Here is a 118,757-nt window from a genome sequence, read left to right as displayed (position 1 = left end):
TAGGGTTAAACACGTACTGAAGCGCAGAAAATAGACCAGGGAAGAGTGAGGCCCCGTGGGAGTGCAGCTAATGGAGCTGTGCCAATTGCCACACTACCGGTTCAGCAGGATACTGAAACACCAGGGTAGTATAATGCTCTTAGTGCACACCTTGTGAGGCTGCTAACTGAGGAAGCTCAGCGACACACGAGTCTGGAATCAGAATATGGAAAGGACGGTTTTCTGGGAAGTCCCAAATTTTGGAAGAGAATAGATTATGATATGAATTCCCACCTAACCTGGGCCATAAATTCTGATTACTTTAATACCATCGCCTTACTTTAGAGAGATCTCCTGCAGAAAATCTGTACCTTCTCCCAGCATTTCGCATCACAAATAGGCAGCTTCAACAACTGGATGAAAAGCAGCTTTCAGTCTTGCTCCTACTTCTAATCTTGCAGAAAGCCATTTGGCAGGAGACCTCCTGATGCTGGGCCTTATTTACAGACGGAACAAGGGGCAAATATATCAGAGAAAGAGAAAAATAAATCATTTCCAAAGCAGATTATTTTCCTGGAAGGAAAGTTCTTGGCTTTTAGCCCTAATTTGAAGAGAATTATACATCGAGCAACTATGGTTTCCCTGCAGCGGGCATCACAGAAGCTGCTGTGCCTCCCTTTCTTGTATCTTGTGCTAAAATGATGGGTAGAAACAGAATAAAGTCATTGCACTGGAGCATTGTGTAGGATCACTGTCTCCCTCCCATTGTACAAACCAGTGCTGGAGCAAAGCTAAGGCATTTACGGAGCAGCAGGAGGTCATTAGCTTGTTGTCAGTACCCTTTCCCATTGATAGCTCTTACATGGCTATCTAGTAGGTAAGCAGTGTTATAAATAGTCATGCTGCAGCACACATTTCTGCTTTCGTGTAGAAAAGATGTTTGGGGTCTCCTAAATAACCCTGGCAAACAGAGCATTTGTGGTTCAGGAACGTGTTGCTTCAGTATTCCAACCACATGCCTCAAGTGCATGCGAGTTACCCTTTTTGGGAGCAAGTCTAGGGCTATGCCTGAGCTCTGGAGAGTTGAAATCCACAGGGGTTTAACACAAAAGGGCAATTTAGAGTATATATTGGGATTGTGTACAGCTGGAATTGCTTCAGTATCCCAGCAAGTCAGATCTTCCATAGAGGTCAGAGTAAGGACTGAGTATTAGAGAATTCCAAAGTATATTTAACTGAGGAGTAAACCGCTGTCTCAAGGATTGATGTCATAAGCCAGCCAGATCCCTGTATAATCATTTGTCTGTACATCTCATTACTGGCCAAGCAAAACAGAAGCAGGGAGGGGGAACCACTGCCTTAATGGGTGCCCAATGCAATTTAGGCTAATCAATAAAAGCAATTTTACAGAATCATGCAAAATGTTGAGCTCCTGCTGTAACAATTGGGAACTGGTGGAGCTGCAGGGTCTGGGGAGGGAAGGTCACGTTCCTGTGCCGAGACTGAACCTTTACAGACATACAATCATAGAATCATAGGCTAGTTAGGGTTGGAAAGGACCTTAAGATCATCCAGTTCCAACCCCCTGCCATGGGCAGGGACACCTCACGGTAGACCAGGTCACCCAAGGCTCTGTCCAACATGGCTTTGAACACCGCTAGGTATGGAGCACTCACAACCTCCCTGGGCAACCCATTCCAGTGCCTCACCACCCTCACAGGAAAGAATTTCCTCCTTAGATCCAATCTAAACTCCCCCTAAGTTTGATCCCATCACCCCTTGTCCTGTCACTACAGTCCCTGATGAAGAGTCCCTCCCCAGCATCCTTATAGGCCCCCTTCAGGTACTGGAAGGCTGCTATGAGGTCTCCACGCAGCCTTCTCTTCTCCAGGCTGAACAGCCCCAACTTTCTCAGCCTGTCTTCATACGGGAGGTGCTCCAGTCCCTGATCATCCTCGTGGCCTCCTCTGGACTTGTCCCAGCAGTTCCATGTCCTTTTTATGTTGAGGACACCAGAACTGCACACAGTGCTCCAGGTGAGGTCTCATGACAACATCTGAATCCTTGACCAGGGGGATTCACGTGCTGCTCTCCCTGGACACTGCGCTGCTCTTCTTGTGATGCCAGAGGTTTCATGGAGCTTGGTTTCCCCAGGACTTCCCACCATACATCTTCCTGTCAAGTCATTTTTTCCCAGTGAGAACAATCAGCCACTGGAATCGTCTCCCCAGGGAAGTGGTGGATTCCACAGCACTGGACACTCAATATTTGGCTGGCCAGGCTGCTGGGACATCTAGTCTAGGTCATGCTTTGCCTAGAAAGGTTGGACCGGATGATCCTTGAGGTCCTTTCCACCGTGGGGTTCTGTGATTAAGCTGCTACCATCAAAGGGCCTGGGCAAACACCCAAGACCCAGTGAGAACTTTCAGATCTGGACCTTTGCCCACAAGCCATATTTGATCAGTGTAGAAAAATCCCATTACACTGAGTCTATTCGTAGTATTCACTACACAACCGAGGTAGAAAGGAGCCGGGCTACACATGTCAGAAGCAGAAGGCGGCTGTTCACAGGAAGGGGGCTGATTACTTGCATCAGATTAGGAAGCTTATTTCTCAAATGGAGCAAAACTCTGTTTGGATTACTGCTTTCCTATCACTCCTTAGAAGCAAGAGAAGCTCTGCCATTTCTTTTTAGTGCTGTTTCTCTTATGTTGCCATCCTGGCTTTCAATTTGCCACTCTCTTATTCCAAGTATACTCCTTGCCCCCATAGGTCAGCCTTGGGGAGGCTCCACGTTGTTCTCAGGCACCCAATGAAGAGGTCAAGTGGAGCTGCTCTTCCCTCCAAGCACACATCTCCGAAGCCGATGCACATCCATTTCTTGGCTGTGTTCCTCACATCAGAGAGTATTCCAAATAAGGTCTCAGTGGTGTACGGCTCCGAATGAAAATAGCTTCATCTGATTGAAGATTGATAACCCCCGGAGAAAAGTCCCTTGGACTTTGACTTCCCTTTAACGCTGGTGATGGCGTCTGCATATGCTCCTGTCAGATTGTCTCAGTTCAACACTTAAATCACAGCTCTGTCAGCTCCCAGGGTTTTCATGTTGTTCTTGGAATATTTGCTTTCTGCGCTGGACCTCCTGCCTCTGGAGTCAAGTATGAAGACAGGCTGAGAAAGCTGGGGTTGCTCAGCCTGGAGAGGAGAAGGCTGCGTGGGGACCTCAGAGCAGCCTTCCAGTGTCTGAAGGGGGCCTATAGGGATGCTGGGGAGGGACTCTTCGTCAGGGACTGTAGTGACAGGACAAGGGGTAACGGGTTCAAACTGAAACAGGGGAAGTTTAGATTGGATCTAAGGAGGAAATTCTTTCCTGTTAGGGTGGTGAGGCACTGGAATGGGTTGCCCAGGGAGGTTGTGAGTGCTCCATCCCTGGCAGTGTTCAAGGCCAGGCTGGATGAAGCCTTGGGTGGGATGGTTTAGTGTGAGGTGTCCCTGCCTATGGCAGGGGGGTTGGAACTGGACGATCTTGAGGTCCTTTCCAACCCAAACTATTCTGTGATTCACTGAGACTCTGAGATTTATTTTAAAGCAGATTAGCATCCTCGAGACAGTGAAAGAAGAGCATAAAACATAGACTAACTAGAACCTCAGTGCAATCTGAGGCTTCCAAAACCAGAGGTTAAGACCAAAAAAACCACCATAAATATTGGTTCCTAAACCTTATTTAACATATATATTATATATTATATATATAAAATATATAATATATATATGTTATATATATTATGTTATATATTATATATTATTTAACATACATATTTCAGATATTCTCAAGAATGATAAATTGGGATATTTTTTCCCCAGTGTTTTTGACTCCCAGTTCCACAATGCAGAAGACATTTCTTTTAATGCCAGTCCTGGACTAATACCCCGGCTTAGTGCAGAGGAATGAGTAGCTTTGCTCTCACCAGGGGCTCAGGCTGAGGTCCTTACATCTATTAATAATTATGGTCTTCCTAACACACGCCAGGAGAAATAAGGGACGGAGCAGCTGTGTTCTGGGTTACATTTTGGGTAGATATGCTCTGTTTAGCTGATGGAATCATGGAATGACTTGGGAGGGAGGGACCTCCACAGGTTTTCTGCTTCACCCCCTCCTATAACAGGGACAACTTTAAAGTCAGATCCAACTTGAAAGACAGACAATGTTGCTCAGGGCATTGTGCAGTTGAGTCTGAGACCTTCCAAGGATGAAGAGTCCCTCCAGGGCTTCTATAAGCCCTGTTCCAGCATCTGACTGACACTGAAATCTAATCTTGCTCTAATACATAGTCTGAGTTTGCACTATTTGTATCCAAACCATGTACACTCGGCCTCTTCTCGGTGTTGTAAAGCCTATATGGAGTTTAATTCAGTTGGTTTTCATTGAGAGAGAATACAACTAGGGATCATGAAGCCCCACGTTTGCTGAGGCTGCATGAAATAGAAGAGATTCTAAATTAGAAACACAAACCATTAACCTAGAACAGCAAGAAAAGCGTTGGCTCCTTTTTCTTCCAGCCAAATACTGGAGGGCCCATGCCAAAAATCACGATTGAATTGGCATTTATCAGACATGTTGATAACCAGAACTGATTAAAGGCCGGTATTGCTTTTCTGCTTCAGTTTTCAAATGCAGTTTGAATTAATTCAAATTCAAAATATTTCATTCTACAAAAGAAAAAATACTGAAAACTTGCCCCAAAAGAAGAACAATGTCACTTAAATCAAAAAATTATCAAGGAATGTGGGGCTTTTGTAACTTATCAGGAACTCTGGAACTTGCTTTCCAAAGCTCTGTGTGATCTCCTAAGGTCTCCGTTGTCAAAGCCAATGGCTGGCTCAGAGACAGACTCTGAACTGATGGAGATGCCTCATCATAGAATAGTTTGGGTTAGAAGGAACCTTCAAACTCACCCAGTTCCAACCCCCTGCAATGTGCAGGGACATCTTCCACTAGAGGAGGTTGCTCAGAACCACATCCAGCCTGGCTCTGGATGTCAGCAGGAACAGTGCAACCTGTGCCAGTGTTTTACCTCCTGCTCCATGGGCAGGCTGGCAGCACTTGTTAGCGTAGCCCAAAAATGTGCTGGAGCTCATTAGTTTGTGCAAAGCAGTTTGGCTGCAGCGAACTGCCATGGACCACAACATCTGCATTTTGGGAAGCTGTCGAACGAGCAGTATTGCCCATGGAGAAGGAAGTCTTTTGCTTATCATCTAGCAGCCATCTCTCTCCAACAGCCACCTACCTCCGAGCTGTCCCGACTTCTAAATGCAAGGAGAAAGCCGCATATGCAGCTCGCCACGCTTGCAAACATCGCAGTGCATTTCACTGCATCTAAACTAGGCTGAACAAGTTACATCCCAGGCACGCTGACCCCTCGGGGGAATACAAACAGTCGAGTGCAGACTGCAGCCACATTATGAAGACCTAATTTAGTCCTGATGTTTTGAGATACACAGGCAAGCTGCTTTGTGCAAGGTCACCTCCAACAGAGACAAGAAACTGTTTGTTACAAGCATGAAGACCTTGAGTTGTGCGGAATGCTCTTGCCTTTCATCATCTGCTTGCTATTTTCCTTTCCATCTTTCTTACATTGCATGGTGGGTAGAAGAAGCTGTAATTTATGCAGCACTCCACAGAGCTATCATAGAATCACAGAATAGTCAGGGTTGGAAAGGACCTCAAGACCATCCAGTTCCAACCCCCCTGCCATGGGCAGGGACACCTCACACTAAACCATCCCACCCAAGGCTTCATCCAACCTGGCCTTGAACACCGCCAGGGATGGAGCACTCACAACCTCCCTGGGCAACCCATTCCAGTGCCTCAGCACCCTAACAGGAAAGAATTTCCTCCTTAGATCCAATCTAAACTTCCCTGTTTCAGTTTGAACCCGTTACCCCTTGTCCTGTCACTACAGTCCCTGACGAAGAGTCCCTCCCCAGCATCCCTATAGGCCCCCTTCAGGTACTGGAAGGCTGGGTTACATGTAATCCATCCACCTTCATTTTAAATGCTCTTTTAAATAAATGGTCTCAAAACACACTGTCTAGATTTGAAATGGAAAAGACAATGGTGGCTACCTGGTGTGGAGGGAAACGTGGACAAATTGAAGCATTCATAGAATCATAGAATGGTTTGGGTTGGAAAGGGCCTTAAGATCATCTGGGTCCAACCCCCTGCCATGGATGCCCCACACTAGACTGTTTCACCACAAAATGATGACTAAGAGGAGGTGAAAGCAAAAGAAATGGGACAAAATGTTAAAGAAAGGTATTTTTACATTTAGGCACATTCTTTCCCTCTCCTTATATAGAATATGTCTAAAAGGTCAGTCCTGATCCTGTGTTATCCTGTATGATCCTGTCCTGAAGAGTTAGTACTAACGTTGTACACAGGGTAGCGATTGCCACTCACTCATTACCCTCCCTTGTGGTACCCATTGCCTTGAGTGCTCTGTTTTACTCCATCACCGTGACAACCCTTCCTACGCCAGAGGAGAGATCTAGCTCACATCTTCCTGTGGAGTAGCAATCTCCCATTGCTCATAACTGAAGCCTTCCTCATGGAGCAGCTGCAGGATCTGCTGGAATTGGGGAGTATTTATTCTGCAGGAGGTGTTTTTAGGTCTTGATCGAATGAGTTTGAGGGAAAGGCACCTACAGCATCTTCAAGAGCAGCTGCTCTTTACAAATCAGCCCCAGGAAATATCTTGCCTGTTTATACTATGAATTGGCAGAACATAGGCTTCTGTGTCCTCAAATATTCCATCATCTCCCATTAAACAAATAGGGACTGAAGCTCCGTTCCTAGCTACAGATGACAAGTGTAAGCAGGAGGAAAGCAAACAGCCAGGTTAGCTTTCACCTCAGTGTGCTTGCTGAGATCTGTATCACGTTATCTGGTTCCAGTTCATCTGGAGTTTCTCAATAATATCCTTAGGAAAGTAAATGAGTGTAGAGTGGGGTTTTTTTCCTTCTCCTGGGCATCAGTTTCTCCTCAGGGCTCGCATCCTTCTTGGCTAAGCTGATACACACTAAATGGATAAAGATACCTATACAAAAGGCATTCTTTATAACCTTTGCCTCGCCAGGCACCAAAGCAAGCTGTGTGATGTTAGATACAAGGAAGAAGTTCTTTACTGTAAGGGTGGTGAGGCACTGGAATGGGTTGCCCAGGGAGGTTGTGAGTGCTCCATCCCTGGCAGTGTTCAAGGCCAGGTTGGATGAAGCCTACGGTGGGATGGTTTAGTGTGAGGTGTCCCTGGCCATGGCAGGGGGGTTGGAACTGGATGATCTTGAGGTCCTTTCCAACACAAACCAGTCTGGGATTCTATGATTCTATGTTTAATCTTACATTTGCACAGGGTAGCATGGAAAAGATGCATACAGTGGGACTGTGAGGGGCTCAGTCATGCGCTCCTCAGCCTGTTATTCACTGTCAGTTACATGGAGAACTTCCCCTTTGGTTAAGAAAATAAATGTAAAACCTTAGAAATATAGACATGTTTTGTTTTATAATCATAGAATAGAATCCCAGCCTGGTTTGGGTTGGAAGGGACCTTAAAGTTCATCCAGCTCCAACCCCTGCCACGGGCAGGGACCCCTTCCACTGGAGCAGCTTGCTCCAAGCCCCTGTGTCCAACTTGGCCTTGAGCACTGCCAGGGATGTGTTTTGGGACAGGGATGAATTCGGCACAGTGACATGGATGGTTATGGATTTAGGGTCCAGAGGCTTTTATTCCCATAGGATTTCTACTGGCAGCAAGCGTTCCTGAGCCCTGCCCTCACCTGCTCCTGCTAGCCGCAAGCAGGGCAGTAAGGATGGGGCCTGCGATCCCGTGCCAATCTGGTACTAAACAGTAATAACAGACTGGAAGCTGTCACAAGAGGATAGGACCAAACCTTGGTTGGGGTATGGACAATTCAGACCCATGTGATGGCCGTCAGCTGAGGTGAACTCAGAGGGAAGGGAATCTGCCCACAACACATGGCTTGTGACCCACTCACGAATACAATTTACCCCCACCCAGGGATGTTCTGGCTTCTCCCTCCAGCATCCCTCCACCACCGCGCTCACCATGCACAGGGGTTCATGTGAGCCAGGATGATGCTTGCAGGGGCAACCTGGGCTGCACCCCGAGAGTGTGAGCAGCAGCTCAGGGAGGGGATCCTGCCCCTCTGCTGCGCTCTGGGGAGACCCCCCCTGCAGCCCTGATCCAGCTCTGGGGCAGCAGCACAAGAGGGACCTGGAGCTGCTGGAGCGAGGCCAGAGGAGGCCATGGAGATGCTGCGAGGGCTGGAGCAGCTCTGCTCTGGAGCCAGGCTGAGAGAGCTGGGCTGGGGCAGCCTGGAGAAGAGAAGGCTCCTGAAGGGGAGACCTGAGAGCAGCTCCAGTGCCTAAAGGGGCTGCAGGGAACCTGGAGAGGGGCTTGGGACAAGGGCCTGTAGGGACAGGCCAAGGGGAATGGCTTGAACCTGCCCGAGGGGAGACTGAGCTGAGCTCTTAGGCAGAAGCTCTTCCCTGTGAGGGTGCTGAGGTGCTGGCACAGGGTGCCCAGAGAAGCTGTGGCTGCCCCATCCCTGGCAGTGCTCAAGGCCAGGTTGGACACAGGGGCTTGGAGCAACACAAACCATTCCAGGATTCTATGAACCTCAGCTTTTTCCTGTTCCAGACCAGGTGGTTAAAACCGGATTAACTTTATTTCGTCCTAAACGTGATGTAAATTCTGTGTTCTCACTATACCACACCTTGAGGGAAGGGGAGGGAATTTTAACCCCTCTGAGATTTCCCACCGTCAGGAATTCCCTGTGCCAGCACACGGGGTCCAGCACCCTTTGTACAAGTGATGGAGCTTCTACGAGACTTTGCATTCTGGGCAGACAGAGCTGATGTAGGAGCCTGCCCCAGGAGCAGGCTGAGCTCTTTCCCTGAGTAGCAGGGCAAGCAGCTTCCCCAGTTTGGGAAGTCACGCTAATCACAGAGCTATTGCCTTCTGCATTCAAGCAGACAGCGTTCATCCCAGTGCTGTTCAACTCCCAACGTTTCCACTTTTTCCTCAGGAATAATGAATGGAGAATGCACGGATATTCATGGAGCAAGCTCATAGCCACACTGCTCTTCTGCGGTGACACTGGGCAAGTGGCAAACGCTGCATGGTCACTGTATGTTCATATGTTGCTGGCCTCCTTTCCTAGGAGCCAGGCCAGGAACTGGATCTGGGCTCCTGCTTCCTGCTGCGACAAAGAAAGTGCCACAGGAGGGCACAAGGAAAGCGAGTCATTGCTGTGATCATTCATTAATCAGTGCCCTGCTGCTCCTGCAGGCAGCAAACACACGGCCAAAGCGACATCAGCAACTAGAAAATTCCACTCACAAAGGAACTTGGGAAGGAATCCAGCGCCGAACCTGCTGGAGCCCCAGACAGCCATCAGCCTGCTCCATTCTCAGGATGCTCTTAGGTGCTTGGCTCCATCAGGCTTCTGCCTGTTAGAGGGATATAATAGGGATGTAATAGGGGCCTCCTCAGATCAGAAGATGCTCAGCAATACCTCTCCCCGGTGAGACAAACGCTTCTGTCTCCAACCTGGATGGGTGAAGCTTTAGGGTCTGGGTGAACCCCAGCCAGGACCATTGCTTCCCAGTGGGTTTGACCACCAGCACCGAGACAAAGAATCGTCATGGCAGGTTGAGATGGAGCTGAGGAACAATTCCTGCCCCAGAGGGTGCTCAGGCGTTGGAACAGGCTGCCCAGGGCAGGGCTGCAGGCACCGGCCCTGCAAGTGTTCACACGCCGTGGAGACGAGGCCTCAGTGCCATGGGTCAGTGGTGGCCTTGGCAGTGCTGGGGTAAAGCTTGGACCTGATGATCTTAAAGCTCTTTTCCAACCTGGCTGATTCTGTGATTCAGTGATCGCCAGGTTTCTGAGGAGTCTGCTTCAACCCAGAATCATAGAATCATAGAACAGTTAGGGTTGGAAAGGACCTCAAGTTCATCCAGTTCCAACCCCCCTGCCATGGGCAGGGACACCTCACACTAAACCATCCCACACAAGGCTTCATCCAGCCTGGCCTTGAACACCGCCAGGGATGGAGCACTCACAGCCTCCCTGGGCAACCCATTCCAGTGCCTCACCACCCTCTGTGCCAGCAGGGAATGGGGTGAAGCAGGAGGATGGAATCACTGCCATCAAGGTCAGGAGCCTTCCAGTTTGTTGAGGCCATCCTGACTGGGGCAGAGGGGAGCCCTGCTCTATCTCATGTCCCTGTGCTCAGAGAGCTGTGTATCTTAACAGCCATCCCAGACATAGACAGGACACTGGTCAAAGCTGAATCTTATCTGGATTTGTGCACTCCCTTATCTCTGAGTGCTCCTTGCCTTGGGCAGCAAAAGCAGTCACTGCCAGAATGGACGTCCCTGGTGTCCCCTCTGACCCACCCCAGGGGAAAAAGCTCACCAGAAAAGGCAATAATACTGCAAGGAAAGGGATCTTCCGGCCCTCACTTGCTCAGAGAAAACCAGCCTGGGCTCAGCAGGTCCTGGAAGAGGGAAGGCAGAGCCTAGGGATGGCAGGAGACAGCAGGCGCAGATGATGCTCCCAGGAACACGGGCTGCCTGCCAGAGAGCATTGCCAGGTGCTTGCTGTTTCAACTGCTTTATATCTTACATTGAACAAAGATCAATAGCAGATGCATGGTCTCCGTCCCTATCTTAGAGCACGAGTGTGTGCGCAGCACGCAGCATCCCACCACAGCCGCACCGAGGCACAAATCCGGGCAGGGGTCCTGTAGCACCGAGGATGGCAGGATTTGTCCATTAACCAGGTTTTCTGGCCCTTTTCTGGCCCTCCGTGTTAAGGATGATGCACTCAGTGCACTGCGCTTGGTAAGTAAAGCGTATGAGGTCTCCCAGCTCCAAGAGTTCATTAATTTGCCTCATTAATCTAATTCCCCAGACTCTTTAGGGAGAGATTAAATGAATCATAGGTAGACACGAAAAGTCGGCGCAAAGGGAAGAAACCTGGGGGCCTGGCACAGAAAAGTCACAGCTCATTAAAAAAGGGGGGATGAGTGTTAGTGGTGAGCAGGAGCTGAGGTAACGAATGTTTGCTCCTAGGAGGAAAATGCCCCTCTCATAGAACCATGGAATGGATTGGGTTGGAAGGGACCTTAAAGCTCATCCAGCTCCAACCCCTGCCACGGGCAGGGACCCCTTCCACTGGAGCAGCTTGCTCCAAGCCCCTGTGTCCAACCTGGCCTTGAGCACTGCCAGGGATGGGGCAGCCACAGCTTCTCTGGGCACCCTGTGCCAGCGCCTCAGCACCCTCACAGGGAAGAGCTTCTGCCTTATATCCAATCTGAACTTCCCCTGTTTCAGTTTGAACCCGTTACCCCTTGTCCTGTCACTACAGTCCCTGATGAAGAGTCCCTCCCCAGCATCCCTATAGGCCCCCTTCAGGTACTGGAAGGCTGCTATGAGGTCCCCATGCAGCTTCTCTTCTCCAGGCTGAACAGCCCCAACTTCCTCAGCCTGTCTTCATACGGGAGGTGCTCCAGTCCCTGATCATCCTCGTGGCCTCCTCTGGACTTGCTCCAACAGCTCCAGGACCTGATGCTGGGGGCTCTCACTCACCCATCCCACTTCCTCCCCCTATCAATGTTATTTCCTGGAACATTTTAAAGGCTTTTGCCTCGCAGAGATCAACCTTTCCCCTGCATGAAGCCAGCTGTGGTTTTAGAGGCTGGCTACGCCAAGCAGGCGTGCATTTATTTCCACATGGAACGGATGGGATCCCCCTTCCCCTGCCTGGTGCTCAAACTACTTGACTCTCCCATCCTTCTGTGAGGCATTTTAGTACTTTCTGCTACACTGCTCTGCTGCAGCAGCAGCGCGCTGGGTCTGTGATCAGGCAGGAATGGTGCAAGGAAAGTTTGGGCAGCTGCCCATGGCATTTGGGAGACAGCCGGAGTGGAGACAGGGTCTCAGGAGACACTGTGGCATGTCTGTCAGATGCCTGGGGACATGTAATACTGCTGAGATCCCTGATAAAGAGGTGGGCATTTGCTGCCAAGTTGTAATCACTGCCCTGGCAGTGACTTGGTGGGGAGTTTTAGGAGAGTTTATTTCTCTCTGCTCTTATGCACATAAAGGGGATAGACGGTTCACGAACAGAGATCCCCTTCCAACACCTAAAGGGGGCTACAAGAAGCTTGGAGAGGGGCTTTGGACAAGGGCCTGTAGGGACAGGCCAAGGGGAATGGCTTGAACCTGCCCGAGGGGAGACTGAGCTGAGCTCTTAGGCAGAAGCTCTTCCCTGTGAGGGTGCTGAGGCGCTGGCACAAGGTGCCCAGAGAAGCTGTGGCTGCCCCATCCCTGGCAGTGCTCAAGGCCAGGTTGGACACAGGGGCTTGGAGCAAGCTGCTCCAGTGGAAGGGGTCCCTGCCTGTGGCAGGGGCTGGAGCTGGAGGGGCTTTAAGGTCCCTTCCAACCCAAACCAGGCTGGGATTCTATGAATAGCTTCAGCAGAAGACTCAGCCTTAAGTTTGTCCCTGCCAAATACACAGCAGTGGTCAGAAACATCACTGAACTGCACATCCCATCACGCATGGGGAGCCATGCCATGCATCCCCCCCCCGCGGCTCCTGCCTCTCTCCCACTGCATTAATCAGACTTTTCCAAAGACATTTACTGGCTCTTTCCCTGTTCAACATCCCCACATCACTGTCAGTAGCTATTTAAAGCATTCACAGACCAGCACCCCATGGGTACAGACAAAACCCTTCTGGGCCAGCCCAGCCGGGCTGTTGATAAACAGCAAACACAAAGGGACGGTCACATTGCCCAGATAAGCACAGAGACTCCTGCTCATCAAGAACATCCCCGGAGGTTTGCATTGCCAGGCCCATCAGTCATGCAACTGCTCTCTGTGCATCTGCCTGGTCATAGCCGGAACAGGCACCGCAGGTCTGGGTGATGCTCTGTGTCCCTGGAGACATTTACAGCTTAATATTCCTTCAAACACCATGCCTGCAATTCCCTGGCAGTGCTCAAGGACAGGTTGGACACAGGGGCTTGGAGCAAGCTGCTCCAATGGAAGGGGTCCCTGCCTGTGGCAGGGGGTAGGAACTGGATGAGCTTTAAGGTCCCTTCCAACCCAAACCAGTCTGATTCCATGAAACACATGCAGGAGCAGCTCACAAGAAGAGGAAATCTGCATCTTTCAGAGGTTGGTGGGATGCTGTGGTGCTGATGCGGGACAACACAGCAACGCTTCCCAGTGCAGTACATCAGCAGCGCTGGGCTTTGTATCCAGAAAGGGAATACAAAAACATGGCCATGGAAAGCAAGCAAGAACTGTGAGTGACCGCAGAGGTGTCGGGGCTGTAGCTCTGGCCATTGGTTCACTCCAGTTTAACCAGTCATAAACCCCATGCAAAACCATTTTGCCAATCGAAAGGGAATTAGAAGTAGAGAGACTTTCTCGTCACAGAGAGTACGCAGTGCACAAATGGCAGCAGAAAAGCTTCAAAGTGGCTGTAAGGTCATTCCTATAAATAAAGCATCCCTACCCCGAGGAGCCCGACGGAGCTTCCTGGGAAGCATGCATCCTGGCAAATTGGATCTCCCCCGAAAGAGGAGACAGGTAATGACTGCTCCTTTCAGTGCCGCGGGAGCTGAGAGTTTAAATGGGACCAACAATAGCTACTCCATTCCTTAATCTCTCTGATGAATAATGCAGTGCATTCAATGAGGCGATGGGCAGCGTGTTCCAGCACACTGACACCGGATACCAGGGTGCTGCGGTTCCAGGGCTGTTGGTTCATTCAGAGGATAAAAGCAGAGATGGAGCCACTTAATGCGAGCTGGATTTGCACCCTCGGGTGCGCTGAGTGCACACACACAGCACCCAGCACATTCAGAATCTAGTGCCCACGTGTGACAGCGTGGCCTGACCTGGGTAAGGAACCGTACACAGGCGATCATGCAGATACCTTCTATACAGCAGTGAGCAGAAGAAAATGCACTCAGTTACTGCGTAGAACCCCAGCCTGGTTTGTGTTGAAGGGCCCTTAAAGCTCATCCAGCTCCAACCCCTGCCACGGGCAGGGACCCCTTCCACTGGAGCAGCTTGCTCCAAGCCCCTGTGTCCAACCTGGCCTTGAGCACTGCCAGGGATGGGGCAGCCACAGCTTCTCTGGGCACCCTGTGCCAGCGCCTCAGCACCCTCACAGGGAAGAGCTTCTGCCTAAGAGCTCAGCTCAGTCTCCCCTCGGGCAGGTTCAAGCCATTCCCCTTGGCCTGTCCCTACAGGCCCTTGTCCCAAGCCCCTCTCCAGGTTCCCTGCAGCCCCTTTAGGCACTGGAGCTGCTCTCAGGTCTCCCCTTCAGGAGCCTTCTCTTCTCCAGGCTGCCCCAGCCCAGCTCTCTCAGCCTGGCTCCAGAGCGGAGGTGCCACAGAAGCACGTTACATGGGTTACATGGGACAAATACCCCTGGGGTTATGCCGTCTGGATTTGGCTGCATGGTGTGCTGTGCCACTGCTGCATGTGTAGCAGTTTGCAGGGGATCATCATTATATGTTCTAATAGTTATGCATTGCAGAGCTTACTATAAACTGTTCTGCAAGCAGAAAGAGAGAAAGCATTAGGGCTAAAGAAAGCCTTGTGGGTCAGATAGCGCAGTGTTTGCATGGCCATTACACTAAAACTGTTCGCTGTTCTGCCAGGAAACAACTGCATTTGAAAGGAATAAACTGTAAGGAATAAACTATAATAACTGTTTAAAGTACCATTACCCCATCCTCATTCTATAACTCTGATCTCCAATAGCACAGATCAGAGCCATGGGACACCTTTTAACCTCCACCCTTATCAATATATTAATCCTTCCTCATGGCACAGCATCGAGTGCTCCATCACTGGCGGTGTTCAAGGCCAGGTTGGATGAAGCCTTGTGTGGGATGGTTTAGTGAGAGGTGTCCCTGTCCATGGCAGGGGGGTTGGAACTGGATGATCTTGAGGTCCTTTCCAACCCGAACTATTCTATGGTTCTATGATTATCCTTTTTCCGGGACTGGGGAAAGTGTGGCAGGGAGATGCACAACAGGGATGCGCTACAACAGTGCATTAAAGACCCCTCACCTCAGACAGAGCCGGGAGGGTGGCACCACCCCAGCATATAGGAAGCTGACCAAACCCTTTACAAGATAGAAAGGCTTTTACTATAATGTCTATCTTATTTGGGGTGACAAAAACCCCGTACCAAACCCATGCGTTATGACATTCTCATGGTAAAATCCTCTGTGCCATTTATTCCGGTTAACATGAGAGAAAACAGCTACATTGGGATGCAAATCAACCTTCGGGTTTAATTATTTTGCTTTGGAAAAGGGAAGGGATGAGGAAGCTTTCCAAGATGAGAGAGAACCGCACTAAAAGATGAAACATGTGCGTTATGGTTGTGTTCATAAAGGGTGAGAACTGTTGCTTAACCTGAAAATGTGGCAGGGAAGGTTCACTTTGGGCTGAAAAAGGCTTTTATCTCCGAAGGGTTTAAATAGAAGACGTATGATCAATAGCTGGTTCGGGTTCTATAATGAGCTCCGCTCAAAACGGGTGGTAGACGAGCTCGCATCCTACGGGAGCGTTAGATGGATGGAGCAGCCTCCTCCCCAGCTTCCCACGTCTCATCAGACACGAGATGTTGCCAGTAGCAACCATGAGCGTTTCACCTGTTTGAAGGTCTCTCTGTCCTTTGCTTGAGCTGCTTCCTGGGCCCTGCTCCTGCTGCACATCCATAAGGCTCTGCACTTCATGTTCTGCCCTTTCTTTCCCACCAGGCACATGACTGCAGCTCCCTGGAGCCCACAGGGCTGGTACAGACCTTTGCAAGGTGCCATATGAGCCACTGCACCTCATGCCATGCTCATTTGGTGTCCCAGTAAAGCCCTAATGTCAGGATAGAATAGAGTAGTTGGAAGGGAGCTACAGCCATCATCTAGCGCAGCTGCAATGGGATGGCATGGGTCAGTGCATTAGAAATCATAGAGTGGTTTGGGTTGGAAGGGACCTTAAAGCTCATACAGTTCCAACCCCCTGCCATGGGGGAGCTCTAAGAAGAGACTAAGTTAAGCCACCTGAAGAAATGGTAGCTCATTCATCCTTCTAGTTATGGCACCAGAAGCTGCCAAGTCTGAAAACAAAGGTGCATATATCTATATAGACATAAACCAAGAGACACAGAGACCTTACCTTCTCCCAGCTGTGGCCAGCAGCCAACCTCCAGTCTCCGTGTCTTCAAATAAATCCCATTCCCTGGTGTTCAGAATACTCCTCTGCTCACCCCAGATGGTTCCACTGAGCGAAATGTGTCCTGGAGATTCCATTAAAATGTTAAAAAAAGCCCAAAGAAACCTGGGATTTGTATGACCAGCCTGCATTGGGAGTTCTAGTCATTATTTAGCATCCCGCTATTCTGTTTTAAAGACTACCCCCTCCATTTTTACCAGCGGATCTCCTCCAGCCTCCCCGCAAGGGGAGATAGCCAAAGCCCTGCTGCAGACAGCAGTTGTCAAGACAGTCTGTGATTTAAATAGGGGCCGGGTCATTTAATGCTTTACAGATGGTAAACAGCACATTACATGTCACCCGGAGATAAGCTGGCAGATGCTGCAGATGACGGGCTGGCAGCAGCGGGCAGGCAGCCATCGCGCTCTGCTCCATGCACCCTCTGGAGTCTGCGCCCAGCAAGAACCCGACCTGCTGCCTCTCCATGGATCCCAGCTCTCCATCATCTGGATGACCTTAAGGTCCTTCCCAACACTAAATATTCTATGATCTTCACAGTCATTCTGTTACTGATCGAGTGCACTGTTCATCTGGCCAGGCTGCCGTACAGGCTGTCAACACCAGCTCTTCCTAAACATTGCTCAAGGGTCTCTATGCATAAAACAGAACCACAGAACAGTCAGGGTTGGAAAGGACCATCCTGAAAAACATGTCCTGATAAATGTCCTGATCTGCTCCACCACTAAAAACTGTGCTCAGCTTCATTGTGTTTAGTACTTTATCCTATTTAGTACTTTATGGGTTCTCTCGCCTTCCCCCAAAACCCACTTGTTTTATGGTTCTTATGCTGAATCCATGTTTGAAATGACAACTCTGAAAGACTTGACTCAGTGCCTTCTGTAACTAAGTAAAGAACAGGAGTAGAGGGAGAGGTTTGATGGAGCAAAAACAGCATCAGCACAATAGCGGGTGTCAGCCTGTGAGAGGGTTTGTGGGGAAGAGCACAGAGCATTCATGGCAGAGTTTGCTGATCGCTCCCCCCCCCCCCCACGATGACTGTGCAGTTGTAGCTGAGAATTATTCATCAGTATTAAAAACGATCATTGCAAAAGAAAGAGAGAAATAAAGGCAATGTCATAATGCACATCAGCACCTTCTGTCAGGCTGGGTGCTGAGCCGCCTCCACGAGGGAATCATGGTGTATTCGTGACATGCTGTACGTAACCAGCCCATGAGTGTGGCTGGAGTCTGCCACTGTTGGACATTCACTTTAAAGCGTTTCTATGCTTTTTGCCCAGAGGACATGAAGGGTTCTCTGTCTTTGGGCTCCTCTTCCACAAACTTAAGCCCCTCCTTCACTTGGCAGTGCTCTGCTAAAGTGCAGTGCAATGATTGCTGCTGGTCAGTGCCTTAGGGCAAAGCTCCCCCTTTCTTTAGAATAGAATATTTCCAGTTAGAAAGGCTCTATAATGATCATCCAGTCCAATCCTTTGCATGGGATTTCTTTAGAAATGAAACCTCCTGGTTGAAAGGAAAAAGGCACAATTATAACCCAAAGCCAGTGCAATAAGAAAGGGGTTGCAGATGCAGAGATGCCCTCAAATATCTGCTCTTTCCATCCCTCCTGAGACAAGTCCGTGATGAACAGGACACTGAGAGCACTCTGCCCAGCTCACAAACCACCTTTGTCTAATTCCATCACTCTGGTGCAATGTGGGTGCTCACCCTGGTACGAGTGGAGTCAGTTTCCAATGCAACCTCCATGTGTCATGACAGCAACCGAGGTCCATGGACACAACTCACTGTGGCACGCCAAAGGTCTCCCATGAAGAACCACAGACATCTCCGGACTTGTGCCTCCCCATTGCAGGGCTTCCTTCTCCCACTGTCTGAAGATGATTCCCACAAACCCTTTGAGTGCCTGCAAACCACTCTCTCAAAACCATGCTCGGAATGGACACGCACTGTTTCCTCCTGCTCCATGAGCACATTGCCCTGCTCTCGCAGTGGAGCCTGGCACAGGCTTTGTTTTGGAAAGAGAAATCTTCCTTGAACCCCCTCCAGCAGCAGGAACTGGGAGACAGAGCAGCGCTGGGGTCACCCAAGGGAAAGAGCGCCTTATCCCAAGCCCTTGTTCAAAGCATGCAAGCTATTTGCAGCCTCTTGCAGTTGATCTCCAAATATAGGCCCTGATTCAGCGAGACACTACAACACATGCCTGCCCTCAAGTACACAAACTGTCCCATCCTGGTCCATGGTGTAAGGTGAAGCTTGTGATTCCCTGATAGCCAAGCGATGCCAGCCTTGCTTCTGCTCCCCTTTCCGGCAGGGAAAACTCAGGGAGGGGAAGAATTGTGCAGAAAAGGGATGGAGCTGATCCAGGATTTTTGCAAACAGCCCTATTGGAATGCTCCATCAGTGCTCAGCATCCACTGTGGGGAATTACCCTTCCATGGCCTTGCTCCCCAGACTGGCTTCCAACACAAGAGGGATGTGGAGCTGCTCGAGTAAGTCCAGAGGAGGCCACAAAGATGAAGAGAGAGGCTGAGAGAGCTGGGCTGGGGCAGCCTGGACAAGAGAAGGCTCCTGAAGGGGAGACCTGAGAGCAGCTCCAGTGCCTAAAGGGGCTGCAGGGAACCTGGAGAGGGGCTTGGGACAAGGGCCTGTAGGGACAGGCCAAGGGGAATGGCTTGAACCTGCCCGAGGGGAGACTGAGATGAGCTCTTAGGCAGAAGCTCTTCCCTGTGAGGGTGCTGAGGCGCTGGCACAGGGTGCCCAGAGAAGCTGTGGCTGCCCCATCCCTGGCAGTGCTCAAGGCCAGGTTGGACACAGGGGCTTGGAGCAAGCTGCTCCAGTGGAAGGGGTCCCTGCCCGTGGCAGGGGCTGGAGCTGGATGGGATTTAAGGTCCCTTCCAACATAAACCAGGCTGGGATCCTACGATAAGATCATGGCAAGGCTGCTTGCAGCAAGGAGAGACGGGGGTGATATGCCTGAAATGAAGTCAGCATTAAACATGCTTTAGAAAGGATTCGGTTAAGCTTGAAAAAACACTTTTAGTTTGATTCCGCAGCTTCTTTGGGTTTTCCTTCAAAGTACAGAGAGCTGGTAACAGATCCCTGTTTGCAGGGTCAAGGGGCTGGTCCAGTGAAAAGCCACCAGCAAGGAGGCACTGTAGGGCTACAGAAGAGATGGGCACTCACTAGCACAGGGTGGATGGAGCTCGGGTTGTAGAGCTCCTATGGGCATTGGGCTGTGGGATTAATCACAATGAACATACATTGACCTGAAGCCAAAAGTAATTCTGCATCTCGACAGGAAGTTGAACAAGTGAAATCATTCTGGCTTCGTTTGCATTTACTTAATTAAAACAGCTTCAGAGTGCTGCTGTGCTGCTTCACAGCCACTGCACTCTGCTGGGGACAAAACCATCCCCATTTCCATGGCCTCCCTTCACAACAGAGAGAAACCCTCATTCTCACTGCTGCAACCCCATTACCCTTTGCATTAACACTGAAAATGAAAGCCTGACATCTATTTTATGCATTACAATAGATAGTAAGGGCCTGCCCAGTTCAAGGCCTCATAAAGACAGAGATTTTAAGTTCTTCAAAGCAAGAACCAGTCCAACAAGACAGGGGTGAAGGGACAGTAAAGCAGGGCAGGGGTGGAGGGAAGGAGGGCGCTTGTCCTGCAGATGCATTCAGCATCCCTTCATAGTGCCCTTAAATCAAACCCAGCCACGAAATGGGAAACCAAAATCAAACCATTTGCACCTAATGACAAAGACATGAATGATAAAAGAGAGAAAATAACATTCAAGCCAAGCAGAAAAGCCACGTGCTATGAAATGATGGTTACAAGGGGCTCGATACTGACCTATTTCTCTTGCTGAGGAAGGACTTCTCAGATGTGATTCCCAAGGGATGAAACGAGCTATGGAGGAGTTTCTAGGACAACTAGATAAAGGGAATCACTTGGCTTTCCATGTGGGGTTGGTATTACATACATGGATTGCCATTGATACGGGTTGTAACCTGCACTGGCTTAAGCTGAAGATCACAGCAATCCTGCTGCTCTGCCTCCTCCGCTGTGGTTGCTCCGGTGTTACAAAGGGTCTTACTCCACAATTTGGTCTGGCACAGGGTGCTCCTGGTGTGTGGAAATCACCAGTTCAAAGGGGACAACCCCCCTGGGGGTTAATTCAACAGCAGGTTGTTTTCAGATGACCCTTCTCACACCACCGAAGGCCAAGGCTGTTGTTTTAAACCTCACTAAATCAGTTGCCTTCCTTTGGAATGCCGGCACAGAAGTAATGGCAGAGATAAGCCCCATCCCCTGTCCCCATCGACTGCACGAAGCACCCACACACAGCAGAGAAATGATCTCTCGCCCTTGGTAGTCATTTAGTGCTTCACCTGCTTTGAATTGCAAGTGCTTTGAGAGATGAACTGAGGAGTTCCCCGGCTCCTCCGCTGCATGGGGAAGCAGCTCAGGAGGAACTACCAAAGGTACAGAGTGATTTCACACAGCAGCGCTCACTGAATCACTGCCGAAGCATCTGTGCCCTTTCCTACACCACAAACACCAGCATCTCCAAGGCTTTCACCACCCATTTACACAAGCTTTAACAAACTAAAAGCCCTGAAACCCCCAAACCCAACTATAGCTAACACCAACCATCAGTTATCCTCAGATCCAACTGATTTATGAAGCAATTGCTGGACAGATAAACGTACATCTTCTCTAAGCATACTCATCACATTGAGTATGAGATGCTCAGACAACCTCACAGTGATGTACCACACGCTGGAGGAGTCAATTCTAACCTCTCTATAGGTTTACTTAAGACAAAAACTAGCCTAATAGAGCAAGCAGTGCCTTCAGGGCTGCTTTTCAGCTCGCACATCTTACTGCTCAGACTAGAAAGTTACAGCCACATTGAAGTGATATAATTCTGTTTAATAAACTTTTTTTCCATGAGATTGAGTAAGAACATTTTATTTGAGGCTCCATTCCTGGCTAAAATTAGCAGTTCCATATTGGTCCTACAGACCACCAGTGATCTCTGCTCACAGCTTCGGGATGGCAGCTATAGCAGCCTCTCGCTCCTGAAGAACGTGTTAGAAATCACAGACTGGCACGACAGAATTTGTTGGAGCAATCCCTGTGGTGGAAATGTGCCTTGTGAAGGGAAAACCCTTCACAGAACTCGTTTTCCTCCTTTGGAAACAACCATTTGCCTAAAGAAAGATGCTGAGCAGCAAAATAACTCGAAGTTATTAATACTGCTTAGAATGGAAGAATCTCAAAACGTGTGTGTGTGTGTGTGTGTGTAATCTATGACTGACCTGTCTCTTGAGGATTATCAGGTTTTTCCTTCCTAACATCTTCTCCAGTAAAGGCAGAGGGGGTAAATGTATGGTACACAAATGCACATGAGGGAAATGAGCAGCTCTTCCCTTTGGTAACAGGTGAATATGGAAAGCCCTGGTGCCCCATGGGGACTCTGGAGAGCTAATGAATGCAAAACCCCATAGTGACCTCTAAGTGCTGCAGAAGCAGAATGTTTCCCAGTTTTAGTGGCCTTGAGCTCCTTCCGCACAGCTCCTGTCTGTCACAAAGGCTGAAAAAGGCAGCAAGGTGTTTTCTTTTCACTGGATGATGCTTAGGGAAAGACAAGGAGTTGCTAGTTAAGATCTTGTTTAAAGGTCAAAGAGGAAAGACCTTCCTCCCTAGATTTCCACTGGCACGCAGCCTGCTGCAGGGTTTAATCCTGACCCAGCCATACCAATAAATTCTGATGGGTGTCCCTGCCCATGGCAGGGGTTGGGAACTGGATGAGCTTTAAGGTTCCTTCCAACACAAACCATTCTGGGACCCTGCGATTCTTTCATGATTCAGCAGACCTGCTTTAACATCCATGTTCATTTGCAGAACTTCCCCTGGTAAAATTCTCTCCAGGAGAAGGCTGAGCTCCTAACACACACTTTTCCAGGCCTGAAGCAGCTGGAGAGCTCTTGTAAAATGAGCTCTCCCAAACCTCCGCTCTCTCTGCCTTCCAAGCCTGCGGAGCACAGGATTTGCTCTTGGAGAAGTGGGCTAACCCGCACCGACCATGGCAAAACCCTGCAGGGACCTGTGAGATGAGGTGTGAAATGTGAAACAGGCAAAAGCTTTGCAGCTGACAAAGGCAGAATTGAGCAGCAGGATACTAGTGCCACTGTTCGGAGCACAGGCCAGGACAGGCAGCCAACTATTAGTGATTTACTAATGAAACTCTAAATAAGCTTCTGTTATCTTCCTAAATCTGTAAGCTATAGAAAGGAGCAGTATAAAGGTGTATGTGCATGCCAATAAGCACAAGCGCATATGATAAAGCAACGTCGCCGAACAAGCTTAGCTCTCTCAGCCTGGCTCCAGAGCAGAGCTGTTCCATCCCTCGCAGCATCTCCGTGGCCTCCTCTGGACTCAGATGCTGCTGTCAATTTGATCCGAGGCAAAATTGCTTTCTCTAAACAATAGCTATTGCTGTAATGATCAAAGGTTTTAAGTTTAAATAAAAGGAGCCGAACAACAGAATGAAGCGTACTGATCTTAGTTACCTTAGGCATGGTCTGAAGCATCTTTCCACTTAAGAGGAAATCTAATCATTCTTCTCATATCCTATATTGCTGCAACACGAAACAGCAACAGCTTCCATTCAAACTTTAACTGAGGTCAGGTCAGATCCAGTGAACTGTCCCTGAGTAGGCAGTTGATACTAGACAGGAACTCAAAACCTGCATAGTCACAAATATGCCAACATTAAGGATGCTCACACTTCTTTCTGCCAACATGCACCATTCCATAAGCAAACAGAGGACTTGGAGACTCCCCCAGTGTCAGTCCTAATTTCAGAAATACTTGGTTGATGCTTTTTCTTGTAAGCATATGGGATAGTTCTAAGTGATTGAGAAGTTCCATATGGTACATTCCTCTTGTAGCTATAAACCATTAGGCAGGGGGATCAAAATAAATTTAGAAATAAAGGAAACAGCAATTCTAGGTTTCTTACAATAAACCAGAAAATATTTCCTTGTACCAGAGAAACAACAGGATTTTGAACTAAAAGGCACAGAAGCCAGTTTTGAATAGCTTCTCTTCCAAATGTTCCAAACGGGACACTGTTCAAGGCCACGCTGGACAGAGCCTTGGGCAACATGGTCTAGGGTGAGGTGTCCCTGACCATGGCAGGGGGTTGGAACTGGATGATCTTAAGGTACTTTCCAACCCAAACCAGCCTGTGATTCTATGCTGCCTACCTTTTAGTGATGGACATGGCTACAGGCCTGGTTGCTGGGTTCTGTGCTTCTGAGAATCATCAAAAGAAACTCTCCATCAGTCAGACGTGAAAAGCTGGCACCTCCTGGGTATGAAGCTCTGGTTTTCTTTATGGTTCAAACTGCTCCCTATTGCCTTCAGATGGATCGCAACTCAACACTGTCATAAAAACAGGACTGTAATGAAAGCTGCAGAGTCTGGTCACATGTATTTTTACCAGAATATTATCTGAATGTTTAAAACATTAAATAAAAGTGCGCCCTTTGCTCTTATGAGTAAACAGTTAAGAGTGGATGGAATTACTCTAATACTCCTCCACACCTGCAGATAGGTGCTGGCACAATTACATATTCATTTCACCTCCCATCACCTACATGTTGTAGATAAATCCAAGTAGAACTTAAGACTAAAGAACTTGAAGTTCTTTACTGTGAGGGTGCTGAGACACTGGAACAGGCTGCCCAGAGAAGTGGTGAATGCTCCATCCCTGGCAGTGTTCAAGGCCAGGCTGAACAAAGCCTTGGGCAACACTGTCTAGTGTGAGGTGTCCCTGCCCATAGTAGGGAGTTGGAACTAGATGATGTTAAGGTCCTTTCCAACCCAAACTATTCTAGGATTCTAATAGATTTTTTGTTATTAGAAGCTTCAGAACTCAAGCATCTTTGTATCAACGTGATCACTTATAGCAGGAATGCAATACCATGGTGTAGCGCTGCCCTCTCCCCCTTCCGTCAAATCCCTGTCTGTTTTCTCCCAAACCATCCGTTTTCAGCTGTGCTCCAGCACGGAACCTGACAAAGAGTAAAATATAAGTTACAGGATTAAATAAGATTTTATTGTCACATTGAACTGCTTTGTCAGAGATGTACATTTTGCAGGTTTCTGTGCGGAATAAAACTCAGAGACAGCAGTTGCCATCTTGTCAATCCTGATTTCAACACACACACGGACACCACCTGGACCACGGGCGCCAGCACAGAGCCAGTGGTAACAGCAGAGCAAGTTCTCTGTTCAATGGATTGCAACGCTCCAACAGAAAATGCATCAAGTTAAGGCTAATGAGAATAATGTCAAAGAGTTAAACCAGCCCACGAGATGTTTAAAGGTGGAAGCACTCAAGAGAAGAGCGTCAACTCAAACACTTCAGGTTCTCCATCTGCTTGATTTAGTACAGGTAAGGAGAGGCTAATGAACAGACTTGTGCCTACATATACAATCCATACTGACATTGTAGTCTTTTGTAAATCCAATAGATTGCAACTTTGAAGCAACTGCTTTGTTGTTTTCGGTGTAAACCAAAGAAGTGGCTACTCACCCCCCCCAAAGCAATAAATGCGTACATGACCTCATCTTAAAATGTGTGGTTTCCCATTGACAGATCAGGGGTAGAGTCCAATAATACAAATATCTCAGTGGCACAATTTCACATGTTTTGGGCAACGTTAGCATACAAGCAGTACTTAAATAAAAGTAAGTGCATCCAAACATGAAAGTCTCTAAATATACCACACTTCATTTATCCCAATTTTCTGGTAAGAGCTGTAATTCCAATTCAAATAGTCATTTACACATTCCACCCAAAGGAAGAGAGGTAATAAACACAGGGGACTCTCCAACCAACCGTCTCCTACCCAATCCCCTATGTATTACATAAAATAACTCATCTAGGAGCGTAAATCCAAAACTCAGATGCCAATGAAATGCGAGAAGCAGTCTCTGATGTTTGTAATTTGCAGACTCCAAAAGTCCACTCCTGATGGAATTTACTGCTTCTCCCAGTCATTTACTCCTGTATGTGCACTCGGTGCTGATGCTAAAGTAACAAATGAGACAAGAAATGAGGCTTAGTGTGGCATAAAGTCACTGTAAACCCAGCGGAACCAGAGGAATCCTATTCATGACATTCATTTGGATGATTTGCCAGTCGTCCCACCCCCCCAAAACCCACCCTTTTACAGGAAAAAAGGCAACCATCAGTTGAAGTGAGACACACATTCTGCTAGTAAAAAAAGTGGAAACAAACCCCTTCTCTGTTCAAAGAGCATGCCGATAAAAGAAGGTCGACCACATCTCCTCCCATCAGGCTTCTCAGGATTATCAAAACTTCTTTGCTTGCAAAGGCCAATTTGGCTTACCATAGAAAGCTATCCTGAAGGCGGCTGATACATGTATTCCCTTTCCAAACTGAAAATTCAAGGCATGATAGTGCAAGAGGTAAGTTTTGATTTGAGAACATTATTTGTAGACTAACTGTGCTTAGTTACTACATCCCAATTTATCGTCTTAAAGAAAATACGGCAACAAAAGCTACAAGATCTCTATAAATCTCATCAGTTTGCCTAAATTTACCAGTACATCCATGAAGCTCATCAGTATTAGTACAACTTGATTATCCTAATGATTCCATTATAAAACTTGCAAAATGTATCACAAGGTGAATAAACCCTCTAGTGCAAGTCTTCTACATGTTGTGTGCACAGTTAAATCCTGTGTAGTTCATTTCCTCCAGGTTAAATCCCCAAAATCTCTCGGTAACAACTGTGAAAAAACAGTGTCGCGTGGAGTTTTAACCCCCTCCCCATCAAATCTGAGATGTTTGAGTGTTCCTGGAGTCACCATCTGGATGTGGTGAAGGTCGGGAATCTCTTGTCTGTGAGTATTCACTGTCAGAGGACTCTGCAGGTTCAAGCAAGTTTTCATAATCACTGTCTTCTGATTCATCAACATTGTCACCAACCGCTCTTTGGGAAGACGGCATGGATGCTCCATTACCAGAATATTTCAATCCTATGTTTGTGGAAACATAACTGGAAGAACCTACTGCTTGAGGTCGAGGCATAAAAACATTGCTTTCTAGGAGACTGGGACCCACAGTACTTTCTTGATTGCTTGCACTGAAATCTGAATACGGAGGAGGAGGATCGGAGACATCTGGATCTTCAAGCGTACAGCCTTCCACAGCAAATCCAGTGTAGGACATTCGTGGAACAAACATAGGTTCCAAGTTATCTGTTGGCATCTGCCTGCTTAAAATTGCTTGCTGCATTCCTACAAAAGCAAAGAACATTGGTGTACTTCATGCTTTGCAATATGCTTTACATAATCTAGGTGTAACACAGCACACCCTGCCCTTAGCTGTTCTCTCTTGCTGGCTGGTTGCTGTTATTAAACGCTCATCCCTGGCATTGCTTTCAAACTCCAGCACTGGATATTTTCCTCTCAGTCTCCACTATTCATCTTTCACAATTCTGATTTCTCCATTGATGACTACATAAGACACTAACCATCATCTTACATCTTGCTTATTACTAACTACATTGTCCTTTGAGCTTGACAAAGAGTACCTTCCCTAAACTTAGCAGGGCACCCATGACACTCATCAATATTAGCACAACTTCATTATCCCAGTGATCCCATTTCAAAACCAAAAGATGACAGAAAGCAAATAATCTATCCAAGTGCAAGTGTGCTACACTGTTATGGTCGCAGTCATCCTGTACAGTTCATTTCCTCCAGTTTAACTCTCCTAAAAGCACAGCTACAGGAAGTGTCCATAACCTGCTGCTCTTTCCACCTCATCCTCTCTCTGTATTTCTCTGTTCCTTCTCACATCAAAACGTAGCTCTGCCGGGACTCACTGTGCTGCTTGTCCTGGTTTCAGCTGGCAGAGTTAATTCTCTTCCTAGTAGCTGCTGCAGTGCTGTGCTTGGGGTTTAGTCTGAGAACAATGGTGATAACACACTGATGGTTCAGTTGCTGTTAAGTAGTGCTGACCCTAATCAAGCACTTTTCAGTCTCTCATGCTCTGACAGTGAGGGGGGGCAGAAGAAGCTAGGAAGGAGCACAGCCAGGATCTAGGCTAGCCAAAGGGGCATTTCATACCACAGCATGTCATGCTCAGTACAGAAACTGGGGGGAGTTGGTCAGGAGGGGCTGATCACTGCCTGGGGACTAGAATGGGTCAGTGGGTGCTGAGCAACTGTATTGTGCATCACTTGTGATTTAGATTATAAATGTTCATTTCTCCCTTTTTTTTTTGTTCCCCATTATTAACAATATTATTATTTCTATTATTATTATATTTTACTTTATTTCAATTTTTAAACTGTTAAATTTCAATTATTAAACTATTAAAACACGCAGGTTTTACCTTCTTCCAATTCTCCTCCTCATCCCACCAAAGGTGTGGCTGTGTGGTACCTATTTGTCAGCTGGGCTTAAACCAGGACACTGCTCCTCCCCACCTATGTCTTATTCAGTACAGAAAGCTTGTTTCAATCAGACCATAATCAGCTTTTGCTGCTGATGTTACATCTTATAAATCACACTGGGTACTTTCTCTTACAATGCCCCTTGTGCTCTCCTGAACACCAGCAAAGAAGTTTCTTGTCATCTCCCCTCAAATCAGTATATTAAAAGCTTTCCCCCCCAATGCCTGTGATGAGACCACCATGTATCATGCTTACCTTCTGCTAGCATAAAAGTCTATACTCCCATAACTCATATTTAGATTTCCAATTAGCTAGCTGAGCAAGACTCATGCTTTGAAGCTGTGTTTCTATAGCCCTGGCACACTGATCCACAATCAGGGCTCTGGCACTATTGTAACACTGCTATGTTGTTCACTGTACCTGGAAAAGCTGGACACCATCACTGATATTTGTTCCCTATGAAAGGCCATACATAATGGGTAAAACCACCACTTCCACATTTTGATTTCTATTTAAGTAATTGTACAGTTAGACAGTGGCTATAAATATTGTTTTCCACTAAGAACAGGGGCTCTTTCCAAACCATGGGATTTTAACAATTAAAGCAAGAGCAAAAGCCACAGGTACGTGTTGCCTTTAAGGATTTCACAGCACTTCCATGTTTCATAAGGAATAGACAGTAATATAAGCACTATGAGGACTAAAAATAAGTAGCTGAAGAACTGGTTAAAAGAATAACTGCAATGGACTCATCAAGATGAAGCTCCCACAGCCCTGCACCAGAACTATACTCACATTAACCACCTAAATGATGGAATTTAATCAGCACACGCTTATTAAAATTAGATGGCACCATGCTAGTAATAGCTGCAAGTGTATCAGAACAGGAATTTGAGCTTAAATGAGATGATTTAGACAATCATTTCAGGAAGACAAGCACAGGAATAATGAACTGCACGACCTGCAAGATGAGGAACTAAGACATCCTTCTGCAGCTTTACTGGTGATTTATGTATGCTATGAATCTCAACATGCATTAAGTGTGCTCAGTTGTTGAGAAATGGTATTATTTCAGTATGTACTGCAATGGTTAGGACTACAGCTGGGATATTGCATCTCCTTTTGAACAACACAATTCAGTAGAGAAAAGATGGAAGAACTCTATAAAAGAAAAGGACTCGTTAGAGGTCCAGATATCACAGAATCAGAGAGCAGTCTGGGGTGGAAGGGACCCCCAGACGGCATCTAGCCCAAACCCCCTGCAGTAATCAGAGCCATCTTCATCTAGATCATGACCTAAGAGGAAAGACTGCAATAACTGGGGTATTATGAGAAGACTGAGGAAGCAGTTTCAGTCTTCAAATGTACGTAAGAGGCTGCTGTGGAAAGGCAAGCAGAAAGCAGCTTGAATTAGAGGAGTATACTTTAGATATGAGGAGAAACTTCCTTGTAGGAGGGTTTCTTCAGCACTAGGAGATACTGATGTTTTAGACTGGTTTCTGACTGGTTATTAACCTCCAAACATCTGTCAGAATTGACACCTGTATGTGTAAAGCTGCCTTGCAGGTAGGGGATAGAGTCACTGCAACACCATAGTTACGGAAAAGGCAAAAAACAAGGCTGAAGAGTTCCTTTAGTCAAGTCATTCCCTTCAAGAATAAAAATCCCCCTCAAGTGGCTGTGTAACAGCCTCCATTTCTGGTCCACAGTACAAGAACTGGGAGATTTCCTGGGACGTGGGCAGTGCATGGCACTCACTATCCCCTCAAACATGCTTACTACACACACAAAATCATTTCAGTGATGTGGCAAGTAAAGTCTAAGCTGCCTTTCATGCAGCAGTGTTAAAGTCATAACCTGGTAACCAAACACTCAGAAGAATAACAAGCTTTCCCACAACACCACCACAGGAATTTGAATCCCTTTCCCTCCAGCTCAGGGAATGATTAAGTGGAACATTTAACTCCCTAAACACAAGGAACTTGAGAAAAGGGAGAGAACAGAAGGCCAGCTTCAGTATTTAGCTACTCACAGCTAAAAATACTGCAGGGATCCAAGCTGCCTGTTTTCTTGGTTCAGCCCTCTCACATGATTTTCTGCTCTGGCATAAATTTTCAGTGCAGCATTTGCTTCTTTGCTGGTAGCACCCAAAGGCTAGCACCGACTGCTCTTCCTCCTCCTCCCCCATCTTTTGCCATATGGGCTGGGATCAGCTCCAGTCACACTAAATACCCAGCTCTATTCCTCACTCGCACATGTAGTAGCAGTTCCCTGGCTGTTTCATCTACAGCCAAGCAGGAAACAGCAGTGACTCATGCCACTTCCACCTTTCACATGGGCTGTGGTTGATGCTGCCTCTTCGTCTTATCTCTGAGGTTCAGAGAAGGAAGAACCTGGGCTGACAGGTCAAACTCTGCTCTGAAATGCCCATGTGATAACAGGAGAAAATAGCCAGTTATAGCAGCAGAGGGGCCTATTGCACAGTTTAGGGTGTTAACCCATCTTTCAGTCTCAGATGTATCTTTAGATAACAAGACAAACAGATAAAAACCATCTTGTAGCTAAAATGTCAACGGTTATTTGCTTATCATTTCAACACAAGGAAGAAAGAGGCAGTGTTTGTTAAAGTTATGTGCTTTTTTGCCTATCCTTTGCTTCTACTCTCCACCTTCAGCCTTCCCTTACACTCACAAATTAAAGTAGATCAGCAATGCTTCCACGGCAAGGGCCAGGCTCTTTGCAAAAACCTATCTACTGCTAGGCAAAAGTCCCTTGAAGCCACATTCCATTTCTAGGAAGGAGGAAGCAACCAGCCAAGTATGTTCACTCAACAGGTCCCACTGATATAGAAAATCATGGAGCAGCAAAAGAGGGTGAATATACATCTATTAGTGCCTCTCCCTACCAGTCCTAAATGCGTATTATGAAAACACATATTGTTAGTACAAAATGCAGAACCAATCCTAATAAACCCATGGATTTTTAATGGGACTTCTTTGCACCATGGAAGCTTAAACCAAATCAACCTGATACTAATATAGGTCTTCAAAACACAGCAGGAGTATAATTTCTGCATTCAGACCTTCACTAGAATGACTGTACAGATTGTACTGCCTTGAATAAATTACTGCATACTTATTATCTTGAATAAAGTATTACTTAATTCAGCTTCCCCCAACACTATAGAGAGTGGCTATAAACCTGCAAGAAGGACATTATTTCTATAGTTTCATGGACTTAAAAACTACTATAGATTGAAATTTCTACCCGTGGTGATATGGTTTGAAATAGGCAGGTGAATTCCAACACTATTCTGCATTTAAATAGTTTCTTCCACTTTCTAGCAGATACTCCTGAAGACACAAATGACTTCAAAATAGACTTTTGGAAAGATTTAGTTTAACATTGAGAAGTGGTGTTTGAATTCTAGTCATGTTCATCACTAAGTCAGCAAATAATGCAAAAATGCTAAGTTAGGATTCAGTGACTATGAAGTGGGAGAAAAGGATAAAAAATGTAGATGCTCTAAATCAATGCTGAAAGACCCAATACAACCACTAACAGCTACAAGGTCAAAAAGCAGCTAGACAGCACTTGAGATGACCTATACCAATGTTCATCACTCATGCACGCGTTGTCCTTCATCCAGTTTGTCTGGTGTCCGGTAACAGAACTGAACTCTAACTTCATTAATGCTGGGCTCATATTTGGGGGCAGGAAAAGGGAATAAAGATTTCAAAAAGCCACTGATAGCAGCTGGCCTGTGAACACAGTACCCTGTCTCTATGAAATACTGCAAATGGAATCTCTTCAGTGTTTAGCTTTGCTTTTTCCATTCCTGGCTTTGCTCCACTTTTCCTTTCCTACAACTGATGTTTTCCTCTGTTAGTTCCAGAACTGACTTATTTGTTCTTTCTCTACAGCTCTCTCCTATGTTTAAAGTTTATTCACACTGGATGACTCCTACAGAAACACCTGAAGTACACATCCTTTCACACTTCAGTTATCACTCAGTGTCAATCCATCCTATACCCTTCCCAATGTGATTTACTTTTTCTTTTGCTATGAGCTATCAAGAATACAACTCAAAATAATTCCACAAGATATTCCGTCCTTACAACATCTGCTTCTGAAACAAAAGAAGTAAAAGGCAACTTACTTATTTCTTGTTCCTTTTCGCTCTTCTTTTGTGCGATTTGCCTTTTTAACTTGTCTACTTCAGCTTGAAAAGATTCAACCACACGTTCGCTTTTCTCTACATCTATACATACTGCCTAGGAGAAAACAAAGATATGCAAAGATGTTGCAAAAATACAGGAAAGAATTTCATGACCACATTAATAAAGCTCTTACCAGACAAGAAACCATTCAAAGCACAAAACTAAGAGCAGGAGTTAACTATATCACAGCATAATACTCAACCTGAAGATGGGTTTCTTCATTGGCTGTTGCCAATTCCCAACTGCTGCACAATAGGAAAAGCATTTCCAAATAATTCATCATTACAGGAAGATTTATAGCAAGATCCAAACTTAGTTCTTCCTGCTTAGTGCAAGAGACTTTTTAATACACTGTAGTTAGCACAATAATGATACTATAGTAACATGATTAAAATGTAGCATAAAGGTGCCTATTTTCTGTACTAGACCAAATTTGGATCGAGGTATGAAAAAGCTGACTCCAGACAAGTGTTCCAAGCTCATCTCCTGGCTGATATATCAGGTAAATAAACAAGATCATGGATTTTCAACAAGATTTCCCTATACTGGTTGGAAATGGATGTAAAATACTCATAGAAGGAACTAAGTTTAAAACCAGCTCTGGATAATAGTGATTTCTCATCTAAACATGTTATAGTGAAGATTTAGTCTACTATGGAGATAACACTTTACTTACTGCCTCAGAAATTCAGTACTGGTCATTATAGATATGATCCGTTTTGAAGAGTACACAACTCTAAAAGCACTGATGTGTCTTAAACCAGTATATCTCTACCCATTTAGAGGTTCTTCTCCAAAAGGTTACTAGTAGTGATCTTACCTACAAAGCTGAAACACATTAACCATGCTTTGTGTTCCACATCTAATTTTTATAGAAGATTATATAAACCCTCCCAAGTAATTCTTCATGAATATCACATTCCTTATACTAGAAATAAGCAAACTTATTTGCAGTCTTGTCACATTCTCTGTGAAACAGTCACTTTAAAGGTAAGAGTTCCTGGAGTTAGCTAACACCTAAGTTACTTATAAGCCCTGCAAACAATGTAGAGCAGCCAGATTTACACAGTGAAATACAAGGTCATAGTTTCAACAGGTAGAAGACAACTCCCTGATTGATGTTGCATTTTCCAGACAGTAATGCAAACAGCAGCAAGAGCATGAAAGGATGTATGTGCTCTTGGCAAAAACAACCTTACAGAATGCCATTAGCTAATGGGACAGACCTCTGACAATAAATGTGCATGCCTCCTGCAGCTGGCATAAAAGCTGTCTCCCTTCCTATTGTGAGTTGCTCACCTTAAAAGGCCGGGTAGAAAGTAGCAACTTCCATCAAGAAATAGTAGTTCTCCAGTGCAAGAAGGTCAGGGGATGGTTGGAGGAATTACTACCTTGCTCTCTCCTACATGTGCCAACCAGCAAAGCTGGAGCAGAGACACAAATCCCTCCAGGGCAGATGCAAGGGGAAAGCCTGGAAATAAGCTGTGACTACAGCACAATTAGCAGATGTGTGTACTCCTGAGGGAGCAGAGCTACGCTGCTCTTCACACAGGACAAGCTGTGAAGTGACAAGCTCACATTTAGTAGATTTGACACTCCAGGCACTTTCAGATGCTTTGCCACATTTGGAACAGGATTCACTCATGTTCTACATAAAACATTCACAAGTTTTAACTAACAGATGGAGCTCTTTGCTGCATGCTACATATTAAGAGCCAGGAGTCATTTTTAAACTGAGACAGGCAAGCCTTTAAACCTGTGCAAATCCCCACAGCCTTCAGCAAGGCTTTTCTTCAACACATACTCCTAAAAATAGCTGATGTCTCCCAGAAATCCCTGGGCATTAAATCATTCTCACTTGCAAAAGAAAAAGAATTGCTGCTATTTAGATCAACCACTTCTACAGCAGCCTTTGCAAATGCACACATTAAATAGAACCTGACACATTTCATCATTAGTCAGACATTTTCCTACAGTTCATGATGAAGTATGAGCTCTAACCACTCCTGGTTTAGCCAAACAAAAGACACCACATCCAGAGTGAGCAATATTAACTGAAGGAAGTTACCTGTACTTTTTCCTGAAGTGCATTATAAACCTGATAGATAGCCCTGATGTCCTTCATCACTCCATCTTTGTCAAAAAAGTCAGTACTAAAAAAGAAGCAGAAATCATTAGTCAGAAAAGCCAACACAAGGTTCCAGCTCATGCTGCCTGTGAATATACATAGAACTATATATAAACCATGTATTTTATGTTATATTGCTAAAAAATTACCATACTCCCAAGAACCAAAATCTGGACAGCAGCATATTCAACACCAAAAATTCCTTCTGGACCAAGAAAGTTCCATTTGATGAGACTGAACTTGTGCAGAAATCTTTAAGCTTGTATAAAATGTCACTGTTAACAGTGAGAAGAGCTACTTCAGTGCTGCATTTACAGCATTTAGTTAGAACTACTTAAGAAAAACAAGAAGACTTCAACACTCCCAAGTCAGAGTTCAAGTTTTAAACTGAGATTACACACAAAATTCTGTGGAGGGGGTGTGGGTGGAAATAAACCAAGGAACTCCCAGCCAAAAGGCCCACAGCATCAACTAGCCATAGAAACCCCACTTTTCAGATCAGTGCACTGAATCCTCTTTGTTCTAAAAGACTCAGTTCTAAGCAGGAAAAAAAACACACTAGAGCTGACCATTCTCCTCGAGAACTAGTTTTTTCCTGCTTGAAATGGGTATGTGTAGGGGATGGCACAGAAGGTAGAGCTTGATGCCTGTACTTCCTTTGCAAAGGAAAAGTTCTTACCCGTGTTCCTTAATAACTTTGGCATAACTCTGAGAAGTATTTGGCACTGAGGAAACTTTGTATTCCTGTTGACTGGTGTTGCCTAGATTTGGAATAGTAAGTGACACTCTTTGATTATACCTGCAGAGAAAGCGCAGAAAGACTTCTTAATTCATAATCAAAAGACTAACCTTGGTATCATCATCCCACCTCCCTGATGATCACAAGTCATCTACATTTAAAGCTTCTGTGTTAGGTTTATTATAAAAGCTGCTAAATATTACAAGTCATGTTCAAAATAAACACATGATCAGCTCCCTTGAGATGAACCTACCTTTGTGCCTCTTAAAATCTTTTAATTGTGCATTCAAACTACCACAGATACAAGAGTGAAGCTACAGTCAGGTCTATTATAATAAACATAGTACTGACATCTGATTTCTCTTAAGAGTATTTTGTTATTGTTGCTGTCTGAAGATTTAAAGACTGAAAAGAATTTTTGCTCATCCCAAAACTTTATTACTTGCACAGGAAAAAAAAACACAACTGTCTTAGAATCCCAGAATGGCTTGGGTTGGAAAGGACTTTAAGCTCATCCAGTTCCAACCCCCTGCCATGGGCAGGGATGCCTCACACTGAACCATATAGCCCAAGGCTCTGTCCAGCCTGGTCTTGAACACTGCCAGGGATCCCTAACAATTGGATACCAAGACATCACTTGGCAAACACAAAGGCTTCTTTATGTGTAAAGAGATTGTACAAATAGTTCAGAGTATAAAGAATAGCAAGAAAAAGCAGAGCAAAATATGAGGATTCACACACAGAGATCGCTTACCTTCGGTTTGGTCTAAAAAGCACATATTCTAAAGCATGTGTTGAGTTATTTGCAGTGGAAATGAAGCTGAAGAGGAGGAAGACAAGGTCAGGCACTCCAAGAATATGGGTCAACTGTTTATGGATGATGTGTTCTCTATATGACATTTGCTGCTGCGTGTTTCTCCTAAATCTGTACCACCCAATAACGTTCTGTAATGAAGTACATCAGAAATAAAACAAAAGTATTAACTGAGAGATACAGATTTACCTTCTGATGATGAAGTTGCTGAAACTCTGGTATCATGTGAATTAGCCAATAGCTTTATTACAACAAAATCGGCCTGAATTACTACAGGTTTGAACCTATTAACCTGAAACAAGTGACATCTTATTACAACATGCCTACTTACTGCTCCACCTTACTGTGCTGCAAACACGCGAGTGCTATTCAAGATCCCACTTCCAATATCCTTCAACTGTCTCATTTTAGCAACAAAACCTTGGAGCATCTTCACCTTATTAGACTCAAGCTGTTTTCACACACAGCAGATGTGGGTTTTCTGTAGCACTACATATTTCAACTGCCTATTCACTTGTATTGATTTGAAAGGCATTTCTCCAGTGCTTCACAAACATGTTTGCAAACTCATGGCTGCTGATGAAACACATGGGACTAATCTGCTGTATACAATAAAATTATCTCATTGTGTATTGAATTGTGAAAGACTCTTATGCAGATCAGATAAGATCCATTCTAATTCCATGATTATATTGTATACAACATGTATTGAGCTCTTTTCCTTCATGCAAACTAACATTTAATTGAAGAGATTAATGAAAGCGGACTCCTCGTGAGCAATCTGGGTTAGGAAGAGTCTCAGGAATAGGTGCTATCATGTAGTGATGCATTAAGACTGCATGTATATATTCAGTGGAACAGAGCAGATTCTAGACAGTCAACATCTTGCCAGAGCCTCCCTGCAAGGTAGATTCTACCAAAGTAAAATTCAACTGAAAAGTAGTGGGAGACGGTTTCTACTCATCTTTTGCCTTGTCTCCTGAAATGGGAACTTAATATGGTGCTCTATAATAGAGTTATGGGGTTACAGAATTCAGGATCTGAGACTGGCAACTCACCCCATCATCAGCATATAGACATACATGTCTGTATGTATAAATAGACACACAAACCACCTACGTACTCAGCATAAATATGTTAGTATACACAGAGGAGTTCATTCTGAGAGCATTTGCTGGAAGAAACAGACAAGAAAGCAGCATTACAATCATCAGTGTTGCAGAAGTTGCACAGATTGAGGACTTGCTTCCCTAAAGATCCCTCCTCCTTGTCTGCAAGCAAAAGTGAACAGAAAGTAGACTGCAAATGCAACTAGCAATTGAGCAATGCTTTGCATAACGATTCACACAGTAGGCATTCTTACTCAGAGGAGGGACAGTTACACTTGAGTCACCTGTAGGGGACAGAAATCCCAAGAGCTGGCCATGCCAGCTAGTTTGCTACTGAAACACAACCAGCAGTGCTACCAGCAGAGAGAACGATGTTGGTTTGCTGCTGCTTGGCAAAAATGAATCGAACAAGAACAAAGGTCTTGTTTTAATCCCCCTTACCTTGTACTAGCTGTGGCACTAACCAGACCTCATCAGCCAAATTCATGTACCAGATGCTTTCCTGCTGGGTCTAACAAGGTCCACAAGTTGCCATAAATTGAACCATGCAAGTTGTCATCCATCTTTCTACTGGTGGATTCACTTCACTACCTGAGAAATCACATCTTCAGCCCTGCTCTTTGATGTGTTAGTTCAGAAGAACTTCTGAATCAATTATTCAGTAAGTAGAAAGACAGCGCATTACAAGTGTGGAAGGAAACCTTGACAAAGGTCTGACTCCACGCAACTCCTAAAATTGAATCTTCTTAACACTACTTGTGCTACTAACAACATACACATGATGGAAGGCTATGACAGTACCTGACATAACTGATGGAACAGTTTGGCCAGTTTAAACCTGACAGTGCAAAAATTGCAATTATCATTGCAACTCTTTAAAACAAATTATTTAGAGCAGGTTTTCAAGTCAGCTACATCTTGGCTGGTTTCAGCAGCAGGGGACACAATCACTATGCTCCACGTGTAGCTCAGAAATGAGAAGGTTAATACCAGCCTTTCACTTTTGGAAGTACAAGCTTAAATCCTTTGCATTTCTTCAGGGAATTCAGACATTTACCCCCACCTAAGTACCACAAATCCACCAACTGCCGTGCAGAATAAACCCTGGATCAAACTAAACCATTAAATTTGTGAATGAAGGTATTGCTTCTAGTTAGCTACCTTGGTTTTCCAAACCCATCTTCTAGTTATAGGCTCTACTGACCAGAAGGAGGAAAAGATAGAACTTACTTTTCTTCGGTCTTTAAGAATCCTGTCCAAACTCTCCTCATTAACCTTGCCTGCATAGTCATAAAAGCTTGAACCAAAAAGGAAGAGAGAAAGGTAGGTACATAGTTTACACACACACATTATACATAATTTATACTGTTCTTCAAATAGATGACATTCTATACATTACAAAGCAGCTTCTATAGTTTCACCTTTATCAACACAGGTCAGTATTCACACCACCTACTTGGGACATCTGACTGGTGCCATATAGAGCACAGTTAGAAGCCTTGGTTTGAATAGAGACAGCCGCTTACAGAGGAAGGTGCAGAGCATTGCAATTAGATGCATAAGAGTAGCTGGAGCAAAAAACTCTGACCACTTTTAAACCACTAATACTGAAACACAAGAGGCCTGTAATTATTAGGTTTAAAATGCTTTCATTGCACACATTTGTTAGGTGCCCAGTATTCCCCTGGCAGTCCCTACAACAAGGAGTATGTACATCATGGACTGTGTCATTTCATTTTGACCAGTATCCTGCTTTGAGAAGGAGGTCTCCCTGCCAAAGAAGAAAGGAAAGCAGAGCCATTTACATGCAGCTACAAATCAATTTCTTGAGCTCCACTCCTGCAATTACACTCATATGACTGCACCCTTGAAGCCAAACCAGTTATCCTGAGGTCAGCAAGAACCCAAAGTATCACCATCTATCCATATGGCTCTGCTTATGAAACCCAGACCCAACCCTAAGGGTGTTACTCTGAGGCCATGACAGATTTCAGAATTTATAAATCTATCTACACAGGTTTATAAATTCAAGTAGATCACACTTCTGGAGCAAAGGGAAAACACCTGAAAATCAGTTCCTCCCTCACCTACCTGCCAAGTCCTCTGTCTCTTTCAAGAGCTGATATCACTAACAGCTAAAGCAGTGCAGGAAAACACTCTCTGGTTTAGAGGCCTATGATGTCAACTCTTGAGTGTGGGGGGTCAAAGAAACACAACAGAAAATCCTAAGCTCAGTACTTGGCTGGTAAATAAGGGTGGAAAGAAGGTTTGTTTCAAGTTCTTGTGAATCTTAAGGCTGCAATTAATTACTAGTTTGAGATACTACATAACATTTGCATAACCTTTTCAATTCATGCTCACAGTATTTATGCATTCCACTAAGCAGTGCATACTCAATTCTTCCCCTTCTTATGGGATGAGCAACTAGTACATAACAAAGCACCTTCATTTCAGAACTGCACAGAGAAATCAGTCCTTTTCAAATCCTTCCTTCTTATTTAGTTCTCACATGCTGGTAAAAGCACTGGAACCAAGCCTGTTATTCTCAACATCAGCAGTGCAGGCTTACAGGAATAGGGTGGATGAACATCAGGCCTCCTCAGACTGGCTACACTGAAGGCAGAAGGATGAAGCAAAATGCCCCCCAGATCAGCATCTGCTACAACTAACAGAGAAACCAACAGCCTGTTCTGGTGTTATAAAAGCTCTATGAGCTGTGAGAGTTTCCCCTATGCTCTGAAGTAAATGAATTCATCAGTTTTCTTGTGCAGAAAGCATGCAGTGAAATACAGACTCCTTCGTCCATCAGCTCAGTTACTAACAACCAATTTCTTGACTGGGGAGAAGCAGTAAACGTGACGGGGTTTGATATGAGCTGCACAAAGCGTCCCTGGGAACCACAAAGAGCCTAGGAGAGCCTGGGATGTTATCTTGATGTGGAGAGTCTCTAGCATTTAAATCACTGGGTTGAGAGTATCCTCTCTGTAATTATCAGACAGCAAATGATAGACTGCAGCTTTTCTTTCTAATGCAACCACTGTCAAGCCTAGTATCTAAGGTACTGATTCTTAACTGGTCAGAAATCTCTAAAGAAAGACAAGAGGAAAGTAATTGGACACTCCTTCCACAAAGATTAATTGGGAATCCCTTCTAAAAGGAACTTCTAGACAGCAGTTTAGAAGCCATCACTGTATAACAGTGATGGTTCTAGAGAATTGCTACAGGTGAAGAGATGGAAGCTGCTAAATAGAATATAACAGACCTGTATTTAACTTACATTCTGGAGCACAGGAGATCAGAAAGCAGAAGTAATGAGTAAGCTGAAGGTTTCAGAGTATTAGTTGGTGCAAGTGAGTACAACTAACTAGAAAGCAGTCTGTTAACCCAGCAAGTTACTAAGGTGGGTGCCAGGCCCAGGCAGAGCTAAGCTAAGACTACAATGATTCAAACTGGTTTTGACATTCACCCTAATTATTAGAGCGAGATGATTTGATCTGACTGCTACTCTATCTCCACTAACTACATGAGGTGGAAACGCAGAGGGATAGAGAAATAAGCCCACGGAGGCCACCTTGGCACCCTTTCTAACCTAAGTGCTACTAGAACTATAAACTCACACTTTTAGTGTCAGGTGCTATTGACATGTATTTCTGTAATACCGTCAGATGAGTAAGCAATGCAATGATAGATACATTTCAAATGCTGATATATTTCAGTCTTTATATTCTGCAGGCACCCCAGGAAGACAACAGAAAATGCTTACCTAAAGAGTTTTGAACAAGGCTCATGGTTATGGATTTCTGCAACAAACAAACAGAAAGAGACATATGTCCAAGTGCTGAAAGTAAAGAGGAATTCCAGGGGCAAATCTTGCATGAACCTTCCACATCACAGCTACTGAGCAAATAAACATTTGTGTCACGCCACACGCTGCCCTTAATGTCTCAACAAGACCTGATGACACAGCACCAGACCCGGAAAACAAACTTCTCTTTCTAAGCTGCCATTTTACACAGGGAAATACTTTAACACTGAGCAAGACAAACACTTGTTCAGATACACCCAGATCTATCTGAGCCTCAAATACACACTTTGGGTATTACTTTATACTTCTGAGCTCCTCACAAAGACATTTATGACTTTTTCTTTCTGATACACCTTTCCACAACAGTTTACTTGCATTTATATATACTGTTTATGACAACAGCAATGAATAAAAGGGATGAGGAAGGGAATCACTGAAACATTATACACTGGAGTATTTATGAGGCAAAGCAAATAGAATCTATGATGAGAAAAGGGGCTGAACATCACTCCAAAAGAACTGCAATTTCTGATGCTGTTATATGAAGATTTAAGAAGTCATTAAAAGGCAGAATATTTTATATTGAAGAGGTTGTAATAAATGCAAATATAATAAAATTAATAACATGTAATAATGCAATAAAATCTAATAATTCAGAGAATCCCAGACTGGTTTGGATTGGAAGGGACCTTAAAGCTCATCCAGTTCCAACAGGAGCAAAGAGCCAATTCACATTATCTCTCTAACACCAAGCATGACTTATAGATACTTTGTGGCATTCAGTACTTTTTTTAAGCTCTCTTCTACTCTTTTTACCAAATACAGTTTAGCATTTATTAGTTTTTTATTCCCATTACTATACCTCAGTCACATAACTTTTGTCTGAAACTGTATTTGCTCAGCCTGAATAGTACTTCTGCAGCAATATTACTTCAAGCTCTGATATCAGAACCCCACTGGAGTGTCTGGCAACAACTTTGTGTTCAGACTCTTCCTTCCCGGAGGGTGAGTCAACCACAAGCTGCTCTGAAAGGCAAAGCTTGCTCATCACTGCAGCCTCAGCACAGGCAGAATCACAGCTCCCAGGACCAACAGGATATACACGTGAGCATCTCAGCATATTTAGCCACTGTCAAAACAAGGCCCTGAACACCCATGGCAGGCATACTGCTGAGAAACTGCATTCCCACATGGCTCCTCACGATACTGCTGTTGGAGCTACTGACTGACTTTATTTAGTTGTTAGGAAGGAATTCTTCCCTGTGAGGGTGCTGAGGCGCTGGCACAGGGTGCCCAGGGAAGCTGTGGCTGCCCCATCCCTGGCAGCGTCCAAGGCCAGGTTGGACACAGGGGCTTGGAGCAAGCTGCTCCAGTGGAAGGGGTCCCTGCCCGTGGCAGGGGGGCGGAACTGGATGAGCTTTAAGGTCCTTTCCAACCCAAACCAGGCTGGGATTCTATGAATTGTTTCTAAGTGTAAGCAACCCCGTTACTTCCACACTGGCATCCAGGAACGTGTGGAAACAATCTGCTAAACAAAACCAGCAAGGGTAATACTCCAGCTTAGACCAAATCCTTCCAGCAGATACATTGACTACAACAACTGAGAGTACATACTTGAATCTTGGGCTATTGTGTTGCTACACGGACCTTGTGCTTTGAAAAACAGGAAGCACGAAGCCTACTGCTCAGACTGCATGAAGCAGCCATCATTCAATATTTAAGTTTTGCATACTGATTTATTTTTATATACATATATAAAATACATATGTATTTTTATATACATCTGCTATATATATACGCATATCTACTCAAACAGCACCACTGAGCTTTGAGACAACAGACACATAGGGATATTAAAATTCATCTACGTCAAAGCCACAGAACTGTCAATCCAGTTCAGGAGTGGAACTGGGAATTCAGGAGTTAATGTCAATGGATAAATACTGAAGTAAAAATTTGGTAAAGAAAAAACACAATCAGCAGATCTGTTGGGTCAGAAACTCCATTACAGATACTAACTGTAACCAAGGATGTAACAAGAGTTATCTAACAAGAAGTAACTTTTAACACCACAAACACTTGGTTTATGAAACCATGCTGAGGCTGCCGGTGGTGACAGTGCTGTATCACACTGCCAACAACTCAGAGCAGTTATCACTGTGTCTGGTTTTGTCTGAGCAGAGCAGTCAGCTGCCTGCCCTTATACAAGGCTTTGATAGTGATTATATGCCCACAAAACAAATCCCAGGCCTCCAGTTTTTGTGATTTAGCTCAACTGTAACAAGTTGACACTTCACGCTGTCACTTTAGCACCCATGTTTCCTTAGGAGTAGCTGGAAAAGAAAACTACTGCACCTTTTGGATTCTCAGATCCACAACCGTCACTAATTTAAGGTGGCGAGCATCTGGAGATGCAACAGTGTAGTACACACTATCCATTAGCTCTGCATCAAAATAACACTGCAGAGTCCATTACAAGCCATTTGTGTATTAGCTCAGCTTTATGCAGACCCTGCTATGTTAGCTGGAATCAGATCCACATAGCCATGTACACATTCAGGTCTTTAAAGAAGGTATTTTAATATCGTGTGGTATATATGTAAACAAAACGGGCATTTTCATTCAGGGGGTTCCTATTTTCTACAAACCAGAGCTAAAAACATGCAACAGCTTTTCACTGATGTTTAAAAATACCTGCTTCAATGAACAATACAACAGCAAGATTGGGGGTTGGACTAGATGATCTTTTTAGGTCCCTTCCAACCCTTGGGATTCTGTGATTCTGTGATCTTGTATCTCCTTAGATCATCTTTTGCTTTTCACAACACCAACAGACCAGCTGCACAGTCCTTGTATTTAGCAATAAACTGTTTGACAGCATTCCTTGGTGAATCTTGCTGTGACAGTGCAGGCCACCGGCCAGCCATCCAAACCCTCCACTGGAAATTTGCCCTTCCAGTGGCAGGAAATCAAGTAATGCATTTTTATATTGAGCACATAATTGTATTTAGGGAACTAACAGGCAGCTCCCTGAAGAGCCAAAAGGCAAATGAATGATTTCTCCATCACAAAACACAGATAAGCGTCTTCAGTGATCTTTTCTCCATAAAAGGAGATGCACAAAACCCTGTATGTAGCAAAGGACCGTTTCCTTTCCTCGCATCTCAACCACAAACACACAAATACTGTAGCAAACGTGATTCTGAAAGCCTGAAACACCTTGGGCTGGTCTCACAAGTGAAATAATCCTCACTGAATTGTGCTGAATATTGAAAAACTGACCTTCTTTAGAATTTCTCAAAGTTCTGTTACTTACCAATCACTTGCAGGAACTCGGTGTTGCTGATCTGCGAATCGCTAATGCTAAAGGTCTCTTCTTGCCTCACCTCTCCCAGCAGAAATCCTTCCTACAGTTTTAAAGGGGAAAAAAAAGACTAAAAATAGAAGAAAATCCCACCAGCTACATTTGTTTGCTGTAACTTTCTTAGCATTCAATGGAAGAATTCAAACAAAGATTGAGTTTGCAATGCAGCTCTGAGCTGCAGTAGGGATAACCTGTCCTCAGATTTACAGACCGAGCTGCTTATTTACCAACATCCTTTCACAACAGCTTGTCCAAAACTAATATTCCACTGAAAGCTTCCGTACATAACACACCTTACAGAAGGTAAACACAGGTTATGTAAAGAAGAGCTCTGCCTCCAGTCCCAACTACACAGGCATACACTGGACGAGGAAGACACCTGAGCATCCTGCTCTAGTTGAAGATGTCCCTGCTCATTGCAGGGGGGTTAGATGAGCTAAATGACTAGTTAGATGAGTTAGATGGACTAGATGAGCTTTGAAGGTCCCTTGCAACCCAGACCATTCTGTGATGCACAGAGCCACTGTTGCTCTAGACCTTCAAAGCTAACGGGAAGTGGAGTTTACATTACTCACATTCACACCTAGAGATTGAGCTGGACGTCGAGTAACAGCAGAGATCATAAAACTCAGAAGGTAACACAAAGTCATCTTCTATCCTCCATCCCCACCCAAAATGAGGAAAGAGAGTAAGTGGGAATCAGGTCCTTTTGGCATAAGCACCGAAACAGAGGTGCATCGTTTCCTGGTGCAGTGGTAAGGGACCAAGCTCAGACCAGAGATCTGTCAACTCCACCAGAGTGCTTCCGCACTGCACCCGGGGTGCGTTGTCGGTGCTGCAGAACCAGCGCTCTCCTCACACACACTCACGCCACTTTTCCACACGCGTTTTCCTGCCCGGAACCGTGAAACGAGAGCCCCGCACCCGCGGAGAGCCACGCGTCCAGCCCAGAGCTGCCACAGCTATGCAGGGCGGGCCCCGGCGGCTCTGCGAGGCACAGCCCCCGTATCCCACCTCCGAACAGGGGGCAAGCGACCCCCGCAGCACCTCCGCTGCGATGGGCACCGCTGTGCCACCGGCAACACCAGAGCGGGGCCGTTACCGCCGACCGGTACCCGGGGCTGGGGCCCAACCGGCGGCGGCCCGGCCCGGCAGCGCTGGCAGGAGGATAGGGGATGAAGCCGAGCCCCGTAGCCCCAGAGACGCCCGCCCCGCCGGGACGGGAAGCGGCAGCCCCCGGAACCTACGTGGTCGGCGCTGCTGTTGGCGCTGTAGTAGCAGACGGAACTGAACGTGTAGCCCGAAATGGAAGCCGCCATGATGGACACCGCCGCCACCACCACCGCCGCGCCCACAAGCCACGGCGCGCGCCCGCGGGCGGCTCACTTCCGGCAGCGGCGCGGGGGTTCATGGGAAGTGTAGTCCTGGCAGAGAGGCCGGGCGCTGGTGGGGGGTCCATACAGGGGTAGGTCCTGCTGTGTGCGCTGGGCGCAGGGCTGCGGCTCGGCCCGAACCGGGGCTGGCACCGTGCACACAGTGGCGGGGAGCTGCCAGCGCGACCGGGAATGTGCAAAGCCCGTTAAAATGGGATCACAGAATCCCAGCCTGGTTTGGGTAGGAAGGGACCTTAAAGCTCCTCCAGCTCCAACCCCTGCTACGGGCAGGGACCCCTTCCACTGGAGCAGCTTGCTCCAAGCCCCTGTGTCCAACCTGGCCTTGAGCACTGCCAGGGATGGGGCAGCCACAGCTTCTCTGGGCACCCTGTGCCAGCGCCTCAGCACCCTCACAGGGAAGAGCTTCTGCCTAAGAGCTCATCTCAGTCTCCCCTCGGGCAGGTTCAAGCCATTCCCCTTGGCCTGTCCCTACAGGCCCTTGTCCCAAGCCCCTCTCCAGGTTTCCTGCAGCCCCTTCAGGCACTGGAGCTGCTCTCAGGTCTCCCCTTCAGGAGCCTTCTCTTCTCCAGGCTGCCCCAGCCCAGCTCTCTCAGCCTGGCTCCAGAGCAGAGCAGCTCCAGCCCTCGCAGCAGCTCCGTAGCCCTCACTTTCAGTAAGTTTTAATCTCAATTTTACCATTTAAATGAAAACGCCGCGCTGGCTCAGCTGACCCACACGGACTGCAGCCATGAAAACCCCCTCGTTTCGAGCGTGTCTCTCACAAACCAACCTAAAAACACTCGGGTTGTTTAAAGGGACGTGCCCCCCCCAGCCTCAGCTCTCCCAGGGGGCAGCGAGCACCAGTCCTCCAGGCGCCAGAGCGGCGCCCGGCGGCCCTCTCACGGCTGCTCTCTATGGTGTAGACGTAGTTCCGCCCGCGGGGCCGGTGATGGAGGTGCAGGCGGTCGGGGAGGAGCCGTTTAGCCCCTCGGTGCTGGGCACCAGAGAGCAGTGAGTGGGGCGGGCGGTGGGGCGGGCGGGTTCCTTCGCCCCCAAACCCGTATTGGTGCCCGGGAGCAGGAGGCCCGAGCTGGGCCCTGAGCGCTCGCTCATAACCCTCAGTTCCCCTCAGCGCATCTCCCGGCTCACAGCGTGTCCCCGAGCGCTTAATCTATACAGATGATAGAATAAGTGGCATTGCTGTATACATACAGTGTCTCTCTCCTCTTTCATCTAAACCTTTTCCAGTACACATCGCAATATCCTTTCCTTTCTCTCCCCCGGACTCCAGCTGGGATGCTGCCTATGACAGAGAGCTGCAGACTTTTCAGGACATCGGAGATGCTGGGGAAGTTTGGTAAATAAAACAGCTAAATTTAGTTATTAAAGTAATTAAAATAGAGTGTTCCTGTTATTTCTTTATAGGCATTGCAAAAACACAGCGAGTCAGTGGGGTACTGGGTAATTCTGGGTGTTGGGAAGGTGGTAGGAACTTTAGTCTTGAAGCCACCAGTTCTTCTTTTGCCTGACTTTGCAATGGTGATTTCTCAGCTTCCCATGGAAAACTGTCATTGTGCAGAGAGTGACGTGTGGTTGTGGTGTGTGGTACTGAGGGATGCGCGTTTTATCCCTGAGCTCAGGTTTAACTACACAAGTTGCTGGTGCTGCTGCCTGTTTTAATATATAGAATCCTAGACTGGTTTGTGTTGAAGGGACCTTAAAGTTCCAATCCCTTGCCATGTGGGGTTGGAAGGGACCCCTTCCACTAGAGCAGCTTGCTCCAAGCCCCTGTGTCCAACCTGGTCTTGAGCACTGCCAGGGATGGGGCAGCCACAGCTTCTCTGGGCACCCTGTGCCAGCGCCTCAGCACCCTCACAGGGAAGAGCTTCTGCCTAATCTCTAATCTAAATCTACCCAGACTTGGTGGTTTAGTGAATTTTAGGGCCATGCAATTAATTTATACAAAGCAGTCGTGGAGCTATGACAGTTGTTACCCAAGTGCTTCAGTAAAAGGTGCTTTGCAGAAGCTGGAGGGAGGGAGTGATGAAGTCAGTTTGCTGTGCCTTTTGTACAGTTTTGCTGTCTGACTTACCTGAGCCCTTGTTTCTCATAGGTTTGGAGAGGAAAGCATGACTCGCATCATCAGATGGCTGGAAAAGCAAAAAGTCCCCCTTGACAGCCCTGTGCTTGACATTGGAACTGGAAACGGTGTTTTACTGATTGAATTGGTTGGTATATTACAAACATTGTGCTTTTGATACAGAATTGATGCCTCAAATAGAGTAGTTTAAATACTGCACTTGCAAGTGACAGTAGTAATCATGGCAAGCTGAAACTTAGTTGAAAACCAAAAAACAAGCAACCGAAAGTGAAACATAGAATCATAAAATCGTAGAATAGTTTGGGTTGGAAAAGACCTTAAGATCATCCAGTTCCAACCTGCCTGCCATGGGCAGGGACACCTCACACTAAACCATGTCACCCAAGGCCTTGTCCAACCTGGACTTGAACATGTTTTGTTCTTTCCCAGCAACAGAACACTGGTTACTGTGCATCAGTTTTTGTATTGTCATATGGTTTAAGATTATGAGTGAAATTAACTTAGTGCTGTTGATATGCCTTGAAGAACATCCTGTCACAAAGACAAGTGGTTCTTAAACAGCCTGGGGGACTTTGGTGCGTAACTAACTGCTTGAACAACCAGTGCTGTTAGGGGGTGCAGACCTGGGAACAGAGGTTGTCTGTTGTTCTTCCAAATGGAAACAAGCTGCTTTTTTTTCCCTAGACATGCTCCAACTTGTCCTTTCTCAGTGCTGCTCAGAGTGTCAGCACTTCAGATTACAAAATTTACAGTATTTCTTTACGTCAGTCAACCTGAGTACCCCTTATTTTATCTTTACCTTTCTATTTTCCTACATTTAAAATGCATTTCTTGCTGTTGTTGTGTAAGATACCTGCAGACAAGGAAATTAAGTGGATTAATGCACAAAGTACTCTCCTGTGCAAAGCCAGACCCTTCCTTTGCACTCAGTTCTGATAATAGCTCTCACTGTCAATATAAAAAGTGGTTAAAATGAAGGGGTTTTCTTTGTAAGTGACTTAAAAATGACTTCTTTTCAAGAAGTGTCCGTATCTGTCAGGGTGGAAACCCCTTCCCAGACATGTTCTGAAGTGTTGTCATGTTGTTGCAGTGATACAGTGTGTTTGGGAGTTCCTATTTTTTCCTATTCTTTATTTTATTTATTTATTATTCTATTAGTTATTTATTATCCCTATTCTTTATTTTTCCTATTCTTTATTTTCCTATTCTATATTATTCTATCCTTTGGTCTAATACTCAGGAGAATTGGTAAAGGGAGGAGCTCTCATTCTGTCCTACGTTCTCCACTGGCTCCACTAGTTACTGTAGAAATGGAAAGGGCTCGACATCAAAGTCGAGTTCATAACGGTGTATTTTAAAATCAACTTTGATTTTTGAAGAGTGTAAAGCCTTTGTGGGCACTGGCTGCCCCACTGCAGCACAGAAATTATATCATCAGAAGTAGAAATGCCTCATTTCAGTAGGAGAAATGAGCCAAATAACAACAATTCCAGAGGTACCTTGACACGCTTGTGAGGTGGCCGATGCTAACCTCATGAACTTCAGCCAAGCCAAGTGCAAGGTCCTACACCTGGGTCGAAGCAATCCCAGGCACAGCTGGGAGGCCACGAGGATGATCAGGGGACTGGAGCACCTCCTGTATGAAGACAGGCTGAGGAAGTTGGGGCTGTTCAGCCTGGAGAAGAGAAGGCTGCGTGGAGACCTCAGAGCAGCATTCCAATATCTGAAGGGGGCCTATAAGATGCTGGGGAGGGACTCTTCACCAGGGATTGCTAAATGCAGTGCTCCCCAGCTCTATCATTGTGGAAGCATCCAACAGAAAAATCTAATTTATAACCTTTCAACTTTATACTGGCCCCTCTTGCAAACGTGGTATTGATTTTCATTCTCTAATGGGAACATGACAGCCTGTGAGCTTTTAAAAACTATTAAACTGCATAAGAGCACCCTTACATTAAGCACCTTAAAGCACTGCTTGCTTTAATAGGAAGTTTTCAGTCCAGTTCCCATCTGAAAAGTGGCTTCAAAAAAATCACATTGTTTATTGGTGCTAAATAATTCAGGATCTCCCTCTCTTAGCTGATGTAAAAAGAGCATTTTTATGTGTTAGCTGCTAGGCTTTGAAAGTCATGTTGGGATTCTCTTGGCAAGCACATCGGTTGCTGTAGAACAGTTCTGCCTTTGGAGCTGGACTTGCTAATGTGCTAGAAATGGCAATACTGGGAAAGGCAGTCAGACTTCATCCATGTAGAACATTAGCAGCACCTCTCTCAAAGGTAGGTGCTTGGGGGATGAATTAGACCATGGTCAGAGCAGGCAGAGGTGCTGTAGAGTACACTCAGTTGTGGAGCACTAGGCCCTGAATACTGTTAACAGTAAAGAATATAAATGGGAGTACAGTAAGAAAATGACATTAAATGCAGGTAGGTCCAGGTAAGACACTGTCAGATCCAACAGAGAATATTGCACAAAAAGGAGGCTGAAAAGCCACCTGAAAAGCAGGTAATAAATAAAGTGAAAACAAGAAAGACTTTTATCCTGTGTAAACTGGCCCCAGTACCCAGCTAGAAGGCAGAACATCCAGCACACTGCTAAATGTCTTTTGCCTACACACTGCAGGGATCTGCCCAGCTGTAAGCTGCAAGAGAAAGGCTGCTGGAGGTTTCTTCTCTTCTTTCTGCTTTCTTTGAGGGTCTCAGATACATAACTGGGACCCTGTGCTGTGTTTGCAGGTGCAGACCATGGTGCTACCCCTGTCAACATCAAGAGTCTGGAAGGGTGCACTGCTGACCCAAGGCTTTTACCTTCCAAGAATTCCAGGTCTTAAGGAAATGTTGCTGCTGCCACATAGAGCTCTGACCTTCTCTTTTTTATACCCTGAGTATTGTGGGAGCAAACAGTATTGGAAAACTTCTCTAAGTGAAGGGTATTCACCGCCCAAGTGAGGGTGTCTACCTGGCTGCACCACGGGCCCAAACACAGCAGCCTTCCAGCATCTGAAGGGGGCTACAAGAATGCTGGAGAGGGACTCTTCATCAGGGACTGTACTGATAGGACAAGGGGTGATGGGTTCAAAGTGAAACAGGGGAAGTTCAGGTTGCAGATAAGGCAGAAGCTCTTCCCTGTGAGGGTGCTGAGGTGCTGGCACAGGGAAGCTGTGGCTGCCCCATCCCTGGCAGTGCTCAAGGCCAGGTTGGACAAAGGGGCTTGGAGCAAGCTGCTCCAGTGGAAGGTGTCCCTGCCCGTGGCAGGGTTTGGAACTGGATGAGCTTTAAGCTCCCTTCCAACCCAAAACCAGTCTGTGACTCTATGGGTTAGTGGTGACCACATTGCATACTCCCTTCTGCTATTTAATCTGTTCGAAATAGCAGAAGCGTTTATAAATAGCACCTTCAGGACAGGAGTCCAGTTGCAAGATGCAGTGTGGTCACGTTTGGCACTTGTGTGAATGATCCCTTCCTGTCCCTCCATAGTCAGGCCATGCAGGTTTAGCAGCATTTAATGTTGTTTATCCTTAAACTTTCCTTCTCTGCCCTGGAGACTATAGGAGTGAATGGGAACTCCCTGAAGTGACTCAAGCTCTTCCTTTTCCAACAGACGAGCTGTTGTGGGAACTCCTCTTCCACCCCCAAGTCTTCAGCACAGGCATCTCAGGAAGCTTGATTTGCTCTGGGGAGGAACGTGGGCAGAAGCCTGAGCAATCCTCTGTTGTTCATTAACTGCAAACAACAAGATCTTTGTGTTCAGCTGAAATTACTCCTCAGTTTAGAACAGCTGGTTCTAAACAGCTGGTTCTAAACAGAGCTCACACAGGGAAAAGGGCTGTGGAAAGGAGGGAGGGTTGTTAAACTCTATTGCTGTTGAGGTATCAGCCTTTGGAACGAGTAGAAACTCAGCTGATTGCTTAATGGTAGTTAAAGTCTATGTATTGTTCACAACCAAACCAAACCTGAGCCTCCTCCCTGTCTCTGCTACTATCTGCAGCTGGCCTTAAGATCAGAGCTCTTCCTGTTAGCTTTGCATCTAGCCAGACCCACTGACACATGTGATACCCACATCTGGTCTCTTCAGCTTCTACCTCAGGGTAAAAATGTGTTGCCGCCACCTTCCCACCTGCTTTGCACAAGGGTTGTTGGGATCTCACTGCCTGAGTTTGCTGAACGGGGTTATCATTATCTGCTCTGAAGTTACATTATCAGAAAGTCTCTGTACGCTCTTTTATGTGGTGCATAACCTGCCTGAAAGTTGCTGATACAAAGAGCTTGTAGCATGCAAATGATGGCATTCAAGTAGGCATTAGCATGAATAATTAGAAACATGTAAACTTTTTGCAGTGGATTTCTGTACTGATAAAATGGGTTACATATTTTGGCTCTTACCATTTGAGAGTTAGAAAACAATTGCTCAATCTCAGATGTTACGTGTCAGAGAAGTTTTCTTCTGATTTTGAAGCATCTGGCATTAGCACATGTTCTCCTCGCTGGAAATTCCTGGTTTCTAGGTCACTTTTGGTGCAGATAATAGAGCCTGTTCCCCTCCAGGGTATTCCTTTTTGCAGTTCTGCTCCATTTTCCACTTGTTGACCTAAGCCAGCTTTCAGTCAACAGTTCTTTTGAGGAGGTATTGGGCAGAATGGAGTTATTTCAGCTCATTCCGCCAGCTGTTTAGCTCTTGTAATGCTAACAGGAATACAAATGAGTAAAAGAGGGTTTTTTTCAGTCATTAAGATGAGGAGAATCATAGAATCAACCAGGTTGGAAACGTCTTTAAGATCATCAGGTCCAAGCTTTACCCCAGCACTGCCAAGGCCACCACTAACCCATGGCACTGAGGGCCTTGTCTACACAGTGTGGGAGCACTTGCAGGGACGGTGACTCCATCACTGCCCTGGGCAGCCTGTTCCAATGCCTGAGCACCCTTTGGGGAAGGAATTGTTCCTCAGCTCCATCTAAAGCTCCCGTCATGCAGCTTGAGGCCGTTTCCTCTTGTCCCATCCCTTGTTCCTTGTTCCAGGGAGCAGAGACTGGTGCCCTCCTGGCTCCATCCTCCTATCAGGCAGTTGTAGAGAGCAATAAGGTCCCCCCTGAGCCTTCTCTTAGAATCATAGAATCAGAATAGTTCAGGTTGGATAGGACCTTAAGATCATCCAGTTCCAACCCCCCTGCCATGGGCAGGGACACCTCACACAAAACCATCTCACCCAAGGCTCTGTCCAGCCTGGCCTTGAACACCGCCAGGGATGGAGCACTCACAACCTCCCTGGGCAACCCATTCCAGTGCCTCACCACCCTTACAATAAAGAACTTCTTTACATCCAATCTAAACTTCCCCTGTTTAAGTTTGAACCCGTTACCCCTTGTCCTGTCACTACAGTCCCTGATGAAGAGTCCCTCCCCAGCATCCCTATAGGCCCCCTTCAGGTACTGGAAGGCTGCTGTGAGGTCTCCACGCAGCTTCTCTTCTCCAGGCTGAACAGCCCCAACTTCCTCAGCCTGTCTTCATACGGGAGGTGCTCCAGCCCCTGATCATCCTCGTGGCCTCCTCTGGACTTGTTCCAGCAGTTCCATGTCCTTTTTATGTTGAGGACACCAGAACTGCACACAATGCTCCAGGTGAGGTCTCACAAGAGCAGAGTAGAGGGGCAGGATCACCTCCTTCGCCCTGCTGGTCACGCTCCTTTTGATGCAGCCCAGGATACGGTTGGTTTCTGGGCTGCGAGCGCACACTGCAGCCGGCTCATGTTCATTTTCTCATCGACCAGCACCCCCAAGTCCTTCTCTGCAGGGCTGCTCTGAATCTCTTCTCTGCCCAGCCTGTAGCTGTGCCTGGGATTGCTCCAACCCATGTGTAGGACCTTGCACTTGGCTTGGTCTTTTCTCCAGACTAAACCCCCTAGGTCCCTCAGCCGTTCCCCATCACACTTGTGCTCCAGACCCTGCACCAGCTCTGTTGCCCTTCTCTGGCCCTGCTCCAGCACCTCAATGTCTCTCTTGTAATGAGGGGCCCAGAGCTGAATACAGAATTGAAGGTGTGGCCTCACCAACGCCCAGTGCAGGGGGACAGTCACTGCCCTGGCCCTGCTGGCTACACTATTGCTGATACAAGCCAGGATGCTGTTGAAATGAGATGGATTATAGGTAGGGAATACGTTTGTTGGGTAAAAATACTGCTAGCACACTGATCAAGATTCTCTGCTTCTGTCCAGGCAAAGAATGGCTTCATGAACCTCACAGGGATTGATTACTCTCCTTCTGCAATACAGCTGTCAGAAAAAATAAGAGAGAAAGAAGGGATGTTCAGCATTAAATTAAAGGTAAGTTCAGAGAGAAAGCTGAGTGAGGAAACAGAAAGCAATTGAACCCAAGATTAAACAACCAAACTGCTACTCAGATGTACTCAGTGTACTATATTAGTGATGTCTTTTGACATTCATTTGTGAGAGAACTCTAACCTAATAAATCTCTATTTGCAAGAAGATTTTTGGTCCCTTTTTTATTGCTGTCTGTAACAGTCATTAGGGCTGACAAGATTTCCCTGCTTCTACAGGCAACATTTGGCAAGTTCTCTATTTTAGCTGCTACATTCTGAATGTCACATCTCAGACAGAGGCTGAAATCCTGAGGTGATAGAATCCAAACAGTAGCTGTGCAGCAGGAGGTTTGGGAATCCCTGCTGGAGGAGGAGGTAGGACCAGAGGTTCCATGCCATGGATCTGTGGCTGCCTTTCATCCTGAGCTCTCTCTCTGCTGTGCTCTTTTACCCTCCAGCTCTGGATCTGTGTTCTGTCTCTGTTCTTGTATGTCAGTTGTAACCTCTTTGTAGCAGCCCTGTCTATTCTTCTCTATTTGTACAGCACCCAGCATGCAGCACCTGCACTTCAATTATGCTAGTTTGAGTTTTAGATGGACAGGTATATACACAGGCTTTACCACAAATAGATCACGACATGATACATAGAGAAGAAAGAAGCTGTCAGGGCACTGTAAGTGTGAAAGGCTGTGAGTTACCCCTTTCCTAAGCACACCTATTGTCAGGTTTGAGGCTTTGTATTTTAAAGTGTTTACATTAAAGATTCAGGAGCTGCTGAGTAGAAGATTTGTTTTCACAGTTGCAGACTTCTGGTTTAGGTAGAAGACTTCTTGGCTCCATCAGCTGAGCTGTCAGGATTTGAGATCTGTATTGACAAGGGGACTTTTGATGCCATAAGCCTCAACCCTGATAATGCGGCGGCAAAGAGGAAGCAGTACGTGAGATCCCTCTGCAGCGTGTTGAAACCAGAGGGCTTCTTCCTCATCACATCTTGCAACTGGACCAAGGAGGAGCTGTTGAACGAGTTCAGAGAAGGTAAGCAGGTGAACAAAACCATCTGTCAATGTATGGTTGTTTAAGGATGAGTAAATTTTAATGTCTGTGTTAGCATATTGACTCCTTCAGATCAGGGGTAGACAAGGTAAAGCGACCAGCAAATGCTTCAGCCTGTCTTCCCTCAGTTTTCCACAGGAATTAGAACTTCAGGGTTTACCAGTGCCAACACACTGAGGAAGGACAGGTTTTGTTAGACTTTGGAGGATGAGGATTTCAGCCTAGTTACACGGGGGAAGTGTGTACCTGGGTGATACTTCTCCTTTGGCCCTTTATTACAAGCTCCAGTTCACCCATCTGATGGCTTTGAAATGACGACAGCATTGCTACCCATATTTAGATGAACTGGCAAGTCTGTGCCCATGATCTTTCATGTCACCTCCTCAGTGACCTTTCTAAGGGTTTTTTCCATGCCACTTAGCTCCTCAATCTCATGCCTGAGGCTTGAACCTCAGTGTGGATCTAAACCAACCATCCCTTCTGGGGAACTAAAACCGCTGGCAAATTCCCGTCTTTTCTGCCATTAATTTGTGTGAGTCAGCCAGCGAAGAGTTTTATTATCCATGGAAGGCTTTCAGCTGTAGAAAGCAGTGGTGCAGTGTAACAACACAGTCCTATAAACTCCGGGTAGCTGCCTTGCAAGTTTTCCAGACGAATAAAGAATGGTTTGCAAAGGGTTATCCAAGAGGCGAATAAAATGACTTCCTTCTAATAAAAGCATTTTAATTTCTGTCTGGCAGGATTTGAGGTTCTGGAGGAGCTGCCAACACCCAAGTTTTGCTTTGGAGGAAGAATTGGGAACAGTGTAACAGCATTGGTTTTCCAAAGGAAAAAAAGGGAGCCCATCCATCTTGGACAAATGAGATGAGATGAGAAAAGCCTGAACTTTAAACCTGACAGAAAACCTCAGACGTGTACGTAAATAAATACTCTTTGAGTACACAGTAAAATACTATGTACGGAGCTCTAAGGGGCTGTAAAACATTGCCCTAGGAACATTTCAGCTTTGCATAACTTGCCTGTAAATTCTGTCCTTGCTACAACCTCACTTGTTGTAGGGAAGCTGCAGCTTTGGAAGAGAGAAACGAGGCATTTGGAATGCGGAGACTTAACAGAAGTGGATGACATCTGTGTTTGGAACACAAAGATTAACTGTATTTAAAGCCTGTATCTCTAATCAGTGACCAAAAGAGGTACAACAAAAACCTCGTTTCTCTGTTGTGTGGTTTAGCCTGGAGAAGAGAAGGCTCCTGAAGGGGGAGACCTGAGAGCAGCTCCAGTGCCTAAAGGGGCTGCAGGAAACCTGGAGAGGGGCTTTGGCAAGGGCCTGTAGGGACAGGCCAAGGGGAATGGCTTGAACCTGACAAGAGGGGAGACTGAGCTGAGCTCTTAGGCAGAAGCTCTTCCCTGTGAGGGTGCTGAGGCGCTGGCACAGGGTGCCCAGAGAAGCTGTGGCTGCCCCATCCCTGGCAGTGCTCAAGGCCAGGTTGGACACAGGGGCTTGGAGCAAGCTGCTCCAGTGGAAGGTGTCACTGCAGGGGGCACCAGTGAATGGTCAAATCCCTTCCAGGCAGGGGGTTGGAACTGGATGAGCTTTAAGGTCCCTTCCAACTCAAACCATTCCAGGATTCTATTATTCTCTTGTTCTGCATTTTCAGAACACTATTGCTTGTAAGGTAGGAAAATGAGATTTCTTTCTGCCTTTACAAACGTGTGTGGGTGACAACAAACTTGTTCTTTCAAACAACAAGGAGGCCCTATTAGGCAATCAAGTTTCACAGGCAAGGTCATGTTTGCTTATCAGAGCATTGCTTCTGGTTTCCAGAGTTCCCCTAGTTCCCAGAGTTCAAGAGATCTTTAAGCACCAAGGAATACTTTCAGCCCTTTCCTGTGATAGGAAATAAGGGGTTATTTGCACAGTGATGAGTCCTTCCTCTGTGCTCCCTCTGGTGATGTCTTAAAGGTAGGAATCCTAAATTCTACATCTTTCTTCAAAATGAGATATACTGGTTCTGCTGGAAGGATGGTCTACCAGTGGTGGTGAGAGCGTTTAGTCCCAGTGAGTAGCTCTTTGCATGTTTGGTCAGTTGGGTTCCTAACTCAAGTTCTTGTTATCATTTTGGTAACTAACGTAGTAAAATGTACAGTATCTGCCCAGCAAACTTCCAGCAGCCAATGGGAATGCTGTGACATGCGAGTAGTGACTCAGACAGAGGATTTTTGATGGATTAGTACAAAGGATTCAAAGTAAACTACTGATAACCTCAATCAGAAGACTACAGCATTTTTGTAGCCAATTTGGCATCAGGTAGAGTTAAACCAAGGAAATTGTAATTGGCAAGTGCTCTAGCAGGATGCATTTAAGGCATCTGCTTTATTCCCATCTGTAATCTGTGCTAATGAAGGCATGATAAGTCTTTGATCATGGAATGAAACGAAAGTCATGGCTTTTCCTTTAATCAGTTAAGAGGAATTCAACTCTAGATTCACACTCCAGATACAGAAGGTTCAGGGCAAATATTGTTTTCTCCTCTTTCTAGGACGGATGATTAATACATTTTCTTCCCTAGCTAATGTTTTTATATCATTTTTAAGGCTAAAAATAAGCTTCCTAGAATGGTTCCACAGACATTTTAGCATCAGAAATCATGTCTGTCATGCAAGTTGTATGATCAAGCATGGGTTTTAACAAGGCATTTGGAAGCAATGAGAGTAATTCACTGTTTTCTCTTGCTGTCATGTGGCTGTTCCTCAGATGTTCTGGAGAACTATTATGGGTTTTTTTGCCAGTATTTCCTCCTATATGAATACAGTTTCTATCAGGGAGGCTTCTTAGTGTGGGGAAAGAGGAACAACCTCCTTTTGCAGCCTAACTCATGGTCATGGATTATGGAGGGATTCCACTTGAAGCATTTCCCCACCACGTCTGGGCTACCTATAGCTCCATCGGCAGCAGTCCTTCAGAGATGCAATTCTTCTGCTTTACATTTGGCATTACAGGATCCAGTGATAAGGTGGAGCTACACAACTAATGTCACCACTAAAATGGAGTGGAAATGAGTGGAAAAATGGAGTGGCTTTCCCATGTGGAAAGGTTTTAATTCCTAAATTTGTCACAGTCTCCAACAAGCACACAAGTTATTGCTTGAAACCAAGGATTTCTGCATCTGGTCTGTAGTTTGCATATTCTTTCACAGGCCAAAGCACTTTCAAGTATCACTTGAGAGTACAAAAATGCTTGTAAAACATGTTACAGGAGATTTATTTTAAGGCAATAATAACCAAAGAGTTACTATTTAAAATCTGCTCTGTTGGAAACCTGGTATTTGATGAATAATGGAGTCAAGGTACAGCTCTAAAACTGACCTCAGCAACGGCTTTTTTGCTGACTAGTAGGGTTGGGAAATGACGTGTTAAAGAATGTCCTTTATTTGGGGGGGTTCGTCGTGGTAGATGGCTCTTCATTAAGGTATGATCTCTATGATATGGATGCTGGATGTGGCTGCCCCATCCATGGCAGTGCTCAAGGCCAGGCTGGACACAGGGGCTTGGAGCAAGCTGCTCCAGTGGAAGGTGTCCCTGCCTGTGGCAAGGGTTTGGAACTGGATGAGCTTTAAGGTCCCTTCAACCCAAAGCATTCCAGGGTTCTCTGATAAATGTTAACGCTTTTCAGTGAAAAAACCCCTTCAAAAAGAGGCTTCATGGTAGTTCACTAAGGCTGGGATCCTCATGACTGCACAGTTGTGTGACTCTTGGTTTCAGCAGAATAAATGCAGTAATAGCAATACATTTTACTCCTATTGTTTTGCTGTCTGAAAACTGTGTATGTGATTTTACTGTTAAATACGAGGTTTGTGGGTAGTAAAACTAATGTCTTCCATGGATCTCAACAGTGGTTGAGCCCACAGGTTTTTCCCACAGTACTGGGTTTAGGGTGGGATGATGTTACAGAGCTGGCACTTCTTTCTGGATCTGGTTATAGTTTTGCATCAAACACAGGCAGAGCACAAAGGGTTTGTGTTCCCTTCTTGATGGACAACATGCTGGAGGATGCGATTCTCTCAGTGCCAGTGGGCATCTGGTGTCATGAGCCACATGCCAAACTCAGTGAGATGCCTGGATAGACTGGAAAGGGAAGGCAGGTGTTAGCCAGTCTTCTCCAGAGGGTTCCAGAGCCCTGGAATGAAGTTTCTCCCTTTCTCCTTAAGAAATTAAACCTCAAGATCAGTTGCAGGCTAAATCTCACCTCAGTCAAGAGGTTTGGTGGTAGTGTATGCAACTCCAGTGATACTTGAACCACTTGGTACTGGTAGATGTGAGCTGGGTTGGTGAATTGTGGTTGCCTCTCCCTCTGTACTGAAAAGATTACTACTGAAAGTGCTTGGAGTATTTTACCTCGGATTTTATGGGGTGTATCAAGGAAGTGAACTGCCAGGATGAAATACCTGAAAGAGGAGACAAGTGAAATGAATAAGTATTGATTGGGGATGTCAGATCTAGGGGAGTTTCTACACATGGGACTCTGCTGGAGTGGAGGGTAAATAGGTTCTCAAAGACAAAAAGCCTTTGTCCTTTCCGCATCATTGTACTTTCTTGAAGCAAATACTTCTATAATTGCTTTATATGAATTAAAAAGTGAGAAATACCAGACACAACTGAATGAAATGGAAAATTCAGAGGGAAGGATAATGTTCCTTTAGTCCTTGACTTCCCTTTTGGTGACTAACTTCCTATCTGTAAGAAAGTAATGGTCCTTAAGGAGCAGGTATAGTGAAGTTCAGCGTTATCTATAGGCTGGTTTATGAATGTGTTTGGAAGGGTTAGAAGATGTGGAATTACTGTTCTGTTCTTGAAGTTCAATATAGTTCTGTGCTGTAAAATGAAGAACATGCAGGAGTTACAGGGGTTTTTTTGAAGAGGTGTTGCAGTCCATCAGAAACACCAATGGAATTATGGCACCTGCTCTTTCAGGCAGGGCCAGCAATGATGAAGTATGTAACAACAGGTTTCCTGTCCCATAGGAGCATATTTCTTCAAATCATTATTGATACGAGAGCATCAGGTTGAAATAACTTTGCATTGTGAGCTCACCTTCTCAACTTCAAATCCAGTGTTGCAGCACTATTTCTGAACACCAGGAACGGCACATGGATTGTGTCATAGGATTTGGGGTATTTCAAAAGGACACTCTCAGCTTTTTTTTTTACTTTTTAATTTAGCAATTAATAAAGAGGAGTTTAAACTTTGGGTTTAACCTGCCCGAGGGGAGACTGAGATGAGCTCTTCGACAGAAGCTCTTCCCTGTGAGGGTGCTGAGGCGCTGGCACAGGGTGCCCAGAGAAGCTGTGGCTGCCCCATCCCTGGCAGTGCTCAAGGCCAGGTTGGACACAGGGGCTTGGAGCAAGCTGCTCCAGTGGAAGGGGTCCCTGTCCGTGGCAGGGGTTGGAACTGGGTGGGCTTTAAGGTCTCTTCCAGCACAAACCAGTCTGGGATTCTGTGAATTGGCAAATGAGGCAATGAACTGAAACCACTCACTTAGAACAACTGGGCTTTGTATCAGGTGTGCAGGGTGAAGCCATGTGTATCTATCCATATCTATCCATGCATATATCCATGCATGTATCTATCCATGTGTGAACAGATACCTGTGAAGCTATGAAGCTCAGCTGACACAGCTTCTTCAGGGTTATTTTAATGTGAGGATGAGTTCTTGAGTAGCTTTTCTGGTACATTAGGCACAGCATGCTTTTCTTCATTGCTGACACTGGCTTCCATGTATTTCCACGTTCCAGGAATGCACTGGCAGCACTGGAGCCATTGTAAGGCAACTCTCTGTATATATACACTCCGCTATGTCCGTTTTACTGGGTTCCAGGGTGCCTAGTAAAAGACTGCCAAAATGTATGTTATTTCATACCAGACAAAATCTTTAAGTACAGTATTTAGCAACATACAGCACATTTTTCAGTGTTTTGGCACTCACATTGCTTTCCAATCTTGGCATGCCAAAAGGTAAAGAACACGACTTGTTACAACAAGAACTGCTTTATTTTATAGCCCCTCTAAGCACTGCTACATATCCAATCGTCTCCTGTGAAATATGTGGGGAGCACATAGAGAATAAATGGGCCAGGGCTTTGCATTACCATGAGGGGATCTGCCTTTGGCTTCCTGTTGCTTGCTGCTTTTTGGTGGGGGGGATAAGAAGAGGGGAGAGCTCTATCTTATGCGTCGGCTGGAATTACATTGGGCACAACCTGTCCCTTGTGAGTAGCAGCTAAACTGAAGAACAATTAATGGCTACCTAAGGCTTTCAGTGAAGATGAGGTGGTGTAGCCTCAAGATGAAGGAAAAGAACACTGGTGTATTTTATTTGACACAGAGAAAGCAAACCTGTGGCTTAATTTCCATTTGTTAGGTAACAACAGAGCTTCAAATGAGCCCATTTTAGGTTACTGGAAATTAAAGTGAGTGCTGTCAGGCAAACAAATGATGTAGCCACAAGGCAGCATATAAATTCAGGATAATCTGAAGTGCATAAGCCTGTGCTGGAGAGCCAGAGCTAATAAATGCTAGTGAGGGAGCAGAAATGAACCTCAGCACAGTCACTCCAGCAGCCAGGTATTCATGGACAGTGTCACACGTCAAGAGGTGGGAAGAATGTGTATTTGAGTAGGTTGAAATGTTGGTAGGGTTGTGAACTGAAAGCTCTTATTAGTGGCACAGAGACATGCATATATGGTGTGATAAGCCCACATCCAGCCCCAAACAAGGAGTTTCAAGAAGGATCTAGGTGCTTTTGCCCCAGTTTGCAGTGGTACTTCCCCTCACTGACTGCTGCCCTACCCTAGGGCACCTCAACTCCATGGTTGCTGCATACCCAAAAGCATTGTGTGCTGCTTTTGGGCATGTCCACAACTGCCTTGGGTTTTGTGAATGATGGACAACTCACTCTTGGCTTTTCTTAAGCCGATTCATGGCTGACAGAGTGATGAGCTCACTCAGGTGAGAGGTCTAGTTGTTTTATCCATCAACTGTTCCCAGGGCAGATGTAGCTCAGCAGTTGTGCCCTCTGCCAAGGCACAGACTGAGGCAGTCAGCAAGTGAAGGGGAGAGATGAAAGACAAAGCTGTTGTGTGTGCAGCAAATAACCTGAGAAAACCTTGTTAAGCCTGGAGAAGAGAAGGCTCCTGAAGGGGAGACCTTAGAGCAGCTCCAGTGCCTAAAGGGGCTCCAGGAAACCTGGAGAGGGGCTTGGGACAAGGGCCTGTAGGGACAGGCCAAGGGGAATGGCTTTAACGTGACAAGAGGGGAGACTGAGCTGAGCTCTTAGGCAGAAGCTCTTCCCTGGGAGGGTGCTGAGGCGCTGGCACAGGGTGCCCAGAGAAGCTGTGGCTGCCCCATCCCTGGCAGTGCTCAAGGCCAGGTTGGACACAGGGGCTTGGAGCAAGCTGCTCCAGTGGAAGGGGTCCCTGCCCGTGGCAGGGGTTGGAGCTGGATGAGCTTTAAGGTCCCGTCCAACACAAGCCACACTGGGATTCCATGATTTTATGAAATGAAAGGATTTTTAAGTTTGGTGCAAATCCCATCGTATGCCAAGTGTAGTAAGAACTACAATCCTCATATACCTCTCTCTGCACAGCAACACTTCACTTGTTTAGGGAATTGGGTCTCCTTGTTTCAGGTACTCCCTGACCTAGAACACGCTGATCGTAGTTCAGAGATGTGCTTGTTCCCTGGGTATGAAGTACTTGTTGAAGATACTTCTGCTTCCTGTTATGTAGAGTCTCTGGGTTTGAGGATTTCCCCTGAAACTGGAGTGTGGCATCTGAAACTGGTCTGCGTTTTGTGCTGTTGGGGACCTTCAGTGGAGCCACAGTGTCCCTGTGAGTACAATACCAGGCAGAGCCAGGTGACTGGAACATCATCCTGTGAGCAGGACGCTCTGACTCCTTTGCCTTGGGCGAGTCCCTTGTGTGTGTTCCTCACCTGGCAGAAGAAGGATAAAAGCATAAACAACTGGCATTGCTGAGGCGCTCAGAACAGCTCAGAGTTGAGGGTCATTGTGGAAAGGACACTTCTGAAATTACTAGCATGGTCTGTGTGACTCGAGTAACAACAAACTGGAGCAGACAGCAAAGCGTTGGAAAGGCTACACCAAAAGCAGCCAAATCCTGTCTGCTGGAAGGGAAGGAAATGGTGCCAGTCCACAGGGCCTAGCACCGAAACATCTGACTGTTTTAATGGCTTGGACCCCAGTATCATTTCAGAAGGCCCATGAGATTCTTGAGCTTTTTCTTCCCCATCTCTGTAAGGAAGGCTCCCAGTCAGTGGGTAGCAAAGGCGCTGACATCTGAGACAAAAACACAAATTAAATCAGCTCAGCATTGAATTGCATTTGCTGTTTGCACTGACTAAACCCTCATGCCCAGCTCTTTAATGCTTGAAAATGACTTCCATCTCTTCCTCTTCTGACAAGGACCTTCTGCCCTGTCACCAGAGCAGGGACCAACCTTTACATTTAAGTAATGTTACTGAAAATACTCTCTGTGGAAAACAGGCTTATGCTTTGGCATCGGTCTTTCACATGCACTGGGAGTGCGGCACAGCCAGATCATCTGTCAGGGAGCACAAGGATGAGAGGCAGAAAATGCTGGGTTTGGACCGAGCTGCAGAAGCAGACAGGAAGTAACTTTCTGCTCGGTTCTTGGAGCCCAAGCCTGCACTGCAGCCATGGGAATGGATTCAATTATGCTGCAAGCTTTATTACTGAAATATTCAGCAGGGAAACCAGAAGAAAACATTTTCCAACTTGATTCCTGAAGTTCCAGAAAAGGATTTTGCAAGCGTTTTATTTCTACCAGTTTCAGTATGTGGTATGAAGAGCAAATACTGAGTGGGATGGAGGAACTTCATGCAAAAGCCCCTTCAGATCATTATGCCCTTCCTCCTGCTCATAGCCCACTCACACCACACTCCTGTCTAATTTTATATGTACTGGGTATGGAGCCACTTTTGGTGGGATAAGTTCCGGCTACCCTGGCAGGAGCTGCTCCCCTGTTAAATTTTTTCCCACTGCTTGTGCTTGCCTACCTTCTCTATTACATGAAATACTAACCAACAGTCTTCCTGGACATTTACTCCACAGAATCCCAGCCTGGTTTGTGTTGGAAGGGCCCTTAAAGCTCATCCAGCTCCAACCCCTGCCACGGGCAGGGACCCCTTCCACTGGAGCAGCTTGCTCCAAGCGCCTGTGTCCAACCTGGCCTTGAGCACTGCCAGGGATGGGGCAGCCACAGCTTCTCTGGGCACCCTGTGCCAGCGCCTCAACACCCTCACAGGGAAGAGCTTCTGCCTAAGAGCTCAGCTCAGTCTCCCCTCGGGCAGGTTCAAGCCATTCCCCTTGGCCTGTCCCTACAGGCCCTTGTCCCAAGCCCCTCTCCAGGTTCCCTGCAGCCCCTTCAGGCACTGGAGCTGCTCTCAGGTCTCCCCTTCAGGAGCCTTCTCTTCTCCAGGCTGCCCCAGCCCAGCTCTCTCAGCCTGGCTCCAGAGCAGAGCTGCTCCAGCCCTCGCAGCATCTCTTGGCCTCCTCTGCACTCACTCCAACAGGTATTTATCCAGTATTGTGGCTCAGCAGGGCGGGACATCCAGGGTGCTGCTGAGTGACACAGCTAAAGCCTCCCTTGCCACTCAGTGCGCACATGCCCTTACTTGTTCCTACTCCTCCCCAGCAGTGTGCCCGGTCATCCAGCTGGGTGGGTGAAATTTAGCCCCAGATTCATTCCCGATGACATCTGTGCTGTCTGCTTGCATATGTTCAAGATTAATGTTTAGGCTCTGTTTTGTAATGAGCTCTAAATCTTCCTTCTAGCTGTCATGTAGTTTCCTTGTTCACTAATTACATTCGCTCTTGGAAGAAGCCTACGTGCTGTGCGCAGCTCAGCTTGCATGGAAGATGTTATTGTTACAGCAGATTGCTTCTGAGGGCCGACTCCCAAGTGAAGCTGAGCAGACGTGGCTCTAAATACTGCAGAGGACCCATCGCCACCTTCAGTTCAGCCTGGCAGCATTTTGCAGAGCTTGTGTAATGTCAAATACGTCTTCCAAAAAGAAAGGCTGGGAAAGCGGTTGGAGCAAAGTGCAGAGGAGGCCACGGAGATGCTGCGAGGGCTGGAGCAGCTCTGCTCTGGAGCCAGGCTGAGAGAGCTGGGCTGGGGCAGCCTGGAGAAGAGAAGGCTCCTGAAGGGGAGACCCCAGAGCAGCTCCAGTGCCTAAAGGGGCTGCAGGGAACCTGGAGAGGGGCTTGGGACAAGGGCCTGTAGGGACAGGCCAAGGGGAATGGCTTGAACCTGCCCGAGGGGAGACTGAGATGAGCTCTTAGGCAGAAGCTCTTCCCTGTGAGGGTGCTGAGGCGCTGGCACAGGGTGCCCAGAGAAGCTGTGGCTGCCCCATCCCTGGCAGTGCTCAAGGCCAGGTTGGACACAGGGGCTTGGAGCAAGCTGCTCCAGTGGAAGGGGTCCCTGCCCGTGGCAGGGGCTGGAGCTGGATGAGCTTTAAGCTCCCTTCAACCCAACCCGTTCTAGGATACTACGAACAATGGCGGAAGATAACGGACTGGGACCGTGTGCCGACCCCCGCGGTGTCTGTGGCTGATGCTGTGCGCCCGCGATGCCCTGGCTCACCTCCCCGCGGGCCCCTCCGTCCATGTCTGACAGCGCCCATCTCTGCTCCTCCCCGCCCCGGCCGTGCCACCAGGAGTCACTCTCGGCCTCCGCACGGGGCCGCGCTGCCCACCCGGGTCCCCGCCGCTGCACGGCCGGGCCGGGGGATGGCCGAAGGCCGCTGGGGCTGCACCTCGGGGCTCCCCTCACCCCATGGCTTGTTGCTATCACTTAGGGGATTTATTCCCCTCTCACGCTGCGTCCGGGCGCTGCGCCCGCCCGCTCCTCCCCTTTACCTCACACGGCCGCTCCTCAGCGCGGGGCCCCTCCGCGCTTCTCAGGTGCGGGCCGGGCCGGGCGCAGCCTCCGCGGGCGCCGCTCAGGAAGTGACAAGCGCATTTCCTCCTCCCTCCTTCCCTGCTCTCCCTCCCTCCGTCCGGCCCTGCGCCCGCCCCGCCCGCAGCACGGCGGCGGCGGCGGCGGCGGCGGCAGCGGCAGAGCAGCGCCGAGAGCCGGCCCGGCCGGGCCGCGCCGCCGCCACCCCGGTAAGAGCCCGTGCGGAGCGGGGCCAAGCGCGGAGCGGGGCCCCGGCGCGCTGACACTCGCGGTGCGGGGATGCGCGGGGGGTCCCGCTCGCAAGCAAGCACCCTTTGTCCGCGGCTGCCCCGCACGGGGGGCTGCGGGACGGGGCGGCTCGGACGGGATGGAGGCGGGGGTGGCAGCCTCGAACCGGTCGCTGCGCATCCTCCGCTCGGGGGGAGCCGCCTTTGTGGCCCGGGGACAAGCGGGTCGCGGTGGGCCCCCCCCGGTGCTGCGCGGTTGGGGCTTGGAGGAGCCGCCCCAGCGCCCCGAGGGAGGGTGATGGGCAGCGGGTGTGCGTGTGCCCGGAGCGGGCGGAGCAGAGCAGAGCCGAGCCGAGCCGAGCCGAGCCGGGGGAAGGTCCCGCTCTGCGAAGTTTCGCCGTTGGGGAGCGAGCGTTCCGCTCGCCCTGCGAGGGCTCTGCCCTTGCCTCTGCTGGCTCTTCCTCCCGACGCTTCAACACGTGCTTTCCGTCCTCCGGGCCCCGAGTGATGTCTAACGGGGCTGCGCCGCGGGTGTCGGTACGGAACACCCAGCAGGAGGGGTCTGACGGCCCAGGGGAGCGCTAGACGTGGTTGAGCATCCCTGCAGAGATGCTCTCCGGGGCTGTCGGTGCCAAGCCACGCTGTTCGTGCCTGGCACGTTAAGAGTCATAGGAGGAAACAGGCAGCGATGGAGGGGTGCAGCCCTGTGCCCCCCCCCCCATGGGTCCCACCATAGCATCCCTGCTGCAGAGTTGCCCTATAAAGTCCATCGGTCTTGTTTCCCCGCTCCGTGACGCCAGGTTGTTCAAGTTACACGGTATCGAGGATTCCATGGATAAAGGTTTCACGAATACGGGGTTTCTCCTCAATAATTGCGATTCCTTGTTGGAGAGGGAGCTTGCAGCACCACGGTGCCTGTCCCGGGGTAGTGCCGCCGTCTCTCCCCGTGCCGTGCGGTCTCCACAGACGCTGGTGTACCTTGGCAGCTCATCCCCTCCTTAGGAAATCCTCTGGAGTATAAAGCGAGCATAATTTGTTCTGAGCTCGGCTGATAGACGGAGCTTCGGCTGGCGATTGAAACCAGATGTGCATATTTTCCTTTTGAATCCTCAAACGATAACTAAAGTCTTATTTTGACAGATGAAAAACCCCTTGCAGATCGCAGAGGTAACACAGTGAAACCACGGAGGGCTCTGAGCATCTCCGCTCTCCTCTCACCAATACTCTGAACGCAGGAGGTTGCCTGCGACATTCCCCCCTATGGTAAAGCACAAGATTCCCTTGGCCTGCCTCTGACGTGGGCAGAAGTGTGTACCAGGGGTTGGCTAAGGGCTGCAAAGAGCAATAAAGAAACCCCAAAACAACGCAGATGATGTTTCTAGGGAAAATATTTAGGGTGGGTCATGAAACAGATTAATTGGAGAGATAGTGAAAAACCTGAATTTCAGAGCGGTTTGCCCTGTCCTTGCCTGTCCTGGCTCACTGTGGGTCTGAACAGAGCTTCTGGTTTATTTCTCTGTTCGTAAAAGTCCTCAGGAGGCTGAGGATGCTTGTGGTGGTGGGTGTGTTAGACTCGGCTCCAGCATGGCAGGCTCAGGGGTGCAGATTAGGGCTGTGCATGGAATCATAGAATCCCAGCCTGGTTTGTGCTGAAGGGACCTTAAAGCTCATCCAGCTCCAACCCCTGCCACGGGCAGGGACCCCTTCCACTGGAGCAGCTTGCTCCAAGCCCCTGTGTCCAACCTGGCCTTGAGCACTGCCAGGGATGGGGCAGCCACAGCTTCTCTGGGCACCCTGTGCCAGCGCCTCAGCACCCTCACAGGGAAGAGCTTCTGCCTAAGAGCTCATCTCAGTCTCCCCTCGGGCAGGTTCAAGCCATTCCCCTTGGCCTGTCCCTACAGGCCCTTGTCCCAAGCCCCTCTCCAGGTTTCCTGCAGCCCCTTCAGGCACTGGAGCTGCTCTCAGGTCTCCCCTTCAGGAGCCTTCTCTTGTCCAGGCTGCCCCAGCCCAGCTCTCTCAGCCTCACAGCCTGTTCACCCCATGCTGGAGGCACTTTAATGGGAGAAGGACACAACCTCCTCACTTTCAAAAGTGGGGGAAAAAACCCCAAGCAGAATCCCCAGTCTAAACAACCTGCTGTGGAATTGTTTCCACCTCTCCACTTCAAAAGAGCAGAGGACTCCCCACTGAGCACAGCCACGTGGAGCACGGCCACGCGTGCTGGCGGCTCTGCAATAGAATCCCTGGATCCAGACATCCTCACTTCCAGGTTAAACGCAGAGCAGGGAGGGAAATCTGGCGATTCCCAGCTCTGCACTGGGCCAAGGTGTCTAGAAACCACATCGGTTATAGAAAGCAGATGGCCTTTGGGAGGAAGATCAGGCTGTCGAGTGCAGAACTTTGCATGGAAAATCAGGGCGAATTAAATGCAGCAGATAATTGATTTGTGTGAGTGAGATCCCGATGTTTATCTATGGAGATCAGGCAGACTGTGGGGCAGAGCCAGTGCTGATGGAGGCTGATTTTCAGCTATGGAAACCTGCATACATCAATACATGTGCATAAACATGCAAATAGAATCCCAGAATCCCAGACTGATTTGAGTTGGAAAAGACCTTAAGATCATCCAGTTCCAACCTGCCATGGGCAGGGACACCTCACACTAAACCATGTCACCCAAGGCTCTGTCCAGCCTGGCCTTGAACGCTGCCAGGGATGGAGCATAAACCACTTCTTTGGGCAACAATAGGTAAATGTACACTGATATAAATCCCCAAATCTGCTTCAGTTAATTATATGTGATTAATTTCCTTTAGTATCACAGGCTTGCTTTGCTTGTGGACAGCTTGAGATAGAACGAGACATACACCTTTTTGCCCAAACACCCATATTTCTGTGCAGAAATACGTGGCCTCAAGGGTGATGGAGAGGGGATGAGGTTTAATCCAGTTTGTCCGTTTTGTTGTTACTGGTTGACTCCTGAATTCTCAAACGATAGCTGTGTGGTTTGAGGCTGTTCTTCCTTTTCATTTCCTTCTTATCATGTGCTGTAGAGTTTCTTTCCTTGATCTTCATTGGGATGGACGCAGTTTGTGCTTCCCTTGTCAAATGTCAGGTAGAAAAGGGGACGCCCCAGGTTGAAAGGGTTGGGTTTGGGTTTGTTCCCTTCCCATTTCACATGGTTTATAGAATGGTTTTTGCTGGGAAATAGCCCTAATGAATGTTAATCTGTGGCAGAGCAGACTTTGGACTGACAGGCTGGGGCAGGGCTAGGTGCCAGAGATGCTCATAGCTCCTTGGAGAGCTCAGCCTGGAGGGGTTGGGTCTCCTTCCCACGTTACAGAGGAGAGAGAGGGGAAGCAGAGCCTTTGCATCAAGTCTGCACTCAGCAGGACTCTCTTCTAGGGTGAAAACACCTCCACAATGACAACCCACATTTATAGTGTGGCCATGGGGGACCAGGCCATCAGAGGAGCTGAGGAGGTCACTCCTTTGAAGCTCCTCAAGCAAGTTCTCCCCTTGGCTGACTTATTTTTGCTCTTTTCTCCCCCAAAATGGGCAGGAGGAGGAAGAGGAAGCAAAGCTGCTGACTCGGGGAAACAGAACGAGAAGGAGGAGGGCTGTTGAGCAGCAGAGGGCTGTGTCTACCCGTGGTCCTCCGTGCCTGGTCCGATGCGGTGCTGGAAGCGTTGTGGCAATAGCCGCCCATTGGCAGCCTCCTCTAGCACGCTGTAGGTTGTGTTGCAGGGGTCCCTGTGGGGCTGTGCTAAACCACCACCAAACCAGCAGCTCCTCCAGCACGTCTGCTCCCCAGAGAGCTATATATAAACTGATCAGGCAAAGGGAAGGGAATTTTCCACCCTGCTACTTACTCCTCTGGGCCTGACGGGGCATTCAGTCTTCCTGGGGAAGGCTCCCTGCTTGAGCCCGCTCCCCAGCACCGCTTTCTATGGAGATGAGACCTTCCATACATTCCTTGGAGGAGGTCAGAGCAGCCCCGCTGCACTCAAGTATCCCTATGAGCAGTGTTGGAATGTGAAAAAGGACTTTTCCAAGGTCACAGTGCACCCGGCTGCCCACGACCCAGCTGGGTGTGCATTGCAGCAGTGCAGAGCGTGGCTCTGGTGCAGTGAATCAGGGAGCAGATCCACGGGCTGGTTTGTTTTTCCAGACTTTACGAGTTGGCTGCCTCCAGAGAGAGAAGAATTCCCAAGCAGGAGTTGTTTCTGAAGGCCTGCCAAGCTGGTGTGAGCTCTGATAGCGCAGGCTTGCATGTGGGAGCCTTTAGTCATCAACAGGCGAAGTGGGCATTGAGCATTAAGTGTCGTCGTGGAGTTAATTTACAGCAAGCATTTGTTCTGGCTTCAGGTGGTTGATCCGTGAGTTGAAGCCTATGAGGTTTGGTATGGTTCATACGTAAGATACCACATCTTATATACCAAGAGGGGCTTTGGACAAGGGCCTGTAGAGACAGGACAAGGGGAATGGCTTTAAGATGAAATAGGGTTGCTTTGGATTTAAGATGAAATAGGGTTGATTTGGATTAGACATTAGGAATAAATTCTTCCGTATGAGGGTGCTGAGGCGCTGGCACAGGGTGCCCAGAGAAGCTGTGGCTGCCCCATCCCTGGCAGTGCTCAAGGCCAGGTTGGACACAGGGGCTTGGAGCAAGCTGCTCCAGTGGAAGGGGTCCCTGCCCGTGGCAGGGGTTGGAGCTGGATGAGCTTTAAAGTCCCTTCAGCCTAAACCAGGCTGGGATTCTATGCTCTAACATGTGCTGTAAACCTCAAATAAGATCAGATATGTTAGAAGTTGAAGTGCATGGAAGGAAGAACCTGCATCAGACTGACCTGGAGGAGCCCCAAAGCCTGCATGAAGCATGGCTGCTCCGGCACCACAGGCTGCGGGTCCCTGCACCCACGGGTAGGGGAGCTCCCAGGCAAGTCTGGCTCCATAATTGCCATATTTGAGTAGTATTTTAAGAACTGGTTGAGCCAGTGCAAAAAATCTGTTCTGGTGCATTGAGTTTCTGTGCATTCCCCCTAACCCAAAATGCACCCAAGAGAAACTTGGTCATGGTTTTTGCTTTTAGAGGATTAAATATAGCAGCATCATTGGTGTCACTCCTCTGTAGTCCATTTGAAGCATCCCTTGGGCTGTATCATTCCCTATATTCATGGATCTTGGCCATAGCTTTTGCTTTCGGCAGCCAAATTTCAGGGTTTGTGCTGTGCGGTAGGTATGGGACTGGAGTGAAAGAAGAGTTTCACTTTGTGGCTGTTTTGTGCTATATATCGTTACGTCTCCGAGGGTTCGTAAAGATGGAATCTGGCAAGCTCTGATTCAGCAGCTGGAAAGCCCGCTTTCCCTCACTGCTCAAAACCAGCCCTCGAAAGCAAGGACCAAAAAGCTTTCTGATAGCAGAGGAGAAGAGGGGCTTGGGGTGATGGTACAGGACATCGCTGCTGTCAAGGTGCATTGGTGTCCAGTCTGGACTGGGGGGGGTCAAGAGATGCACCCCGCATGCTGCTTCTAAATCCAAGGGCTCCTCAGGGACAAATTGAAACACATTATGCACTTAACTTGCATTTAAGAAACTTCTTTTCTGTCCTTTTGCCCATGATGCTCTTGCAGTGACCCGACACAAGACTTCATGCTCCTCTGCCTCAGTTGCCCCAGTTGTACAACTGCCGTTGTCGCTATTCTGCACCACTGGGAAATGTTAGGGAAGGAAAAGAGTGTTAATGAAGACAACTGGTCATGTCTCTGGCTAGGACAGCTGGGGTTGTTCAGCCTGGAAGGATGTTACAACAGTCTTTTCATACCTAAAGGGGACCTGCAGGAGCTCTGGAGAGGGGCTTTTCGCAAGTGTATGGAGGGATAGGAAGAGGCGTGATGGCTTTAACCTGCCAGAGAGGAGACTGAGATGAGCTCTTAGGCAGAAGCTCTTCCCTGTGAGGGTGCTGAGGCGCTGGCACAGGGTGCCCAGAGAAGCTGTGGCTGCCCCATCCCTGGCAGTGCTCAAGGCCAGGTTGGACACAGGGGCTTGGAGCAAGCTGCTCCAGTGGAAGGGGTCCCTGCCCGTGGCAGGGGTTGGAGCTGGGTGAGCTTTAAGGTCCCTTCCAACCCAAACCAGGCTGGGATTCTGGGACAGCCTAGCAGCACAGTTAGGCTGGGTGATGCAATTTCTTGTTCCAAATGATGTGGGAAAGTCAAAGTAACTGAGTTTTGTATTTGTGTGCTTACATGTACATTATTGAAAACAGCGTCCTGGTGTGCTGCGTAATAGTTGTCAATGCTATAAAATCACTTCAAGTATATATTAACCCCATTATCTCATGCTTTCTTTGTCCAAGCTGTTAGGAACAAATACTTTTGAAAGGGCAAGTTTTAATACTGTTCAGTAGATGCCAAAAGCTACAATTGTGTGCCAAAAGTGAAGATCCATTGCAATTATAAAGATACAGAAAGCGCTAAAACTGTCTACATTCAGTTTTGTTTCTTCTCTGTTAATTCAGATAAAGATTGGCTCTTTATTGGGCTATCGGTTGTGTTATAATTGGAATGCAGTGCGATGGATGGTACTTCTTGGAGTGAAAGCATCATGGTTAATGAAGATTTAGTTATTCATAGAATCATAGAATCCCAGCCTGGTTTGGGTTGGAGGGACCTTAAAGCTCATCCAGCTCCAACCCCTGCCATGGGCAGGGACCCCTTCCACTGGAGCAGCTTGCTCCAAGCCCCTGTGTCCAACCTGGCCTTGAGCACTGCCAGGGATGGGGCAGCCACAGCTTCTCTGGTCAAAGAGCTCCATTTAGAGACTCTCACCCACTTTTTCAGTTGCCCATGGTTCACGTTGTCGATAGATTACTTTTTCCATGGAGGTTTTGGGTTAGTTATTAAGTATTTTAAACTTAATTTATCAAATAATCCAACTGTCCAATGTGATGGATTGTGCTGTCAATGCCCTTCCTGGGCCTATCTCTTGCGTACCCCCACGATACACCATGAAGGTGGCAGGTTTAAAAGGAGCTGTGCTAGATCCAAAACAAGATCCCATCCAGCCTGTGGAGGGGCTGCTTTGCAACCTCCCTTCTGCTCCTCCCTGTGCCACCCCAGTGACTGTGCTGGGACACGATGGGGATGCAGCAGCAAACTTGAGGCGAAGGGCATTGAGGCAGGAGAGCCACGCTCCCGGTGACTGCTCCGTGTATCACCAGTTTTAGTAGTCCTCTGAATTAATTCTTGCTGGAGCATGAAAGCCATCCAGTGCAGAGAAGCAGACATAGTGCTGATGGAGAACCCACTGCAGCCATTTGTTCTGCTGGTCATTTCTTGCACGGGCTCTTCAGGAACACGTTGCACTTTGCCCTCACTTGGAATCTGCGTAGTTCTGACTTCCCACAGCGCTGGGTGCTGTACAGCTGCTCTGCTCCCTCCGAAGGACCTGCTTGGACCTTCTCACCTCTCTGAAAGCGGCCAGCGTGTCCCTGAGCAGTTAACACTTCCCCTGTGGAGCTGTACTCGTGCCTTAGGTGCTCCTCAGTTACTCCTGGGATCTTCAGACCTTAACCAGACTTCATTGAAGGCTCTAGTAGTGCCTGCGTGCAGTGCGTGTAGTGGTTGTGGAGTGCAGAGCACAGAGGCAATACCATCTCTTATGCTCCTGGAGATCTCACATTTATCCAGCCCATGGTCCTATCTCGCACATGCCTGTGCAGTGCTGGAGCCTGGGGATGTGCCTCTGTCTTTGAGGTGAGTGTCTTTTAAGCAGTATATTTCTTAAGCAGTATCTTTAATGGCTTTTAAGTTTTAAAGAGGGGAGACTGAGCTGAGCTCTTAGGCAGAAGCTCTTCCCTGTGAGGGTGCTGAGGCGCTGGCACAGGGTGCCCAGAGAAGCTGTGGCTGCCCCATCCCTGGCAGTGCTCAAGGCCAGGTTGGACACAGGGGCTTGGAGCAAGCTGCTCCAGTGGAAGGGGTCCCTGCCCGTGGCAGGGGTTGGAACTGGATGAGCTTTAAGGTCCCGTCCACACAAACCAGGCTGGGATTTGATGATCTTAACATCTCAGTTAAAACCCTGCTGGTTGCTTCTCTCCATTCTGTATTGTCGCTTTGTTCTCTGCCAGTTTTGAGTCACTTACACAGCACTGATTTTCCCCTTTCCTTCCCAATTGCTGCCAGAAATACTACATGGCAGAAGGTGAAAGCCCAGTTTCTATTGAAGCCAGTTTATTTGCAGGCCTGTCTGAGATGTGTCAGGGAAGTAGTTATCGATAACTGTCATCCATGTCTCTGCGCTCCGATGAAGTCTGTTGTAGCAGCGCTCCCCTTTCGCAGCACAAAGGCATCAGTGAGCTGAGAGCTCATTTCTCTGTTGGTGATTGTGCTTCCTGGCTCCCCGTCCTTGCACAGAAACCTGAGCTCTGCAGGGCTCCTTCTCGGGGCTGTGCCTGTCCTTGGGGAGCATCGGCGGTCACGGCTCCAGAGGGTTTTTGGCAGGATCTTATAAACTTTGAAGGTGTAAAGTATTCGGAGCTATTGTTTAAGGAAGAGCTATATTTAGTGCCTGCTGTTTAATATCATTCCCAGTTACTCCTGACAAACCTGACCATATCATTCTTTCTCCTTAGCGTGGTGTTAAAGTATATATTGACCATTTCTTCCTTTTCTGCTTCATGCATGGTGTTCCTGCTGTTCTTTCTGATAGAGCAATGTTGTCCGTGTTGTCCTTAATGTTTAGAAAAGGACCTGTGCCTTGTTTCATAGAATCCTAGCATGGTTTTGAGTTGGAAGGGGTCTTAAAGCTCGTCCAGTTCCAACCCACTGCCATGGTTTCCTAACAGACTCTGATGTTTAACTTGCATTCCCATGCATTTTAAGGTGGTGGTGTTATTTTAGGGACTTCATAACGAGTTACAAACTCTAGGATCCATTAATTCCTTCACTCATTAGCGTAGGAAGTTGGTATGTGTTTTTCCATGGGATGAAGGTGGACATTTTTGCTACCCTGTTTGTACTGGGCAATCATTCATGTTTGTGCACTGGCACGGTTCCCTTCCCGATAGCCTGCTGGAAGCTCTGGAGCCGGGATGGGATGCAGCATGATTTAGGTCAGTTCTCCTCAGGATGCTTCCTGGTTCACACCACGCTGCTGCTGGGACCAGACCTCTCTGTCCTTTGGGCTTCTCATTTGCACAGCACAAAGGAATCTGTTTCTCCTCCTAATTTTCACCTTTGAGGTGGGAGAAAGAGGGATATATGGAGACTACCCAGAGATGGAGACTCTTGGGGTGGAAAATGCAGCTGGGTTTTTTTCTTCCCCTGCCTTTACTGCATGTTCACACTGCCATAAATGAGCTCGAGGAAGGCTGGGCAGGATGGTGTTTCTGCCAGCCCAAATAAAAGCAGGGACTGTTTTCATTTCCACTCACTTTCTTATTTTTTAACCCTTTTTTTCCCCCATCTCCAAGATGAGTTGCAAGATCTGGGCTTTTATGGATGCCAAGCTACAGTGGGGCTCATGCTGCCCTGCTCCAGCTGCTTGGGAATTAGGCATCTCCAGGGGATAAAGCATCCTAACACTGAGAACACTGTCTTCTGCAAGAACTGTCTGCCCTGTGGGTACCTCTCTTTGGTGGTACCGAGAGGCAGCTCGTTGTACCCCAGGATTACATGGAATGGGGGAAGGCGTTTCACTGCCCTTCCCTTGGCGGGCACCCGAAGGAGCCAAACCTGCAGGAGGTTTGGGCTCTACGTGCTGCTGACACCTCGTAGGAGTTCACAGTGTGTTAGGGCAACAGATTCTCGATTATTCCAGCCTCCCTGCTGTATTAGAAGCTGAAACCCAAGTCCAAGCTCTCAATGAATGACTCCGTGGAAATGCTGTCGGGCGCGTTTCGGTGCTGCTCTGGCTTTGATTTGAATGGGTAAACATGGTGAGAGGGTGTTTGCTTTGACTTCTTCCTCGCAGCAAAAGGCTTCTTTTGAGGGAAGGTGAAGCCTCCAGTGCTACTCCTCATCACAGCATTAGACCATTCTGCCCGTGGCTCGGTGTTGGCGATGCCTTCATGGCATGCCTGGGCCCCAGGCTTGCCCAGCAGCAGTGCAGAACTCCAGTTTCAGGGATGCTTTGTGCCCAGGGCTCTGCTCACCAGTGTGAATGACCCTCACAGAGTCTGGTTCTCCTGAGTGCAGCATCGTCATCCCAGTTTGGATGATGCTGCAGGGCATCCTTGGCTTTTGAAGGCATCTCCCCCTGCTTGTCTCAGTTCAGGTTAGATATAAGGAAGAAGCTCTTCCCTGTGAGGGTGCTGAGGCGCTGGCACAGGGTGCCCAGAGAAGTGATAAATGCTCCATCCCTAGCAGTGTTTAAGGCCAGGTTGGACACAGGGTCTTGGATGACATGGTCTGGTGTGAGATGTCTCTGCCCATGGGCAGGGGGTTGGAACTGGATAATCTTAAGGTCCTTTTCAACCCAAAATATTCTATGATTCTATGCACCAGGTTTACATGTCAGAGACAGCCTTTGCCTCGTGGTGGGCAGTTGCTGGAGGAGGCAGGGTGGATACAGCCCATCTTCTCCCTACCCTGCTGCCTTAGGAAGAGCCCCCCTCTCCTCCTCACACATTCCGCATCTCCACCAGCATTATCAAACCCAGCTCCTTGGCAGCCCCTGCACGTAGGAACTGTCTTCTGGTAACAGATTGTTATGTATTTAATGAACCCGAGGAAAACAAGCGATTCGAAGGCTGCGGGGCGATACAAGTTTGCTGTTCAGTCTGCCAGATTCACACTAATTCAGACAACTCACAGATGTTTGGCTCCTCGTTCCTTAAAGAGATTTATGGAAGGTGCAGGCCTTGGAAATCCATTCCCAGCGTGCTGGAGAGATGGAGGTGGCAGCGTGGGCAGAGGCTTCCCACCCCCAGAGGACTTCTTCCTTCCATGGCCGTGCCGCTGCTGTACCTTCCTCTTGCCAATGTTGATGGCAACGACTGGACAAACAGCAGGGAAATGTGCCTTGCAGTCGCTGGGAGGATTACTAAAGGCTTTAGGTTTGTCCTTCAGGAGCCAAGGAGCTCTTTGAAAGCTATTTCTCAGCTGAGGAATGAAACCCCAGAGATTGCCAAAGTGCTTTTGTCTAATGCAAACAGTGGCCTCATAGGGTTTGCAGGTGGTGGCGGGTATGTGTGGTACCCTCTGTGGGCTCAGAAGCTGTCTGGTGGAAGCATTTGAGGCTCTTAAAGTGTTGCCTGCCTAGTTCAGGTCGATCACTTCAGGTTTGGAAGGTCCTAAGTGATCATTTTGCTGGGCTTCAGGTGATGGTTCTGCACTCTCGAGGTATTTATCCATGAAGGGGAAATGGCAGGAGATGATGTGAAGTCTGGCAATCAACGCATACACCCAGTAGTGCCCTGCTTTAAATTCAGGTCGTTCTTTGGGGGCCTTCAGCCTTTACCAGCTCTCCATCTCAGCCTCAAAAAGGGAGAAACCTGACTCGCAAGCGGTATCCAAATCTGTTCTGAGAGCAGTGATATTCTTGCCTTTGGCAAGGTTTCCTCAATTGCACTAGGAGATGCCCCAGATCTTGCTCATGCTTGGTCCATGTGGTGGGCTTTTGGTGGTCAGTGATGAGCAAAAAGCATCACAGTTACTGCAGCCCCAAGATGTGCCTCTCACAGAGACCCCAAGAGCTCTGGAGCAAGGAGGGGAGCCCATGCTGGCCAAGAAACCTGCTTAGCCCTCAGAGCGTTATTGTCTGGCTGTGAGTAGGTGAACATCGTGTTACAGAGGTAGGCATTAAGATGAGTTCATGTGCTATTTGGAACTGCTTATGCTTGAGAAGCAAGTCAGTAGAAGTGGCATGGTGGGGCTGTGTTTGCTGTCTCCATCTCAGCCATTTCAGGTTGTATATGGGCAAAGAACATAAGGAAGAAACAAGAACTAGTGGGTTTTGCGTCTGTTTACTAGAGCAGCACGCTCTGAGAGGTAATTAAAAGCAAACCTGGACTCTGCTGGCTTGTTCAGCATCCCTCGTTGTTGAGATTAAGCAGTAGAGCAATTCTCAATTCAGCAATTCCTCAGCGTTTGGGAGCGTGGCCAACACTCACAGTGTCTCACAGAGCACTGCAGATTCTTGTCATAAATCTCACAAGTTGGGGGGGAAGCAGAAAGGTGAGATGGTTTGTGGGACCTGCTGCTGCTGCTTCAGCTGCTCTGCTTCACAGACAGCCCTTGGTCCAGTATTTCCAGTATTCCCTGGAAACACTACTCAAAAGTCGAGCAGATTGGGCAATGATTGCAGGTTTGCTCAAAGAGAATGTGCCATGTATACAGTTGTTTGGACTAAGAGCATCCTGTAGGATACTGTGTCCATATGGTGCCATGCAGAAATACTGGCAGTGTGTGTCCCCAAACCAGTGTGCTTCCTGGGAGGGCTGCATTCTCCTGGGGCCAGTCCTGCTGGGCTCATGGGGCTGAGCTTTGCTTTGTGTTGCCCCCAGTGCTACAGTGGGTCTGTGTTAAGTTGGCCCCAGCATTGCTCCATGGCAGAGCGCTGTGCTGGGGGTGCACCCTCAAGCTGGACATCAGTCCTGCATGTGGCCGGACAGGGAGTGTTGAAGGCCAGGTTGGACAAGGGGCTTGGAGCAAGCTGCACTAGTGGAAGGTGTCCCTGCCTGTGGCAGGGGTTGGAGCTGGATGAGCTTTGAGGTCCCTTCCAACACAACCATTCAATGAAGGTCTGATGCTGGTCCTCCTGGAAAACGTGTGTGCAGCCAAGGGATATCGGAGTTAGTGCTCCAAATGCGCGTGCTCTTCTCTTTACCTACCACGCATGAGGTGTTGTGCAGCAAGCTGGGTCCTGTGCAGCCTCTTTGCACATCTACTTGGCACTTCTCTGCTGGAGACCGGCCGTCTCCTTGCTCACACCTCTCGCTTCCCGGTTGCTGTTTTGCAATGACTAATTTTGCTCTCTTCTTTTCCTTTTCAGTTGCCAGGGAGGAAAAGGCAAAGTCACTGCCAGCACCATTTTCTTCAAGCTAAGATGTTGAGACAAAGCACCTCTGCCCCTTCCTTATCCTTTCAGTCCCTTTCGCCCCTCCTGTGTAAGGGAGTCTTCCCCCTGCCACTCCTATTCCCTGAGAGCACGGGGGCAATAAACCTGATGTGTTTTACTCAACTAGATGGTGTGTAATTTTCCTTAATTGCTCTTATTTTTGGTGAGAGCTTGCCTGTACGTCAGGTCCAACCCAAACATGTAGATCTGGATGTGAGCCTGGATTCCAGGCTCTCTCTAAAGGCTAGGTAGGTTTGGATGTGCGGTTTGGGGTTCAGAGTGTTGGAGACCTGCTGCCTTTGTTATCAGGTTGAGGTGATGCCCAGGCATTTGGAGCAAGGGATTGGATTGAAATAAGACTTCTGTTTGCTTAGTAATTAATTGTGGGTTGTGTGCAGGACCCTGGTACATCCATTGTTCCTGTTAGTAAGGGCTAGTCTTAGACCTCCATAAGGTTGTACATGTCCATCCTCAGCGGCCGTACGTGGGATTCTCTGCTCTTAATGCAACCCCCGGAGATGGGTGCTGTTGTGGTTACCCTTGGGCTCCTTCTGCCTGTAGGTTCTATTAGTGTGGCTATAGAGGTTGGCTCCATCTGGGTTGCCTTGCATTGGCAGCTCTGTGGCACATGTGAACGTTGGGCTGTGGTAGTGAGATCCTCATTCCTGCATGAAGCTGTTGGTTGTAAGCAAAGAGGTGATGCGGTTCTTGAAGCTGTGCAGACCTATGGAGCAATGGTCACCTTGAACACAACCTGTTGCTGCTTTCCCTTTTGCTGTGCTGGCTGTTAAAGATGCTGAGTGTAGGCAAGGCTTTTAGTTATTAAGTAATGCTCAAAGTGCATCTTTATCTTGTTAGCCCTGGAAAAGTGTCATCGAGCTGCAAGCAGGAGGCAGAGGAAGACATTGTATTGTTCCTTGTCTTTGGCTGGTGACTTCTGAGTACCTGGAGCATGTGGCGAGCCTCAGTCCTTGCCAGGTAGGACGGGAGAGCCTTGCAGGATGCATGGTCTCCTGGACCAGAGCCCTTCTCCAGGAGCTGGAAACAACCCTATGGAGCAGGAGAAGGTTACTGCAAGCTCAGGGTGAGCCAGGGCAGTGCTGCAGCCTTTGTGCACCGATGGCTGGGCAGCCTGGGCAGCTCTTTCCTCTTGACAGAGTCCCAAGGGATGATCCTGACGCGGCTGCATCCATGGAAATTCTGTCCTTTGAAGTCACGTGCGCTGCCTCATGATCCTGTTTACTCAGGACTAGTCCGCGGGGCATTTTCAGAGTGTGAAGGCTTCTTCTCAGGCTGTCAATGGCATCTTTCACTCTTACTGGAGGATTTTAACCCATCAATGAAATCAGGATTCCCTGATGGTGTGCCAGAGTGCTCAAGCAAGGGGAGCAAACCTCCCAGAGCTGAGCACCTCATAGTCCTGGTGCAGAAGGCAAATTATTGCCTGAGCGAAGGAATGAGCCCACATCTAGTTACCTGCAAATGACAGGCTTCCAGGAGTTTTCCAGGTTTATAATGCAGTAAACCATCAAGCTGAAGATGGACCTCTTGGCATTGGCCAGAGCACTGATGGTGACGCAGGCAGTGCAATGAGGAGACTCAACGTGGCCCCAGATCCCTCCTAAGAAGCAAAATGATGGGGAATGGGGGGGAAGGTTTTTCGTTTGGATAAAGATTGTAACATGATGCTGTAGAAAGCCTTAAACCCCACAGTTTCCACTTGCAGTAACCAGTTTTGCCTATTTCCCCCGCTTCCTTGTAAGTTACCTGTACTGTTTGAAAGTGGGCTGATAGCCTGTGGTGTGCTGGGTTCCGCAGCCCTTTGTGCGCATGGAGAATTGGGGCTCTGCGCAGCAGGAGGGGAATTTGGGTTTAATTGGTGTGAGGGGAGGGTTGTTAAGCCTTAGGAACATGCTCAGAGTTTGGCCTGGAGGGGTGAGGTTTGGTTCTTCAGACGTGTGGGTCTAAACTGCGTTAAACCAATACCGCAATCCCAGCGGCTCTTTGCTCAGCCCCTTGTTTTCTGCTCAGAGGTTGGTGTTTTCCTCTGCCAAGCTGCATTTATTGCTTCTCCTCTCAGAGAGCTGTGTAGCTCAAACTGCTGTGTCTTCCCTCTCGTATTTGTTGCTCCTTTGATGGCATTTGAGACTTATGAACCGGCGTTACCAAACCCTCCTGCTCTGGGATAAGCCTCAGGGCAGCGGCTGCTGGAAGATGCGCTGAGCTGCAACACTTGGCTTGCTCCAGCCTTGCCTCCCGAAGCTCTGTGTGCCTTTGGATAGCATCAGCGTTGGCTCTCTGGAGCCAGACTTCATGGTGTGGAAACAGGAATATTTCTTGCTAAGCCAAAGCATGCCCTAGGTTGTACTGTAGCGTTTTGGAATGACGCTGCTGGTGGTGATGGAGCCAAGTCCGCAGCTACGCCAGGGACGAAGGCTGGGCTTGGGTGTTTGTCCTTCCTCCTCTTTCAATGCGTTTGGGAGCTATTTGGAAGTGGCTGGGAATCCTCTGCCTGGAGTCGGATGGGCACCTCTTGGTTTCATTCAGAAGGCAAAGGTGAGGAATGCTTCTCTTGTCCTCTCGCAGGGCTTTGGGAAAACCTTATGTGCAGGCCTGAAGGAATATTCAGGCACAGCACAGGGATCAGTGCTGGAGCATGGGGTTGGGAGCAGGGTCCTGCACGGCTCGTGGCTTTTCCCTGGAGGCTTTGAACAACATTAATAGTTCACAGGGGCGGATGATTGATATTCCGAGAGTGATCCTACTGTATGGCTCGCAAGGTGTATCAGCATGCAAAGTACAGCTCGGGCTCCTCGTTCCTCCCATCCCTTCCTGCCTGTAAATAGGTTTCATGTCAGTGTGTGTGTGTCTGGAGATGCATTCTTAGAGACTGAATGTTTTCTGTACAGGGGTGGTGGTCCCACAGGTGGAAATGTGTGATTCTGGTCCTCAGTCTTCATGAAGAGTACTGCTGGGGCTGGATTGTGGGTTTATGATAGTGGTTACTGTTCAGGCTCCCTCCAGCCATGGCAGAGACCCAACAGCTTGCTGAATCCTGAGGTCTTTTCCTCTCAGCCTGTATTTTGAAGCAATGCCCATGGAAAAAATCATGGTTTGGGTGTTTCCATGCACTAGAGCTGCTTGTGAGGGCTCTGTACAGCTCAGGAGATCCTGTTGAGCCCAGTGGCCATGGCCCAGGTCTGAACTTAACCTTGATGACAGGATGAAGATAGTTCCTTTATCTGATTGCAAGTGAGGAAATACATGTCTTAAAATAATGAATGGTCCCTGAAGAGCATCTTTTCATTAGCACGTGTGTGTGTGTGTGAAAGCCTCCAGTCTATAAATACGCAGTAGTTTCCTCCTCTGAGTCGATGGGGAGCCCATCCTGGCTCTGCAGAAGTGTTTCTATCCCACAGCACTTGTTTGCATCCCAGGGACATGACGGGGCAGGACCGTGCTGGGTCACACCATGTATCAGGAGCCCAGTGAAGCGGGATGAGGAGCCAAAGATCCAATTTCACTGGGAACTTCTCCTTTTTATTGCACTTTCTCACTGGGGATGGTTTCAAACCCCAACCAAGCGGTACTGAACAGGAGCCCAGACCTAAAAGTGCACCTCGGACCCAACATTGGGTGGTGTTAACTGCCGATTTGTTATCGTTAGGGCTGTGTTACTGCATTAGATGCAGTGGAACAGGGGGGTGTGAGTGGTGTGTGCCGCAGCCTGTCCGGCGCGGGCAGGGAGCATCTGCCTGTACTTGCCGCTGTTCCTGCCTGCTGGCTGCCGCACGCCCGGGTGTGTGTAGGAGTCTGCAGCACCAACATTAACCATTACCTTAGGGAAAGGTAATTATTCCTGAGGAATCATACCCTGTTAACCAGGAGCTGTGCTTAACTGCTTTCGTGCTGCTCGGAAAGTTGTTTGATCTTCACTCCCCACACTGCCAATGTGCTGGGGATGGCCCCAGCATCATCCCAAGCAGAGTGAGTCCAGCCCCGCAGCAAGCATCCTGGTTTTGGTGCTAGGATCAGGGACAGCCAAGATTGTGGCAGATAAAAATATAGACCTTGGGTGGTTTTAGTCCCTGTCCTGTGTTTTAGGCATCTATGCCAAGGTGCAGGGAGCAGCAGGGCACCACTCTGGGGGTTTCCTTAGTGCTGGGGGAAGGCTGGAGCCTCCCAGAGCCCCCTGCTCCTCATCCTCATCATGTCAAAAGGAGCGTGAGCATCAGCAGAAGGAAGGGATTCTCCCCTTCTACTGCGCTCTGGGAAGCCCCCCCCTTGCAGTCGTGATCCAGCTCTGGGGCAACGGCACAAGAGGGACGTGGAGCTGGTGAGCTTTAAGGTCCCTTCCAACACAAACCAATCTGAAGTTCTAAGATCTTTTCCCTCTTACATGCAGCTCTTTTTAGGGAGCATCTCCTTGCCTTGTGTTTGCTCAGAGCCTGGTGTAAGCAGCCATGCCCTGAACAGGACCTGTAGGTCTTGCTGCGTGCCAATAGGTTTGATGCAAGGACCATCAGAATGCAGAAATGTAGAAGTCCTGTGGAGCTTCTTAATGACCGTACAGTGGCTCTATCTGCTTGTTCCTGGCAAAGAGCTTGATGTCCCCAGGCCATCCCCAGCATGGGGGAAGGCTCCTGAGCGTAACTTGGGGGTCCATCTGCTGTAACAGAGGTGCCTGAGCTGCCTCCAGCATTGCTGGGAGTGATGGGGATATGTTGCTGTGTTAGTCAACTGGTCCTTCAGCCACCCCATCCTCCCTTGCGTCATGATCTCCTCGCATGAACCCAGGCTACCATAAATACCATATATACAGTATATAAATAGCATGAATATGTGATCTGGGCTCACAGATTATGTCATTTTGATGGTCTAAAAAGCTTTACTTTTCCATTTGTCGGTTTCCATTTGGTCACTGGGTTGCCCAGAAGTTAATGATGAAGCTACCAATAAATTGCATATTATAAACCCACCAGGGTCTCATAAGAAGCTGGAGACTGTAGCAGGGGCCCTTGGGAAGGGTAAATCTTTGGGAGCTGTATTGATTCCCACTCCTGGCTTTGCACTCTGCATGAACTTTATCCTCACACAAGAATAGAAGGTGATTTTTCTTTACCAGCCAGCTGGCCTTCAAATGAGCTACTGATAACTCCATCACAAGCTCTAATCCCAGTAAACACAGGGAAGATGATTTATGAGCTGGGAACAGAAGCCGTATCAGTTCATGATGAGGTTTAATACTTGTTTGAGGCATACTCTCAAATATTGTCCTTAAATATCACGGTTGGGTTTTGACTGCATGGTGCAAGATCAGTGCAAATGGTGGTTTTGGTTGTTACCTGCAAGGCAAATAGCAAGACACGATTAGAGGAGTGGGTTGGGGAAAACACTGTTTTCTATAATCAGATTTGAAGCGCAATCTGTCTGCTTTTACACAGAGTAAGTCAATGGGCGAGGATGGCAGGAGGTGAGGCAGAGCTGATGGTCAGGTCTGCGTGGTGCTCTGTAAGCCTGGCTTGCAGTTCTCGACATGTGCTCATTGTGCAGCCGTTAGCTTTTCCTACCTAAGGAATAGGTAAGGATCAGGAGGTCTGGTGTGGCCTGAGGATGTCAGGGCTGGGAGCTCTCCCCTTCCTTGTAGGCAACTCTTTGCCTTTTTTTTTCTCCAAAGGGCTCTTCATGGTTTGGGAATCGGGGAGTGACTGGGATGGGATGGGGCCATCCAGGGGATTCCACAGTCTTGATGATGCTAGAAAGGTTTTTTCTGCTGAACATCTGCTCCCAGCTGGTGTGGGGGCAAGGGCTGCTGTGAGATCAACCCTGGGGCTTCAATGAGCCCTTCTTTCAAAGCTTGGTATCTTCGGTACAGGGGATATGAGTTCCTTTTCTCAAAGGGAAGATTCAGAAGAAACTTTATCTATCTGTCTATCTATCTATCTGTCTATCCATCTATCTATCCATCTGTCTGTCTGTCTATCTGTCTGTCTATCTATCTATCTGTCTAATCTATCTATCTATCTATCTACTATCTATCCATCTGTCTATCTATCTATCTATCTATCTGTCTAATCTATCTATCTATCTATCTATCTATCTATCTATCTATCTATCTATCTATCTATCTATCTATCTATCTGTCTGTCTATCTGTCTGTCTATCTATCTATCTGTCTAATCTATCTATCTATCTACCTACCTATATATATATCTACCTACCTACCCATCCATCTGCCTGTCTATCTATCTATCTATATCTACCTGTCTGTCTGTCTACCTAAAATACTTCCATCCCTCCAGATCACCTCATGCACATTACATGCTTCCACCAGCTCGTGCAATCTCATCCCCTGAAACAGCTCTGCACTGATGAGGTGCAGAGGATCACCAGCAATGTTTCATACCCTAACATAAGTACTCCTGTGGAGGAGCCACCCTCGCGGTGTGTTTAGGTCAGCACTCACCCCTTGCTCAGCACACCCCCCTCCATGCCCCAGGCAAGTCCCTTAAAGCTGTTCTCTCTGTATGCACACAGGGAGTTTTCCACGCTCAGAGGCTGTTCCTGCACATCCCCCAAGGAGCTGGTGGGGCTGAACCTTTCCTGGAGGAACATGGACTGAAAGAGGAGCTTCACCAGGCCTCAGCTGCTGGTGCCCTTCGCCTGGACCCTGATGGACTCCCCGTCAGGACTGCATTACCATGGTGATGATCTTAACCAAAACGCGGCAAAACAAAGGTGCTGACTCCGTAACATGCAGGACTGAGCTGGTAAGCACCCTGAGAGCTTTCTTCAAAGCTCTTTTGCCACCAACAGCTTTGCCATAGATTTACAGTAAGGGCTTCTTGTGCTGCAGGGCTGGATCTTTACATTGTGGAATCCTGGAATGGTTTGGGTTGGAAGGGGCCTTAAAGTTCACCCAGTTCCAACCCCTGCCACGGGCAGGGACCCCTTCCACTGGAGCAGCTTGCTCCAAGCCCCTGTGTCCAACCTGGCCTTGAGCACTGCCAGGGATGGGGCAGCCACAGCTTCTCTGGGCACCCTGTGCCAGCGCCTCAGCACCCTCACAGGGAAGAGCTTCTGCCTAAGAGCTCAGCTCAGTCTCCCCTCGGGCAGGTTCAAGCCATTCCCCTTGGCCTGTCCCTACAGGCCCTTGTCCCAAGCCCCTCTCCAGGTTCCCTGCAGCCCCTTTAGGCACTGGAGCTGCTCTCAGGTCTCCCCTTCAGGAGCCTTCTCTTCTCCAGGCTGCCCCAGCCCAGCTCTCTCAGCCTGGCTCCAGAGCAGAGCTGCTCCAGCCCTCGCAGCATCTCCGTGGCCTCCTCTGGCCTCACTCCAACAGCTCCACGTCCCTCTTGTGCTGCTGCCCCAGAGCTGGACACAGGAGATGGTTTATAGCGCTGTTTTCTACCGAGCTGCATTAATATCCAAGGAGCAGGGGATTAGGGACTGATTGGAGTGCTGTGGCTTTTGCATATGTGAATTTCAGTAAGCGTGCAATGAAACAAGCAATAGCAAAAACATTAACTCAACACCACGAATAACATGGGCGAGCAGTTGCTTCACCAACAGTGAGCAGATGCTCATCATTAATAGAAGGATGAGCAAGTAGGGAACAGGATTAAGTGGGAGACGGCAAAGGGTAGTGCTGTAGTACATAACAGTCTTACTGGCAGGCTGGACTGATGCAAATGCAACCACGCTGGTTGAGCAGGCAACAAAAGAGCAAATGAGGAGCAGCAGACAGACGAAACGATGCTGGAAGGGACAAGTGAGGCCATGGGGCTGAGAAAGCCCAGAGCTGGTTGTGGATGTTTGCTCCTCTGTCCTCAAGGAGCGATGTTCGTAGTCCGAGAAGGAATTAGACCAAAAGGCTATTCCTGCACTGAGAGTCTCAGATAAGGGTGTGCAGGAACACAGCAGGAAGCATCTGTCAGGATTAGCTCTAAATAGGCATGTTGAGCATAAAAGATATATAAATGTCTCAAGTTTGGTGAGGATGACAAACTCTCCAGCTGGGCTTTCTGGGCAGATAGTGCAGTGTGCTGGGTGAAGGGCAACCTGCCCTGGCAGTGCATGGTGGAAGGGAAGGCAAGCAAGGTAGAGGCAGCGTTAAATCCTGCCTTAAATGGGGGAAATATGGGAAGGAAGGATATTGCTCTGTTGGAAAAATGTCCTTGCTTTAGTGCTGGCAAGGCAGCATCTCCTGTGGCTGCTGCTCTGGGCAGCAAGAGGCAGCATCTGATGCTGGCTGTGTCCTGCAGGCGTGCAGGGCAAGAGGAGGGGAACTTGCTGCAGAGGCACACGAGAAATGGTTTCTTCTGCTCCTACGGGAAGGGATGGGCACTGGGGCTGGCTGATGGCAGGGAGTGGAGGTGCAGGGCTGTAATGAGAAACTTTGCCCCCACGTGTTTGCTGAGTGCCTCCCACAGCCCTGGAGCTGGGTCAATAGTGCAGTGATAGTTCTGGTTACACAAGGTGGGTTGCTGCGTGGTCTGGGCTGTTGAATTGAGGCAAGAAGACTGGTCCTCCAAAGAAAGAAAAAGTTCTTCCGTTGACTTCATGGGAAAGGCCAAAAAGCAAAGCCTAAAAGACATAAATGTCTGAGCAGTGGAGCAGTATCACCTACCAAAATCTGATCATAGAATCCCAGACTGGTTGGAAGGGACCTTAAAGCTCATCCAGTTCCAACCCCTGCCACGGGCAGGGACCCCTTCCACTGGAGCAGCTTGCTCCAAGCCCCTGTGTCCAACCTGGCCTTGAGCACTGCCAGGGATGGGGCAGCCACAGCTCCTCTGGGCACCCTCTGCCAGCGTTGCCCAAAGAGTTATACTCAATATGGGACATGTCGCCTAAAGTTGTTGGGCACTCTTTGGAGACAGCTGCTTGTCCTTGCTGTCTCCTGATTAACTCTGAGCTGCTGCTTCCTAAGGCGGGGCTTGACAGCTAGAGATACCCTTACTGCACATAGAAAAGTGGCACATGCTCCAAAGAAGATGATCAGCTCTTACTTACCTTATGGCTGGATCCCATCGTTGTTTTCTGCCTCCACATCCCTCTATATTCACTATTTACAGTATTCTGTATATAAAGTGGGATCCTTTTATTGGATTGCTCTGTAGAAGCAGGTTCCAGCATTTATTATTATCATTATTATCATTATATGTTACATTATTATTACCATCATGTGAGCAGGCAACGTGTAAGGCATGGATGAGGAGAGAAGGTGTGAATGCAATGGCCTAACAGCAGATAAACCGCAGCTACGGTAGCACAGATGACCAGAGAAGTCATGCTGGTGCTTCCCTCAGATGATGTAAAGCCTTGCTTAGATGGGATGGTGTTGCCAGGAGAGACACTTCAGAAGCAGAATATGGATATTTTGGGGGATAATAAAAGAACAATTAGTACTGAAGTGATTTGCAGGCATAGCTGAAATGGCATGTAGCTGCAGATGACATTGATTTATTGCATATAGAACTGTCCATGCCCATTTTTAGAAGTCTGATGATGGCTCTCACACTGTCAAGAGGGAAATTCTTGGGAAAAAAAGAGCGCATAAACCAACTGGGATTATTTTGCACCCGTATAGTTGCATTTTCCCCTATTTTTAGTGCAAATCAGCACAATCTGAATGTGGCCTCCCCAGAAGTGCTGTGGTGAGGGCCTTAGAAACGCTCTGTGTTTAAAAACCTAAATAGAATCGTAGAATAGTTTTGTACCTAGATGGGAGGACTTAATGGGCTTGGATGGGGTTCAGATGCCACTGCTGCTGCTTACTTGTCAGTGAATTCAGTACAGAACTGCCACTGAATTCTAGCTCCCAATTCAGTTTCTCCAGTGTTCTGGGGCTGGGACCTCGCTGCAGCTATTCCCATGGGTAAGGGCTAACTGCAGGACCCATAATGTGCAAGCTTCGGCCTCACCACCATCCTCAGAGTTAATGAAATTGGATTTCATGGATGGAAGATGACTGGGTCTGTCCCCTGCTCCCTGCCAAAACAGGACCATTGCGGGTACCCGGGGCTCTTCTCCCTGCTGGGTGCAGAGTGGCGTTGTCAGAGCTGGAGGCAGGGTGGTTTCTGGTGCCCCAGTCGAGCCTGCAGGAAGTGAATAGTTTCTCTGGTTGTTTGCAGCACACTCCAAAGATGAGTCAAGGATCTACCCTCTTCTCTTGTGGCGTGATGGGTAAGTAACAGACACTTCTGTCTGTGTTTATTGCACCTCTGTTCCTGATTTCAGAGTATCATAGAATGGTTTGGGTTGGAAAGGACCTTAAAGCTCATCCAGTTCCAGCCCCGTGCCACGGGCAGGGACACCTCACACTAAACCATGGCACCCAAGCCCCTGTGTCCAACCTGGCCTTGAACGCTGCCAGGGCTGGAGCATTTACCACTTCTTTGGGCAACCTTTTCCAGTAAATAGCAATGGGTGGGAAGATAGAATCATAGAATCATAGAATAATTGGGGTGGAAAGGACCTCAAGATCATCCAGTTCCAACCCCCCTGCCATGGGCAGGGACACCTCACACTAAACCATCCCACACAAGGCTTCATCCAACCTGGCCTTGAACACTGCCTCCCTGGGCAACCCATTCCAGTGCCTCACCACCCTAACAGGAAAGAATTTCCTCCTTAGATCGAATCTAAACTTCCCCTGTTTCAGTTTGAACCCGTTACCCCTTGTCCTGTCACTGCAGTCCCTGATGAAGAGTCCCTCCCCAGCATCCCTATAGGCCCCCTTCAGGTACTGGAAGGCTGCTGATGTCCTGAATAGTCCAGTCTCCCCCAGAACACTCCCCTGTAGCCCCTGGGGTGGGCATCACCCACCTGCCCAACACAGTGTGAACGGAGGGGCACCCATCCCACCACCCTCTAGTGGTGTCAGTCCTGCTCATGCCACCCTCCTTCCCAGAGGTTCTGCCAGTCACCGCTGCTGAGTGAATTGCTTATCTCCTTCCCCCTCCCCTTCGATATACCTGCTTATTTTTACAGTAGCAGTTGAGATTGTAAGCACTTTGGGTCTGAGATGCGTTTGAGTATCCGGCCCATGACCGTGGCTCTTGAGCTGTTGGCAGAATGCAAGTAATAAATATCAGTGTTATCACTAAAATGTTCTACCACTTGGCACAACGTGTTTGGACAGGCCTCATACAATAACAAGAATGTCTTAATTTTGCCTTTGATGGTAACCATGGTATAGGATGTTCAATAGCTTTTAGGTCAGAGCTTACTATCAATTTTTATGCTGAACAGCCATCAAAATTGACGGGGGATTGGTGCCTTGGCCCATGATACTGATAGTGCTGGAGGCTGTGCTGTTACATTGTGCTCTTTGGGCTTTGTAGGGGGAAGCAGTCCCTAGGTGAAGTCTCAAAACCCCATTAAAACTTGTAGGTCAAGTTTTATTGTGAGCCAAGCTGCTTGCTGTGAAAGCCAGGACTTTACAGACAAAGAGCTGCCCCTTTTCCTCATGGACACAACTCTCATTAGTGCTGATGGGACCTGAGCATTGACAGGAGATACTTCCCAAGCTCTCTGCTAACTCCAGGCCCTGGGAGGCAGGGGAGGATGGAAAGCATTTGGAGCTTTTCAGATGGAAGTCACAAGCTTCTGAGTCAAGAAGGGGTAGAGACAGCCCGTTCCCTTTCTCCTGCCTGTCAAGCACGAGTGAGGAACAAAGAAACCCGATCAGATGGTTTTGTCTTGCACTGCGGCACTGGCAGGCTCTCCAGCAGATCTGGTGAGTCTATGCCTAATTGAAAAGCAGCTTGTCTTAAAGAGCTTTTACAAAGCCTTCTGTGTCTTCCTAATGCTGCTCTGATCTTCCTTGGCTGCCAAATGATCCTCTTTCTGAGGGGAACAAATGCCACCTCCTTGACCACATCTTGCCATGTAATGGGCTTCATCATGCCCAGTCCAGAGGAGCCAGTCTCTCCAGAATGCAAGGCCATCACTTAGCTTGGGTTTCATTTTAGGCATCCTTCCTGAGTGTTGTTCTTAATGTCTCCAGATGTGGGTCACAATCAGACTAATCTGGTGCCAAAACTTGCTTGACTTTTTAAAGAAGCCCCATGGTTATAGCGGCACCGAATGCAAAACTTAGGGAATGTTCCAGATCAAAGGGTAAAGTCCCTGTTGGTGGAAAGCACTGAGATAAATGAACACAGTGGAGTTTGGACTGGCAGCACAGCCAGCGGAAGGCAGAGACTTACAGTCCCATGTGTGATGGTGGTGGGATGGAGGGATGTTGGCTTAATTTTCCAGGCTTTTACCTGGAAGAGGCTGAGGTTCTTGGCATGGGATCTTCCTGGCTGCCTTTGGAGGCAAGGGCAACTTTGGGCAGGAAAGCAGCTTGTGGCTGGTCCCAGTGGCCATGGGACAGCAGGGCAGGCTGCTGGGAGAGCATCATCCAAACCTGGATGGTGGCACAGGAGCATCGTCTTCAGGAAGGAGAAGGAAGAAGTTGGGTCAAAGCCCCAAGGGGTATGTAATGCACCATGATCAAGAAACCAGCTGGGGCCCTGCTTACCTGTGGCATAACGTGGGGAAAAAGAGTAAACTGAAGCCCTTGCATCTTAGATGCGCCTTACCTCATAAGGTACTAAGCAAATCGAGAGCCTGAAAATTGATTGTAGATTGGAATATAACTCAATATATGAGTAAACATTATGAAAGACTTGATACATCAGATGATGCAATGTTAGGTCCACTTCTCAACATGGCCTAAATAACCTTCTGATTTTTAGATTTAAAAGAACTACTCCTGCCAGTGTGATGATAATACTGTAAAGATTGGATTTATCTTTATATAGCCCTTTGCTGGAAGGAAGATTAGAGGTGAGATGCCTAAAACTATAAATGCAACGACTTATTTTTTCCTTTCTCCTTGATGGGTCCTTGAAGCATCTGGAAGTATAAGAATTGTCCTGTGGCATAAGGATTTTTTTCTCCTCCCCTTTTCTTCCGCTGCAGTTGCATGTGAATGGCTGTGCTAGCAAAAGAAGGTGACATAAAGTCGGGGCATTACTTTTGAGTTCCTGTATTGAAATTGCTCAGCCTTTGGATGGATGGCAGAAGAAAATTTAGGCTGTTTTCACCAGGCATTGGCAGCATCACCTTACCTTCCCCTAGCAGCTCTATAAGAAGTAATCGACATCGAAGTCGGTAGCACCAGAGGCTGCACTAGTCTGGTCCTGTATGAGAAGCTCAGCAGGAGCATGCTGAACAGCCATGGCCTCCTGGTTTCTGCATAGGCAAGAAGTTATCTTTGAGGCAAGCTGCAGGCTGAAGTTTATTGAGGCTGTGACAAGGTGCTTGCAAGTGCAGTCACTCTGGATGTAGGAGCGGAGTCCCGGCGCAGCGGGTGTTGCACACACAGTCCTGCCTGTAAAAGGGAGGAGGAGGATGGGTTTGATCCCATTGGGAATGGATGCTGCATCCATCTGTGAAATGCTCTTTTAATATAACCCATCATTTGCTTTTTCCTTGGAAAGCACCCCCAGAATTTGTCCTCATAGAGCGCTGCAGCAGAGCAGGATGATGGATGAAGCGCATGGGTCAGTTCATATGTCCTTTGGAACACTCCACCACTGGCATGGTTTGGCAACACCTCTCATCCAAGATGCAAGTGTGCCAGGGAGGTTGGAGCCTTGGGTCTTGTTGTTGTGCATCTCTTCATATGGAAGTGGCTTTTCATCCTGCATGGGTGATGGAGGAAAGCCAAGAAGCCAGAAGAAAGGCCAGCCCCTTGATTGCATCCCAGGAGCACCCACAGGGCTTGCACCCTTCCCGTTTCTGAACTGTGATTTTGGGGGATTTCAGGGGATTTTTGGAAAGGCCATAAATGTAGAGCAGCATCTTGGTGCATCTTCAAGCACAATCAACCTGGAAACACAAAAAGCCATGCAGGGAAATCCATTGAGGCTCCTCTGGAGAAGGGAGACCTCACCAGAGGCTCACAGTGAAGAGCAGGGCACGTTTTGCTATTGAGATGGGGAATTTCCCTCTCCGATGCCGGCTGCTGGCACCAGGAGCCCACAGCACTGGTGTGTTTATTCTCCAGCGGTAGGTTTGGGGGTTGTTGTTTTCATTTCCCATTGAAGCACAGCTCTGCACATCGTATTTTAATCTCATTTCTGCAGTGGGAAGTCTGCATGGCACTGCCACCAGGTAGTGACAACTAGTACATTTGTTCCACATTTATAGAATCATAGAATCACAGAATGGTTTGGGTTGGAAAGGACCTCAAGATCATCCAGTTCCAACCCCCCTGCCATGGGCAGGGACACCTCACACTAAACCATCCCACACAAGGCTTCATCCAACCTGGCCTTGAACACTGCCAGGGATGGAGCACTCACAACCTCCCTGGGCAACCCATTCCAGTGCCTCACCACCCTCACAGGAAAGAACTTCCTCCTTATATCCAATCTAAACTTCCCCTGTTTCAGTTTGAACCCGTTACCCCTTGTCCTGTCACTACAGTCCCTGATGAAGAGTCCCTCCCCAGCATCCCTATAGGCCCCCTTCAGGTACTGGAAGGCTGCTCTGAGGTCCCCACGCAGCCTTCCCTTCTCCAGGCTGAACAGCCCCAACTTCCTCAGCCTGTCTTCATACAGGAGGTGCTCCAGTCCCTGATCATCCTCGTGGCCTCCTCTGCACTTGTTCCAGCAGTTCCATGTCCTTTGTATGTTGAGGACACCAGAACTGCACACAATGCTCCAGGTGAGGTCTCACAAGAGCAGAGCAGAGGGGCAGGATCACCTCCTTCGCCCTGCTGGTCACGCTCCTTTTGATGCAGCCCAAATCAACTCCTGAACATAAACAGGGGGCAGTGGAAAATGTACCCTGCTTTTTCCCCCATGGATGGGGACAAGGAGAGTGAAATTCAACTCGAACAACATGTGGATAAAGGGACTTGGCCACGCACCTGTGTGAAGAGAAATGTTTGGGTGAGGATCCAAACAGGATTCATCTGCCAAGGAAAGGAGAGAAGGAAAATGGATTGAAACCCGTAATTGTTTTACAAGTTGCCATAATAAATAATGCATTCATGTAAATTATTTCACTGGAAAAGAACGTGGAGGGAACTTGAGCAGAAGGATCATGCATTATGCATAAAAGGGAACTGTAAAAATATTATAGCAGCACATTTGTGTCGCTGCAGTTAAAGTTGTGTCAGCTCTTTGGGTTTACACCCTCCTCCGTGGTTATGGATGCGGTCATTACAGCTTACTCTGTGCCACCAGAGGAGCAGGGCAGTCACTGAAAGAGGCCACCTGAAGCTGGAAGGTGCCTGGTGTCTCCATGAACTGCTCCTGCACAACCTAGAGCTCAGCACCTGGAAAGCTGCCTGTGGTGCTCTGAGGATGGATCCTGTTCTCCATGGGGCTGTGCAAAGCTCTCGGGGATGTTTGGAGCACAACACCCGTCTCCTTGACTTTGGGATGTGCCCCTTGCCCTGGACCACTGGGTTTGTTTGATGTGGTGAAGGTTGCACAGGGAAACAGATGGATGTTGTTACAGGTTCATGTTCGCTCTTGCAAGTGCATGTCTTGGTTTTACCTGAGAGGAAACTCAGGAACAGATAGCGGCGCAGATGTGTTTGAGCATGCTGCCAGTGATCCCAGGGCAGGTTGGGCCCTGCTCACATGCAGGTGGCTTCTGGTTTGTCTCTGAAAATAGAGAGGGGAGAGAAACCAGGCAAGGTTTAATGCCAGGGCTTGTTGCTGCTTGCCCAGCCTGGTGAGTCCTGCTGGGCAGTGGTGGCCACTCTTCACCTGCACCCCAGATGCTCCCACTGTTGGACACCCAACATCTCCCTTATAGAGCATCCCTGGCAGGGCTGCTCCCCATCACCCCAGCGTAAATGGCTCTGCCACCAAACTGTCCCCAAGGCTGGGCAGGGCAGAAGGAATGCATGCAGGCTTAGGGGAGTGACACAAGAGCCAGGGCTCAGATCACCCTTTCTAGGGATGAATCAGAGCTAGCCATCACAGCCTTGCTTTGGAAAGCAGAAATGGTTTGGTTTTGGTTCCCCCTTAGGCTGGGCAGCCTGGGAGCTGGCAGCTCCAGCCTGAACTGGATGCTGCTTCGTGCCTGTCTCTGTTTCCTGCTGCTTCATGCGTGGTTTGCAAGAGGGTTCAGGCTGCTGCTGCCATGGCCAGAGGCCAGGTTGGATGGGTCTTGGGGCAAGCTGCTCTAGTGGAAGGGGTCCCTGCCCGTGGCAGGGGTTGGAACTGGGTGAGCTTTAAGGTCCCTTCCAACCCCAACCAGTCTGGGATTCTGTGAAAGCACAGGAGAAGAAACTCAGTTTTCCCCAGGCTGCTGCTACCACCCCTCTGTGTCTTGGAAGCTGGAAAGCTGTTTCACAACCAAAGAGATGCCAGGAAATTCACTTTGTGTAGCCTCACCCTGGAAATACAGATCAAAACATCTCAAAAGAAATGTGCTGGATGTGCTCCCTGAGTGATTTGAAGTGTTCACCTTTGCAGTTCTAAGTTAAAACTCAAAAGGAAGATGCTATTTCATTCAAGGACACAAACAGGGGAAGAGCCCCTCGTGCCCCACTTACATCATGCTCTGGTTGTATGGCTTCTCCTATCGTTTTTCCAGATGGCAAAGGAGAGTTTTCCAGAGAAGCAACTCACTTGTGAACCAAGAGGTTCTCATGGTGGGCTTTATCCTGGAACAAATCACTGCCTTGGAGTAAACCAGGCTGAGGTTTGTAATGTAAGAAAATGAATACACGCTTATGTGCAGTAGTATTAATGGTTCCACTGCAGTTGTCATTATCAGCCTGCTCAGGATATGAATCTTAGTCACAGAAACAGAATGGTTTGGGTTGGAAAGGACCTTAAGATCATTTAGTTCCAACCCCCCTGCCATGGGCAGGGACGCCTCACACTAAACCATCCCACCCAAGGCTTCATCCAGCCTGGCCTTGAACACCGCCAGGGATGGAGCGCTCACAACCTCCCTGGGCAACCCATTCCAGTGCCTCAGCACCCTAACAGGAAAGAATTTCCTCCTTAGATCCAATCTAAACTTCCCCTGTTTAAGTTTGAACCCGTTACCCCTTGTCCTGTCACTACAGTCCCTGATGAAGAGTCCCTCCCCAGCATCCCTATTGGCCCCCTTCAGATACTGGAAGGCTGCTCTGAGGTCTCCACGCAGCCTTCTCTTCTCCAGGCTGAACAGCCCCAACTTCCTCAGCCTGTCTTCATACGGGAGGTGCTCCAGTCCCTGATCATCCTCATGGCCTCCTCTGGACTTGCTCCAACAGCTAAACAGCTGCTAGCTTGCAGCTAAGTCTGAACACCTGAACAGAAACCCAGCAGCTTTTCCTCAATGAGGCTTTCTTGAGTCCCTCAATTACGTGCTTACCTCTTGGACTACCCCATTTCCAACTTGCTTCAGGCTGAAAAGTTTTCTATTTGCCCTAAAAGCCCCATTTTCTGGGTTTTGTGGTAGCCTGGGACCCATCAGTGGTTCTGGAGGGGCTGTGCCATGGTCTTCTCCTGCCCTGCCAAAACCCAGCACCTACAGTGCAAGGGGAAGGGCAACTAACCCCAGGCTGCTGCTGGGGATAACGGTGCAGTTCCCGCTTTCTTCGCAGCGTTTGGCAGATTTATGGCTGTTTGTGCTGCAGCAGGGGTGAAAGAGGAAGGTGTCCCGCATCCTCCTCACCAAGGCCCTTTGTACAACGTGACGCCTCCGGCCGGAGGATGCTGGCAGCTTGCCATGAAACCTCGGCGTCTATTTCTGTTCCTTTTGTCTGCTGACCTGACCTGAGGAATCTCTCTGCTGGCAGCGTAATGCAGAGGGGGAAAACAATCAAGATCTCACCATAGATGTAGGTGTTTAGGGCAGGTTTTGCACTTTCATTCGTGTTTATTCAAATGGGGACGGCAACTGTTGGAATGCTGTGTGGTTACTGAGGGCAGAGCCAGGCGGGATGGGGCTGGAGCTCTTATGGTGGCAGCTGGATGAAGGGAGAAATGGGAATAGTGGCCAAGAGTGAGCTATGCACCCCAAATCTGACCTCCTGACTTGAAACCGAGCCTTGGTTGGAAACGTTCTGCACCGCTACATCTTCCCTATCAGCCTGGTACCTACAGCTGTGGGCCGGGTACTGCTTTTACTTCATCCTTCAGTTGCCAGAGTGGAAAACCCCAAAACCCCTACGAAGCCTTGCATGATTTAGATATGATCAGATGAAACTTGGCAGCAACAGCAAGCACGGTGTGCTCTGTTCACAGCAGCAGTGACAGAGAACTGGTGACTGGTTTTGGTGATGACTTTTTTCCACTGCACAGCCAATGGGGTTGTGCTGTCCTACCATGGTTTTCCTGTTGAGTATCAACGCCTGCAGAGAGCCCAGGGAGCCAGGCCTTGGTGCTGCTTCTGTTATTGTCAGTGGGACGTGTGTAAGGCTGAGATCATCACCCTTAATCCTCTCTTTGGCCACGGTCATCAGTGGGATTTCTGGATACAGCTGCCTCTGGGTTTGCAGTCTTCCCACATGGAAGACCTTGCACCATGCCCGTAGCTATGTACATTTCAGGCCATGGAGGTGCAAGTTTCTTGGTTCTTTACCCATCTGATAAAATGACAAACCCCATCTGATAAAATGAGTATCTTTAGGGTAATCCCAAACCCATGCAGCAGATCACCACCCTCTTACACTATGCTCTGTTGGAAGACTGTTAAGGCATGTTTGCAGGGCAAATTCCTGTGTAAATAAGCTGAATGAAAAAGAGGGAGAACATGTTAAAAAGGTGTATTAAAATAGGTCTATTAATCAATTTGTTCCTTTAAATAAATATTTCAATGTTATGTGTGTTAAAGAAATGCAAGCCATTGGCTGTACTAGGTACGCATGGGGTTTTCAAGGCAGCCCCAAAGAGATGCTGACCCCAGGTTGCTGCAGTACAGTAGGAGTGTGTGGGTTCCTTCATGCTTCATGGGGGTAACTGACAGGGGTATCTGGGCCAGAGCACCCAGATTTGGGGGATAGAGGGGAGATGGACGATGAGCCTCACAACAGGGACCTAAGGACAGCATCTTGCAAGGACTTGCTGGAGGTTTATCATACATCTATTTTATATATCTATATCTGTATCTGTATGTCTGTCTTATCTATATATATGTGCATACACACATATATATATTATCAGCCATCTTAGAGCTTGTTATGTGCACCCCCTGTTTTACACAGTGTCTTTGGGTCAGTTTGGGAGAGATGCTCAGAGCCTCAGTGGGGTCAGTTGGTTTCACTGGAGCAATGCTGTTTTAGCAGTGGCTGAAAGCAGGGCAGCCCAACGGATGTCGGGTTGATTTTGGTTTCCCATAGGCTCTGATGACCCTGTTGGGATTTCTGTGTTATGAAAGGTAGCTGGATGCTGGTGGGATCACTCGCTTTGCTGTTAGGACCATCCCAACTTCTGTTTCATCTCCTTTCTGGTGTTTGGTCGTAGAATCATAGAATGGTTAGGGTTGGAAAGGACCTTAAGATCATCCGGTTCCAACCCCCCTGCCATGGGCAGGGACGCCTCACACTAAACCATCCCACCCAAGGCTCTGTCCAACCTGGCCTTGAACACTGCCAGGGATGGAGCACTCACAACCTCCCTGGGCAACCGATTCCAGTGTCTCACCACCCTAACAGGAAAGAATTTCCTCCTTAGATCCAATCTAAACTTCCCCTGTTTCAGTTTGAACCCGTTACCCCTTGTCCTGTCACTGCAGTCCCTGATGAAGAGTCCCTCCCCAGCATCCTTATAGCCCCCCTTCAGATACTGGAAGGCTGCTCAGGTCCTCAGGTCCCCTGAGGGCTATCTCACCCCAACAATGCTACATCTCTGTGCTCTTCACTTCCAGTTTTGGGGAACTCATCAGGCAATTACTCGTTGTGGAACCCAGGACAAACCACATGTGTGTGAGACCTGACTTAGCACAGAGCTAAGGCAATGGCCATACATTTTATACTGCTGCGTTCCCCTTAGCTAGCGCAATCTGGAGACTCAAAGGCATGTTTTGATCTTCTCCTAGCAGCTTTGCTCCTGCTGCGATTATCACTTTGTCTATCTCTCCATCTACACCGCAGCAATCGCTCTGCTGGCAGTTTGGAAAACCATATTCCAAGAGTTAATTAATTTGTTCAGGAGAACATCCCATATGCTGCTCCTTTTGTTTTACGGCCGTAGAAAGCGGATCGCAGAATTAATTAATGCTAACGCCCGTGCGTGTGTGTTTCTTACTTGGGTTCCTTTATTCCCCTCTCCTTTCTGAACCAGAAAATGACAGATGGAGAGATCTCAGCAGGAAATGTCCACTCCAGCTCGAGCAGCCGGGCGCCAGCATCTGGGACTGCTTGTCGGACAAGGGCGAGGAGGGCTCGCGCTGGCCCAGGGACACAGCCACCACTTGCTCCGTCACCAACCTGATCAAAGACCTCAGCCTCAGCGACCCCCATGGCAACCCCTCGGCCCCCCCCAGCAAGCGCCAGTGCCGCTCGCTCTCCTTTTCGGATGAGATGTCCGGTTGTGGCTCCTCCTGGAGACCTTTGGGCTCCAAGGTCTGGACGCCGGTGGAGAAGCGGCGGTGTTACAGCGGGGGCAGCGTGCAGCGCTACTCCAATGGCTTCACCACCATGCAGAGGAGCTCGAGCTTCAGCCTCCCATCGCGGTCCAACCCGCTGGGCTGCGAGCATCCCGCCCTCAGTAGCCGGCTGGGATGCCAGCCGAGGAGATCAGCCACCGGCGGGCGCGGGGTGGACATGCAGAGGTCCCTATCCTGCTCTCACGACCACTTCTCCTCCTCGGAGTACTGCGCGCCATCAGCGAGCAGCACTCCTGCCTCCACACCGGAGCTGGGCCGACGGGCAGGGGGGCTGTCCCGGAGCCGCTCCCAGCCCTGCGTCCTGAATGACAAAAAGGTTGGGGTCAAGCGGCGGAGACCGGAGGAGGTTCAGGAGCAGCGGCCCTCGCTGGACCTTGCCAAGATGACGCAGGTAGGAGGTGGTGGCGCTGGTCCTGCAGATGGGGCTCAGCAGTGAGGTGATGCTGTTTGCTGATAAAACTCCTGTAGCATCCTCCTAAGGATGGGAGTGACGCAGGTGTGACAGGGAAGCGCATCCTTCTGTCTAAGGAGAAAACACATTCCCCTCCAAATGGATTACTTTAAGAAATTCCCACATGGCTGTTCTGTGCTGAGTTTTCCACACTGATCCCACCATGCATCGTTTCCTCCTGGCACGTGTTTCCGGCAGGATTATGTTAAACCCCACATTTTTGAGCTCAGGAGAGAGGAGCCCCATTCCTAACATGGGGAGGTGAAGGCAGCACCCAAGGCACCTAACCTAGGCCCCGTTAGGAGTTGAATTCATACTGCTACAGTATGAATATCTTAGCCTCTGTAATTTTCCACTCTGGAGATGTTATCATGTTCCATATTCAGTTGCAAGCACAGAGCACAACCTCCCTCCTCCATGTGCTGCACAAAACCAGATAACAGATCTGAGCCATGAACCAGGGAGGGTTTTGCTCCCGGGTCCTCTCCCTGCAAAAACCAAGTCACTGGAGTTTGGTGAGGGCCGAAGAGAGATGCTGCACTGGAGGGCAGTGTGAGCAGCCTTTCCGTTTCACACTCATGAAGCTTCTCTTTCTGCAGTTTCATGGCTCAGCATTTCCCACATCAGTAGTTTATAGTTGTAAAGTCAGTGACACCACCCGTGCTGCAGAAGATAGAGATAATGGGGGGCTGAAGACCCCAGGGCTGCCACTGTGGGAGCAGGGAGTCCACCCTGGCCGCCTCCCATGCTGGGCTGTCACCTTCTGCTGGCCACAGAACTCACCCCTGGTTTTGGTTCAGTGCAGTTACCTGCTGTGCTTCTTCCCGGAGGCAGCCGTGTCGGGAGCATCTGCCCTGATTTTCATCATCGAACCGTAGAATCACAGCCTGGTTTGGGTTGGATCTTAAAGCTCCTCCAGCTCCAACCCCTGCCACGGGCAGGGACCCCTTCCACTGGAGCAGCTTGCTCCAAGCCCCTGTGTCCAACCTGGCCTTGAGCACTGCCAGGGATGGGGCAGCCACAGCTTCTCTGGGCACCCTGAGAACATGGCTTTGGCATGGGCAGGTGACCCAAGGATTACAAAAATCAGATTATTCAGCCTCTGCAAGCACAGATACCATAAAGAAAAGGGTCCCAAAGCCCCTTGGTGCAAGGCACAAGCACTGTAGGAATGGGGAAGGGATTACCTGGCATCTCCCCCAATGCTGGTGGTGGCAGGAGCAATGGGCACTCCCTTTTCCCATCCTCTCCTCACCCGCTGATCCAGGCTGGGTGGCCGAATGCCCAGCGGTTGCTACCACCAACATCCAACACCACCATCACCAAGGAACTCTGTGACTGGGATCCAGCCCATGGCACATCCTGGGGAGCATCCCCAGTTTCCAGGGAGGAAACCCAGCCTGGTTTGGGTTCCCATGGCAGCGGGTGGATCCCGGAGGCAGGGATTTGGGGCAGCGGGATGGGAAGAAAGGGAAGCCGGGAGCTGGATGAAGCCAGGGTTTTCATAGCTATTGAGCTATGAGGAGCAGTACTGGCAGGCTGCTCTCCACGTGGGAGGACTGGCACAGAGGGACGAGCAGGATTAGGCAAGTTATGGTGAGCATTCTTGCCTTTGGTGGGGCGTGGGGCACGGTCGGAGCCCTCCCCGAGATGGGAACGCTGTGGAAAGCAACTAATTCCTCATGGGCAGAGGGAGACAAGGGATAAGTGTGCTCAAGGAAGCCCTGCAGGCTTGGGTTATTCCCTCAGGCTGTTCTAATGCCTCTCTTGGAATGAGGTTGGAAAGTTAGGTGTTAAGAGCTGAAGTAGTGGTGAGGTGTCCGCGTGGCTGCACGTGTCCTCTAGTCTGGCTTTATATGGGGTAGGAATGACTTGTGTGCAATGCTCCCCATGAGTCAAAGCAAAGGAAAGCCAACGTGTCCAGACTGGGTTTCCCAGTGTAACTCAAAGTATTCACTTTACAGATGGGGAAACTGAGGCACGAGGCATGCCATGAATCCCTGGGAGTGGAGCTCAGGGTGCAGGGTGCTGGATCCGCACCCAGCTCTGGCAGTGGATCGGTTAATTCTGAGCTGGTGCTGTAACCACATGCGTCACAGGCCTGAAACTCGGTGCCATAATCAAAATAGGACTAATTTGACCTGAAAGCAGTGTTTTCCTCATAGCAGGAGGGATATTCAGGCCAGGCAGGAAAGGAGGGAGCCACTCCTGGAAGCAATTACATGGCCACATAACTGGGCTAATGAAGAAAGAGACCTAAATGTTAAAGTTCTGCTGTGAGGGAAAATCCTGGGGAGAACATTGCTGTTAATTCCTCAGAATCCTGGGTTTGCCTCTTCTCTCAGCAATTCCCATAGCTCAGAGAGGGGAGGGGATCCCGTATCACTCCCCTTACTTACTCATACGGCATCAAACCAGAGAGGCTTTGGCTTCAGGCAGAACCCAAACCATGGACATGGTGGTTGTTGAAATAACAGCACCTTTTAGAAGCCGCAGCAGCGTGAAAATCCTTCTGCATGCCTTAAATGCTTGCAAATGCTCTGCTTTGGGCCTTTGAAGTGGGTATAAACCTAGTGGGTTATACTCAAGCAAGTGGGTGATGGTGATGTGTAATGTAACCCCAGTGTCCAGAGGCAGGTGAGATGTGAGGAAGCCAGTTTCTATGGGCTTGGGTACCAGGGGAGCTGCCTGGCATCTCTGACCATCCTTAAGCAAGGACATCAACCATCCTGTCATTTCAGTGTGGCGCTTGGGGTTTGCTTTCCAGCATCAGCTTTTATTCCTCTTTTCCATGTGAAGCACAAGCCCGAGGAGGACAACATCCAACCTCTGGCATCCCATCAGTGGTTCTGATGGTGTGTGACTTAATCTTGCAGCGCTGTGCTCTCCTTCCTAGGTGCAGTGCTTGCTCTTGCAGCTCCAGTGACTGTGTCCATAAGGCAGGCTGTGCTCAGAAATGGTCAGGATTAGATTTCCCCATGAATTGGGATGTTTCTCAAAGAGCTGGTGTGGATGCTCCTCAAAAATGTGGGAGATGGGCAATGTTGTAAGGGTGGCAGGAGGTGGCTTGGACCCCAGCTGTCCTGGCTGGGCTGGTTTTGGCAGGAAGGGGTGTTTTCACCCTTTGCAAGGCACCAGTAGAAGCTGTTTGGGTGAGAAAACATGGATTTGCTAAGCAGAGTCTCCCAGGGATGCTTTGTGATGGAGAGACACCCGTGTGGTTTTCCTCTGCCATGGTCTGATTCGCTTCTTCTCCATAGGGTACCTTGCTGTGTGTTGAGCTGGGGGCTGCTCATGCCCCACCTCCATGTCCACCACTTTCCACCATCTCTATGTCAGCGTTTCCCACAGGATTTGGGGTGTTGTGTGCCAGAACCCTTGCAGCAGTGGGTTTGTCCGAGTCATCTATGGGAAGCAGAGCCATGGCCAGCCCTGGCTGAGCGGATTGCTGTCCTCACACAGGCTCAGTGTGAGGATGTGACGTGCCTGTCACACCAGTGACAGCCGCCTGAGTGACAGTTTGCAATCCTCCCCGGCAGCGGCACAACGAGCCCTCGCTATCTCCTGCCCCTTCTGTTTCCTGCCTTGCAACACTTCGGTATGGGTGTTCCTGAGAGATTTTCATTTGAGAGAACACATTTCCAGACACAGCTGTCCTTCTTACAGATGTTTTTTAAGCAAATCACCTATATGTATGTATAAGTGGTATATATATACTTTATACATACATATATATGTATAACAAGTCATATTTGTATAACTGACAGAAGGAAGACTGAGATGAGCTCTTAGGCAGAAGCTCTTCCCTGTGAGGGTGCTGAGGCGCTGGCACAGGGTGCCCAGAGAAGCTGTGGCTGCCCCATCCCTGGCAGTGCTCAAGGCCAGGTTGGACACAGGGGCTTGGAGCAAGCTGCTCCAGTGGAAGGGGTCCCTGCCCGTGGCAGGGGTTGGAGCTGGAGGAGCTTTAAGGTCCCATCCAACCCAAACCAGGCTGGGATTCTATGATAAACTGGAAGATTTCTGATGGCTCCAAAAGGGTTTGGCTTCTCTGTGAGCCTTCAGAGCATCTGTAATTTGAAGAGCTTCATCATAGAATCATCGAATCATAGAATAGTTAGGGTTGGAAGGGACCTCAAGATCATCCAGTTCCAACCCCCCTGCCATGGACAGGGACACCTCTCACTAAACCATCCAACACTGTACTAATATCTTCTTCTCCTGAGTTTTCTCTAACCTGTTTCCTTTCCTGTGAGCGTTTAGTCATGTACACTGAGGAGTCCCAAAGAGCTGGCAGAGTACTCCATGAAGCTCTGTATTGTACAGTGTGGCCTATAGTATATGGGACAGAGAGTAGCTACTACAGAACAATAAGGCAATTAAAGCACAATATGCTCTTGTATCCTGTGGTTATGAGTTCATCATAAATAGCTGTGAAGGGTGGAGGAGAGGGCACTGGCAGCAGTGGACACCAGCACAGAAGGTGGTGAGGATGGAGCACTGGGTGTGCCTGATAAGGACTTGTTATAGAGCAGACTTTGTGCCTGAAAGGCGCCTGTTACGGGAAGGGTGCTGAGATGCTGGGTACAACGGGGCTATTCATGTTGTGCAGTGGCTGCTGTGGACATACAGTGCCGTTCATGGGGTGACTTCACTGTCCTCAAGGAGCACGTGCCTTCACAGGATGGAGTCATCTGCACCAAGGATCACAAGAGCATCCTCCTGACATGTGGATGTGTGGTTTGTGTGCTTTTCAGCATTAAAAACACCTTTAGCCTGGTATGGAGATCCAGAGGAGTGGGTGTGTAATCATAGAATCCCAGACTGGTTTGTGTTGGAAGGGACCTTAAAGCTCATCCAGCTCCAACCCCTGCCACGGGCAGGGACCCCTTCCACTGGAGCAGCTTGCTCCAAGCCCCTGTGTCCAACCTGGCCTTGAGCACTGCCAGGGATGGGGCAGCCACAGCTTCTCTGGGCACCCTGTGCCAGCGCCTCAGCACCCTCACAGGGAAGAGCTTCTGCCTAAGAGCTCAGCTCAGTCTCCCCTCGGGCAGGTTCAAGCCATTCCCCTTGGCCTGTCCCTACAGGCCCTTGTCCCAAGCCCCTCTCCAGGTTCCCTGCAGCCCCTTCAGGCACTGGAGCTGCTCTCAGGTCTCCCCTTCAGGAGCCTTCTCTTCTCCAGGCTGCCCCAGCCCGCTCTCTCGACATCAGTAATGCTCTTGATGGTTGGGAGCGGGCTGTCCCCTGCCTTGTTTTCCCTTCCAACCTATGGAATAATGGCAGTTTCCATGAGGATCCATGCACAAAGGAGCTTGCACACTCCCAAAGCTGAAATAAAGCAGCCCTCCAGTTGGAAACGCATTGGGTCGGTCTTGACGCTGAGTGGGGCCAAGTTCAACCTGCGGGACAGGAGAAGCGACCTCTCCTCCCCGAACACCCAGCTCTTGCCTCGAGGGGTAAAATTCCCTCTGTTTTCACCTAAGAAGCTTTCCTGCTCCAGCTTTGGCAGTTTGAGCCTTGCTGGTGAGGGCAGGAGGGGCAGCAGTGACCTTGGAGCAGCGTCAGCACCCACTTGAGCCCGCGGCAAATACTGCCAAAAGGTAGTGAAAAACGGGAGGCTTTGAATTCCAGACGTATCCCAGGAAATAGTTTGCTGTTGATGTAACTCCTGAGACAGATTCCAGCTCCCAAGCCCTGGTGCTTGTTAAATAAACACGAATGAGAGCCTGCAAAAGGTCAGCTTGTGGCTTGCTGGGAAAAAGCCTTCTGTTCAGGATGCAAAGGAACGCATCCGTTTGGAGGGTGCAGAGGGCCTCGAAGGGTGCCTGGTTTTGACTTGGTCAGGCTCCTACACGTGCGGCCATCATTCTTCATTGCCCCGGTATTTTTGTATCTAAAGCACACGTAGTTGAATCAAATTCAAGTTCATGTTGGAAATGAGGTTCGTGATGATGTTTACTCCTCTGGTTTTCTCCCCCTCCCTGTTCCTTTGACAAACAACTCTGTCTGTTCACTGACGTGCAGCAAACCTCATCTCTGGTGTCCACCAACACAGGGTAGACCAGGTGCTACTCATTGAGGTTTCCCTGCCTCAGTTTCCCAAATGGACCAATAAAGACAATGCTTTTTTTCACCTACCCCTATCCCCAAGCTCCCGAGGCTCATGTGGGATGCCGTTTGGGTGCTACCACAGCAATAAAACCTTGCTTTTAGGTACCAGGTCCTATTGCTGCCAGAAGCAGCATGAGGAAAAGACCCATCTCCCTATAAAGGGCTGATTTGTGCAGCCCCAGAGTGCCCATTTCACGTGAGGCACTTTATAGTCAGAGGATGCTTGTAGGAGCTGATTTATTGCAGCAGCCTCTATTTTAGTCGCCCGTCAGAGCTTTTAATAGCAATAACATGGAATGCCATGACATCCATTGTTTTGGTTTTACAGTCAAAGTGGTCCCATCTGCCCCAGTTATGAATCTGTGACTCACCAGACACAATGGGCTGAAAATAAATTCAGCTGTGGAAGCAAGAAACGCGCCGTGCTCTGAGACATGGCTGGTTTTGCCATGAAATTACTTTTCCAGCATGGAATGGAGCTTGTGCACATGGATGGGCTCCTCCAACAGCATCCCTTGCTCGTGCAATGGGGGTCTGAGTGCTGAAGGGTCCCATGGTATCCAGGGACCATGTCCTACCACCCCCTGCTCCCAGCTCCATCCCCTGCTCCCAGCTCCATCCCACCACAGGGCCTGGGGATGCAGGACTGGGTGCTACACCCTTGTTCAGGCTCACATGGAAGGCCAGGGCTGGAAACACAAAGAAAGCTTGGCAGTGTTTGCCCCAAACACGGACAACATCCAGTTGTATCCCAGTGTTGCACATCTGATCCATGGCTGCTGTTTAACCCTCTGCTCCCTGGACTCGCGCGCTACGTGGACCCAAAAACCAGCTTTTATAAGGCACAGGGATTCATCCTTGACTCAGTTAACATGCTCAAAAGCAGTGGCCAAGAGTGGTTGTTCTGTTTTAACTAAACCACCCAAACCCCAGCATTCCAGGACATTTCCAGGCTTGCTGCTTCCTGCCATGGTCCAGGAGGATGCAGCGGCATCGGGATTTGCAGACAGCAAATCTCTGCAGGTTTTTCTCCCCTTGAAGGTGCTTCATCTGCCGCCACAGGATGTTGTCAGCATTGGAAGGATGGAGCAGGGGGCAGGGTCTGGATCTGTGCTAGGCCCATTGCAGTGGTGGGAACGGCTCCATTGGGCACCGGGGAACCTCTTCAGTGCAGAGTTGTAGTGGTGATGGTGAGAGCAGTTATTTGGGAACCTCTTTCTTGCAAAAGCTTCCCAAAGCATTTCAGGAGGTGGCACTAAATAACCCAGGAGGGCAGTTCACTGTTTCACAGGGAAGGTGCTCAGAGGTAGCCTGGAATGGAGACTGTCAGAGCAGTGATTTGTATTTCAAACCTGCATTTGCTTTGCAGGAGGCCACGGTGCAGCAGTGGGTGCAGGTGCCTCAGGAGCAGTTACAGGGACATGACTTCAGTTTACTTATGCCCCTCACATCTTTAATCCATCCCAACCTTAATGTGATGCCTGGGGAAATCAGGCTCCTGTTACCACCTTGGATCAGTCACTGTGTGCTGATCCTGCTCCATGTGTGTTGCGCTCGAGGCCAGGTTGGACACAGGGGCTTGGAGCACCCTGCTCTAGTGGAAGGTGTCCCTGCCCGTGGCAGGGGTTGGAACTGGATGAGCTTCAAGGTCCCTTCCAAGACAAACCAGGCTGGGATTCCATGATTCTGTGAAGTTTTGCCTGCTCTGGGGATGAGCTGGGTTCAGGGTCCTCATTGCTCGTGACAGAACCACTCCAGCTACGTCCATGGCGTTGCGATAGGATCATGAGGAGAGCAGCCTGGCCCTGCTGCCGCCATCTCTGCTAGGCTTTCAGCCGTGCTGAGCCTGTTGGCATGAGCACCCTGTGGTGCTCTAAGGATGCTCGGCCACAATCCCTTGGGATGTGAAAGGCCGGGTGCAGGAGGGATGTGCAACCTGGAGATACATAAATGCGCAGCAATCACTCATGAGGCTGCCTGATGGCCGGTCTGAGCGAACCCATTTCCCCAGCTCACAGCGAAGGGCTCATTGTCTTAGGGAAAATATTTGGTGTTGGCAGGAAATGAGGATTTCCTCCAATTATCATTATGAATGGGAATGGGCCGGGAGGCTGCACTGGGACTGAGTCCCGCATGTGGGGTGCTGCGGGATGCTCTGCATGGATTGAACCCCATGAGAGCATCACTGCTCTCTGTCTCTATGCACAAGCTATGCCTGCTGCGTTCCTCCATGATTTCTGGGATTCATCTCTCCAGCATGTCCCTGGGGCTCTGTAGCACCAGAGGGATTCCTGTCAGTGACCCATACAACACCTTTTCCTTTGCATTTATAGCAACTCACTAAACATCCTCACTGTCACTGGGGCAGCTACAGAGCTCCAATGACAAGAGCAAAACTGCGAGTAAACCCAAATTAACTCCGCAGGCTCCAAAGGCAGCGCTAATACTACTGACTTAAAGCCTCCTCCTTGCCTTGTTTTGAGTTGTTTGTTTAACAGTGTGGTGTGAAGTGACTTGGTGGGATAATAGATATTTCTGAGCCTGCTCATGAAAGCTGTTTTTCATACCAAACAGCTAAAGCTGAAGATTTCCCCATGCACCATCTAAGCACTGGTGCCTCTTACTGCAAAATTAGGACTGGGGCTATGTAAATATTCTTCCTTAGCAAAAGAGAAGGGAAGAGCAAGCAAGAGCCTGAAAACAAGGAGCAACCGGCTCTAGTGGCAGGGGGCTGGAACCGGATGAGCTTTGAGGTCCCTTCCAGCACAAACCAGTCCGGGATTGTGTGAAATGAACAAGTGGCAGATAATAGATAGTAAGTTGAAGGTGTTTTACCGATGTTTGCCTCGGAGAGTGATTTAAACCCAAGCCTGTTAGAGGAGCCCCAGCAGAGGTGTGTTTGCTGATGGGGAGGGCTGGCACAGGCGCAGCATCCCTGCACAGAGCATCACTGCTCACTGCCCGCTTCCCCCTTTCCTTCTGGCACCGGGTTATTTTGAGCTCTATGAAGCAACTGTAGCCCAGTGTGCTCACAGGAGGTGCTGACAGCTCGGTAGGTCGGGCCGGTGGTGCTGACAGCTTGTGGCGTTACACCTTCCCCAGGCAGTCACCTGGCAGGGTGGAACGACACAGAGAGTGCTTGCGCAAAAGCCGGGATCACCGTGGGGATCACAGGCCTGCCAGTGTTCATTCCAACACATGCGCTGTGTCTGCAGGGATGGGGATCAGGGAAAAGCTCGCCGCTGGGGATTTTGTGAGGGGAAGAGTTGTTATGTGATACGTGTTGCTGAGTTCTTCAGGTTGCTTGTTGTTGGGGCTGCCAGCATCCAGACCCTGTCCCCAATGGGGACACATGCTCAAAGGGAGGAAAAACCTGGAAAAGGATGGACGTGGGGGTGAGTGAGCTCCTGCAGCCTTCCTGCCTTTTAGCTGGGGTCTCTGCACAGTGTGGAGCATCACTGAAGGAAGGAGATGTACCCTAAGCTTGGTCACCGCCATTCAAGAAGAGCTTTGTTCTAGAGGTCATCTGGCAGCCCTGTGTCTCATCCCGAGTGACCAAGGGTTTCTTATTTGTATGTATAGATGATTTTTCAGGTGGTTGCTTTAGCATCATCCCATTTTATTCCTTTCCCTGAGGAATTGCCCACGAAGCTTTGGGGAGAGCTAGGGAAGAAAAAACAGCACCTCAGATGGTCCTAAATGGGTTCTTGTGGATGTGAGTAAAGGTGTTTTGGGTGGAAGGTACATGACAGATGCTCGCTGGATGAGGTCAGGATGGCCAGAAGCAATCTGGCCACTGCTCCGTGGGTCAGATCCATGATGGTGTCTGCATTCCCAGTTTCCTTGAGACCGGCAGCGTTTGAGATGCCCGATACCCTGATACCTGTTGGTCTGGCACTGAGGGACAAGGTTATGGAGAGGCTTAGAGGAGTCCAGGGCTGCCTTGTCCGCGGGAAAACAAGGACCACCTTGTGCCACCCAAATTGCTTTTTGGCTCATCTCAATGGAGGACTCGACTGCCCAGTTTTGCAGCTCAGCACTGCAGAACGTGCTGGATTCACGCAATAAATCAGAATGAGTGAAAAACTCCTCATGGGTTGAGAACAGACACTGCATTGATGGCGGTGGCTGATCCACAGCGCAGGCAATGCTAGTGCAGGTTATCACACCTTGGGGGTACCATTCCCCAACGCGTTCACCCGTGCACCATTGCAAGCTGCACGGCGGCCGTTCCCCACACCGGGAAGGTGAGCCATGGGATCTTGCCACAGCCCGTGCCTGTGGAAACTTGCTTTCCGAGCCGATCACCATCAACCCTGCGTCACAGGGAGCGCCTCCGCCCGGCTCCGCACGTGGCCTTCCTCTGGGAGCTGCAGCACTGGGAGCAACGGGACCATCGGAAGGGTTTTTCCATCCTCTTTCAAGGGAAGGTAAAAGTACTACCTGGAATGACTCCAGGTCTTGGACTAGATGATCTCCAAAGGTCCCTTCCAACCTTAATGATTCTGTGACTCAGGGCTGCACGTGGAAGATATTGGGTTGCAGCGTGTGTGGATTTGAGCAGGGAAAATGTTGGCTTGGTTATCTTGCCAAAGTCCAATAAAATGCAAAATATCCCTGGAAGTCAAGTGCCTCCATGGCTGTTCTCCAAGACATGTCCAAGCTTGGAGACACTTTCTGTTTGGATGGGAAGAGCGTGCCGTGAGCCTGTTTTGTTGGTCTCTAGGTTGCATCCTCCTTCGTTCATCATTACAGCCATCACCCATCTCCTTCCTTAGGCTGACTTCTTGCGTGCTAGTCCAACTATGTATTTCCTTTCATTATATCAGTTAATAGCATAAGCGTGTTTAGAAATAGGTGGGTTCCTGACACCCTTGAGCATAGTAAGGCTGGGTGTAATAATCCTACCTCACCTGGAGCATTGTGTGCAGTTCTGGTGTCCTCAACATAAAAAGGACATGGAACTGCTGGAACAAGTCCAGAGGAGGCCACGAGGATGATCAGGGGACTGGAGCACCTCCCGTATGAAGACAGGCTGAGGAAGTTGGGGCTGTTCAGCCTGGAGAAGAGAAGGCTGCGTGGGGACCTCAGAGCAGCCTTCCAGTACATGAAGGGGGCCTATAGGGATGCTGGGGAGGGACTCTTCATCAGGGACTGTAGTGACAGGACAAGGGGTAACGGGTTCAAACTGAAACAGGGGAAGTTTAGATTGGATCTAAGGAGGAAATTCTTTCCTGTGAGGGTGGTGAGGCACTGGAATGGGTTGCCCAGGGAGGTTGTGAGTGCTCCATCCCTGGCAGTGCTCAAGGCCAGGTTGGATGAAGCCTTGTGTGGAATGGTTTAGTGTGAGGTGTCCCTCCCCATGGCAGGGGGTTGGAACTGGTTGATCTTGAGGTCCTTTCCAACCCTAACTGTTCTATGATTCTCTGAAGTGCTGTGGAGCATCCTGGCGTGCCCGTGCCTGGGTACCAAGCCCAGGGAGGCGCCGGGGCTGGGAGATGAGCTCCATTAGCAGGAGGGAAATGAAGGTTCTCAGAAGTGCCAGAGTTTTGTTTGTAGAAGGGATTTGCACTTCTGAGGGGGCTGTTGACTTTCAGGAGGCTTGGGCTTTCCAGTGCCTAAATCACCGTTGGAAATATGCTTGCAGATGTTTTCTGAGTACTTAGAACATACTTCTCCTGTGTCCTCAGGCCTTCTCCGGCTGCAGTGGTAATTACAGGTTGTCCATTAACCACAATGTGCAGATCTCTGCTTGAAGCTGTTAGGCATTCAGCACCTGGAAGACCGGCGGCATTGAAAAGCATGGCTTGTGTTTAACAGGATGACGGGGGGCAGTTGCATTTGTAAAGGACAAATGCCTGTTCTTTTCACGTGGGCTTGTGGGTTATGGGCTTTTGGAAGGTTTCAGGGACTAAAGGCCATGGGAAATGTATCCCCACCAGCTTGGGCAATGGCCAGCTCCTCCTTGGGCACCAAGAACTTCTCCTTTCAGTTACAGCAGCTTCTGTGTCACCTCCTGCAAGGACTCATTTCACCATAGTGTGTCATTTAGTGTCTAAAGCCTCTTGGTGACATGTGGTCAGTGGGTGTGAATTCATCACAAGTACCTCTGATTTCTTAAGAGTGTGAAGTAGGAGGAGCTTTGACCTGCATCCCTCAGGGAGGATGTAAATGGGTGATTCTGCCTCATTCACAGCCCGGGGTGAGTTATTTTGGTGGAGTTAGTCCCAACTTACATGGATTTGAAAGCAAAAAAAAGGCCTTAAGCAGATGTGCATAAATCGCCCATGAGCATTGCTGGGAATGTTTGGAGCAAGGCTGTGTCTGCAGGCTGCTGCGTGTTTGGTCCTGAGTTGTGCTGGAGCAGACGCGGGCAGCAGCAATGTCACTCCATGGAGCGATGCTCTGTTGGGTACCAATGTTCTGGTTACTCTGGCTTCAGTCTGGTCCAGGCTGTTGGAGATAAGGTGTGATGGAAACAGCATCGGGTTTGCCTTCCCCTGGGTAAATGAGCGCAGGAGACCCAAAGAGCTCTCCTACACCCTCCTGCCATCCACAGGCAACCCAACATCCGTGTTAGTTTAACAACATCTGCCTAACTTATGTTAAGGTCCCTTCCAACACAAACCATGCTAGGATTTTATGACATTAAAAAAGCCTCCCCTGAGACTGGGATCTTTAAAAGTAAGGAATGCCCTCACCCAGAGCTTCATTCATGTTTCTTACTGCATGTAAATCCTATGTCAGGAGGGGAAATGTAAGGAGGAGAGGAGCACTGATGCTCATGTGCTTATCACAGCTATTTATCGCTGTGGTTTTAGGGGCCGTAGCTCAGGTGAACAGCTTTGGCTATCGAGGGGGCTGCTTCCCCCCAGTTCTTTATTGTGTTCACCTTCAGGCCCTTTGGCTGGGACGTGCCCAGACCTGAAGTGTGATGTGAATGAACCATCAGACACTCGCTTGCAAACCGGCTCTGGTGAGAGGCTTGCACAAGCTGCTGAGATGCCCACGGTCTCCTCCTGCTCCAAGCACACGCTCTGCAAACACACCAGTGCGTTGGCCACGTTATTTCCATTGGCACTCACCAATAAGGGTTTTGTTTGCTCTGTCAAAACCAGCCTGGTAAGAGGCAGGCCCTGCCCGGGGAGCACGCCTGTGGTCGGACGGCATCTCGGGAGGTGGTGTGTGCTCTGCTGACAAGGGTTCTGCATGCCCGCAAGCTCCTCAGCGCTGTCAGAGCTTGGAACTGGTTTGAAGTCGTGGCACTACATAAACTAAACCAGGTTTCTGGCCGAGGCAACCAGCCATGGAGCCTCTGTTGGAGAGGGGAGGGATGGAGAACTGACCTCGCAGGGTCTTTAATAAGGGGGGAGAGCCATGAGCCACAGCAGGGGTTTAGCAGTACCTGAGCTCCCGATACTTAATGGGGCTGAAGTTCACAGCCCTGAGGAGAAGGACTTGGGGTGTTGGTTGATGAGAAGCTCCCCATGACGCAGCTTCAGTGTGCGCTTGAGCCCAGAACCCCCCCATGTGCTGGGCTGCACCCCCAGAGCGTGAGCAGCAGCTCAGGGAGGGGATCCTGCCCCTCTGCTGCGCTCTGGGGAGACCCCCCCTGCAGTCCTGATCCAGCTCTGGGGCAGCAGCACAAGAGGGACGTGGAGCTGCTGGAGCAAGGGCAGAGGAGGTCATGGGGATGCTGCGAGGGCTGGAGCAGCTCTGCTCTGGAGCCAGGCTGAGAGAGCTGGGCTGGGGCAGCCTGGAGAAGAGAAGGGTCCTGAAGGGGAGACCTGAGAGCAGCTCCAGTGCCTAAAGGGGCTGCAGGAAACCTGGAGAGGGGCTTGGGACAAGGGCCTGTAGGGACAGGCCAAGGGGAATGGCTTTGAACTGGAAGAATGTTGGAACCAGATGGTCTTTAAGGTCCATTCCAACCCAAACCATTCTGTGATTGTAAGTTCCCCTTTGCTAGTGTAATAGCATTGTTGGAGACATTCATGTTGTTGAAGAGCTCAAAACAGCCTCCCGCCATCTCACCTGCCTGTTCCCCCTTTCCCTTCACAGAACCGACAGACATTCAACAGCCTCACCTGCCTTAGCACCGCGGCCGAGGACGGCTCCCACCGCATCCCAGCCCCGCATCCATGGCCTGCAGCCCCCTGCTCCCCGGAGGTGATGCCGGGCAGGACCCCCGCCTGCACCCCGGTGCCGGAGCCTCCGCGCTCACGGGTCGAGGAGCACCGGGCCAGCAGGGATGACCTGTCCTGTGAGGAGGAGGAGGATGCTGCAGCATGGCGCGGCGCTGGGACCGGCACCGACAGCCTCTTCCAGCTGGATGGAGAGATTGACATCGAGCAGATAGAGAACAACTGAGGAGGGAGCGGGTCCTCTCGCCCGGGTGTCAGCAGAGCCGGGCAGGGCTCCCCGCTGCCAGCAATGGGGTTGTGGGGTCCTGCCACTGCTCCCCTCCGGAGGGGACGAAGCAGCTTTGCCAAAACTTCATCAGGTATTTAGAGCAATTTGTGTGCATGCGTGTGTAAATCTTGACATTCTTTGTAACTACTGTAGCCAGAGCTCAGCCAGGTGGGGGAACTGCCTTGTCCAACTGGGAACTGCCTTGTCCAACTGGGAACACCAGGCATGGGGATGGCCGAAAGCTCGCCTTTAGTGAGTAAATGGTGTTTGCCAGCCTAGGGTTGGAGCTGATGGGGCTGGCCACGCTCCCCTGTGCTTGTTAAAGGGATGCACAAGGAGAAACCACCACCCATGGGACTGGAAAAACGGGGGGAAACCAGAATATTGAGGGTTTCAAACCAAGCACTAACTGCAGGGGAGCCTGCGGCTCCTGCTGCAGCATCCTGTGCAGCCCCGGCACCCCACGTCCCCGGCAGTGCCATGGGGAGGGAATCACAAGTGAAGAGTTTTGCTTAAATTTCATATTGGTGAGAGCTGGATTTTTACTTCTTTTTCCTTATTTTCCTTTTCCTGGCAAGGAATTAAAGGGACCCCTGGCCCTCGTGCGAGGCAGCATCCGCAGCCGCGCTTGGTGGGCGCAACCCAAGGATGCTGAGATGCCTTTTTTTCCCTATATTCCCAGTCTTCCCTATTTTTCTTCCTCCCAGCCGCCTCTCTCAAGCCCAATGGGGACAAAGCCCCGATCAGGCTCGGTGCCACCCTCCCCAGCACCCGGTTTGGAGCAGGGCTGGGCCATGCACCCGCTCAGAGCGGCTGTGCCCTCTTTGCTACCTGAGGCACGGCTGCTGCCCTGGCTCGTGGCTCTGTCTCACTGTGAAGGGGGGCACAGCGCAGGCTCACTTGACAAAGTCAGCTGGCCAAAGGCTGAAACCCCAGGTAGCAGCACTGAAAGCTTTTCCTCTCCCTGTGCCTTTTCTAAGCACAGATGAAGTGGTGACCATTGTGTTGGTACCATATGAATTCTCTTCGGTCAGTATAAGCTGTCCCCTTGCTAACAGGTTTAGAAGGACGCATAGGTTTTTGTTTCCCTCCCTCTTGTTCTGGTTTTCTGTTTGTTTGGAGCTCCAGGAAAGCTGTACGAGTGGCTTCCAGCATCTTCTGCAGGTTCTCTTGTGCTCAGGATTTAGTACCTGAGCCCTGCAGAGCAAGAAAGGAGAAAAGTCCTTGATGCCAACAGCAATTGAAGATGCGATGTTAAAAGGGGGTTTAGCACACCATTAAAATAGGGTTCAGCACCCTCATTGGCAATGTTTTAGGAGCCTGTAACTCAGAGAGGGCTGAGCCGCTGGTACAGGTTTCATTCCTTATTCCTGGTTACATTAGTGCACTTTCTTCCATGGTGGGTTGGGATGTGTGTGGCGTCTCCCATCGCAGTGGAACCCACCAGCTCTTTGTTATCCCTGTCCTGGCACTGCAGAGGTTTTGCTCATGGCAGTGGCCACATCCACTCCCTCCAGGCAAGCAGAGACAGCCCCAAATACTTGGGTATGACAGGGATGTCTTTTCATTTTGGGGAATCATAGAGTCCTAGGATGGTTTGGGTTGGAAGGGGCCTTAAAGCTCATCCAGTTCCAGCCCCTGCCTCTTAAAGCATCACTTAATGCAATCGTTAAAAGGAAAATACACCCTGGCATCATTTTGAGCCCTCCTGCCACCCCTCGGTTCTCAGCTTTGAGTCTTCCTAATGCTCTGTCTCCCCTTCCACTGACACATCCCTGGCTCCTCTTCCCAATTGACTGAAAAAGGGCAATTTCACCCCACTCCAGGTCCAGCCGCTGCCACAGAGCTTGGGATGGGCTCTTGCATGTGCATCACCGGGGCTGTAATTCCTAAGGGCTCCCGTTTTCTTTCCAAGGGCTGCTACCGGTGCCATGCTAAGCCCACCAGTAGGAAGGTGAGCGATGGAGCACTCCCCAGCTGTACTCACCATAGCCGTAGCATTCAGTTTACACACAGCACAACCCGTTTGCCTTACTAAAGATGCTTCTCCAAGGAGTCATGGCCTTAGACTGGGCACGTTAGCGTAGGCACAGACTACAGTCAGCCACGGTTTTGAGGCCACGGTGGTGTCCTGTTGGGTGTTCTGTTGGGTTTGTATGATTTCATGTACTTATTCTCAGTTTAAGAAAGCCTTACTTTTTAAATTTCTCTCTCTTTTTCTTTTCTCTCTCTTGTAGAGGTAAAAAACATTTGTGGATTTATATATATATAAATATATATATAAATAAAGTAATGAAAAAGATTAAATATAATATAGTACGTGCCTCAGATTCAGGGGACATCCTGTTGATTGTAGAGTCCGATTGCTCCCTGGCACCAGGAGATCCTTGTGCCCACAGCAGCAGAGCAGAGCATCCTGCTCTTGGTTTGTAATGGAACTTCACCTATTCCACAGATGCTTTTGTATTGGTACCCCCCCCTCCCCGGCTAATTCCTGCCGGCTGCCAGAATGTGATATTAAAGTAATATGCAGACAAGGGATGTTATTCCTTGCTAGGTAGCTAAAACAGGCTTGTGATTGTGAAGAGACATGGTGACTTGTACAAGACGTGACCCAGGCTGGCCAGCAGCAGCTGTGCCAGCAGCAGTAAGGGTTTATCACCTTGCAAAAGGGGTTTTAATAGGCAATGTCATGCTCACATGGTGTGTTTGCAGATGCAGCTCTTTGAGCTGAGATTACACGGAAATCAAAGCAAAACAGCAAAAGAAGTATTTGTAAAATAGATTGTAATATTTCCACGTTATAGCAGCGCCTGTTTGGCTGATGGATAAAGTTGTGTTTCAAGCGCATTGTTTGAAAGCTCCTGGCTGAACAGGCTAACCAGACTTACGTAGGATGTCGTAGGATCGTAGCAGTGCTTCACGGCGTCGGTGGGTTTGATGTTCGAGGAATGAATGGAAGAGGATGGCCAAAAAATAACCCATAAAGAAGAAGGAAGGAAGGAAGGAATAAAGCCTTCTGAAGCTATGACCTGTAGTAGCCAAGCAGTCTCGCTGGCAATTGCACAAGCACAGCGGGACGTGCGTGTCCGGGGAGGAGGTGCCGGTGTCCTCTCCCCAGTGGTGAGGAGGTTGCCCACTCGTACCCCTCCATGACTTGATTGCACTAGAGCAGCTCAATCTCAGGAAATTGCTTGTTACTTTTACTGTGTAAATAAAGCTTCCTGGTTCAATAACCCCTGGGGGTGTCTCGCCTCTCTGTGCTGTCCTGTGGCTGCGGGGAGGAGGGAGATGGGGATAGCGCTGCCCCTCTGGTTGGAGTTTGATGGGTGCAGGAGCCCTTCTATTCAAGAGCTGGTCGGGCTGAACCTTCTTGGCATCTACATGGGTGATGGGGATGCGGGTGGTGATGGTGTCCCAAAAATGGGTGTGGGTTGGGAAAGCCCCCATCTAGGCCTCTCCACTGGGGTGTCTGTGTTAGAACCAGCATGGGAGTCCCAGCCATGGGTTGCATCAGGAAACGGGCATTTTGGGATGTTCGTGTGCAGGCAGATGTAATCAGAGAGTGGTTTGTGTTGGAAGCGATCTTAAAGCTCATCTAAGGTCTCCCCTTCAGGAGCCTTCTCTTCTCCAGGCTGCCCCAGCCCAGCTCTCTCAGCCTGGCTCCAGAGCAGAGCTGCTCCAGCCCTCGCAGCATCCCCATGGCCTCCTCTGGCCTCGCTCCAGCAGCTCCAGGTCCCTCTTGTGCTGCTGCCCCAGAGCTGGATCAGGGCTGCAGGGGGGGTCTCCCCAGAGCGCAGCAGAGGGGCAGGATCCCCTCCCTGAGCTGCTGCTCACGCTCTGGGGGTGCAGCCCATGGCCCCCCGCACCTGACAGTGGCTGTTACGTAGCTGTAGCGCAGCCAAAGAGGCAACAGCAAAATGCAAGTCAATATTTAAGCACCAAGCCACACGTTGTTACGCTTTGTGTTTAAGGACAGAGATGAAGTCCTACCCCTTAAAAGAAAACCTAAACTCAAGCTTTGCAGGAGCT

General features: G+C 48.7%; 3 protein-coding genes and 3 long non-coding RNA genes across 11 annotated transcripts; 2 read left to right on the top strand and 4 right to left on the bottom strand.

Moving 5' to 3' along the window:
* Positions 1 to 8,613: 8,613 nt before the first annotated feature.
* On the bottom strand, positions 8,614 to 16,575 carry LOC136011325 (uncharacterized). 2 transcript variants are annotated; one of them, XR_010611335.1, is made up of 4 exons: positions 16,526 to 16,575; positions 16,272 to 16,392; positions 9,399 to 9,508; positions 8,614 to 9,255 (listed from the first exon to the last, which is right to left on the bottom strand). It is a non-coding gene; the product is annotated as an uncharacterized LOC136011325 (long non-coding RNA). The 2 variants fall into 2 exon arrangements; XR_010611334.1 differs by lacking the exon at positions 16,526 to 16,575 and having other exon boundaries at positions 16,272 to 16,519.
* A 7,866-nt stretch (positions 16,576 to 24,441) lies between these two features.
* ABRAXAS2 (abraxas 2, BRISC complex subunit) lies at positions 24,442 to 45,388 on the bottom strand. 2 transcript variants are annotated; one of them, XR_010610996.1, is made up of 10 exons: positions 45,266 to 45,388; positions 43,971 to 44,061; positions 40,613 to 40,649; positions 38,080 to 38,146; positions 35,681 to 35,871; positions 34,867 to 34,986; positions 34,128 to 34,212; positions 31,999 to 32,113; positions 25,652 to 26,676; positions 24,442 to 25,441 (listed from the first exon to the last, which is right to left on the bottom strand). XR_010610996.1 is itself a non-coding variant. In XM_065672448.1 (9 exons), the coding sequence occupies exons 1-9, from the start codon at positions 45,335 to 45,337 to the stop codon at positions 26,210 to 26,212; spliced, it is 1,245 nt and encodes a 414-aa protein (XP_065528520.1). In that variant the 5' UTR covers positions 45,338 to 45,388; the 3' UTR covers positions 24,442 to 26,209. The 2 variants fall into 2 exon arrangements, 1 of the variants encoding a protein (XP_065528520.1); XM_065672448.1 differs by having other exon boundaries at positions 24,442 to 26,676.
* An 873-nt stretch (positions 45,389 to 46,261) lies between these two features.
* Positions 46,262 to 79,258, top strand: EEF1AKMT2 (EEF1A lysine methyltransferase 2). Of its 3 annotated transcripts, none has more exons than XM_065672447.1 (7): positions 46,262 to 46,402; positions 46,683 to 46,748; positions 47,505 to 47,619; positions 53,698 to 53,805; positions 54,620 to 54,836; positions 55,595 to 55,768; positions 79,070 to 79,258. In XM_065672447.1, exons 1-6 carry the CDS (start codon positions 46,341 to 46,343, stop codon positions 55,720 to 55,722), a joined length of 696 nt encoding a protein of 231 aa, XP_065528519.1. In that variant the 5' UTR covers positions 46,262 to 46,340; the 3' UTR covers positions 55,723 to 55,768; positions 79,070 to 79,258. The 3 variants fall into 3 exon arrangements, with proteins under 3 accessions (XP_065528519.1, XP_065528518.1, XP_065528517.1); XM_065672446.1 differs by lacking the exon at positions 79,070 to 79,258 and adding an exon at positions 55,913 to 58,648; XM_065672445.1 differs by lacking the exon at positions 79,070 to 79,258 and having other exon boundaries at positions 55,595 to 58,648.
* On the bottom strand, positions 57,296 to 65,915 carry LOC136010766 (uncharacterized). 2 transcript variants are annotated; one of them, XR_010610993.1, is made up of 5 exons: positions 65,812 to 65,915; positions 62,483 to 62,843; positions 60,500 to 60,745; positions 59,101 to 59,299; positions 57,296 to 58,979 (listed from the first exon to the last, which is right to left on the bottom strand). It is a non-coding gene; the product is annotated as an uncharacterized LOC136010766 (long non-coding RNA). The 2 variants fall into 2 exon arrangements; XR_010610992.1 differs by having other exon boundaries at positions 57,296 to 59,299.
* FAM53B (family with sequence similarity 53 member B) lies at positions 65,981 to 117,962 on the top strand. The gene is made up of 5 exons (XM_065672441.1): positions 65,981 to 66,060; positions 85,673 to 85,905; positions 89,269 to 89,320; positions 99,433 to 100,148; positions 114,375 to 117,962. The coding sequence occupies exons 2-5, from the start codon at positions 85,837 to 85,839 to the stop codon at positions 114,681 to 114,683; spliced, it is 1,146 nt and encodes a 381-aa protein (XP_065528513.1). The 5' UTR covers positions 65,981 to 66,060; positions 85,673 to 85,836; the 3' UTR covers positions 114,684 to 117,962.
* Positions 92,608 to 94,795, bottom strand: LOC136010767 (uncharacterized). The gene is made up of 3 exons (XR_010610995.1): positions 94,700 to 94,795; positions 94,065 to 94,109; positions 92,608 to 93,019 (listed from the first exon to the last, which is right to left on the bottom strand). It is a non-coding gene; the product is annotated as an uncharacterized LOC136010767 (long non-coding RNA).
* Positions 117,963 to 118,757: the final 795 nt, after the last annotated feature.

The sequence above is a fragment of the Lathamus discolor genome, chromosome 3 (assembly GCF_037157495.1).
Source record: "Lathamus discolor isolate bLatDis1 chromosome 3, bLatDis1.hap1, whole genome shotgun sequence".
NCBI lineage: Eukaryota > Metazoa > Chordata > Aves > Psittaciformes > Psittacidae > Lathamus > Lathamus discolor.
The sequence above is the reverse complement of the archived record's forward strand: the minus strand, read 5'-3'. Positions and strand labels throughout refer to the sequence as shown.

Bases quoted from the DNA above. Each gene is read 5' to 3' on its own strand.
- ABRAXAS2 (XM_065672448.1), bottom strand. From the start codon at position 45,337: ATGGCGGCTTCCATTTCGGGCTACACGTTCAGTTCCGTCTGCTACTAC. The intron at 34,987-35,680 runs GTAAGCGATCTC...CTTTCTCTGCAG, and splicing joins CTTTTTAGACCAAACCGAAG to GTATAATCAAAGAGTGTCAC. The intron at 32,114-34,127 runs GTAACTTCCTTC...GTTTTCTCCTAG, and splicing joins CACTTCAGGAAAAAGTACAG to GCAGTATGTATAGATGTAGA.
- EEF1AKMT2 (XM_065672447.1), top strand. From the start codon at position 46,341: ATGGAGGTGCAGGCGGTCGGGGAGGAGCCGTTTAGCCCCTCGGTGCTG. The intron at 53,806-54,619 runs GTAAGTTCAGAG...CTTCTGGTTTAG, and splicing joins TGTTCAGCATTAAATTAAAG to GTAGAAGACTTCTTGGCTCC. The intron at 54,837-55,594 runs GTAAGCAGGTGA...TCTGTCTGGCAG, and splicing joins GTTGAACGAGTTCAGAGAAG to GATTTGAGGTTCTGGAGGAG.
- FAM53B (XM_065672441.1), top strand. From the start codon at position 85,837: ATGGTGATGATCTTAACCAAAACGCGGCAAAACAAAGGTGCTGACTCC. The intron at 85,906-89,268 runs GTAAGCACCCTG...GGTTGTTTGCAG, and splicing joins TAACATGCAGGACTGAGCTG to CACACTCCAAAGATGAGTCA. The intron at 89,321-99,432 runs GTAAGTAACAGA...TTTCTGAACCAG, and splicing joins CTTCTCTTGTGGCGTGATGG to AAAATGACAGATGGAGAGAT.